Source organism: Aythya ferina (assembly GCF_964211825.1).
Source record: "Aythya ferina genome assembly, chromosome: 7".
NCBI lineage: Eukaryota > Metazoa > Chordata > Aves > Anseriformes > Anatidae > Aythya > Aythya ferina.
In genome coordinates, this window is record NC_140302.1 from 18,916,037 (window position 1) to 19,028,450 (window position 112,414).

Below are 112,414 nucleotides of genomic sequence, written 5' to 3' on the forward strand. Positions count from 1 at the left end.
AAAATTCCAATTAGATGTTTGTGAGATATGTAAGTCAGAACAATGCTGCACTTTGAGATTTTGACAAAAAAAAAAAAAAGGAAAAAAATGATCAGTATACCCAAGGAGCAAGAAGAGGACAAGATTCTTGCTTTTGAGTCCTTATTTCAGAGTTAGTTTATATCAGCTGGGTAAGTGTCCCTTCTTGCCTTTCATCTTCCCTCCTCCCTCCCCAGCATAAATTGGGCAACCCAAAGCACCACGGTGGTGATGGTCACTCTCACAAGGACTTGAGTTGAGGGTGGAGTTTACAGCACAAGCTGGGAGGCCGGGCAGTCACCGTCCTGCATGGCTGAAGTGATGGGGCACCTGGGGCTCTGCGCTGTAGCACAGTGCTCTCTGCAGACCGAGTGCCACCGAGCTGGGAGCGCTGAGGCTGGCTTTCTCAGTTTTCCTAGCTGCTGGAAACAAACCACTGCAGACAGACCGACAGGTCTGGAGAGAGCACAGAGTCATCAAGAGCCATGTTAGAAGTCAAGCTGGGACACTCCTTAGCGTCTTTTCCAATGTTACCTGCTGATGTTTGATCTGCTGTGTAATGCAAGTGAATGCCACTTCTCTATTTCCCCCATACATTTATATATGTATGTAGATGTATGTGTACATTTGTTATACTTATTATACAACTAGTCACTTAAGCAAATACGGATCTCCGTGCTTATTCTTACTTCTACCTTCCAATCTTTTTAACTTTAATCCATCCAGCTTTGTGAAATCCAAGTTATGCTCTTCACCTCCTGCCTTGGTGATATATTGTGAGCACAATTCTTTAAAATTCTGTCAGTGCATCCCAAGATGGGTATCTTTCCTTTTGTTTGGTCCCTTATATTCTTAGACCACACACACCCCACTAGTGTTCGTTAGAATCTGCATGTAAGCAGTAAGTCACTACTGTTTTCTTCACTGCCGTGTGCTGTTTGCATCTTCTTGTTTGGCAAATTAAAAAAATCTTTAAAGGACCACACATAGCAGCTGAGGACATTTCCCCATGTCCTGGCCTTCTGACAGCATTGTCAGCGGTGAGCATGTGAAAAATCAAACTAACCCTGGTGTCAGGGGATGTGCTTTCTTCTACATCTCAGGAAATCCACTCTTCCTAGCTGCTGGTGCCACTGAGCTCCCCTTTTCTGTAGTTGCTCAAGCCTCTCCATAGCTAGAGATGTCCAGACCTCTTCAAAACTGGGGAGAAGTTTTGAATAGCTACAGCTTTTACTAAGGGGACAAATCTGATCTCCTATGTAGGTTTGGGGTTCTTTATTTGTTTATTTCAGTTGCAAGCATTTCCAAATGTAAGATAACCTGAAATGGCATCACCTCTCAGGGTCGGAAGGCTGATGCCTCAAGATCAGCTTTTGCAGAAATTACTGTAGGGATGTAGTTGGTGCTGGGGTATGAAGATGGGATGTGGGCACCCAACGATTCCTTGCCTAAGCAATGGCAGCAATGACAGCAAACTCTTGCTCAGTGTCTTCAGGAGGGACAGGATTCATCAGTTGTCTCCATCATTGAGCTCAAGGTATGTTTGGAGAGGTTATATCTGGTCATAGGTTCCCTCTCCCAACACTGATATGTTGCTGGAGGGTGAATGGGAAGTTGTCGGGATTGAGATTGTATGGGAAGGTGCGGGAAAGCAGGGGCTAAGTGTGGAAATTGCAGCAGTGAGTCACAAGGACAACCTGCTCATTGCATTTTCCAGAGAGATTAAAGATATTTTAACTGGATTTTTAAATTTGCAATGGATTAAATAAAAATAAAAATAAAAAAGACAGTTCGCTTAATCTTTCAAACTTTGATTACTGAAGAAAGTTTTGCCTCTTCAGTACTGCAGCCTGAGAAGTGTGCAAGAATCATAGGATTACATTAAAATTCCACACACAGAAGGTGTGTAGTGGGTAGCAACCAGAAGTATGTGTGACACAAGACTTGGGATAATGTTGTCTTCTAAGTTCTGATTAAAGACGAAATACTGTCAACAACTTTTTTTTTTTTTTTTTTTTTTTTTTTTTCGTACAACTTAATGCAGCAAAAAGCTGCTTCCAAGATGGAAACTTTGCAGCCATTTTATTCTGCTTATCTGTTGGACTGTGATTAATAAAAAATGACTAGGATACATACTGCCTGACAGAATACTGTTTATTTGTGCATAGAAACAGAATTATAGGCCAGATACTAAGTGCTATTTCAAATACAGATAAAGTCATTAGGACAGGTTAAAGACCTTTGTTTGAAGTTCAATTTATTAGACATTCAGGCTTATATAATGGAATACTTAGATTACTGACACCCACTGGTCTTCAAGGGAATTGTGCACATAAATTATTACATAGGAATGATGGAACTTAATTTTCAGTTCACCATAGGTGCAGTTTTGTGCAATAATGAAACTAGGGATATACAATCATTTTCATATACAAGTGACAAAGGCTAACATAAAATCTGAGCACTACACAAGATGCTAGCATGAAGCTGTTACTTCCCACTCCAGAAAATCATACTGAAATGCATGTTGAGCTCACCTTACTGAAAAGAACAGTATGCTTGCAAATTGGTTGGGCTTCTTGCACAAATAAAGCACGCACGGCTTTGCTAGGAGAAAAAATCATTTCAAGCTGTGCATCATGTAAAGCTTATATGCCAGTAAGTCCCTGAGCCCTTTCTTCGCTAGGTACCAGATATCAGACCATCCGCTTCACAAAATGCTCCGTATGTGGCTGGCTAGGAGTGACCTGTTTCACTCCATGCGTTTGCAATGTGTGTGCAGCACTGCAAAGTGTCAGAGCCTTTCTGAGATGTCAACAGGCAGATAGGCACAGCCAGTGAGTGCTGCCCTTTTGCCTCAGTCAGAGCTGAAAATCCAAATAAGACTAACAGAAGAGCTGCTACACAAGGCTTTGCAAAGATATGCTCTGACTTGCTGCTTGTTTTTAAATGCTGCCGTAAATCTAGATGGCACAGTTAATGTTTTTCTCCTGTGGAAGGCTGGAGGATTAACAGTAAAGCTCTGGTGTGAAATGAATCACTCTGAATAACCAGGAACCATGCTAGAACTGTCTATAGTGCAGGGACTGTATAAACAGTACTGGAGGCAGGCCCTGTTCCAGCAGTCCTTTTGTGCTCTGCAGAGGTTTTGAGTGAATACTTACAATTAAGCACATGTTGACATTTTTGCTGAACAGAGATTGATTTAAGTAATACATGTAAATGTTCTGTGAAACTTGAGTCTCTCTTCCAGGCTGCACACTATCAAAATAATTGTAATTTAACAAAATATGCTGAGAAGCTGGCTTTAAAAATATTGTGAAGAGTGAGAGGAGAGCATCTATAGGTAGGATTTCTCTCTAATATGGGGAAGAGTGATTATAACAAATATTTACATATCTTAGAAACTGAGTAAGGGTTGGGACTACTGGCTTCTGAGTATCAGTAGGATATCAGCTGCCAAACGAGAGAGCGCCGACTTGGATTAGAAAGGAATTGCTACTTGGCTATCCAGTACTCCTTTGAAAAAGGTCAGGAAGGTTTCATTGTCAAGTGTTTTGTGGGGGAAACTAGATGAAATACATAGTGTGTCATCTTCATCTCTTGAGTTCTCTGATTTACTGTCAAACTGGAACGCCTCTGGTTAGTGATTTGTTATCTTTGAACAGCATCTTAATAATGTAGGTAACTGCTAGGAAACTGTGTGCAGCCTGCCCAGCTTTTCTGTTTTCTTTTAGCTCACAGGAGAGGAGGAATCAGGCTGCCCAAAGCCATAAGTGCACCATTGTACTTCGCCAGCTGCGTATGTGTAGTGTCCCTGGAACGGGTTCTTGGACTCCGCTGGAGTCACTCCAGATTTACACCAGCCTGAGATGGGAATCAGGCTGTACCACCCAGCAATTAGTCATTTCAGCTTGGGTCTGCCCTTTTTAGTTTCATAATTCTGCCCAAAGCAACTAAGCCAAAAAGCTATTAGAAAAATATGTGATCAGGCAGATTTATTTTGTATTAATTTTGTGCATGTGGGGGTTTCTGTGGTTTACCTTTTCTGTAGGTGGCAAGAAGCAGGAAGTACATGGATTTCTGGCACCATGTTCACCATCAAGGGAGGGAAATGCCACAGATTGAGGGAACAGGTCAGGAAGGGTGGGGAGAGAAGCAAACCACATTCTGAACATCCAATGCCCAGAGGCCATGTAATAAAGCAGTGCAGATAATATTTGTTTGTTTGCAATGTCTTAATTTGTCTGGAAGTATTCAGCCCTTTAGGTTAATTGGAAACGTAGCACTTTCAAAAGTGAAAAATAAGAAAACTGCTACATCTTTTTTAAAGTCAAATCCAAAATGTTTCAAATCTCCTGTTTGTTTTTTAATCTATACCTATTTCATGCTAACCATTTTACTGAACTTAGGCTAAATTGGCATATAATTTGGTCTCTCTAACAAAAGTCTCTTCATGTTCCTCTTCTTTTTCATATTTAGTAGGATCCCTGATCTAAATTTTTCACACAATTCCAGTTCCTCACAGAACAGAGCATAACATCTTTGAACCTCCTGACCTCTCAGAAAACCACATGATAAACACTGGGTAAATAGAGTTCAGCTCTGCTCCCCCTGCAGAGTCTGACCGTTTTCACTGATGGCTATTAACATCAGCTGTCAGTAAGTAGCTTGCTTCTTGAGCCCTTTAAGATCAATGTCAGGGCCTTTAAGTGGGTCCATGTTGTACCAATACATAGCAAGAAGCCCCAGTGCAATGTGTTATCATCTGTCTTTCCCTTACCATGAAAGAGGCAAGTTGCTATGCGTTGTTGATTCAGCTGGAGCTCCTGGGTGGCCCATGTGCAGTTGGTCACAGGTAGATGTATTGCAGCAGTGCAGAAAAAATCCTGGATTATTGTGCTCTGACTGGTTCCAGGAAGAGCGATACATCCTACCAGCCAGCTGGTGATATATAAAAAATATTCCTGGCCATTGGTAGTGTTTTGGCACCCAGAGGCAGGAGAGGAGACCGGGAGGATGCTGAAGTTGCAATACCTCAACAAAGAGGAATGTCTCTCCAACTGTTCCTCAAGGCTTTTTCTATTTTGCTTCTGTCCTGGCTTGAACCCACTGCATTTTATCCAAGAGCTGATTTTTATCAGTTGATGATATCACAGTTTAATAGCATCAGTTGTGCTACATGTGAATGGACCAGGATAGGGCTATTGTTCTTAGCATACTGCTTGCAGTATGGCTTCTGATTTGATGAATACAATATATGGAGATGGTGGATAAAGGCCAATTCCCACATGTCTGGTGAGCAAGGCACTTTGCTTTTCTGCTACTTAATCTACCAAAGAAACCCCGTCTGTAGATACTCAGAGTACCTACATAACCTTTAGGCTGAGAGCCATCCTTCAGAGTTTAGCTTCTGGTGTTTTCCATGTAAGGGGCAGAGAGGGGCTCCTCAGCTATGTGGCATCCCCCTGTAGGAAAGCCAGGATACAGCTGGACTGTGGAATCTCACTGATTTCAAGCTTGCTCTCCAATGCTGGAGATAAATCTTAAAACATTCTTTGAAAGGAACAGCAAGAGATTTTGTTTTCCAGTTTCCACAAGAGACTTTTTCCCATTTTGTTTTCTTCTACAGATAAAGAAATTAGGAACCCAAATAGAACAAATACATCAGAGAAACAGAAGATAAAGGATCCCATGTAGAACTTTGACACTGGAGACATTTCTTCTTTTCTATATAGTGAAGTGCTTTTGCAGATCAAGTATAATGCAGCAAAGAGGAGAACCTTGCAAGCCCTTTCTTTGTTGTACTCAATCTGCTTTCTCACATTGCTAGGAGTACAGGTAGATCACAGTCTTAAGGGCAAAAAAAGTTCATTTGGCCAAATCTGCAGCCCTGAAGTTGAAGGGTGATGAGCTGGACAAGCATGCATCTGTGGTAGCAGTGATCTCTGAGCTGCTTCTGTGCACTAGCTGTTTCCATAACCTCCCTGCCTGTAAAACCATGAAATGTGTGTGCTTGCAGCATATTTACGTTTTTGCAGCTGTCCACAAAGCACGGGTTCTTGCCTTCAGAAAGACACCTGACCATTACTGTGGTCAGGTAAACACCTGCAGAACCTGGGCTCGTTGTGTAGCACAGTCTCATCATGTAGCCATTCTGTGTATTAGAGGCGATGAGTATCTCTGGGTTGATACCTGACAGCTGGTGCCCAGAATATCAGGCACTTGGATATTACAGGATTCACCTGCAGGGTAGAACCCTAGGAGATAAAAACTTTTCCTTACTCATGGCATGTATTTGTACTGGTGGAAGAGTAAGGTGTTAATAGTCAGCAAAAATCAGTGCTTAATTACAGCCCATGGGTGCTAGTAGTCCAGATAGTCTAGAACAATAGAAATGATGCAGCTGTCAAAGGGAATAACTGATACACTTCATCCTGAAAATGCTTCTTCGTGCCTATCAAGAATGCCAGGCGTATCCTCCCTCAGTAGCTGGTAGAACAGCTCCCTCTGCTGAAGCGATAGCAGAAGTCTCAGCTGCTCCAGCTCCTTTGCCAACTGCCTATGTATGAGCTGCTCTGAAAAAGGAAAGGAGGCACACACCATCAGGGCCAGGTGAGATGGTGAGCAGATAACGGGAGGACATTTTGTCTTCCCTCTTACCCCATATCCCACCTGTTAACAGGAGCGGTGTAATGCAGGGACATCCTCTTACACAAGAGAACCTCAGTACCTTGGTGCATTGATCACAACGGTTAGCAAAAAGCTGTCAAATGTTTTCACCTATATACTGAAGAGCCTTTAAAATTTTATTTTTATAAGTGGCTAAAATATGTGGCATACATGATTTTGGAAGCTGAAACCTGTTTGGAAGAGAACAGATGGAATTATAAGTGGAGTCTGGCCTTGGATTCCAGAGAAAAGAGTCAGATTTCTGACGATAAGCAGGTTGCTTCACATCACCATGGTAGGTTCAGTATTCCCTTGGCAAAAAGGAATAGTACGAGGATAAATCCTCATGGCTGTGGGCTGCTCAGAAGCATTGGTGAATGTGATTTTGAGAAAAAGACAGCCCGTGACAACCCAGTCTGGTGCCTCAGTAGTAAAACATTGATGTCTTAAGAATTGGTTTAGTCCATTAAAAAACCCAAAGCCTAACCCTGCTGTTATTTTAGTATGATCGGGTTTTCATGAGTGTTCCCTGAAAAATATGAAGACAGGACTGCATGCTATACCTGATCAGCATGCTAATCCCCTGCAATGTAAAAATAGATGTTAATTTTCACACTGCTGTTAGCCCATAATGTGAATCTTCTTGGTCAAATTTATAGAAGGATTTAAAAGCAAAAGAGAGAGAAAATGTGTTCTGTGTTGATTATGCCTTCCTTCTAGTTAAAGTGTCTTGTTATAAAAACTAGCTGAAAAATTAACACTTAATTTCATTGCAGAGTAGTATGAACAGCTCAAAGGAAATACACTGATTATGATAATTCTGAAAAAAAAAAAAAAAAAAAAAAAAAAAAGTTATATTTGGAAATGTCAGTGTTTCATTCAAAATATTCAGTATCCGGAAAAGAAAACATTTCATGTTTTTCCTTGCCTGGTCTTTTCTGAAATACCTTGTTAACATTAAAAAGAGAATGGGAGCTGGAATACAAAGATACATGTAGCCATATGGAGGCAAATAAACCCTGTGAAATGTTTTGAAGCACTTCAAAAACAAAACAACAACAACAAAAAAGTTTGTACACGTTGCTGAACAAACACAAAAAACTCCTTTTAGCTTTCCTGACAAAGCTGATCATTCTTAAAAGAACATCCAAAATACTCGTGTGGGATAGACCTTGTCTTATGCTTTCTGACCGGGTCTCCAGGCGGCAGTAAAGCCGGATGACTCCTGTCCCGCCAGTCCTCCATGGGCGAGATCAGTTGCAGTGGCAGGGCTACAAGAGGCCTGTAGGTACATGGGCTGGCAGCTGACCCCTCAGTCTGTGGGGCTGTTGGAGAGTGTTAAGAAAGCAGAGCCTTTGAAAGGAAGGGATGGAAGGCCTTAGATGAAATTCTATGCCTTCAATTGTTTGTGGGGTGGGAGAGGTTTATGACACGGACTGATAAAAGGGAAATACACAAAACCCTCGTGGCTGCCTTGCTACATCTCTTTCCATCAGCAGAGCTTCTTTGGGGATGGAGGACTAAACGTGAGGCCGGTTCCCTGTGTCAGCTCTGACAGGAGCTGAAAACAGGTGTGCATGTAGAAGTTATGACATCTTGTTGTCTCTCACCTTTTAGTCCATCTCAGTGAAAAGTATCGTGTGTACCTCTGGGCCTTGCCAGGGATGTTCGTGAGTAGTTCCAAGTCAGTTTTGTAGGAAATGGCCTCTAAAAAGCAAAGCTTAGAAGGAGAAAGAGCATAAGGAGGGCAGCTGGTACCTCTCCCAGCCTGGCAAGCCTTTGCTAGAGACCCCTTCCACACATAACTTCTGAGGAAGGAAAAGGCAGGACGCAGCAGCAGCTCACTGTCCCTTGAGCAGGCTCACTGGGCCTGGGACAGAACACAGGAGGAAAAACACAGAGATTTCACCAAGGCTTCTTGGACAGACCGAGACATCTATAATGTTATGAGAGGTTGTGAGAGGAATAGGACAGAAAAGATAGTTGCAATCCAGGCAGCTAATGAGGCCTTGGAAGGAACAGATGGAAGCTGTCAGTGCAGGACTGGAGCAGGAAGAGAAGCAGAAGGCTGTTGGGGAAGAATTTAGGAGAGAAGACAGATGATGGGGAGGAGGGGAAGGTTTTTAGGTGGGAGGAAAGAAAAGGAGACAAGAAAGAAGGACTCTGCTTGGGAAGAAAGGGCATAAGGGAGTCAGATTTAGAGAGAGGAAAAAAAAAAAGAAAAAAAAAAAAAAGAAAAAGAGGGGTTCCTAGGAGAAATGGCTGTGTGAATGTGTAAAGCAGGCCTCTGCTTTGATCTCCAGACCACTGCATTTCCATACCAATTCCAACCAGCTGGCAGTGCAGTGTATGTGCAGCTAGCTGACTCCTCTGGGGCTTCCCCAGTCCTCGAGGGAGGGACCCCCATAGCCTCGGTTAAGCCTGCTGGCTTAGGCTGGTACCTCCACAAACCCATGTGGGGCAACCATCAATAAAAGTCTGAGTTAAGTCTATAGCGAAGATGTCCTGTGTGCATTTACAGACCATTTACTCCAACGTGACAATGACCTCAGCTAGAACTATGGGCTCCTAAGGCAGTACAGATAATATTTAAGGGAGAAAAATTAATGGTAGAGAGGGAGGTGGAATACAGCTCTGCTTTTGTAGGCCTTGTGGCAAATAACTGGGCAAGGCTCGCATTTCTTGTGCTAGTGTTTTTGACATGAAGACTGGCTAATGAAGCCTTATTTTCTGCTTGAATGCAAGGAACAGACTTGCTGTTGGACTTGCAGAAGGTCATTCAGTGATGCTGGTGATTCATGGTAGCAGGACAGTGGTCTCTTGAGAGCAGTCATGAAATCTGAATTTGCTAACTGGAAATAATGATATTGTGGTGGAAGGCTCTCATCTGTTGCCAGAGGCTCTTAGCGGAAGCTTGTTCCAAACCATGTTTACCACAGATGTCTCCTCTCCTTTCTCTCACCAAGATCCTTTCCTGGCACATGAAGATGAGAAGGATCATGCAATTTGCCACTTCTCTTGTCCAAACATCAAAAATTTTGGAAATTCTGACTTAACCCAGAAGAAGTTTTTAGGGGAAACAAATTAGCTCTGTTCACCTCAGTAGTTATTAAATGTCAATACCGCTGTTATTTATGTGAAATAGAACTCACTGACAGCTGGACCCAGATTTGACCCTCTCCAACCTCTGCTGGAGTCCATGAGAGTTGGACATGAGCTCCTTGTTCCTGCAGAGGCTGGGAGGCTGTGGAGACATTGTTTGTAGCAGACTTTGGGGACAGAACACAATTAGGGGCTTGGAGGGCAGTGGAGGAGGAATGTGAAACTGAATGACAGGCTTTTCTCTACAACTTTTACAAGATGCTCTGGTGTTTTACTAGATTTACTTAGGCAGAGTCAAATTCGTGGTGCAAAACCTTCAAGTGCTTTGAAATGGAAACTGCTCTCACAATGCCCCATTTCGCCTGTTTTGATCGTGGCTGAAACCTAGCAAGAGATTGCTGCTTCAGAAGTTCAAAGTGATTCCGAACAGAACCTGAGAGATATTCCAAATGTTAAAAACACCTCCTTTTGTTTCTCTGGCATGTACTAATACTTGCCATGGAAAAGCCTGTAAGCCTTGCTCTGACATTGCATGTCAGCAGCATCTTTATGACAGTCCGGTTCTAAAAAAGCACTTACTACTCCTGTCTCCTTAGCAGTTATACACACTGACTTACAGAGGTTTGTTTCTGTTGTGTTGTGTTTTTTTTCCATAGAAAATGAGAGGGGAAATTGGACAAGACTTTGTATTTTAGAGTCAAAAGAAGGAACTTGGCTTTGTTAGGCACTTTATTGGTACCCAGAAGAGCAGATTTTCTGTCACAGGTCTACCAGATCCTTCTTCTCATGGTGTTCTGACTCATAAATTTAGGCTACAGGTTATCAACTGCTCCTGTCTGCTTCACTTCCCTCCCTTGCAGATTCCTTGTCATTTGGAGAATCCTTGCACCACCATATGAGTAGCTTAGCTGATCCTCAAACACCTGCTGTATTGTCGTAAGTTAGCGCGATATACCAAGGAAAACCAAAATCTCTGTTGGATTCCTTGATAGACCAAGCTGTAATTTGTAAGGATGCTGATTCCTATCAGCTCAGCTGCCTATGCAGTATATATGCCTGAGAAACAAGTACATGTAAGTTGGGCAAGTCTGGCTTTTATTTTAAATGTCAGTGTGTGAGTCAAGGCTTTTAGCAGGGATGCTGCTGTCTTTCTAGGGCTGATTGAAACTATATTTGACTGAGAAATGTTTTCATCTCTTTCGCAAAGATATTCACTTTAGACAAGAATCTCACTAAAATCCAGGAGCAATGTTGCTCCTGCAGATGCAGAATGTGTTCTAGTCGTTTTGCTTTGATCTCCCTGTACGACAGCTTGATCTGCTGATATCTGACAAACAGGCTGAAGCCTTGGCCCTGTTTTGTTTTCTCTCATCAGTGTAGCAGGGAGTAGCAGTACTTAAGTTCTCACAAGTGCAGAAATAATAGGGAGATTAATTCTTCTATCCCACAAGAAAACTGTGAATTTCCTATTATTTTCTCATTTTACTGGGATGAAGATGTGAAATCCAGAAAATTGCTATGGGAAATGGAAAAAAATAAGATTGGGTTTCTTGAAATGCTGTTTCAGTAGTTTAACAACATTGCTTCACTTTGATCTTTAAAAATGCCTGCGCTTCATACATAGAAATTAAATTTCAAAACAAAATTTCACATTAAGAAGAAAAATAAAATTAGAAAAAAAGAAAAAAAAAAAAAAAAAAAAAAAAGATAGCCACACTTGCATGCATTCTTATCCCCTCGTCTCAAAAAAAAAAAAAAAATGTTTTCCAGCAACATCGGTTCATGAAGAAAATATGAACAACCTTTAGAACATCAGAGCTCTTTTGTCCTCAGGATTTGGAAGAGGATGCCAAGGCTGATCACAGTATATTCTCCTCCTCCTTTGTGAATTAGTGTCTTCTGTTCAATTACGGCCTCTGGAGAATCAGGCTGAAGCCTTTGCAAAGCATCCAGCAGAAGGCTGGGTGCTGTAGAGGGTGTGGTAGCCTGCAGGGCTCAGAAAATAATCAGCTCATGTCCTGAAGCATGAAATTTGATTATCCTCTCTTTTTCAGACCACATCACTGCGGTTACATCTAGCCACTTAAGAACCCTGTCGCAGTGCTTAGCTCTGTGCCCCCCGCAGCAGTGAACGCTGCCATCTGACCATGCATTGCATACAATAATCTCTCTTTAGATTTATGTCACAAGCCATTGAATTTCATTGACAGCCCCAGCTCACTTCTCAGGAAAAACGGTGAAAGGATGGCAGGTTAATTTTCTTCTCCTCTGTAACTTTGATTTATTTTTTTTTATCTTTAGCTTAATGCTTCCCTTTTCCAGTATAAACAAACAGAACCGTGCTTTTCCAGTTTTTGTCCCATATATAGACTGGATCTACCAGTGGTTTAAGGGGAAAATAATGCAGGTAACACATGGAAAAACAGCTATCAATTTCCTCTAGCCAAGTGTGTATCAGCTCGGTGATGCTGTGGAGCTGTATAACTTTAACCAATAGGGGACCTGCCCAGGCCTTTGTAGAAGGCAACATGAGCTGATGATAACCGTGCTGCTCTGGAAAAAATCCCAGAGAACTTCATGTCGGAGTAAGCGAGCATCTGAGTGACATTAGCAAAGACATGTCCAGTTCCCAGTTGGAGAAAAACATGTGTTAACCATAACCTATAAAGAAAGAAATCCCAAATGCAAGTGAAACAGATCAGCACTTGCAAAACAAAGCTGGGAGGAAGGAGCGTGAAGAAAGAAGCATGGCAGACGTGTGTTGTACTCTAGCACCTGAATGGACGGCTGCCTTCAATTACATAAACCATTTGACAAGACTGGAAAGTGCTTTTGAACACCAACAAACAGCAACCACAAAGATTTCTAGGCAGATGTTAATGAACTTTGTACTGAAAGCAGTGAATGGAAGTACTAGGAGATGTGGGGAAATGAAAAGCAGGGACTCTGGAAAACCAAGTATTCTCCCTTCTGCTGTGCTAGCATATAACTTCCCTGCTGGTAAATCATCAGCCATTGTACTGGGTCTGGCTGGAATGTTAACTTTCCCGGCAGCAGCCCATACAGTGCCGTACTCTGTACTTGTAGCTGGAACAGCAGTGTTATCACACCAGTGTTGTGTCTACTGCTGAGCAGCAGTGGCACAGCATTGGGCCTTTCTCTAACCCTCCTAGGGGGTGGGCAAAAAGTGAGGAGAGAAACATCACTAGGGCAGCTGACCTAAACCAAAGGGATATTCCATACCATGTGGTGTCACACTCAGCAATAAAAGGTGGAAACACGAAGAAGAGGGGAGGGGTGGGCTCTCGTTGGGAAAACATCGGTCCTCCTCTCGAACACCAGCTGCGTGCGTTGAGGCCTTGCTTCAAGGACGTGGTCAATCATCGCTCATTTGTGGGAAGTAGAGAGTAATTTCTTTCCTCTGCACTTCCATATAGCCTTCTTTTATTTTGTTTGTTTGTTTTCCTCCCTTCTTTTTATTTTTCTTTTTCCCCTCCCCTTTCCCCTTTCCCTTTTTATTTCCCCTTAGTTAAATTGTTTAGTTCATGGTAGTCTTTATTTAATTATTATAATTATTTCCCTTTAATTAAATTATCCTTATCTCAACCCGTGAGTTGTCCTTTGCTTTACTTCTCCCCCTCCTCATCTAAAGGAGGGGGAGTGAGAGAACGGTTGTGGGGTTTAGCTGCCCAGCACGGTAAAACCACCACACCATTTTTCAATATAATTGTCACCTCTTGAAGGCATTTATGCAGCTCTATTCCCTTGCAGCATAGCCATCTCCCAGTTCCTCGATGCTTTTGTTCTTTCATGTGGTGTTAGGTAACTGTACTGCTAGGTAGTACTCTACAGATACAAGTGGAGAACTGAGACACTTGGAGATGGGGGTTAAATTCCCAAGCGTGGTGCAGCAACGACTCAGTGTCACAATGTGTAATTTAGATGCCAAGTCATAATGCAGAATTAGAGCCCTGAATTAGGTGATTTGCCTCCATGCACAATGCAAATCAAGCTAGGTGTCTACAAATGTGTTTTCTAGATGTCTGTCAGCAGACAGATGACTACTGATACCCAACAGAACCAGTTAAGCTGCACAGTAACACAAAGAACAGAGTAAGGTTTAAACCCGATGTCTAAAGGAAAGAAGAGAGGCACCACCGGTGCATTGGGCAGGCAGCATCCATCGGCTTCCCTGCGGTGCTGTGCTGGGAGACTCCACCACGTAGGCTGGAGCGTGCTGAAGTTGTGAATCCTACAGCTGAGCCAAGTTGTGTTACAGTACTGTAACAACATCCACTTCCGTGGGGTAAAAGTTGTATCACGCTGTTAGAAAAGTATTTCAAACTCTGCTTCATGCTTTACATGTTATTTTTCTTAAGTTTCCTAGTAACTTCCCTTTTACATTATTCATTTTTTTGAAAGTTCAGTTAAAAATAACCATGAAACTCAAACAGACTCACATGTACGTGCTTTACATTTTTACTTTTAAAGATAGAAAAGGCTTCAAAAGCTGCCTTAGTACAATGTACATCTAGGGATTCAAATAATTTAGGAGACTAAAGAAAGCATTTCACCAGGGCTGTAAGTGTCCATGATACGTGGATAGAACTGGTCAGTACTCTGCAATTGGCAAACTAATGTCTAGTTCGTGCCAGCTTTCTTCATGGCTGCATGACAGAACAAAAGGCTAAGAGAAAGGTTAGGTTTGGGCTTCTCAAGTGATACAATTTTACATTCTTCAGCAGCATTGAAAAGCTTCATATTTGCTCTTTCTGTGATTAACATTAAACACAAGTGGACTCTGTTGCCTTCAGAAAAGACAGGAAGTACACGTCACTTCAGCACTATGGGAGATTCAATATCAAAGAATAACTTGCAAGTAAGAGCAGAAGACTAGCAGGACGTGTGGTTTGGTCCTCTCTGATGATCTGAAAAGCCTGAGCCCTCTGCTACTGTTCTGGTCTTATGCTGGGATGGGGTGATTGTTAATATTGAACTGTTTGTGTGTATTAGAAAATAGGTCAGCCACAGAAATATTCCAGAATCTTTGCCTGATTTGCACACTACTACCAGAACAGCCCACCACCTCTTCTTTCTGAACAACCTTTCTTTTCCTCCACTGATTTAGCTTTGAATTTTCATGCTGCACTAGCATGACATTAAAAAAAAAAAAAAAAAAAAAAAAAAAAAAAAAAATTAGTTACCTTGCCATTGTTTAGATAGTTTTTAATAAGGTTAAGGGAGAAAAAAGCCCTACTTATTGTGTCTGTGTCCTCCATCCAGTGCTCTGATGCTATTACAATTTCTGTGTTCCTGCTTAAAATGTCTTGGCACTTTTTCTTTGTATGTTTCTGAGATAAGCTATAATTCTCTTTCCAGAAAAAAAAAATCACACAAAACTTCTCCTTTGCTGTTTCATTGTGGGATCTGCATTCCTCATAGGTTTTAAAGGTTGCGTTTATTCGGAGGTATCGACTGTTTGCATAACAGCCCGGTTACTCTGCTTTGTTTTTCAACATCTTGACATAATATCACCCAAAGAAGGGCTATGTGTCTTCTTGTGCTTGTACGCCAAAATTATTTCTAGTCTGTCCACTTGAACAGCTCAATCGTTTTTTGCTTTTTATCTGTGTGCAGATTTCCAAAAGCACTTTTCTATACAAAGGAAGAGAAGAAAAAATATCTTAAAATGGATCGGCCCTCCTTTTGTATGCAGACTAGTGAACTGCTGTGTTGCTAAATTATTTTAGACGTAGATCTCAGTATAATGTTCAAGTTCATATAGACAGAGGCACAGGACAACTTAATGAATACTAAGGAGCTGCATAGCTGTGTTTAAATTTATCTAGACAGCCACAGCAGGGGGGCCCTGTTACTCCCACCCAGGATGTTAAAGGGGCTGTCTGTGCCTCTGAAGGAAAAGAAAATGATGCCAGAACAAAAGGGACCTGAAAGAGAAGTCAGTTCCAGTTGGACATTTAAGTTTGTTCTTATCAAATTTCAAGTGAAGCAAGCAGGGAGGATGTAAATTGAATTATATTCAGGGTGTGTGCTGTAATGAGGCAGCTGGTATTGGCAAACTGTTCTCTCATCCTTCACCCCCTTATGAGAGGCTAATCATATTGCATAAAACGCTGTTGCCTGGAAAAAAATAGCTCCACGGTCCCGTTTCAGCAACAGAGGATTCTGGATGTGGCGGTGTGTTGGAGAGAGTAAACACAGGCGTCAGCAGTAGCATGTGTGGGTCTTATGACAAAGAACTAACTCGAATGTGATGTTGTTCATCACGGTCAGTCAATGAGAAAGCCGTTGTGAAGAAACTGCTTACGAGAACCTAAGCAGCACTCTGTAAATTTCAAGGAAATCATTGGCCACCAGCTTGACTTTTTCTAGGCTTTACGGAGTTAGGTTACAAGCATGGAAACTTTCATGTGTTGAGTATGCAATGGGAGAACTTTCTGTTGTTCCTGGAACACAGCAGAAAAACATGCTGAGAACTGGAAGAACAACTTAGCAATAAAAAAAAAGGTGAATGCAACAAATAGTTCCCAGGGTATGAGCTTTCAGGCAATGCAGATTCATTCCTTATCCCATCTGGTCTGCGAGTAATGGGTGAACCTATAAATAACCAGAGTCTGGTTAAGAATTCAAAAACTGGAAGCCCCCTGCAGTCCCGATCATGCGACTCCGTGCTTTATTTCCAAAACACCTATCTTCACAGAACCCAGGCAGCAGAGCCCTCATTAGTACATTGTATTAGTTTTGTTCCTGAAACTAAAAAGACAGCTATTACCAGAGAAAAATTAACAGCGTTGGCTGTGATGCCCAGGTTTGCTTTGAATGTTTCTTCCAGCGTGCTGAATAAGGTCATGCTGAAGTTTGCCTGTGAGGTCCAGTTAGACTCTGTTCCTGCAGGGAACGCCAGCTTGAAGCAGGCATCACATCCAGCCTCCATCCTGGAATCCTATCAGAACACATCACTGGCAGAAACCGTTTGCTGTGTGGAAGACAGAAGGGCTAAGCAAAGAAGCCTGGCATAAACAAGTGAAAAATCAATATTACTGACCAGAATTATGTTTATGAGTTAGCAGGCTGGGAAAGCCTGACATTTCTCTGGGCACATCTAACTGGCATGTTTGCTGCAGATAACCCAAGCTGCCACTGGCTTGGCCAGAAAACACAAGACTAATGTTTTCCTTTGTATAAACTGTTCCTGAGCTTTTTCCCCAAAGTATTGGAACGTGCTTTTCATCAGTATAGGTTGACATGACTTCTTTTTCCATCTACTTTTAGGGGGGCACAGTGGAGCTGACATTTTCATTTCTATAAATAAACACCCAGGTCAAAAAATTGGAAACGTTCACTCAACAATGGTATTTCGAGTTACCATTTACTTTGGATTCCTCCTCTAGATTCCAGCGTTGTGGAGGAATATTTGCTATTTGAGCAGTACAGGCTTATGTAACTGGAAGCTTATCATGCCTGTCTAGCAAGTTAGTGAAGTATGTCGTCCCTGATACAAGATCCCTTAGCTCAAAAAACAAAGTGGAGTGGAATGGGGTGCTCTTTTTGGGGCAGTGAAAATTCCAGGGTGAGGAATCCGAAGAGAAGCAGACTCCCAGCGCAGTCCCTGTAGGTCATCACAGATATTTGTTCGTTCCTTGTGCATCCTTTTTTCATATAAAGGCTGCTGCTTTGGCAAGTGTGAGCAATGGGATGGTTGGTGGCACGAGGACAATTGCAGTTGTGGGCGCTATCATCTGCCACCTACCGAACAGTAATTAATAAGGTCTGCCCTGAACAATGCCGCTGGCTTGTCGAATGCTGACATGTGCAACAGATTCTGGAGGGAAGAGACACTCCGTCTGGGGTCCCACCCATCCTCTCCCCCCCTCCTCCTCATCTTCGCAGCCTGCTTGGAAGCAACTTTTTTTCCTTTTTTTTTAATTCTTTTTTTTTCTGTTTCTTTTTCCTCACAGCAAAGGTTGCAGTGTATAAAAAGTGGCGTGAAACATTTTGTCTCTTCGGCCTGTTTCCAGCAATGTCATGGATTTCACTGGTGCAGTATAATTAGAAGCTGCATTCTGAATTGACAAAGAATGGGGTTTGGTTGTTTATGTTGATGCTTTGCAGCTATGAGATTTCCCCGTGTCACTGAAAGTCACTGGTTGCTTCAGTTTGCAAGGGTAGCTTTATTTGCTCAGTCATCACCTTCACAGTGATTTGCCACGTAGTTTTGAACTTTTTTTTAACTGTAGTTCTTCAAGAGACATTATCAGCCAGAAATAAAGGGAAATGTTTGTTCTTTTTAGTGTGAGGGAATCCCTGTACTGTTAGTGGGCACAAACATTCAGTGAGGTGCACTGCTTTTAAGTAGAGAGATCCAGTAAAGAGCTGTCTCATTTTCAAGGTAACTGCTTTGCAGCACTGCCAGATCTGCCTGCAGTTTAACTAATGCTTTTTACACACTGGGGTAAATCAGATGGAGCTCCACCGAGCTTGGTGTGGTTTCCTTTTCAGAGAGCCTAACCTGATATTTCTGCAACCAAACATGACATTTAAGTTCTGAGTTGTGCTACGGCATGGAAATCTAGATTAAGTTAATCATTTATTAACATCTAACATCCCAAATAGACAAAAAATAAATAAAAATCTTGCTTCACAGATGTGAAACTCGGAGAGCTTTTAGGTTTGTATTTACTTCACACAATACTGTGTTGATATCCTAAGCTAGCGATGTATGAGCTAGTTTCAGCAACTGGAAGGAATAAAGCCACATAAAAGTGGCACTCAGTCAAACTAACTGTCTTGCTGAGTGGTAGCCATCATATCCAAAGTACAGCCCAATGTCAGCCTGTGTTAATACAGGTATTACCCTGCGGCAGAAGCACCAGATTGCGTGGTGTTAGCTGCATTTTATGGTGTGAATGTCCCCAGTGTCATACGGGGTTCTGCTAGACTGCCTGACTAAATGCAGGTGAGTAAGCATGCTGAAGCCCCTTGACCTACCCACCTTACACACATTGCCAGGACCTCGGGTGCTTGTAGACACACGGCGTGTCAAACTTGGGCTGCCCACCTGTGCTGTTGCCCCTGAGGGAAATTGTCTTTGGAATGAAGCATAGTTGGGCCATGCTGAGCATTAATGTCCTTCTAAGCTTGTTCCCCCGTCATAGCGTAGCCTTAGTAGAGGGATATGCCCAAACACTTTGGAGAGGAAGTGAATTTAAGTTTTAACACAGGAAATTGTCCGTGTATCTATCTACAAAGGCAAGAGTGAGTGTGACTGGAATTAAATGTACATCTGCTCTTAATCATGCTGCAGTCTGTGTTTTCCATTAATTTTATCGTCTGTAATTTGATCAGATGAGTCCTATGAAGTTTTAGATGATGTGTATAATGCCATGGCTGCCTTGTAGGATTTGGAAGCAGGTGCTATTGACCCACTTCTATGCAATACAAGGCTGTGGAAGAGAGTGAAGAGACTTCCTCCCTCCTCCCACGAAACATAGATTTAGATAGGAATTAACTGTCCTGAGTTTGGCCACTATCAATAAAAGTGAGAAAGTGCAGAGTGTGTTTTATATACTTGCGCACATATATATGTATATGTGTGCACATTTTCTGCTTTATTAGCAGTAAATTCTGACAAGATTCTGGAAACTTGGCACCTTTCCTCATCCCAGGTCTGGCATTGTGCCCACTCTGTATATAGAAGGAGTGAAAAGCTTTTCAATTTCTACAGTCCAATTCATTATGCAGCGGTGCACAATTTGCCACATGTGTGCTGTTAGGAAGTCTCAGCACAGATGGAAATAGACCTTGTCGCAAAATATAGGCATTCATCATTGGTGGTGCTGAGCTTCCCCACTCAGAGATTGATTAGCTGTCTTGAAGTTCATTTACAAACTGATCAAAGCCGTGAAATGGGGTTGACTGGCTAAGGCCTGTTTATTCCCACATGCCATTTGAAACAAACTGGAGGAAGACCAAAGGGGGAAGACTTTTGAATACCACAGGTGAGAAAGGCCTCCTACTCTTAGATTTGTAAATCCTTTCTTCGTTAGAATAAAAGGAGACTTTTTTACAATTACATTTTAGATACCTTTGGTGTATGGATTCAATGTAGTGAGGAAAAAAGAAAAAAGGCCAGATCTTCATCTGGAGTTAAATAATATAAAGAAAATACTGGCTCCTGTATTTCAAAATATAGGACCAGGCGCTACTTAGAGTAGCCACTGACTGTATAAAACATGTGGGAAATCCTTTAGGAATGGTTTATTTCTCATGATATGTAAAATCATACAGATGGCTGTGCTAGCTTTCTGTTTTTGTTTTTCTCCTCTGGATGGTGCTAAGGACCGGCAACTTCCTGGAGTTCACTAAAACACTAATGGAATATAGGCATCGTTGAAATCTCAGGCTTGAACTTCTGGGGTAAGAGGTTTTTAATATTCACCTCTGAAGACTTGTATGTCTGGGGGAATAGGGAATGGAGAAATTGAAGCCTTCACACAGAAGACCTGGACTATCTCTTAGCACACTAATTTGCATGTCTCTAGTAGCAACAAAAAGGAGTATGCTTTGTGATGCAAGACTGACCTAAGCTACCTGCTCAGTGTGACTTAAATGTTAGTGTTTTTTCCTATTTTTTTTTTTTTCCTGGTTCTTAAAATTGAGGGAAGAGGAAGATCATTTTACTATAAACTTAAAAGGTGTTTGGAACTAGGGTTTTGGTGTTGGATATCTCCGGTGGAAACACCTATAGAATCAGATCCCTCAAAATGTTTCATATATTTATCTTGATTTTAGAAGGCAGGGACTGCGCAGCACCCATCCCAAATGAAGTCCCAATCCTGATGGGAGGCAGTTTGCTCAGTGGAAGTGAGTAATGGTTGTGATAGCAGACAGAATAATGCACGTAGCAGAGAATTCTAGAATCCTTTTCATATGAAGAAGGAAAAACATAACATGTATCAGCGCCTTTCCCTGATAATACCATCACACAGCAATGTACCTGCCAACATTTCACCCAAATGGATGCAGACTCCAGGATTTTCAGTTCTCAACTGGATTCTGTGGCTCTTCCTGGCAGCTTGGAAAAGCTTGGTTCAAAGGGTCCTTTTTTTGTTAACAGTGCTTCTTTTTCATGGCTGTCTCTGTCGCCCTTCGTTCCAGCTGGAGTCTGAAATGGAAGTACTGTGCTAATGCTCCACAGCACAGGCTGGGGCTTTCCAGCCCAGCCAGATGCTGGAAGTCCTGGAAATCTCGCAAAAGAGCCTGCCCATATCGCCAGCTCAGTTGTTCCTTGGTTGTTTACAGCCATGGAGAATGGGCTGTGATGGTCTGGGTGGCCCTACCAGTCCTGTGTTCACAAGTTCAGATAAGATGGTTTGGTTGTGATCTAGACAGACAGGTACTTTCTTAGATGCCATCTACTATTGCAGTTTACCAACCATTCTTTTTTGGGTAGCTGGTTTTCCTCTTGTGCCAGGCCCATCATGCTGGGCAACATACCGTGGAGAGAGAACTCTTCTTTTTTCCATGCCTGGCCTTGTACACTTATGTGGAGAGGGCTAATGATAACTCTGCTATGAGAGTTCAAGGAGCTGTAAGCACTTTATTCAGCCCCTGATTTATTCTGAATAATTGCATACCTCAATACGCTGACTTGTGATATTAGCTTGGTACACAACAAGCTACTCGTTTCTTTCCTCCAACGTTTTTGCATCTTTTATCCAGCAGCATGTCAAGTGTCCACACCTCTGAGCATGAAGCCCAAGTCCTACCGAAACACCATCCCCGTAAGAATGCTGTGTTCTGCAGCTACTCACAACTTTTCATTGTTTGCTCAACCTTTCAGCCCATCACAGTGGAATCTTAGAAAGAAAACCAGATTCAGATCTGACATACCATGGAACAATCTAGAGTAAGTCCAGAGTCCCTGTGAATTTATGTAAGTAAAATCAGGAAGGGGATTTATCCTGCTCTCCTAGGCATCTGTATCCATCTCTGGCAGCTGCTGCTGCCTGTGAGGAGAGAAGACTTTAACTGCTGATTCCCCAGGTAATGCCCGGGGAAGAGTGAGTATGGGCAAACAGCCATGGACATCAGTGGTGCTAAATTCTGTTAAGTGTATAACTTAGACAAGAAAGGAAAAAAAAGAAAGCAAACATTTTCTCATAACCCAAGTCTAGCTGGGAACAGGGAAAAAATTCTCTGCCAGGCCTCCTCCTCTCTCCCAACTTTCCTCCCACCATTTCAGTACCAAATATAACCCAAACCTTTGGAGTGTCTCAGCTGTTGGAATATGATGTTGTTCTATGTCTGGTTTCCATCTGGGACTGGAGGCAGAACTGCAGTAATACCACAAGACAAGCCTCTTGCATGCTGCTTCTGATCAGGGGCAGGAATCAGGCCTGCCCCCTGGAAGGGCTTAGATGTGTTGTGGGATGATCAGGCATCCCCCAGAGCTCTGGGAAGTACTGTTGTGTCAAGCCATCAGCTCCTTGGGATGCAAGTTCTTTGTTCCTGGGCACGTGCAAACCTTTCCAAGCAGATCTGTGCAGCACGAGGGCTTTCCAAACCCAGAACTGGGCCAGCTCATGGCAACTTCTGTGAGCAGATCATGAAAAGCATTGCCCCAAATGCTCAAGCAAAGTGTGTAGGGCTTGACTGTTCTCAGTGGTCTTTCAATTTACAGCTATCCCGATATGTTGCTGTTAAAGTCACAGACAAAATGTATTAATATATAAAAGAAGACCCTTGCATGAAAATAAAAATGGTATTTCTGAAAACAGTGAGAGTTTCATGGAGTGTGAAGATAAAAAGTAAGAAGAAAAAAAAGTAAGACTGTGTCATGACATCGGTTCTGTTTGTTAGTTTAAGAGCATTCTTTGGGCTTCTGTATACAGTGGCAAAATCCCTCAGTCTATTTTTCCTTCCCCCGACAAAGTGCTCTCATTAAGGGATTAAAGATGTTACTGTAATACTATTCATAATGTATACACTTTGCAGCCCCTCACATCTGTTTTCTGCACTATGTATCTAATCATCAAGACTCTTATTCATATTTGCCTTGCAAATAACAGAGCAGGATACCAAAGGATTCTTGGACGGAGAGGAAATGACAGAGGGTTGATGTAATGGTCTAATTAAAGATTTCAAGGTCAGAGGAGAGGAATCCAGAATTCAGTGGTGCGGAGGGGCTCGCAGGATACGCAGCACTCCCCCATTTTCATTGGCAGAGCTGCAATCAAAGCCACCGGGTTGTTACATCGTGAGGAACGTGCCTCTGCCAGATCACCCAGCTTCTGATCAGTGGTGTTCTGATGTTCTCAGCCATACATTAAGAGAGATGACAAGCTTTACTTTGCACAGGAGGAATTATGAGGAAGTCAAACAGCTTGTGAGAGCAGAGGGCTTGTTCGTCAGTAGACACTGACAGCCTACAGGGGAGTGAGTCAAACTGTTCTTTCTTCTTGCTGACCTGTCAGCTATCTGACTCTCTTGGGTCAAAGAGCTCAGATGACAGAGTAAAATGTGTGATGAAAATGCAGTCTGTATTCTTTTCAGCATATGTGTTCAGCTATGCCTTCCCATATCAATTCTGCTGCTCATATTTAGAGTGGAAGAATGCGTTTTGTGATGGAACTGGGCTTAGTGGCCTGCATTGCTAGGTGGTGCCAAGGTTACATTTCAAAAATTCACCAAGAGGATTAGAGAAAATGTCACTGCAGAACAATAAACATACTTTCTATGTAAACACATTTAAACTATTTTGTATATCTGTTCACCCAAACACATGTATGTGGTGCATCAGGTAGATGAATTAATAGATATCATCAAGACAAAACTCTTTAATTTTAAAGTTGTCATTGCAGAAAAAGATTTTTCTCCCAAATAGTTTTTAGGTGTTACTTACTTTGCTGTAGTCAGTAGATAGCTATGAAACTTTTCCATTGGAAACGCAGCAAGTAGTTCAATAAGGCATCAGTGTATCAGTTGTGAAGCAGGAGTTAAGTGAAACACATGGGAAGATGTACAAGGTGAGCATTAAACAATAAGGATCTGTATGATAAACAGTGGTGAGAGTGCTGGCTATTTCTGTGGCCAGTGTGACAGGCAATTTGAGCACCAGAAATAAAAGCTTCTGAGCTGCTAGGTTTAATGAGTTGGAGTGATGCTCAGAAGGGATGGCTGTAGCAAACTCAGACTCTGTGAACTAACACAGCGGGGTACTTATAACAAGTGTGAGGACATTTCAGCTGTCTAAACATTGCCCAATGTTTGGTGGAGATCTTTGTGGAAGAGAGTTTTAAAGAGACATTTGAAGAATTTGAAGGTCACTGCTTCTTCATCTGGCTAATGTCAGTAGCAAATCAATTCTAAACAAATGACTGCGCGTGTATTTGAAAAAGTGAGAAGACACGCCAAAATCAGAGACCCAAAGTGTAGAACATGATAGAACATCCATTCACCAGGCCTCTGGAGATGGTTTGCTTATGATAGCATTGTGGAGGAACAAGTTACACTAATTCGAGTTGGATTTTGATTGTCACAAAAGAAAGCACAGTGGTATTTGTGCAGTTTTCAATCTACCAAATGGTGGGTTCAAAAGACCTGAATTCTGCACCTGCCTTTTTTTCCTGGCTTCCCAGCTGATCCTGAGAAAGCCAGTTTACTTTTCTCTTCTGCTTCCCCACCTCTGAAGTAGTATAAAACACTTCAAAGCTGTGGGTGAGAAATACATGATGCTGGTTCACAGCAGCAAGAATATGGAGTGTTACTACTAGAAAAAAAAGGTGCTTTTATTTAGTCTTCTATATCTGGATCGAAGATTCAAATCTAGTCAGAGATGTGATTAGTCAGGTTTTCACAACCTGGCTGTCCCTGCCCATCGTGCCCTGACAGACATGAGGCATGAATAAAGGGCAGGAGGCAGCTCCCTTGATGCTGTCTCGTCACCTGAGGAGGGACAGTGGCCTGCACGATGGCCGTGGTGAGCAGCACACCCCTGCTGCCTGTCACCGTCACATGTTAATCAGGGTACAGTAATTTGTGAGAGCATTAATAAATACAAATCACTCTCCAGAGACGTGCAATACATTATTTTACCTCTCGACAATAACAGGCTTTATTATCTTGCCGGGAGATGCTCCTGTCAGGGCAATCAAGGATGGCCACTTCTAATGAAGACAAATGATCTCCTTCAAAGGAGCGGCGAGCCTTGATTTGGCTTAATGGCTCACTGGTACCAAGCATGGATTTAATCAGAGCTCCAGCTTCTGTCATGCATGGGCCTTGAAGCCAGGTAATTGGAGGCAGGTGCTAAGTACAATTTAAATGAAATGTCTAGTTAATAAGGACAGTTTGAAACAAGTCACTTCGATCCCTCCCCCAAGCTCTCGGGGACACGGAAGAGGCCAGCTGTGCTTAGGAACCAAATGACTTAATTTCTCAGCATTGCCTTTTTCACTCCCAGTGCTGTGCAGTTACTTTGAGTTTGCCAGATGTCCCGGTTGGAGTGGTCCTCTTTTAGGGAAGATGGGCAGCTGAGGGCCTGACAGAGTTTCTTTTGTGCTGGAAGAGGCGGCAGAGCTAAAATCATGACAGATATGTGGTCCGTAAGAGTCTGGCTTTTAAACATCTCAAAGTCCAGAGGGGGAATGAGGAACAGAGTCGTGTTGTTTTCCTAAAATGTGTGTTGTTGTTCACCTTTAAACCGTGCGTCTGAATGGGGAGATTTGACTCTCCAGGCTGTTCAGGTCAGTTTGTGTGGTCCCAGCTGCCATGTCAGAACTGGAAGATGCGTGCCCCACAGAGCACCTCATTATCCAATTTATGGAGCCTTCTGAAGGACACCACATATTCTTTCCTGCCTGCTAAGCTGTTTTTTTCCTTATAAAGAGGCAATCACCATTCATATTTCTATTTATTCCTTTTTGGGGATGGTGAGAAGGGCAGGGCGCAGAGCAGATTCCTCTGAACTTTTGGCTGCCAGCAAGAAACATTGCTGCAAACCTTGACCTATGCACAGTTCCATTTGGAAACACATAGGAACTGTCAGCATCACTCTCGTGCTTTAAAGGAAAGTCCTACTACACTTGTTTTTCTCCTTAAAAACCCAGCTCCCGGAGTTATGTGCTTATGAAGTAAGCCCTGCTTGTGATTGAGGAAGAAAGTCTGAACATGTTGTCTAAAACATCTATAACACCAACTGAACACCACTGGAAAATAAATACTTATTTAATTTATTTATTTACTAAATAAACGTTACAGTTCTGAGGAAAGGCCTCTCATTTTCAAGCATTTGATGCTAGCAACATCAAACCTTATAGAAAACAGAAGTTCAGGGAATTATCACCAAAAAAATGTTATATTCTGACATGAATCATCAAGAAACCAAGTTGGGTTTTAAGCACTAGTTATTGGTTACTTAAAACCAGGGTCTAACAGGCAAAACCACAATACGAGCAGTACTATAGCAGCAGTACTTATAGGTCTTCTAGAATCTCCTTTGTCCCTTGTAGCCCCTTCTGCCATCCCCTGAAACTGACAGTTAAAAGGTAGTGCATTTATAACAAAAAAAAAAAAAAAAAAAAAAAAGATTTTACTTCTGAGGGAGAAAGTAATTAGCCACTGGGTGTGGAAGTATTTTCCATTAGCAATTTTTTAAACTCATGCTGGAATGCAAACATCCCTGTAGGGACTGCATGACTGGGGGAAACCACAGCCTTTCACTGTAGGGAGATTTCTATGATCAGCTTCCTTAGTCAAAGAACACACAAGCAAGCAAGAACCTTTGATGCAATTAAGGAGTCAGATATCTTCCTGTGCTTTCTCAGGATGCTCTATGCTGTTTTGCTTTGTTGTAGGGCCAGGCAGGGCTGCCTCTTGACAGCAGGATCAAAGTTACTAAACCTGAGCAATGGTAGGTGCACCTATTTGTGGGAGCATGACATAGCAGTGATGTGTGAAATAGATTTCTTTCTGTTAATATTTTACTGTGGCAGAACCATTCAAGATTATTTGCCCTCTAAGGAATCTTTTTTAGAGAAGAATTAAAATAATCCCTTGCTCAAATTGCTTATTGAACTACTTGAAAACAAGAATTCTTCCTGGGGGCCTCTGCAGCTTTGTCTAGATTTCGGGAAACCAAAGAGGTTTTGGCTTTTCAGATACATTTTGAAATTCATTGTTGATTTTTTTTTAAATTCTTTCCCCTTCGTCTATTTTTTAATTGGAAAAAAAATGGCCAGCTGTAATTAACAAATGAGAAATAGGACAATCCTAGGCAGACAAGTGGATTAAGAAAACAGAACTAAAATGCAGGCTTTTTAGATTAGAAGCTAGTGTTCAGTGGATCAGAGTCCTGCTACCCTTTGACTTTATGAATTTAATTCCCTGCAAAGATAAAGTAGGTAGCCCTAAAGGTGGAAAATTTCCCGCTAATGACAAAACAATTAATAGGCAAAATGTTCAGATGGCCCTTCAAGTTTCCATACCCATTGCAGTCATGGATGTGGTTACAGCTCAGGTAGGTGTAAAAGAGCTGATAGATAACAGAATTACTAAATCTAGGTAACTTGGGTACTGGAAGGAAGCAGTGGAGATTCAGCAGCATGTTCTGCTTCACAAACCGAATGAGGCTGGCTCGTGAGTGAGCAAATTCAGTGTGTCAGCTGTGATCGTGTCTGTAGAGGAGAGAAGCAGTGTTTTGTGAGCAGCAGAGGTTTGTACTTCTAAGGTAGCAGCAGTTCCCATTGTCACTTCTTATTTGTGTGCATGCACAGAGGGTTTGTCATGAGTGGGTGTGATGTGCTGATGGAAGGGGAGAAAGGGTGATTTGACAGTGTATCAGAAAGAGACGGGTTACTGTGTCCACCTTGCCTTTTAAATGATAGGTATTTCTGTGTCAAAACAAGGTGTTTGTGGCAGGAAGAGAAGTGTTTATGGTTATTCTCTCAGAAGTTGAATCAGTAGAAATGCTCTGATGCTGTCATAGATCCAGATGAAGGCAGAAAGAAGGTTCCAGGAGAAGAGAAGGAATTTGTGATGACAGTATAGGTCACGTTGGTGATGCAGGGAAAAATGGTAGAGAGAAACCCCAGGCTGGGAGCATAGTTCCCCTCTTCTCCTTAGGAAGCAGAAATGGGACCACTATCCTCATGGAGCAGTGAGTGGTTTGTGTGTGCTCAGTCTGCAGTCCTGAACTACTTTAAACAGAAGCCCGCACCTCTTGGAGACAACTCCCATCTTAACATTCAGATTCAGATTCTAGTGTGGATGCTGGTGTTGGTGGGCCAGGAGGAGAATGTGATGCTGATAGCTGCAGTGGAGAGGAGACAAGGCCAGGGTTACCTGATGAGTTACAGGACTGGCAAATAAGATTTATGGCCCGGTTGTGACTGCCGTCAGCTTGTCTGGGCACCAAAGAGTAAGGCCAAACTGCGTTTGTTCTTCTGCATGCCCTTGGCTGCTGTGTATGCTGCACGCAGCGATGTGCACACCATTCCCAGGACAAACAGGCTTTGCTGCACTTTCGGACAAGGAGCTCCTCATTACAATGTCATTTGCGAGTGCTGGCGCAATAGCAACCAACAGCCTTGCTTCCTCAGGAGTGAGGTTACAGAAACAAGGCACTAGGCCAGGGGTTCATTTATACTGATCAGGATTCACTTTCCCAGCTCTGGGAGTTGTTCGCCATGAGGCCAAGTCATTTTGTCTCAGTGTGTACTTCAGTGTCTGTGAAAAGGCAGGAATAATGCTACCAGCCTCTCAGGAGTGAAATGATTTGGGGCCCTCCATGAAAGGTACTATACAAGCCCAAGCTGCCATTGTCAAGCCAGTCCCAACAATACCTCGTGGAATGTGTGGCTTTTGTGTCTGTTCTGGGGCCATGAGGAACAATGTCCTTTCAGGACAATAGATGCCTGCAATTCATGGTGAATTTCCTTCCCTTCTCTCATTAAAATCCATTCATTTCCAGTACAGCCTCTTCATTCTCAAACATACATCTTGGATATTTGTCAACTTCTATTCATCCTATTTAGTCCGCGCATCTAATCTCTTTGAGACCGAACATTTCCTCTGATGGCAGAGTTTTAAGAGTGCTATTCTGCCAACTGGGATGCATTGAGGAGAGCCTCTTGGCAAGCTGGCTTATTCTCGGGGAACACATATTTGAGTAGTGAGACCTCAGGCATTTATGCTGTGCAAGAGACCACAGAGCTGAGCACTCAGTAGAGCCCAGAAGAGAAGCAGTGCCTTGCAAAGCGGGACGCTTACTGGCAGGAGTTCTGCACGATGGGTATGGAAAGCTGGCTTCAGGGCCCAGCTGAGCTCATGACTCCCTGAGCAGTTTTGGGCAGCCCACATCAGCTCTAGCCTGTCGAGCAGTGACACAAACTTCCTTCCCCTGCGTGTTATCGTACCCCTGCCTGCTCTGCCAGGTGCTTCAGGTAGAGAAGAACCGAGAAGGTAGCGTTCGTTCCCTAGCAGGAGGTGGAAGGAGATTGACTCCATTTGGATTAAACTACCCGGCAGCAGTGAGATCATAGCAGCTTTGGCTCTGTATCGATTCGGCAGTGTTTCATCCACTGACACAAAGAACGGCTCTGTCCTCAGCTCCTTAAATTAGCCGGTTTTCTCTGCTCGCTAGCAGAGAAAAACCCTGGCACTTAGGCAGGAGGCTTCTACTGCCTCAGCGCCAGAGATCTTCGGGAGCCTGGTGACATCTGGTGGGAACTGGAAGGATTACAGGCCTTTTGCTTCCATCTACCACCAACCCTCTCTACACGGTGTACTTCTCTGCAGGATGGGAATTCTCCCAGGACTGCAGCTATGAGAAATATATAGAGATAGAGATAGAGATAGAGATAGAGATAGAGATAGAGATAGAGATAGAGATAGAGATAGAGATAGAGATAGAGATAGATAGAGATAGAGATAGAGATAGAGATAGAGATAGAGATAGAGATAAAGAAAATCTAAAGGAGATAAAACTTTGAAACTTTGGGTTTTCAGTTTTCTAGTGAATAAATCAAGGGCAGAATTTTTTTACAGGTTTTGATGAAGTATTGTTTTTTAGTACAAAAGAGTATATTAATACCAAAAAAGAATTTTAGAAATATGCAGTTTCCCTTGCTCTCAACTAATTTATAAACTAGCTTTAGAAATATTTCCACAAAGAACAGGTAGGGCACAGCCACAAGAAATTACAATTGATTTTATGCGCAGAATCAGAAGAGTACAAAATCAAAACATAATGCTGTAATGATGCACATGGAACACTGTATAATTTAGATATCCAAAGGCTTGAAATTCCTGAAGGGAGTGATGGCAGGTGTCATGAAGTTAATGTTAAATTCAGGCTAATTCTTGTAAGGAAAGTGGAGATGAGTTGCCTGAAGTTTGGATGAGTTGCGATATTGGAACTGTATGTAGATGCATGTGAGTAAATCTTCCCATTTCTTCCAGATCTTTCTAATCCCAGAAAGGTAAACGCTATTGCCTTTGCTCTCTTATTTTTTGCAAGTGCACTTTTTGGATCTAGTTGTGTACAGCATTCCTGCAGTTTCACAAGATGGACCAAGTAATAACCAACAAAGACTAAATTTTCTTCCAGTGTTTTTTAGATGTCAGAACAGTACATTTATTGAAAGACTGGAAGTCAAAGGATTGCCTGCATTTGCCAAGGGTTTGTGAGGTTTATGATAAAGGGAAAAGAGTGTGAACTGTTATTAATCAATCTTCTTTTCTCCTTCATCCCTTTTTAGGATTTTGTAAAATGATAGTCAAAGTTTTCAGAAGCAAAAACTATGAAGTCTACGCTAGAGATCCAGATGCTACTGAGAATCCAGCATGTGCATACACCGTTCTTCCTGAAATTCAAGCCCGCTGAAAGAATCTTGAACTGGGGCCTTAAAGTCACTGGTAAGTTTGAACAATCACAGCTTATTGCTGAATCTATCTACCATTTCATCCTTCAGTAAAAAAGAGTTAGGCTAGAGGACAAAGCAGTTTTTCAGGGTGAAATCCAACAAGTCCAAAGCAGATCTCCTCTTAGCTACTTTGAGGAAAGATTTTCACTCTGAGGCTTTACGTTGCCTGCCTTCAGCTCAGATCTCTGCCTCCCTTCCCATGCCAGCTCATTTCTGCGGTGATGCCATGAAATGTAATATCACTGCTGGTAACCTTATTAGCAGAGCCAATTGTATGAAGACCTCCTAAGGGAGGCTGTTTGCCATCCATTGTATGAGCTATGGCCCTATTGTTTATGACAGCGCTAGGTGACCTAATTCACTCCAGTGGGCCCATCACGCACATCCTCACAGGGTGTTTTTCTCTTCTGACAGATCATTGTCAGCGTCCTTTCTCCTAGTATTCTGCTAGCCCTAGCTTTGTGTTCGCACAAACACACACCTACGCACAGATGGGGCCTTTTCTGAGGACTAGTTTAGGTAACGGGTGATAGGTATGGGCATAGTGAGCACACAGCATGAGCATAAAGCTACTTGAACAGACCTTAAGCTTTTAATGTAACAATACAGTGTCTTTAGAGTTTAGCATTGGGTAAGCCCATTATTTTAGTTTTTCTGACCAACACTGGAGGAAATGGGAGTTTTGCTGATATCGAGGTGTTCATGATACTATTAAGAAACAGTGATAATCTGTTAAGTCCACTTAAGGACCTCAGACAGAAGCTATGGAGAGCAGAAGCCTTGCTAAAAGTTTCTCTTTCTTGCCCAAGGCAAGAATCACTGCAGCTAGGCTACAGGCCTTTCATCTGTGCAATCTGGACCACCTGGAGATTGCACAGCTGCACTTTGGATCCCTCAAGGACTTTACAATCAACTAGAAGCCAAGGTGCGCTATCAGAAATGGTAATGGGACAGTGGTGGTGGCAGGTGTGTGAACATGTTGCCCTGTTAACCAAACAACTAAGAGAGAACTGTTGACAAAAGGAAAGGGTGGAAAGTTTTGTTCAATTAATATTTTTAACACGTTTACTTGGTGGTCGTGGTGCTTCTCCAGGCTTATTCTGTGTCCTTCTCAGTACTCCAGGGAGGTAATTTAGTTTCAGCAGATGGTTTGATAGAGCTCACACTGGCTTTATGTAAGTCCCCAGGAGGAGTCCTCAGAAAATTTAACCTGGCCTTTTGAGATATTGACGAAGTCTGGCAGAAGAACAAAACACAGCAGCCACCCACACTTTTAGCCAGGGATCTAAGTGAATATTGATGAGAGGAGGAGTAGGTGGCAAAGTGTCCATGAGATGAAAATCTCAGCAGGAGTTGGCATGGACTGCTGCTATTGCCTAGAGCAATGTTGCTGTGAAGGTGTTAAGCATTTATATTGAGCTGAGAGGTGTGGTCATCCCACTGCTGCTGGCAACCCAGACTTTGTCTGGATTTTGATTATAGGAACAGTTTTAGTTCATTTGATCTAAAATTGCTGCCAAGTGAAGTGAATGATGCTCTGTCTGTGGTAAGTGGATCAAGTTAGGTGATACTAACAGAATTTCTAGCTGTGAAATAACCACTTTGTTCCCACTTGCTGGTCAAATGATACATTAGCAGAATCCTACTCTTCCCAGGGGACAGGTAAGTGCAACAGAAATAATTCATAGTCATGTCAAATTCCTATTTCCTTTAATAAAGTATCACAAATTTCCTAATAACAGACAGATGTTTACTACATACACCCTAACTCACATAGAGTAATGAAGGGGAATGTACAGTAACTGAAGAGTGCAAGCATGAAGAATATTTTGTGCTTTCTATCAGCTTTACCCTGAACACTTCCTTGACATTTTGCAAGCATTACCCATGATTCATGTACATCCTCTAAGCTGGCAAAACATTAGACAATGAAAATAAGGCATGATACTGTTAAGGAACTTGTCTTAAAGTGAATTATAAACATGGTGAAGAGAGGAACCCAGGAGGTCTAGAGGAATATGTGTACTGCTATTACAAGTTTAAAAAACAAAACAAAACAAAACAAAAACAACAACAACAACAAAAACACTTTATTTTATCTCCTGAAAGTCCTCAAGAGTAATTCAATTATTTCAGCTTTGGATACCAGTCAGAAAGCACTGCCAATGTTTCTGGTGAGTACACAGATACAAGTTTTGCCTGGTTTCAGTAGAGAAAGTAAGTGAGATGGGGGCAGTGATGTTTAGTGACAGACCAAGTTCTTGCCTCTGGAGCAATGGCAACCTCCTGATCATGGTGACAGTGTTATCTATAGATGCTTCCTTTGATGATCTGGTGCTAAACTTACAATAAATCTGGACCCAGCTGAGTGAAGTTTGGGATTTCATTGCAAGTAATCAATTTTGGATCTGCTGTTTCACCCAACATTTCCAAGAGTGTGTAGTCTAAGTTTCTGCCTGCTATAGATATGCTTTTGTGTGTAATGCTAATTGTGGCATGCTGCAGGCCAGGCTGCTCTCCTGATGCCGTAGCCCAAGTTCCTGCTTTATCAGCACCATTATGTAAACAATAACAGCAATTTCCCAGCACTCATGGTGGGGATTTGCTTTGTGGCTACTAGTGTTGCTATAGCTACATTTCCCTAATGTTCATTATTTTCCATAGTGTCTTTGTCACCCATCCAAGGATGCTGGCATTAAGCAAGCTCACAGCACGTCACTTCTGCCTTGGGAACTATTGCTAGGTGCACTGAATTGACCAAGGGGTATCGCAGCTGGTGCTTTGCCTGAGCTAAATCTACTTCAACCATGAAGGAAGTGGTGAGGGCAATAGTTAAGAGCTTCTTTGCAGCAGTGTGATGGGAAAGGAAAGCTTACAGTCACAAGGGCCCCTTTCCAAGGGGGCTGAACAGGAAGGAGAAGAAGGAATTGTCATCTCTCAAGAGAACAAATGCAGGGAGGGGAGGGAGCATAGGCAACTTTGGTTAATTGCTGGGTTGTGTAATTAGCTGGGGTGCTGGACAGCTGCTGTATAGTCCCCATTGTGACAGCCGCCTGGTTGGGGGTGTGCTGCTCTAGGGCATTTTAGCTGGGTTTTGTTTTTTGTTTTTAAATGGTTTAATGAGCAAGCTAAATAGCTGTAAAATTCAGAGTAGGGTCTCAAAAAGCTCACTGTCCCTCAGGCATGCATATGTATCTGGTGTGGTGCAGACGGGGCAATGAATTCTGAACAGACATCTACTTCCCGCGGGAGGGAGCTACCTACAGAGCTCTGTTACAAAGAAAAGACACCAAAGAGTCAAGATGAGATGGAAAGTAGAGCCAGTTACTGACAACTGAAAACTGTTATCTAAGAGGTACTCCAGTCTCTGCATCTACTCCTAAACTCCAATCTTAGCTTCTGAGGCCTTGATTAGTGCATAAGAGGTGTTAAAGCAGTAACTCTCTCTTGCTGATAGGCACCAAAACATGGCACTCGTGATTTCAGTAGACATGCAGCAGTTGTATGGAATCTCATCCTCTCTGAGTTAGTATTGGCCTATTAAGGCCACTGAGATGATTAAGAAATTGGAATATCTGTCATAAAAGGAAAAGCTGAGAGACCTGTGGTTGACATTAGCCTGGAGATGAGAAGGCTCAGAGGGGCTTTATCAACATGTACAAAGTTCTTGATATGGGAGGGAGTAAAAAGATGAAACTAGACTCTTGGTGGTGGTATCCAATGACAGGACAAGATGCAAGGGCACTACTGAAAATACAGGCAATTCCACTTAAACATATGGAAAAACCTGTTTACTCTAAGGGTTGTCAAAAACCAGAACAGGTTGCCAAGACAGGTCGTGGAGTCTCCATCCTTGGAGATACTCAAAACCCAACTGTATTACTTTCCTGAGCTCTAGATAACACTGCTTTGAGCTGGGAAGTTTAGACTGGATGCTCTCTAGAGGTCCTTCTACCTCAACTATTTTGTGGTTCCTCTGTGATTCTGTGGTTCCATGCTTTTGGGTCTGAAGAAGCTTGAATAAAGTATGAGGTTCTGTTACTACTGGTGTGCATTAAGTGACCAAAGCAAGGCCAATGATACCTATATAACACTACAGAATAGTGATCAGATTTCACAGTTTTATTTCTAAATCTACAGAGCTACATCAGTACAAAAATATGTGCAAATCATACTTTACTGTTATACATTCCTATGAAAGTGCTGTCCCCTTCCATCACACATGCTCCTGTACATTTAAAAATTGGTTTAATGGTGGACTCTCAGCTGTAGTCTGCTTAAGCCGCAAGGGCCAGGTTTCTTTTCAGTATAGAGATCTCAGCTGGCATCTATTCTTTGTAGTATTACAATAATAGTCAGTCATCTTTGCAAACAATCTTGATGTTTATACAGGCAATCTTTATGTTGATCCCAGCTTTGTGATTTAACAACTGTCAGAAACACCATTCAGAAGTAACTGAGTGTTTTTCACCACGAGGTGCTGTTCCATTGTAATTCCAGTAAGAAAGGCACTCAGACCCTGAAAAGGATCATTTAAAATGCTTTATGCTAGACCCAACACTATAAGGGGAGAGAGAATAGCAGGGATAATCTTACATCTGTTCAGATGGTGGGAACCCCAAGTTCTGCAGCATTGAACAGGTACCTATGTGCTGATCAGGGCACAGCATGCTGTGCAGACCCGGTCTGTGGAAGGGTTACTCCATTTGGGCCATTTGAACTATTACAGGATTTTCTTACAGGAAAATAACTCCATTTCTACTGCCAAACAAAAAGGACATTCACATGAGAACTTCTTGCTGCACTGTTAGATAAATGCAAGGACATGCAGGTGGCATAATTACTGATACCAAATGGGGGCTGCCTCCAGGCTTTGTTACAGTTAGCTGGCTAGGTTTATCATACAGCCAAGGAATATTCACAGCACAACACAGGCCTGAGATTAAGTTGTACGTGCAGCACAGCACAGGTTAACTGGTATATAGATCACCTTCCTCAGAGCACAATGGTCAGGATCATTGCGCTGAGATACGTGACACTATCTCCAGTCCTCACTCTGCAGATGAGATTCCAATATACTTAACAAAAACAAACAAACAAACAAAAAAAAGCTGACAGGGGTTATCTCATACTAGATAAACCCCAACCCAGTTAGGTTCAGCTGCTGAGAACATTTCATAAAAACAGTTCTTATAAAACTCCAGTATTATTTCCCATTACTCATAATTTTCAGTACATGAAGAAAGAGCTTCGTTCCGAAAGCTCCCTTACTTTAAGGTGAAGAGCAGGTTTACTCATAATTTAGGCTTTGGTCTAGGTTTGCACAGATCCTGTCAGAATTGTAGACTCGTCTTATCTGCATTTCCCTGAGGCCGTGTATTTCATTATCATTATTTTAGGACCTGTAGGACCACCAGCAGAATATATGCTATGTAGTATAGGAGTTGCTCTGCTCCAACAATACAAGCGACTGATTGCAGTTAATGTCACCGTAGTGGTGTGCCCATAGATGGCAGTATTTCCTAGTTCTTATTTTGCAGTACTACTGATACTTGCATTTTCTGTATCTTTTGCCATCCCAGATGTTGTTGTTCAGTAAGGACATAAACTCCAACCATAAAGATAGAGGAAAGTTGTTAGGATTTATGCAAGCTCCAGTCAGATCAGTTTCTATGCTAAACAATATCAAATCAGAAATGAGCCAGAGCAGTATTGTTTCATTTTCTGATAGTTAAGGAATGGTTTCTTTTATTACATATAAATGTGTATCACTGATTCTTGATCTCAGAAGAAATCTTCTACTATGAGGGTGGTGAGGCACTGGCACAGGATGCCCAGAGAAGCTGTGGATGCCCCATCCCTGGAGGTGTTCAAGGCCAGGTCTTTAAGGTCCCTTCCACCCCAAACCATTCTGTGATTCTGTAATAGATGTTACTGTGTGTAAATAAAGAATTGCTCTAGTTATGAGCATCTCTAGATATGAATACCTGTTTGGAAAAAAAAAAAAAAAAAAGAAAAAAAAAAAGAGGAGAAAAAAAAAGTTCTCCCAAATTTCTCTAAACATAGTGTCTATGTAGGAAGAATTTGTGAATGTCATTTCAGTCCTTCAGTCCTTCTCTCCTCAAAATTTATCTGCTATCCAGACTGTCAGTCGAGCTCATGAGTAGTACTAGTACGAAGGTGACTGGCCTTTAACTTCTAACGTGCAGAACTAATCAACCCTTGCAAGTCTGCAGTTGCCTTAAAATGTATTCAGGCTCTGGCTTGAGAGACACTCTCTATGGGATCACTCCAGGACTGTGACAGATGGAGGGCCTGTCACACAGCATGTGGTGAATTGCATCTATCTACCTCTGCTCAAAGTTGGTCTGAGAGGCTCTGAGATTTTCTATGGATGAAAGTTTCTTTGTTATATAACAGATTACAAAGCATTTGGAAGGGCAGTTCTGCTTTGAGTCACTCTGCTAGGAGCATTAGCAGACTAGATCTGCATAAAGTTGCATGCCTCATCCGAAATAAAGTTCAGACCGAGTGAGGATGTCATTAGAGGAATTATTATCATGGTATCAGTTTAAAAGCTCTGAATTGTTATATTCCTACAGGATAAGAACATGGAATATGGCAGAATATCTCAGAAGGTGGTAGTACCCACATTAGGGTTATGCACAAGAGGTACCATCATGATGAAATCTGCCTTTACAGGAAGTTTAAGAACAACCCCTCACTACCAAAGGATTATTATTCCCATTACTATTGGTTAGCAGTTAGTATCAAAATGTCTTTTTCATAAAAAGAAATTGAAATGCAATTCAGTGTTTTCAGAAATCTTTTTAATATTCCTGTAAAACAGGAAACACTTCTGTCAAACAGCTGGAAAGATGATGCACAAATGTGGAGTAACAAATAGTGCCATAAAGATTGTCTTCCTAATCCAGAATTGTTCTAAACTACAGAAAAGACACCTTTGCAAGAAGTACAGAAATATTTTTACTGAGAAGATTTTTAAAGTTGCCATGGTACAAAAAGTGAATTGTGCATTTGTGTGCAGTGTTATCTTGCATAGAAGTACATGTACAGTAATCAAAACCAAAATGAAAGGCCAAATAGCAAACGGAGGTAACAACAAGATGAATAAAAATTTGGCTGAAGATACTGGACAAAATTGTGCAAATAATCCTCCATATGCAACATAAATGTAGTGTATTCAGAATGTGTGGAGAGTAATGCTTCTTAGAAGGCTCAAATTCAGTTAATTTAAGACAAAACATTAAGTTCTGCTTATATTTATACTGATATAGGTCCAGGTTTATTTCACTGATTTAAAGTTACTTTGGATCTCTATCAGTATGTTTGAAACTAGTGTCTGGCTCACATCATAAATTCCATTTATATCTTTTCCTCACTTCCAACAGACTATATGAGGGCAGAAAGCAAAACATGGCTCTGGGCTTTTATTATAATTGTTTTACAATGGCTTTTTCCAAAAGCCATACTTTTAATTTGTTTAATTCCTCATTCTTTCTGAACATAAATCTCTCATCCATAATTAAAATAAACAGCTATTTTATTGTCTTGTCTCTTCTGCAATTTTATAATCAAATGCTTCTTAATATCTCCTGAAATCAAGGAAGATTTAAAATATGTACAATTCAGTTCAATAAGTGCAGTTATAATTTCCTGTGTTTTAAAGTTACTCTCCCAATGCACATCTAAAAATTCTGCTTCCATATACACCATCTTCTAGATAAAGGTATTAGAAGTACTCACATAGAAAACAGCTACAATCTTACAAATGTGAACAGTAGATTTCTGCTCAAATCCAAGCTCACACTAACAAAAAAACTTTTTTACAAGAGTAATAATCTGTACAGAGAGTTATTTACTCTAATTTAAAGAAACCAATGGGACTTCCCATAGATTTGTTCAGTGCGTAGGTGAGAATTACAAGATAGTTAATCAATGGAAAGGTTTAATGGAAGATGAAATGTATGTATGCCACAAGACACACACAGTCATTTCATTTGGTTTTGTATTGCATTCCTTTTTACATGGATGTGGAATAGAAGAATACTGACCTTATCTACAGCTGCTCATATTGCTGGAAAATATTAATATCCCGTCCAGATATTAGAACTATCTTGTTGCTTTGAAGACAGATAGTTAAAGGTTAAAGGTATCCTATTTTTCTATCAGTTTCTTGATTTAAGATGTCCAGTGATGGTGGTTTAAATTCCTGTGCTGGAGTGATGACTGGAAATGGTTCCACATTGTTCAAACAACCACAAGTAACCAAACTGAGTCCTTCCACACAAAAGCATGATTAAAAAAAATACTGATTTGCTGTCCAGAAGCCAGCAGTGCACAACTGTATGTAAGGGACAACTAATCTTCCAGCAAAACCAGCAGTCTTCGATCTCTTTAGTTGGCCTCTGAATAGTAAAGCTACTTTAAAAGGCTGCTGCCCCGTTGTCATAGTACAAAAATATTTTCCTAATAATTAATATATTATTCAACAGAACACACAAAGTGTCCATGACAATTTAACAGCAGTGTTGCACTTGTGGCTTGCTGTTTCTCCAAACAGTATGCCGAGATTTAAATGGTTTACCAAGGGGATGTTAAGCAAGGTTTTTAAATTTCTTAGAAATCCGAGCAATCTGACAGAGCATGTTGTGTAACACTTGTCTGTGCTGGCTTGACGTTCCTTTAAAGCAATTGCTGAGTGGCCCCTGGAGTCCAAGGGGGATAGCAACAGTGAAGAGAAATGTTGCAGTCAATAGGAATCCATTGCTTGAAGTTTCTGAAGGACTTCCAGAACAAATTCATAACAGAATAGATACTGATCCTGCATACAGAGACACCAGTGTGAAACATCCAATTAAATATAACAAGAGTTCTAGACAAAAAAGGAGGGACTGGCTGTCATGCTGTTTTTAACACCAGCATCTTTGTAACAGGGATACAAAAATTTAGATATTTGAGAGCATCCTCAATCTTTTTGTTCCATAACTCGTAAAAGTTCAGGAGCTTTTTTTGATTCAGTGCAGTACCTGTAGGCATGTGCTTAAATCTCACTGAAGTCAGTGGCTGTTAACTATTTTAATTTTAATCATGTGCTCAATCATTTTCCTGAAGCTTGTGCTTAAATACTTGCGTACAAGAATAATTTATCGTAATCTTATTTTCTTCCCAATTTCCATTTCCTCAAAGTTGTGTTAACCTTATTTTCTCTTTTCCTTTGTGAACACACTTCAGGGGTAGGTTTATCTCAGCACTAGAAGGACAATGAGAGCTCAGCAATTGCAAGAATTCAATTGAAGGCTGCAGTTTTGCAGGGTAGAGTCTCACCCATTTCATTGGTGAGCCCCGCTTTTCTTTTTACCCAAAGAAGACATGTATCTGTACTGTATTGGTGCTTTGAAATGAATTTCAAGTGCCTGCAAGCTACCCTTAGAGGTTATTTTTTGTTTTTATTTTTTTTTCTTAATTTCAGCTAGCTAGTAAGGAACAGATCTTCCATATTTAAATATAGACACCAATTGTATGCAAAGCTGTCATTTTCCTCATAAGAGGGCTAAAATTCAGCTTGAAGCCAGAGATTTATCAAAGCATGAGGATATGTACCACAAATGGAAACTTTTTAAGATCACAGCCTAGTTAGAATATTGAGAACTTACCTTAGTTTGGATCATGCCAAAACGCTGCTCTCTCAAATCTCTCACTACGTGTTTAATGTTGAACTATCAGAAGAGAAAACAATTTTTATTTTATTGATGTTCAAGTTATGAAAAATGACTTGAACATGTTCTGTTGGGAAAGATGGGGCCCAGTTCTTCTACAAATAGTGTGTTTTAGTTATTATCTCTCTTTTGCAAAAGAACAAAAACATCATTTATTCCATTTTGTTAGGATTAATTTCTACCAGGAGTAACATATGTAGTAAGATACCTACATATGTTGTTGACATATATATCAGTAATATTTATATTTACTGTAATATTTAACAATTATGTTTGATACTTACGCATAGGTCTTTTTCAATATAGCTCAGCAGAATTTCAGCACACAGCAAAACTCCACTTCTTCCAATCCCAGTACTACAGTGAGCAACAATAGGTCCTGTCCTGTGAGCTTTTCTCATGTAGCAAATAAATTTTACAAGCTGCTCAGCCAGCGTGGGTGTACTATGGTTTGGCCAAGTGGTAAACTGCAAATGCCTTATAATTCGTTTTTCTTCTGTCTGGAATAGAATCACAGAATCACAGAATTTCTAGGTTGGAAGAGACCTCAAGATCATCGAGTCCAACCTCTGACCTAACGCTAGCAGTCCCCACTAAACCATATCCCTAAGCTCTACATCTAAGCCAGAAATGCTTATCAACTGGAAGCTTAGTAACATAGCTATATAAATTCAATAAAAATGCAAATAAATATAAGTAAAGTAAATAAATACAAATAACATTTTCATTCCCTATTGTTTCTTATGTCAAAAAAAGTTAAATGAAAAAAATGCATAGTATTGTATTATACTGGTAAAGACTTCTATTGTACAGACCTGAGTCCAGTCAGTAACTTTTCAGCAAAAATGATTGTTTAGGTAACTGAAGATTTTCAGTATAAAGCATCCAGGAACTGTAAGGACTGAAGCCTTCCAAAGTCCAGGTTAGCGTGACAGTGGATTCCCTATTGACTAGGTTAAAATGAATACGAAAGACCTACCTAGATTTTTGCCATTAGAAGAATTTGAATGCATGCCTGGATTTCTGCTGAAGTAAACCTATGATTCTCTATTAATTTGATACTGGTCCAGTACAAATGTTGCAAAAATAACATGTTCATTGAAACAAGATAGGAACCCAATCACATATATGAGCCAATATTCCTATTATCTTTTGGATAGACCCATATCAAATTACTATGTTTACACTCAGTGACATAAGGTGAATTGTGTTTTCTTAATACAAATAGCTGTCTTGTTGGAAAACTAAGTTAGTCTGGCACAAGTAAGAATATATAAATGATTCCATTAATCAGTCTTTCCCACAGAAATTTCTGCAATGTTTTGTTTCATATGGAGGCAAGACTGATGGACTTGTCCCAGTTTCCACGTTCTTACAATTGGGTTCTGTATTTGTTAGTTCTTCAAAAACGAGTTGTTCATTTTATAGTTTCATGTGTGTTCATGTCTTTTCACAAATGAAAAAAGTTATCATTCCTTTTAAATATTAGGATGAAAGCCACCTTCTTTAAATCCTTCCTTCCGCCCACTGTTACAGAATATGAACCCACTCAGGCAGCCCTTACTAATCTGATTTGGTAAGAACACCAAGCAATTCTGCAAAATACTGAACACTGCAACTCTGTGGCTATTAAAGGACTAACTCTTGGACATTCTCACCCAAGTGTTTTTAATATTGGATCCATGGCTTGTTCAATAAGCAAAGAAGCAGCATTTCATTTACCTTAATTTCCTTCCTGCTACTCAGACTTTTACATTCCTAAAACTGTACTGAGCAGACGTTACAGAAAACAAACAAACAAAAAACAGTAATACCAGTATTTAATCATGTAAGATAACTAATCAATTGCTTTGTATATGAAAGTATTAACTAGACTCAACTTACCTGCTTGTTGATCATTTCTATTATTCTAACTATGAAGTATTCCAGAATCTGGTGACTGTCTAGCCTGAGATGGAAGTTAGTTAAGTCTATGGAATCATGTGGAGGTTCAGGCCAGTATCGATGACATTTCACTTTTCCTAGCTCCACTTCTTTCGTCATCATGGCAATCACATCTGACTCACTCTCCCAAATCATCTGCCAGAAATCCGCCATGGTGGAAGGCAAAGGGCCTTGGGTTATAATATAGAAATGTTCCTCTTCTTCAACTTTCATTCTAATATAACTTGCATTAATGTAGCCATTGTTTTCTCCCAGAGGAACTCGTGTCTTATCATCTGGACAGAAACAGAAAGTTACTGTTTTCAGTTGTAGATCTGAAATGGAGCTGTACCATACCTAGCATCTAGGAGATGGGGTACCTCAGCCCCTAGCTGTGAAGTATGCCTCTGTTTTTTAGAACACATTTGGCTAGCAGCACTAATATTAATCATTGTTAATAGTAATTCCTGGAGATAAATTGTATGGTTAACTGCAGCTTTATTTCTCATAACATACTTGCATAACAGTCTGACAGTCCTTCTAATTACCATAGAATTGTTGGCAGTAATTCAAAATAGTGAATCCAATACTGCTATGAGTATATGGCATGGGAATATTGTCAGTGGATATTGGAGTTATAAAACAAGATAATGTTAAGAACCTGTACTTTATCACGAATATAGAGAAGTAACTGTGACAAATTTTGCATATGTTGTTCTGGTGCTGCAGTTTACAATGACATCAAGGGTCCAGAAAGTGTTTTTCTTCTGTCATGATACCTCTCAGGGAATCAATTGGCAGTACATTGGAAATTGGGATTTGAAAATCCTTGTTAACAACAGTCTTTCAGCTCTTGGATTCAAATCTTCCTTCTAAAATCACTTCTCATTAGTGATCTAAAATCACTGATTACTTCTCATCAGTGATGAAACTTGTTTCTGACTTAGAGCTGAGCAGCTGAAAGATCTGGTAGGTTATTTTATGCTTTCAAATATTTCCGAAAGAATCTTGGATCTTTTCAGGAGCAACATAACTCCATGATTTCCACTGTACTTTTCAGAATTCTGCTGTGTCAAAAGCTGTAGATTTAAAGAACTGCTACTATAGTTCAAGTTACACTTGCCAACACAACTGTAGCAGATCACCATCTCTGAGAAAGAGAAAAGGAAGCACCAAGACAGCTGCCCCCCTGCCAAACCAAATCCTGCCTTATAGATGATGATACTTTGGAAAATTACTTCCCGTGCAACGCAGACATCCTTATGTCAACTCTTAATTTCTCAGAAAAATCTTAACATATTTCATTATTAGTAGAGCTCTCTGTAGCAAGGGATGTGGTGGGATTTACCTCCTACATCCCAGCATTATAGATGTTTTCTGGTTTCCGGTGTTGTCCACTGAACATATGTGCTTAGTGTGCATACTTACATGGAACAATATCTTGATATCTGTTTTTATCCCTGTTCTCTTGTGCTTTGCCAGTTCTGCAGTCATCTGTTGGTTTTACATGTTCTAAAGCCTATATCAAAGAGAAATAGTCAATCCATGTTCATATCCTTTATGGAAAAACTACAGAGTCAGCATGAGCAAACTTTACTGTTGTATGTGACCCAAGACTGCTAAGCAGACTTCTTAAAGAAGAGAATCAGGACACTGTTCCCTAAACTGATACACAAGGAATTCAAATTGCCTAGGGTTTTCTTCAGTCTGCATAAAATTTCTGGAGATTTTTAATGAGATTTCCAACCCACATCTTTAGCCCCTGTAATTACACATCCCTATTATATAGTGCTGTAAAATGAATGTTTGGAATAGTGCCTTGGCCAAAAATCAGCACTCATAATCGATAACATGCAGACTGAAGAACCAGCTATAGCACTGTTACCAGATGATGAATGTCAATGAGTACTTTTCAATCACAGAGGAAGTGGTGGATACAGGGAACAACATCAGTGGTGTTAAGTGCAAATCATATGGTCCTAAGTACTTCATAGCAAATTTAGGGGAACACAATGCAGTGTAGCCAGGAAGCAAGAAGGTGAAAGTTAATTTCATTCACAGTTTTGAGTTACCTTCACTCTTCTTTTTCCGTTTACCTTTTTGCTATGCATTGCACAATGCTCAGCCCTCATGTTATGCCACTATACAGTGTATATGGACTGAAATACATTTGACAGTTAAGATCTTCATCAGTTACTACAGCTTTTACTCAGGAAACATATCCATTGACTTTGGTAACCACTGCTTTTCCTGTTAGATCCTTATGTTTTATGAGCAGATGCATGACTCAATTCATAGCGTACTATGCCTACATCCGGAATGGAATGAAGGGAAATTAATGCACGTATTCGAGCTCTTGGTGAAAGTCAACAAATGCTATACATGTGAACCTATGCTATTTTGTACCCAGAAAGTCAGCCATAAGGCAAGTGAGAGAGATTGATAATACTCTAAATAATATGGAAAAACAGTTGTAAGCTATTTCACTGGTAGTGAGTGCATCCTTTAATGAAAATTCTGGCATTGTGTTGAAGAATTATGAAACAATCTTTCTTTGGGAATTTACTGATAATCCCCAATACTGAGTACTCTCTATGTATACCAAAACAAGAGATTTTATATGCTTTCGTAATTTTACATTTTCCATAATTTATTTGCCATCAGATGTAATTGTGTATTTTCCTTATTATGTATGTTACTTTCTATTTTAATTGCACGAAGTCCCTGACCTCAATAACATCTTGTGGCAATGAATTCCATGGATCACTGGAGCACTGCATAAAACATTTTCCTTTCATTGACTAAGTGTTTGAATTTCTTGCTTTAATGCAGCCCCTAGAATAGCTCTTGGGCAGATGTTCAGGAGAGCTGAAGGGGCAATAAGAAGTTAGTCAATATTAAGGTGATTCTTATTGAACTTTTGTGTATTTATTTTTCATTCCATGTGGGCAGGATCTTTGGACAGGAAACAGTGTAAGCCTGACTGTGTAGAAAGAGAGAGATCCAGATAATGTAGCAGCACCCAAAAAGCAAAGCAGACACCTGACTTAAATAATCCTTTGAGAAAGTGGAGTCAGTGAAGATATACAATTGCATCTCCCATAAAGTATGTTGAAGGCTGCTAAAAGTCACTTAGCTCTGCTAAACACTCAGGTCTTAAAAATGAATTACACTTTACCATAAACTCTTTCAACACCTCTTGATTCTCAATCCGTGACTGAAGGCCTCGAATAAGACCTCTAACACCAGTCCTTGGACATACTCCAGTCAGTGATGGTTTAAAATTAATTAAGTGAATCAGTTCGTCTTCAGAAACAAAGGCTCTGCCTATATATCAACAAAAAAACAAAGGAGTTTTTAATGATTATTGTTCATAGCGTAAATCTTGGCTTTAAAAACCAGAGGGCTGCAGTACTTAAGTATATTTTAGCATATTCTGTGTAAGTGAAATTTAAAAAATATATATTTATATATTTTTGGCTTACTTACGTGTACGGCAGAAAGAAGAATAAATCAGTACCATGGATACAACCAGCAACATGTTTTGTGGAATCTGGAAGCAGATCCAACTATTGCAGCTTTTTGCTTTATATGGTTTCTAAATACAGTCTGTTCTAAATAAACCTTGCTGCAGAATTGTAAACTTCAACATTAACTTATATTGATATAGGAGACTCTGGCCACATCTTCACAGGAAATCATCTTAATGTTTCCAACAGTTTCCTGAAAATTAGTATCGCCATTCCCCTCTGCTATAAATATTTCTTCCTCCCTAAAGTAAGAAAGTATCTTCTGTTCTCTTCATCTTAATTCACACTCTCCTTTAAGAACAAGATGTGAAGTATCTTTGATACACCAAAACCAGGATTTGCTTTTACTAATTAACTCATCCTGAAGTATATGTTCTAACACAACACTTGACAGATTAAGACTAAGAAGGATAAACATTTAAGTCTCCAGAAATATCCCTGTTCTACTAGGGCAATTGAAAGAGAAGGTGTACTTCTTCAGCAAATTCTGTTACTTCCATAGGAAAAAAAAAACAGTAGTTTCTTTTGTAGAAAATAGTGGTTCAAGGCAGAGGAATTAAGGAATTAGTCCTTACAGCCTTAAGTGAGTGTTGTCAAAGAAAAGCATGCCAATTGTTGCAAAGAAAACCTGATGTGTTCCACAGCTGTGCTGTAGGCTAAAGACAAAGAGCAGTGTTTTTTTTTTTTGTTTGTTTGTTTTCGTTGGATATCATTGCTACCTTTAACTAACCTTCATTGTAGAAGTGTTGTGCTTGCTGTCCTTGTGTCTTGGGTTACAACTGGCAGCCACCTTGCCTGAGCTTCTAAGACACTTTGTTCAGTTCCTGTTCTCTGCCCCTCACAGATGCAAGGGTGTTTCTGTTAAAAAGTCAGCTGAGAGTGCCAGTGAGGACAAATCCCCCACTCTAGAGAGAGCTATTTCCTATACACATCTCTTCTTTTGCTATTTGTTCATCACAGTTAGACTTCTGGGTCATTGCAGTCCTGGCAGGAGGAAATCACCAGCTTTTAAACATCCATAGTTTTGCAGTTAGAGTCTGAGCCTAACTCACTGCAGATTCACACACCTGGAATTTCATTGCTGTTACATCTATAAGATGAAAACCCTTTTTGATCCTACTGTACATTTCTACACCTGAATAAGGTGCCTTAGAGGATTTAAATCATATTCCAAATGTTACTTTCATATGACCAAAGCCTCAAGTCATGTTGCTGTCATGTTGGCATAAAAACATTGACTACTACACTGTTTTTAAGTATTGAACTTCTCTTGTGATTAAGAGAAGCCCTTCTTAGTATTTTTGAACAAAAAAGTGATTTAAATAAACTAATCACGAACACCCAGTGAGTAGCGATTAAAAATACTGTGGACACCTTTATGCAGCTGTGGATCAAGACATCAATTCACAGGTGAATTTTGAGTTGTAGGGGAGAAGTAAGGGAGAGAAGAGGAGAATGATGTCAAGGACCTATAATAACCACATTTTATGTATTACTGGAATTCATTCTTAGTTCTCAACACCTTCTTTTACATTGCCTTTCACATATGAAAGAGGCCTTCTACCCTATTCAGTTTGTTTACTGTATCTCTTGCAAGATAAACCATCTGCTTTTATTGTATTAATTTTAGGCCAAACTAAGAAGTTTAAGTTCTCACTTACGCACTGGGAAATTCCCATAAATTTTGAACTAAACTTCAACATTCATTTTTTTTTTTCAGCCCATGCATCGCTTATTTGCACTATCCAGTAGTGTACAATGTGAACAAATGTCATGATGTTGCTCAAATTAATTCAATAGCTTTCTTTTCTTTCCTCTTACTTCCTTGCTTTGTGTGCCTAATCAAGTATGATTAATGTACTGAGATATTTTCCTTTGGGGAAGAAACACTATGTATAACATTACAGAAGAGAAAAAAAAAGCATAAAGTTGCCCATCCTTTGGAAACTAGAGCTCCAAAGCAGAGGTGCTTGAAGTAGTGGCAAATGGATAGTGGCCACTAAGGCTGCCCTTCCTGCATTCAGTTAACTATACTCATCCTCCTGTTCTTCCCTCCCACAGTTCTCCAAACAACTTGGAGAGCTCCTATGTAGGCTGCTTTCTTGTGGATGTTACAAAGGTTTGATGGCCTTCATATGTATCAGAGGTTAAAATCGTGTCCTGAGTGCTCAGGCTTTTGAGAAACAAAGAGGAAAGTCTTAACTTATACATAAGGGATTAGCGTTGATCCCACTGTGGATATATGGAGGAGCTGGCTTATTACATTAACGATACAAGAGAAGTTTTTGCATGGTTACTTCTAGGTAGGATGGAAATCCTGTGAGGCATATCATCATCTTCATTGTTCCAGCTGTCTGACTCAGACTGCTGACTCTGTCTTCTGCAACCTTCACATCCTGCATAGTTCTGTGATCTGTAAAATAGCATTAGTTGAATGGTTTTATGGAAGTGGCAGAAGCTGTGTACAAAGGTGTTGTTTTTAATCTATTTTCAGTTGAATTTGAACTTTCTTGAACCACTGTTTTCAAGAATTACTGTGAACTCTGAAGAGCCTAAGTTCAAGGACTATTAAACTAATATAAATACTCCTGTATTTTGCCTGGAGCATTATTATCTGCATTTTTTCTGAGAGATGAGCAAATAACTGGGATAAAAAAACTACCAGAAAACATCATTGAGAGTAAAGTTTCTCAGTTATAGACAGTTTTCATGTATGACCCAGATTTTTAGTTATTAGGTAGGCCTATTTATTTAAGGTATTCAGAGAATTTTAGAGCACTTCAATGTTTTTTTTAGGTAGATGATATGCCTACAGTTCAGAGTACATCAATGCTGCTTGCAGAATAAATTAAATATCCCTATAGTGGCTAACTCCAGTACTCTGCAGATCTAATATTAAACTATTTGAATAGGCTTAAGTTTACCGTAGTTTTATATAGGATAGGATTGTGTATGATCATAATACATAGTATAAGAAATAGTAAAAGGTACTATTAAATTATGATCTTACTCTCCATCTTAAGTAACAGCCTTGCAAATATCAGTAATCATTGAGGGCTGTGCATGTTCAAGTTACATAAGGATTTTGCAAGTAGAATATATGACTACCAGAAAGTACAGGTAATAAAGAGATTCAGAACACAGAACAAGGCACAGAAAGTTTGTTTATTTGCAAGACAACCAGAAAAGCTACAAGTTATTCTTATGTATGATAACTTTGCATTAGCCATAGATGCACTAACCATCTTGCACGTAGAACAAGGTAATTCAATAGCAATCACACCTGATTACCTGGTATACTACAAGATAATGTTATATTAGTGATGAGATAATAGGCTCAGTGCCACTTGCTATGTTCACGTGGATATTTTCACTTCACATGCTCTCAAAGGTTCTTTCAGTTTTGTTCTCTGTTAGCAGGTAATTTAAGGAAGATTGTTGCCCCTTAAAGATTGGCCAACTACTCTTCTTAGAAAATTTTAGGTTTCAAATATAAGTGTTCATTCCTTTTCCTATTTATATGGGCTATAAATGATAAAGACAATCATGTATCATATATTCTGTATCATTGTAGTAAATGAAATTGTCCATGTCTTATCAATGCTACATTATTCTTTGATCTCCCATTCTACTATACAGTTGAAGTAAAATTCTTCTTTTCTTGTACTCTGTATCCACATACTTCCTTAGGAGCAATACCCTCAAGTTCTCATGATTCCTAAATGTCTGGAGTTCAGTATCTGCATCACTACAGCCATACTAGCACAGAGTCTGCACCAGGCTTCAGGACCTGCTGGGAAAACTCAGTAAACCCCATGGGAAGCCTGCCCACATCAACACAGTAGTACTTCCCTGTGCTCACCTCCTCCTACCAAAGGCACATCTGCATGAGCTTCAGGTACACCTAGAAGCTTCTATTTTATTCCTCCCAGTAGCTGTGTGAAAGCTGTTTAGCCACTCTTACTGCAGATGGAGCTGCGTTTCTGTATTCGTATTTTTTGGAACATGAGTATATTTGTATACCATACCCAGACAGCTTTGAAAATAGAAGAGTAAGCTATCCATGATTTTTATTTTAGTAATGTTACTTTGTTTGAAAGACTTACCTGTCTGAAGTGTTACTGATGATATCCTGATAGTCTTGTCCATCCAATTGTCGTTGCAGAGGGAAACTGTGCATGCTTTCTGGACCCTGTAGATATAAAATTAGGAATAGGTGTAAAAAAAAAAAAAATCAATACATAGAAACATCAAGAATGTAGTCAGTGACTTTCATCAACATTTTTTCACAGATTTGACAAAAATGTCTCCTTTACTCAAGAAGGAAAGTTAAATAGTTTCCACTTTTTAGGGGAAAAAAAAAGTCTATACAACTTTGACTTCGCATTACAGTATCTATTTAGAATAAAAAGCCATATCAGCTTTTTATATTTTTGAGCTTCATAACAGTGCTGTCTTCAGACACTTCTACAACCTAGCATGCACAGCTAAACGTTGAAAAGGTTTGTGTTAATTATATCCTCTCTGATCTCGTAAAGAAAGCATGATCACAGGAGTTATGAGTCACACTCTGCTCCTCACCTCCTAGCTCTTGGCAGCAGAAAGCACCAGTGTTTGAGTTAGAATAGCTGGTAATAATTTCCCTTTTTATCTCAGACACAACGAGGCCAGCTGTTAGGAGCAGGGTGCAGCTGCTCTACAGAAGAAGCACTCAACTGAGAAGGCAGACCCTTGATTGCCCTCCAGATGGAGTAGAAGCAATAGTACTGGTGGCTGTTTTTCAGTCCTAGAGAATGACAACTGGGTCCTGCATTTAGATAATGGTGCAGGACATCTGTCTTTGGTATGTGGAAGTGGCTCTTTCTCAGCTGTAACACTCGACAGATAATTATTTAAATTTTAATTCACAGGGGTGCTTCTTCATCTTCTTTCCCTGATTAGTATTCCAGATGCACTCAGAAACCACCCTAGCATATTACGTAGTATAGACTGCTGAGTACCCCACAGAATCTTAACAGTATCTGCCACTTTTTTTTATAATTTATTTAATTTTTTGCTTTTATGCTTGTATTTCTTCATTAGAATATGGGAATTCATGGCTGCACACTTAACCAGGAATTCATTTACCCAGTTTCTGCATCTACCAACTACCCTGACTAGAAAACACAATATGGATTTCAGTTTTCTTTTTTTGCCAAGGAAAAGTATTTTACTGCTGCTGTTTTTTTTACATTTTTTTTCCAGTAGCTTGTCATTTTCTAAGCTAAATCTTTGGAGTAGATGGCAGCTGTGCTCTAAAAAGTAAAGCATAGATTATTTCTATTCACAGGAGACAGCTAAAGACAAGCTGGAAATACTGAAGAATGGAGCTAATGGAACCAACTCAGCAAAAAAAAATAAATTAGCATATGCTTAAAGTTAGGCATGTGCTGTCCTGAGATAGATAATAACTATATACTTTGATTATATTGGCTGAGGCAAGATTTGGATGCTTGTTTTTTGTTTGTTTGTTTGTTTTCCTCTGGAGAATAATAATAATAAAAAAAAGTGTATTTATCATATTTCCTGAGGGGAGTTTTTACAGTTGCAAAACTTAAAAGTAATAGATGCTCTAAAATTTGAAGTAGATTGTTTTGCAGGACTTACTAAGATTCAAAAGCAAAACCATGTCTGAAGAAGTTTAGGGCCTTGGACTTACAAATATTAATCAAAATGCAGTTGAATAACAATCTTTCAGTGTATTTTTATTTTAAAATACTGAAAAAAAGGTAAAATTAATAAACCATGTATTCCAATATTACGAAGTATCAGAATGAGACTTGCTTATGCAACCTTCCTTTACCACCTCTCCAAGGTGTAGTTCTTGCCTGCACCGCACCAAACCCATTTTGTCAACAAACATATGAGTACATTGCCCAGTAACTTCTAAAAGCTGGATTCAGATTTTACCTTGCTGCACATCTGGCTGGATTCTTCTTCCTTGAAAGTGAAAACAGGCTGTGCTTCTAGGCTTCTCTCAGAACTGTTGTCATCTAAATACAGAAAACAAAATTAAGGTAAAATGTCTGTGAATTGTGAAAATATAAATCAGTTTCTTCAGTGCCATCTATACCAGAGTACTTTTGGTCTTGAAATAGGCACTGAGATACAGTGCCAGAAACTGGCACAAAATATCCAGGGGCAAAACAGCACAAATGCCATATATCACTGCCAAAGGAGCCAGCATAATTCATATAGCCAGGAGACGCACTGTAGTAGACCTCTGTATCAGTAGAAGTTACAAAGAACCCTGTAACAGAGTCAAACCTAGTCCATTCCTTTGCAGTGCTAAGGGACATACATGTATGCTGTAAATGTGCTATGTTGCCAATGCTTCTATAGTACTGTTGGGTTTTACTGGTCCAGGAAAAGAGTTTAAACTTCACAGAAACTGTGTAATTTACAAATGTCATGTGAGACCCAAATAAGCATCTCCACAGCTAGTTCCTTGAAGTTGCACAGCCAGAGAAAAGCTTAGTCCTAGTGAAATGAATGGTAATGCTTCTACAGCCCTTAATAGAGTTAGAGCTTTAATTAACCTTTTTATACCTTCATGTTCTTCCTAATTTTGGATCATTTATCCCCAAAATTAAACTAGAACTGAGATGGGACAGTGAACATCATGCTTCCAGACCTGTGCCAAGCACAGTTCTGTCATCCTTATGGAAAGATGCTTTAAAGCACTAGTGGTATAATACAGGTTGATTGTTGAATTCTGAAGTGCTGGGAAAGAAAAAGGAAAATTTAAATAATCCACTCTCTTTAGTTACTTCAGTTTCATCAAGGTCAGCCTCTTCTGACAGTCCCACTGTGGCTGTTCCAGAGTCCTCAGCTGCTAAGGACTCACAGCTCCTTCTCCCCAGCTCTGCCTGATGATCTACCTGGCACCCCTTCCCACCCTTGTTGGTACAACTCTTCTTTTGGAAAGCTTTGCTCTTGAATCACATAGAGTATCTTCCAGTAAGTGAATGACTGTCCAGTGCTAACAGCACAGGCTAGAAATTGAAGAGCACTAGGGCCATTCTTGTAGTCAGATACTGAAATTCAAGAATCAAGATCCTTGAACCATAGAGGCACCTGCTCCCTGAGAGCAGAGTTACCTAAAATACCTGCGGAGATATTTTATGCATCTTGTGAAGTTGCATAAACTTGTCAACCAATAAAGTTGACAAGATGCATAAATGTTTGCTGTGAAACATGTCCAAAATCCAGAATCTACTGTATATCTCTCCTTAGTCTGCCTGGGAGAAAGCTGATAGCAATCTCCTTCTTACATGGGAAGGTTCAGAACAAGCCTTCAATTTCTAACTACCAGGCTAGAAGGTATTTTAAGGCGGAATTCTTTATTCATTGCCCATTGCAGCTTCTCCATGTTGTAGGAAATATTTCAGTATTCAAAGAAATGAAAGATGAGGAATAGAAACCCATAATCTATTGGTAATAGTATACCCTTGCTTCCACACCCAGCTGTAATTAGTACTTAAATTCTGTGTATTCAGCAGAGCAGAGCCTGCAACAGAGGTTTCTTCCATTAGAGTTAATCAGCTCCCTAAGTACTGCTGTATGCAGGCGTGCGGGTGCTCAAACTAACAGCAATCAGCCTGGGAGCAGAGGTTTCTGGATTTGAACATGAGCAAGTACAGAAGGAAGATGAGTTGCCTGCTAGACAGAATGAAATGCTTCTGAGAGATGAGGTAGGACTGCTAGGATGTGAAATTTGTGGGAAATAAATTTAAGCATCTGGGTCACTAATTGGCTCCTGTTCTCTCTGTGACTTGTATAAAGCTGGCTAAAATCAGCACATACCAGGAACCATCATGACTTAAAAGCATAAGCTGAGTTAAAATATCTCTGAGGGTCTTGGGCATTCCTTCCCTGTGGCCCTGTGTCTTGGATAGCCTAGCCAGAGCTGCAAATCAGGGCAAAGAACTTGTTTGTGTCTATCGCTACGAATCAGGAGTAATTGTAACATTAATAATATAAAATTGTTTACCTAACGGCAAAATTGAGTCTAGGCACCACATAATCCCACTGTTAACATGTACTGAGTGGATGAAGCTACTTACTGGGCTCTGCTTTTATGTTTGGAGGGGAAGGTACGTTATTGCTCTGGTTGCCTGAAGAAGCTGCACATGAAGCCATACTTCGGCAAACTGTGAGTTGAACAGTGCCTCGAGCCTTGCGCAGCAAATCTATAACGGTTTGGCGTGGTAGACCAGACACTAAAGTGTCATTCACCTAAAAAATACAATGATAAAATAAGATTCCTGTAACAGAAAGCTTTTTTAACACATAATCCAGCATTGTGCACGCTTTATGTATCTTCCCTGCATCTCACGTCTCCTCTCGCCCTCCTATTTTAGTGACTTTCTTGATCTTCCCCTCTCTGCTTCTTTATAGCATGACTGCTAGCAGCACATCCCAGAAATGTAGTCTGCCTCTCTTTAAGGGCACTGAGAGGGCCTCACTTCTCCTACTCCTCACATGGAAGAGGGAGAAGGAAGGTAGTGAAAAATAGAAAAGCAAAAAAATGTAAAAACTTGAAGCTCTTGGAGAGGGAAGAAAAGTGGATTTGAAGTTAACAACAATAACAACAACAAAAGATTGGTTGCTAAGAGGTAGTTAGGACAGTAGGAATGTACAGGTTCAAAAGCACTAATTCTAGTGCTTTCTGCTTGTCTTGATACTGGCAGTAATGCCAGGTTTCTCCCCGTCTCCTGGCTAGCTGTTAGGGGCACACTTGGTCAGCTTACTCTTGTTTTCTGGCCTCTTCATGTGCAGTCCCTACTGGGCCCAGCAGCCCCTTTCTCACTGTAGAGGGGCCAAGGCCTACACCAGCTGAACTAGTGGAGAGGGTGGGGGACCCAGAGCAGCCTTCTGACCACCAGGAGTCCAGCGACACCACCTTCCACCTCTTGCTGTGCCAGGCAACCTCGGGTTTCTAGTCTGAGCAATTTTTATGCTGAAGAGGATGCTCTTTATAGAGTAACTTGAGGAAAAAAAAAATGATGTCCAAAATGATGAAGAACAAGTCTTACCTTAAGTAAGATGTCACCAACTCGAAGCCTCCCATCCAGATCTGCAATGCTGTCCGGGCTGATGGCTTTTATTAGGATAGCCCTGCCATTTCTGCCACCTACCAGTGCAAATCCTAGGCTTCCATTTTCTGCTTTTTCCAATTCAATCTTAATAATGAAGTCCTAGAATACAAAAGAACACAGTTGGAGTTTATTCAGGATTCTGTTTTATTTGCATTTTTAATGTGAAGTAATTCTATTGTGCTTTACAGTCCACACTGGCTGATGTAAATTGTGGGATGTCTCCTTCCCTTGAATGGGAGTAAGGAGCTTCCAGTGATTAACATGGCAGCTACATGTATGTATCAAAATGAAAATAGTATGTACTTATTTGCACAAGTATTTTTAATAATAGCTGGAGAGTACAAGAGCAAGGTGATGTGCACTTCATGTGTGTAATCATTCTATAATATATATAATATATTGCCTTCACTGACAGACCAGTCCCTTTTATCTCCAGCATGACAGTAACTCAGTACATACTCCATTCCTTTATTGTTCCATAATTAAAATCTTAACCTTGCAGACCCAACATACCTGTCTGTTTGGCTCTAGCACTTCATTCACTTTTACAATCAGCTGCCTTTTTAGGGTCAAGCATTATGTCAGAAAGAGCAGCAACCTAGAAATGTTTATGACTCGCAGCATGACTGGTTCCGATGGTGCACTTATCAACCTCAGAAATTATTCTAGCGAGTTGAACAGACAAAGTATCATGGATTAAATGGTGTGGAAGAAGCAGTAATAGTGAGGACTTAATCAAAAGTAAGAAAGTTGTTCTGATTTTTCTGCCAGGTTGGAGGTCTAATTTGAACAAGAGGCAGCCCTTTCTTATAAACCACAGCCAAGAGAAAATGAGTAAATCTATGAAATACCAGTCCCAAAGTGGGCAATTTCAATTCCAAGTAATATTATTTTCCACATTACACAAACATAAGCGATGTTTGTACTTGTAAGTCATTTGAAGTATTGTATGCTTTGCATGGAAATTCATCCTCCTCCCGCTCCTGTGCAGTTTAGGGATTTATCATTTCAGAAATACCACTACTCTTACTAGTTGTAAATTCAAACCAGTCTGGTTTATGTCAATAGTGCATAATACTCTAAAGGTTTGAGGTAATTTTACTCTCTTTTCAAGTTTAGAATTTCAGACTGAAACATTAATCTCAAGTTTCAAGGATTGTTTTGACGTTGTTGTGGAAAACACTTCCCAATTACAATTACACTTGTTTTGCCCAGAATCCCATGCTGTGGCATCTCCCTTTCCTGTGGTACTTTCTTTCTAAGTTAGGGATTAATCTTGTACACTAGTAAGAGTAGTAAGACCTAATGGAGGGGCTACATCATACGAGTTTTGCTTTTGTTGCCAAGCTGTTAAAGTAGTGATGTTATACTCTGGAAAAACAGTAAGAGAAGGGCATGACCCCAGGAAATGCTGAGCACACACCGGTCAATGCGTGCTGAGGCAATTCACCACTTCACAGTACATTCTCCAAATGCAGTCTGTTCACTTTTTCAAAGAAACGGGAGATGAAGTAAATACATTAAATACCACTATTGAAAAAAAAAAAAAAAAAAACCAAAAAAACTCAATATAGCTCACTTTACTAGATGGACCACCTTGCACTTGATAAAATTGTCACTTGCCTTGCATTCTGGGGGGTCAGGAGTGCTTTGCTGAGTACCGCAGTTTGTTTCCTTCAGATGTTCCTCTGTGAAAAACCAGCAACAGTTTTTACTAGTGAAATGTTCTGTAGTATAGCACTCAAAATCATAATAGTTAGAGACCTAATAAAGCATTTCCTATTAGATGTGTGAAATAAAAATGTTCCTGTGGGCTTATTCGTGTTACTTGGTCTGTTACGCTCCTGAAGCGAGCCTTCTGCTTGTCATCCCTGTAGACCTTTGGCCTCCCAGAGAGTAGTTTCCAAAACAAGCTTTAAAAGCTGCACATTACAGGGTCAGAGACATCAGCTGGACAACAGGCAATGTATACGCATTTGCTGATACTCTGAAGGTTGCAGTTGTGTTTACTGAGAGTTAATCATTCCCAGGTACTTCCAATACCATCTACCAATTTCTTTTTCTTTTTTTCTTTCCTTTTTTTTTTTTTTTTTTTTTAAAGAGGACTAAAAATTTTACAAACCCTCACTGAAAAATCATGTTACTTACCATGTCGATGTGGTAGTTGCTGTTCTTGGTTCAGGTTTTCATTTGAGAGAGAAATATTGGCTTTTTCTGTCTCAGCAGGTGGCCCTAAAAACATACATGTAGGTTTGTTCTGACAGACCTCCCGCTCAGCTTCATATATCCAAGGGAATGTAAACTCTGCTTAGTTTATGAAACAAAGCATCAATATCCAGTATTGATGTTGTATGAGGCAGCATGAGACAGTTATTATTGCATGATTAAGTTTGCCAAGTTGTGCAGTGATGTAAATAATTCTTTCATGAACTGCAGGAATATTACATCTCATTTATTGCTATATTTAAAATTGTAACAAGAACCGAAGATCCGAATGAGTCATTCCAGACCTGTGGCAGTGATCAGGCAGAGGAAGAAGTAGGGTGTCCTAGTGTCCACAGAGCTCGCAGTGTAAGAAGCCAGCGTGCGTTTCTTGAGTTCCACGCTGCCTTCACCCCCTCTGAGTTTCACTTCATCGTATATTGGTAATCTTACTTATCTTCCACAAAGTACTCTTAAGGTATGAATTATAGAAAATTCTTGTTCTGTTGTTGGTTGTTGTTTTATATATTAAAAAACGTTCCCTGTTGCATTTGCAATTTTAATATGTATTTTTGTAACTAAGAGAATAAGAGAATATATACAACGAAGGCTTACTTCCTTGTTAGCAAACTATTACAGATTTATAGATTAAATCTATTAGAGATACAACAAATTATTATAGATTCCTAAAGCCCTTTACAAAAGGGAAGACCTTTTTTTTTTTTTTTTTTTTTTTTTTTTTAAGAGTCAGAGAACTGTACCACTGTACAGTAAAACCACTGTACAATAGAAAGGTCTGCATGAGAGAGGGATCATAGCTGGTAACCTACTTCTGAAAGTGTCTTGAGAAATCCCATGGAGCCTACAAAACTTACTGAGCACAGATGTGTAGCTAAGGTCCTACCAGGATGTGTGTTTACCTTACTTTAGTTGTACTGCAGAAACTGAGAGTACACTTAGCTTTACCCATCTCTTGCAGTAAATTCAAAGAAGTCTATTCTTTAGTAAGTAAAATAAGCTACTTCAGGTTGTAAAAACATACACATGGTAGTTGCCTTAGAGTAAAAAATCTGTAGCTAGCTTGCCTTGGAACAGACACAACATTGGCACAGTAGCTGTCCCTGACTGCGCCGCTGCAGCCTCTGCTTGCTGAGATTCCTTCTGCTACTAGAGCAGTTCTGGTCAAGCCTCTGTAGTGCGGATGGTCACTGAAGTAGTGTGTCAGTTATGGTAATAAACATAGTCCCCTGATAGGAATGCTCCTATACTAAAGGAGCATTTATTATTATAGATACTGGTTTAAAAAGTTGGTCTAAGAAAATTAAGTCATGGCATCATATTAAAGAGTAGCTCAAAACCACATGGAGAATAGTTTTCATCAAAACAGATGTTGAAATATGAACACAAAATTCCCACTAAATAATAACAAATTTAAAAAATAGAAACTGACTATGCAAATATGGATGAAAATAGAATATTTTTTACAGAGAACTGTGTTTTATTTCTGTCTGTAAAGAGCTGTCAGTTTTTCTTCAGACCCTTAGTACGTTAACAAAAATGCTGAATGCCAAGTTACAATCTATTAATAAATGTTTAATGCAATGAGTCAACACCTTATGTTTATTTCCAAAATCGGAAGCAAATGTTAAATTCAACCCCCCAAATATTAGCCTTACTTACTATTTTCTTGGTCTATAGGAACCACTGGATTGCCATTTCTGGAGGCAGAAAAAGTGAAATATGTGAGCCATTAAGAGCTGCATGCTTTATAAAAGCACATATGAAAACTGTTTCTGAAAAAGTCAGTTGTCTAAATTACAGTTCTATGATTTGTTATTCTTAATGGTGTTTGCCTAAAGAGCATTTATATCAATATATGAAATATTAGACAGCCTTTAACAACAACAAAACATTTTAATTAAATGGGTTTAGAAAAGAAAGAACACGTTACACCATCTGTCTCAGTACAAAACTGCTTCGTGGCATATTTTGAATCAGCTTCAGTTCTCCTCTATGAAGTGGGAGTGATCACTTGTAATTTCCTATCCCCTTTTTCTGTTTATTTCCTTAGACTGCAGATTCTTAAGATCAGTGTGTGTTGCCTACTAGCTGCTTATACAGCAATAAATATAATGTGGCTGGAGTTTCTTCACCTGCTAGCACAGTGCCAGTTAATAAAACACTGATAAATGTTTGAACTAGTTTAAAATTGCTGTGACAGACACTAAAGCTGAATCTAGTTATCTAACTTAGTAACCCCAAAATATGTGAATGACTATTTGACTGTAAGATCTTTAGAGGCTATTTCTGTATCCTATGCCTCTGTCAGACTGCAGAATGCAAAGCATCTAAAACGCAGTCAAGACCCATTGAGGGAAATTCTTTACTGCAGGTTTTTCATCAACCCTGGGATGATTTTTTTTTTACATGCTGCAGACTACACACTGTATTTTTAATACCTTTCTAAAATGTTTGGCTGTGGGAAATAAGCCAGAGTTTCCCATCAGAGGTAGTTAAAGGATTCACACTGGTTTTTGGATGATGAAGTCTGAAGAGTTACAATTCGTGTTGTGTGAGTTTACCTATGCTCATATCGTTCTATGTTAGCTATAATTAGAAGGAGTTAAGATATGACATTTAGATGTAGAGCTTAGGGATATGGTTTAGTGGAGGGCTGTTAGCGTTAGGTTGGAGGTTGGACTCGATGACCTTGAGGTCTCTTCCAACCTAGAAAATTCTGTGATTCTGTGATTCTGTGATATCTTACTGATGTACATCAGGTTACACCTTCAGACCTCTGAGCTACAGCATTCTTCCTGTTGTTTGTCTTGGTTTTATTGTTTGACTTGTTGATATAAAATTTAGAAACCTGCTTTAACATTAGGACTGAGTACGTTCAGATTTTACGTCGGCTCAGATTTACCTTGTTGCTTTGATTTGGACATTCTGGGTGGCAGCTTCACACACTCTCACTGCATCATCCAGGCTGATGCCCTCAGTCCACAGCCCACAGATGTACAGAATCTGATCTCGTGGCTGCAAACTGCCTTCCACACTGGCAGGGGAGCCAGGCACTATCTCTAGCACATAAATACCTTGTAACTTGCTTCCAGCTCCTCCTGTCAGCTTCAAGCCTAGAACAATGCAGACAAAACATCTTTTGTGACAGCATGTTTTCAATTTCACTGTCAGTGAGGTGAAGCCTGATGGAATAGATGTGGTATTGAAAAATAGGCTGAACAAAGCACCAACATTATAAACAGCCATCTTGCCCCAGTGAGAGAGGGAGAATGAAATGCAATTTGGTGTTAAATAAATAAATAAATAAATAAATAAATAAAATGAAAAAAATGAAATGGTATTGTCCATCTGTACACTTCAGCTATTCCATAGTGCTTTATTTCACCTGATGTTGAATAACCATTTCAATAAGACTGTGTGGCATAGCAGTAACTCCGTCATTACCAGTTGGTATAACTACTTTGCAATCTTTAGAGTGATGGAGGGTGTGATATCAATCCACTTTTTCAGACAGGGAATGGAGACACAGGACAACTGAGGAGATACCTATGTGGTACAGAACAGTGTTGTGCAATGATATTCAAGCAATTTCCAAACAAGCTAGTTTCTGAACTGGGAACAGGATGCTGTATCTGAGCAAATATAGCTATAGTATTTCCTGGGTCTACCCAGCAATAGGTATTTATCATTACTGCATTACTACAAACAGCTTCTAGTGTTTCTCTGTGTATCAATAACATAAAAATATGTGACTGAAGATCTGGCAGAAACTTCAGCTGATAGGGTGATAACACAAAGATATTTCTTCCAACAGCTTAATTGGCCTAATAAGAGATATTTGTCTTCCTTTTAAGGCCCTGCCCAAAATACAGTTTGCCATCCTACAGTCGTGTTGATGGAGGAGAGCATAAAGGTGTCAAGGTCACTCAGGATCAAACTGATCCAATACCACCATTGCATATGATTATCATACCACTGCTGTAATCCCTGTCTAAAATAGCATTCGTAGTATTTACTACACACCTAGCTGTCCGTTGGCACCTTTTGTGAGAGTAATTTCAGGAATGTCATCTGGCCTAACAGCAGGACATGGATCGCTGCCAGCACGGCCAACCACAAGGTGCAGATCAGGAGGAGAGTTGTGCAGTAAAGTCAGGGCTTCGTTGCATGGTAAAGATGTGACATCGATTCCATTCACCTAAATGACAAACCATTATAGTGATGTCAAAGATCTCGTTGACCATCATTACACTTCTCCCTCCACCCCAAATATTGCATATGAACTTAAATTAGTGTTCACTCTCATATTATCGCTTTGCTGTGGCACTTAATGCCTGTGAATGTAACAGTTACAATTGCAGTAAGATTTTTTCAAACTTTTGTTTTTCTGAATGTACAGTTTTCATAAAAATAGCTTCTTTTTCTTGAAACTTGAGGCCTTGTAGCAAAAAGCAAGGAAGACAAGTTCAATGAAACAAATTAAAGATGAACCTTAAAACACGTTTTGTTCAAACACTACAAAGCACATAATTCCTGTATCCTTTGTATGCCACCTTTCTTACTACATTAATGCAGTTTATATCACTTAGGAAGCCATTTAGTGTCTCAGTTGTATTGCATTACTGCTAGATGATTGTTGTTTTTTGCCTGGTCATACAATGTATTCAGTCTGAAGTTTATCCTACCGAAGTCAGCAGAATTGTATTTATTATATGACTCATTTGCACTTGCATACCAAATGAGAAATGCTGAAGTTAAATGACATTGATCTGAAAATACTTTCTCCTCTGTTTAAATTCAAAGGATTACTGTACCATAATGAGTCTGTCTCCCCTTCTCAGCCTTCCATCAGACAGGGCAGGCTCATGCAAGATTTCATCAACATACAGACAGTTGTCCACTTTGTTAAGAACCACTGAGAATCCATAACCATTGTTCTCTGACCTTGTCAAAGTCACAAAGACCTCCATTTCCTATTAAAATAAGCACGAGATATGTTTGATGCAGGCTTTTTAGTTGCTTCATTAACATCTTGCATTTATGTTTTATATGCAAATAGGAATCAGATGCTCAGGTGATATAAATAAGCAGCATACATAAAGATTTCTCTGATCTGTCATTGCAGCATTCCAGAATTAATTTTACTTCTTTATATCTATCTGGTGGAGCTTCATGGTCACTGATTGATAGGGCCCAATAAGGCAGGGAAGGCCATCCGGGACTGGATTCTGGGCATTTAAAATGTATAAAGAAAGGCACAGAGGCCTCTGAACTGACAAGCGTTACAATAGTAGGGTTCAGAGGCTGCTGCTGTTATTGCTATTGCTTTCCCACTGAAGGAAATGGCTGGACCTAAATTTTGTCCTCACTGCTCTCAAATTAGTAGGAATTCAGAGCTCATTAGTGTCAGCAGGAATGCAAGATGTTCAGCTTTTAGCAGAGCCCTGTATTTTGAATAGTAATCAGTACAGGGATCATAGTTTCTTATCAGGACATTACAGTACTAGCATTGTAACAAAGTGATTTTGCTCATGGGTTTAAAACACAACAAAAAATGTGAAGTAGCTGATTCCGATTAATTTATATGGTACAAGAGAACAGAATGGGTCTTAGGCCTTTGTATCCTGGGAATAATACTGCACAGTGGTGGTCAGTTAAAGAAACAGTAATATGGCAAGGGGGAGGAAATAGCCTTTAAGGAAATGGTAGAGAGTTGGGCATACAGGGAGATCTGTTTTATTTGAAGATTTTGGACATTGGAGGAAAGTGAATAAAGCCATGTAGAAATAGCATAGGTAATGTGTTAAAAATAACGTGTTAAAAATAAAGCTTTTAAGAATGGTAAACTGTTAAAGCTGTCCTTTCCCTAGCCATGGTCTGCCTGTTAATACTCCAGTGCCTATCCCATACCCTAGTGCAATCCTCCTTTTTGTCCTTCTCTTCCTCTGGTTCCTCCACGTCTTCCCATTCATTGTCACTGCCATGTGTATCTCTAGCAGGCAGGGATGAGGAGAAAGGGCCACAAACGCGTGGTTGTGGTGTCACCAAGGCTGCAGAGAGTGTCTCAGAGCTTCCTCCACGTGAAAGTGAGGTCACAGATGTTGAGCTGATGGCAAGATGCTCTTCATCAATAGGGGTTAGAGAGAGAATTTCAGGCATACAGTTTCTGTTCGACAGGTCATCATCACCCTTATTAAATACAGGGCTGGAAAATAAAAAAGATTGCAGTGCTGGGATTTTCCTCCATATACTTCATTAGTTGGCCACTGAAAAGTCTACTGCTTATACTCTGCCCTATATTAATTTTAACTGTTGTATTTGTTATAGTATTAAATTGCTGTCTAGGTCCTCCTAGTATTAATATAAAGAGGAAGTAATCAATCTTTTTATGAGGCTAATCAAAAGATTAAATATCAGAATGCCTGCAAAATCTTACACACATTCTTTTCTAAAGCATTAGTTAGTACTTTTGTTGTTTCTTGAAAAGAATGGTTGGACAGTTCCTAGACCATTAAGTCTTTCATCTGCCATAAACAATTTAATTAATTTAGCTAGTAAGTGGTGTGCACGCTGCAAGGCTATTACAATTTTCATATGTGCATATTTCCTTCTTGAAAAGTAACTGTCAGCCACATTCATGGCTGCTGCAGTTCTTTCCTTGGTAATTGGAGCCCAGATCCTGAGCATGAAACATAAATGATTCCTGTCTCTTCCTAAAAATAGAAGTCCTGAGTTCTCTTTTGAAGTTTACATTTATTCTTATGGTGCACGTCTTGCATGAAATGACAATATCCTCAGTGCTAAGTTCTTGTTTCAAAAGTTGACTATAGTCAGAAGGAAAGTATAAAGCAGTAGTGAAAGATGCTTTTTGGATGGATATAGCTAATCACCTGCAATGGCATTTTTGAAATGTTGGCTGAAATAAGTAAGACCTGCAGGCTTGTGCTCTATGCACTTAGTCAGGGAAGCGATCTAGCCTGTTAGCTTATATCTCTATAGGGAGGAAATGAGGAGTTGGACATCTCCAGTAGCCTAGCGAAGCTGAGTATGAAGCTGGCAGTCTGTGTGCTTTAATAGCTGAAAAACAGGTGCTACAATACTGTGAAAGAAGATAGGGATAATTAGAGTAAATATTTAAGGATAACAACAAACGCAGTCTGGTCCTTTCTTTAGGTTAAAGGAAATAAACGATTAAGTTCAATGGACCTTGCTCAGTGAGAGTGTCACAGAAACTGTCCCATGCCAGTGAAGTGCTGATTGACCTTCATGGGTACAAAAGGTGTCTGGCAGAGCTACACAGGCTCTGTGAGCCAGCAGTGGCCTACTCACAGCACAGCTTCTAGCCCGTCTCTGTGTCACCATGGGAAATACATGAATCTTGGTCATCCTGTAGGCCCATATACAAGGTCCACTGACAAGCTAGACTTAACCTTTGGTGTCTGGGGGCCCCCTCCACATGGACTGCCTAGGGGACAACTATGGGGTGAAGTTTCTCAAAGTAGTTTTTTCAAAGGTTCTTTTTGTTGGCAATGAAAAGAATCACAGGAATTTCCCATATGAAATCCTGAGCAGTAAAATTCTTAGAATTCCTATCAGAAGACTTCCACATTAGCATGAAATGTTTTAAGCAATCTAAAGAAAAGAAAGGGGAATCCTTTTATTAATGCCTATTATGTTATTGTATGTATATACATATGTACATGTACATGTAAATAGTTAGCTGGAAGGATCACTTAAACTGAGATTACACGTAAAATACTATTTCAGATGCATATCTTTTTAAACTGCTCTGGCTGTCTTTTGAAAATGCAGAAGATGAAACTAAACGATACTGAGAATATACCAAACAAAAACATTTATTTCAGAACTTCCTTCTTGAGAAGAATCCATGATTTTTCTTGCAATTGATATTTTCCTGCAAGAAACTTAGGTTTGATGAAATTGTGTCTCTTGGCAAGTGTGCTTGCTACAGACATATTTCAGCTGGTTTTAATCTTGGAAGTAGAGAAACATTTTTGCAAGCAGGAGCTTCACTCATAAGTGTGAATGAAGTTTCTTCTCTCGTGAGAGAAGAGCTAAAAGTATGAATTGCAGTTATGGCCCCACCAGACCTGAAGTCACCTAGAACTGTGGCTCCCCAGTGACTGGAATCTGCAATTACCTGGTTCTGTGCTTGATGAATGCCAAAAGTAATGAAAAGATTTGAGTGACTGCGTGAAAACTGGAAATGAATTTCTAGAGAAAATTAACAAATCTGTAAGTTAAAGGTCACTGATAGACATTTAACTTATCTTTCCACCAATCTTTTCTGTTCTGGTAATTTATGTTATTTTGCACTGGGAAAGATGTTTAAAACGGAATCTTCTGTGTGTCATGTGCCAGTGTCAAGTATATCCAAGAGAGTGTAAAAGGAGGCTTGAGTCTGGTCGGACTGTATTTTATTGTATAACTTGTCAGGGCTTCTATTGGCTCCTGCAGATTGGAAAAAAATGTTTTGCTCCTTGATCACAGTTTGTCTTCTGAGTGTTATTTTTTTTTTTTTTTGATTGTTTGTTTGTTTTAACTGGAGAAATTTGAAATTAAAAGGTTACACAGTAAGAAATGTTTGCTGCCTACTTAAGTCAGCTCTGAGAAAACTGAAGTTGAAAAAAATCATACAATAAATAAGAAAGTCTTTGGTTCCTATTTAAGTCAATAGGAGTCTTTTTACTGATTTCAAAATGCAGCCAGCTTTAGCTGAATGGCATAAATGATTACAGTAGCGCAGCACTCAACTGTCTTGCAATGAGGATTTGTGCAGAATTCCAGTAAATTGAGAGTAATCAGACAGAAGATTAGGATTGTCAGAATAAGATGATAAAACAAAATTTTCAGTAATCATCAGTGACTAGTAGAGAGCCCCCCATACTTAATGCTAAGCAATTCACTTTTGAAATCTTAGGAGCCAAAGGAAAGGCTGCAGAGGAGATTTCAGTGTTCCTTACCTTTCAGCACATCCAGGTTCATATGGTGAGTAGCAGTTCTGCTTCACTTCTTCCTCCAGGGAGTGGAATGCTTCAGAACTGGCAGCTTCTTGATGAAACTTCCAAAGGTCCTTATAGGAACTTTCCCTAGGAGGCATAAGTCTCTGTATGGGCATATCTTGAGACTCTGCTTCTTGCTCTTCGTAAGTTGAGCTGTCTTCTTCTGGAGGCTCACTGAAATCTGCTGCCACTGGTGAATCCAAACAATCTTCGAGGTCTGGAGAGGTGCTACCTCCATCACTGCTAGACCGGTCCAAACTATTTCCTGCCTCTGGACTGCCTGGCATCTCTGCCACAAACTCCTTAACAGGAGATGGTGCTGGAGTCTATCAAAATAACAAAAAGGTTATAACTTTTGTTCTCCCATCTTCTTTCCTTTAAGAACCAAAGAAGAATTTAAAGAGATTATTGATAAGCATCTTAATGTGAAAATACCAGATGATGACTGGAAGGGAGTAAAAAATGGAGGCAGATACTTATTCACTAAATAACTGTTTTGTCCTTATGTCTGTCTTCTACATTGTTAAGGAATTCCAGTCAGGGAGCTACTACACAAGTTCATTTTCCCAATTAATCATTTGCTAGCGGAGACCTCACTTTATTTCTGTTCATATCGTGCCTGAACTTTAGTCTGCATTCTCTTCAGTGTGTAGAAGTGGCTTCCAGATTTGACTCGTATGCAAGGGACTAAAGTAATTGGTCAGACCAACTAAATAGCATCTTGCAGGAGAGTAAGAGGAGCAGGTTTGTTTTCTGGAGACAGTTCTGACAATCATTTCTGTCTGTCCATGGGCATCACTTACAAATCCTTCTGGCATTAGAGTAACCATGAGGCCATTCTGCATGGAGCAAGAATAATGCAAATGCATGCTCATGATAGGAGTACTTGTGCATGTGTCCATGAATTATATTCAAAAGGCATGAATAATAATACTAGCCTTACCCTCTACTGCAGCCTCGACTGTTTTTTTTGTTTTTGTTTTGTTTTGTTTTGTTTTGTTTTGTTTTCTGCTGATTCTGCTAACCATTAATAAGAAACTGAATAACTGGTTGGAAATGTAATTTCACTTAGTTAAGTTTGTTAAGAGGAAAAGTTCCTTAATTTCCTCCCACTTTGGGGAGTAATATAATTGAAACCCACGGATTATAATAGCTGCAGTTGGGAATATCTGCAGTTTCTTGCTGAACATCTAGTAGAACATTTTTAGAAGCAACACTAGCTAGAAGATCTCCTTGGGTATGTGATATTTCACTTCATTGACAGTACTGCAACTCAAAAGTTGTTGCACTGGGATAAACATGTTTCAGATCTGTCAGATTTCTATTTTGGTTGCAGATAAACTGTAGAGGGTACGTTGCATATGGGAAGGGAAAGGAATGGAAAAGAGTGCCTTGGAGAAAAGGGAGGGTTGCTTTATTCGAGGCTAGATAGAAAATGTAGTAGTGTTTTTCCAGGTTTACAGAAGCAAGTTCACAGAGTCTTTGTCTTACCGGGACACACTGCTCTATTTCTGGAAGAACACCTTTTGGTGGTCTGCACAGAAGTAGTATGACTTCTGGTGGAGCTCCTCTCAACAAGTGTAGGACATCCTAAGCAGGAAGAAGGAATATTAGATTTCTTATGAAATATGTTTTTTTTCCCCGTCTACAGTACAAGTCTTTTTGCCAACTGGGATGGGGGATAATTTTTAATGTGATTGCCAAATTCCTAGTATTTGTGCCTCTCAGAAGTGTCTGGAGGCCAGTTATTTTTCTACTCTAAGATCATCATGTTTAAGTGGGCCATATTATTTATATGAATGTGTATCTAAATTCAAGTCTCTTCTGCTTACAACTTGTTGTTCCACCAGCAGACACATAGGTTTAAATTAACCTTTCCCTGTTCTTGAAGAAAATAAAGATTTTCAGGCAAATGCATTCAAACTGCGTGTGACAGGGACACATGACAGATCTGTCAATTATATCAGTATAGCTCCATAGACTGCCACACTGACTCTAAGCAATGGAAGATTTTCCCAAAGCCCTTACTCGGAATAACATCTGTCCAGTGGCATCTGTCTTTCAGCTATAATGAGATTTGAAATACTTCAGTAGGGGAGAATATGGGGGGAGAGGGAGTCCTATAAGCAAAAACTCCCTATCTGCTCCTCTGCAGAAACTGAGTAAAAAGTCTGTACACCAGTGAGCAAGATGGCACTGGCAAAGGACAGACTTCTCCAAGCCAAAAGAAAAATATGAAGTACAATTACAGCCTCCCTGAGGATTTACCACACTGTCTTTTGCTTTAGCCATTTAATGATACAAATGACATGTCAGTAGGAAAATTATGTGATGTTCTCATAATTTCTGTTCATAACCAATCATGCCTGTTCAATGTATATTTATATACAGCACTCGGTATCAGGAAATTTCATAAGGTGAAAAGATTACAAGGGAAAAAAAATAAATTTGCACGTAGTCCTTTGTTACTATTTAATTTCATAACACTATAGAATTGCTCATTCCAGCCACCCCCCTCAAAAAAACAAAATAAAATTAAAAAAAAATTAATTAATTAATTAATTGAAGGGGGGGGGGGGGAAACTTGCCCTAGAATTATCTTACCTGTTGGAAATTAGAATCTGGGGCATGGTATTTAGCATGTTATGAAACACAAACGACCACAGGGAAAAATGTTTCAATTATTCATGGAAGCAACAAAGATTCCAACTAATTAATAGCTGTTGTTCATCTAACAATACATTTTGGGTGTAAGGAGTGGAAAGTTAAAAATTAAATAGCACAAGAAATTATCTGTAACAATTCTGTTATGAAGGGAATTCTCCTTAAGAATTCTAGAGAAGACTCCTACATAGCAATCAAAGTTATTATATGCAAGTACTGACCCCCTCTGGTGATAATTAAGTTTAAATGCAGTTTCATCCCATTGTCTTTATTAGCATGTTACCCACCAGGAGGCCCAGTAGGTAACATGCTAGTAGTGCCTGGTACCTGATAAAAGAGTCCTTGAGTAGATGTCCCATTCACGGCTAAAATGATGTCTCCAACTTCAATTTCTCCATTCTCTTCAGCTGGCTGCCCTGGAAACAGTCTTTTGATCCTGACAATAACTCCTCCGAAGTGTTCACAGCCATCTCCTTCCATTTGCAGAACACTAAAGCCAAGGCCTCCAGAATTCTTTGTCAATTTGACTTCAAATATATTGTCTGTTCAAAGGAGGGATTGGACAAAAAGTAGGCTCAATGGCATATGTACCCCTTAAGGAACTGGTATCTATTATGTTCTCTACAGACCTTTTTCCTGTGTTCTGCAGAGATAGATCTACTGATACTAATGACAGAAGATGATTTTAGTGTTCCATTAATTTGCATGAGCCCTAGAATTCAGATGGGCAGACTGATAAAAACTGGTCACTGTTCTACCATGTGTTCACAGGCTTTATGCCATGTGGTACAAGCCTACAAAGGAAGAAGCCATTTGTACCAAGACCAAAAGTTTCAAATACTATCCTTTTCCGACATTCTTCTTTAAATGTTGTGTAGGTCTTACAATTCTGTATGTCTGATGTTAGTTCAGGTGCTGCACAAACCAGCATAAACTAGAATCAGAGCTACTGTCCTTTCGAGACAAGATCAAGAGGCCAGCCATCTCCCAAATACCATACTTGCAGTTGAATCCCATTCTCCTCGGGACAGTGTAGAGAAACAACTGTCCCATGGGAGAGTACAGTGCAGACTTGGTGGTTATGGGACAGCTTCACAGCAAGAGGGAGAATCTATTTGTTGGATAAATTCAATGAAAATGATCTGTAAATCTTCTGCTTTCAAGAAAAGAGGTGATGGCAGTCTCCAGTCCTGGCTGTGGGGCAGCAGCTCACCCTAGCTTCGTCACTGCCACAGTGTCAGCAGGCATGCCAACCGAGCTGCCTTTGAGTAGCAGACTAGTGACACTGGCACAGCTGCTTCCTGCCCAAGAGTGCTGTGAGTACAGACGGGGATGTCCCCTGCCAGCCCCATCTCATGAAGGCTGAGAGATACAGTACTTATGCCTAGGATAAATTCACCTGTATGTAGCAACTGTAGCTCTAAGCATATCAGATGTATTTATCTTTTTCAGAAACATTTTTTATAGTGTTTTTAATGCTACACATTTTTTTGCTTGGTGTGCAGTTTTTCTCCCAACCCACAGAAATTTCACAGAATTATTTTTGTTCATTCCTTTCTTGCTCATCACAAGTAGCCAGAGAAAGTCACCCTGAGTTCCTTTGTTCTCTCTCACCATCTGTCAAAAAGCAGTAGTCCTTGGTACCGTCTGTGAAGGATGTTGCTACAGAAACAACTGCACATTGGTCTTCCTTTCCGTCATTAACACTCAGGCATGGCTCTGCCGGTGGGTGGTGTCCCCTTTCTAGAACCAGCTTGGCAACCTAAAAAAAAGATGAACAGTGCCCATTTACACAGTACACGGTGAACCCACAGTCACAAGGCAGGGAAAGAAAAAGTTTCTTTTGGCCCTGCTTTGCTGCTGTGTTTTATAGTAAGTACAGTTTACAGAGTCATACAATCACAGAATGGTTTGGGTTGAAGGGGACCTTATAGCCCACCTAATTCCAACCCCCCTGCCATGGGCAGGGACACATCCGACTAGACCAAGTTGTATGACTGGTCATCTCATTTTGCTCTGCTGTTACACAAACCTGGCCAGATTTCTTAAGGTTTTCCACAGCCTGCTTGTGCGTGAGGCCACAGAGGCTGATTCCATCTACTTCCAGCAGACGATCACCTGAGGAAAAATAATATGAAGTAAGGGGGGAAGGGATGTCAAATTGCTTTGATGATACAAATTGGAGATAAAACTTGAGGCTACCCATGTTGCATTTTTTCTTCATGCTTACATGTTTCAAATCATGTTACTTTGCTTGAAAGCAATGCTGTTTATTTTATAGTATTCTATAACTAATGCTTAAAACACACCACTTTCCAGGGTATTCTGGAAACTAATGCAGTGATAGCATCTGCTTATCACAGCAACACAGAAAGTAGGTGTCTGAGAGTCAGTGCCCTGGTGTGCAGCTACAGAGGGAAGCTGTGCGGTGTTGGTATGAGACTCCTGTTTTTTCAGTGGAATATCAACATATAAACTACAGTGGAAGGCTAAGGAATGAGGGACTGCATATAATGTTGTAGCTTTATGACCTTCAATCTTTTCAAATGCTGAAACAAACATGTTTCATTATCTTGTAGTAAGTATTCCACACTAATGTCAAATTCTGCAGCCCAGAGTTTTATTGCCAGACTTGTTACCTATCTTTATTTGTCCATCCTTATCTGCCGGTCCCCTGGGAATGATTGACTTCACATATATCCCACCAAGAGGCACACTAGTGTTAATTCCACCCTGCAAAACATACATGCACAGATTAGTGTGGAGTTTTCACATGTTCTTCACTTGATAAAAATCAACTCAACTTATGTATGCATTGCAAAGAAACTGCTTCAGAAAGTACATTTAAAAAATATATAGGGAAAAAAAAAAAAAAAAAAAAAGGATGTTACTCCAATGTTCCACCTAGTTGTAATGTACTTCCCTAGGCAGTAATTGTGCCTTATTTTCTCAGGGAAGTGCAGTGTGTTTCTATGTGGCTATATAGAAACATTTACTAAATGTTCAGATTATTTTTTTTTGTTGTTCAGATTTCGTGTGCTAATGTAAAGATCTGGTTGCATCTTTCAGTCAGTCTCTAGCCCAGCTTCCAGACTTTGCAATATGTATTCAGCAGCTATTGGCCTTTCAGACAATATATAAAGCTTGAACCTGACCTTGTGCAGCCAGAGGAATTCCATATTAAACTAAGAATCATGTTGTGTCCAGCTACGTCCTTTGGCCAATTTCAGATGACAAAGCAGCTCTCCATTTCTACTGCAAGCAATGAAATGGCTGTTGCTTCCAGCTCCATTTCAGCAAGGATTATCAACACACCTCAGTCTGGAGCAGTAAATTCAATCTTGATCTCCAGAACAAGGAATTAGTTTTTCAACTGTGGCACATAAAGTTTTCACTGTTCCCTTCTCTGGTCTTCTGAATATATGGAAAACTGTATTTTTGTACATTTGGAACTAAAACTGGCCAGGGTCCTTTGTCTACCCTTTAGAGTATGAAGCATGGCTTATCTCGAGTCCATGCAACTCAGCTCTCATCTCCAGAGCATGAGATGACTGGTTTTGGTAAGTCCTGTCCCCTGCACAGGCTAAAGCCCTATTGGGGAGTGTGTCAACACTTAAGCAGTGACTTGTGGGTGCTGCTTGAACCTGTACCAGGGTCCTGTGTGACCTGCTTGCATAAACACAGCCTTCAAGTTTCAGGAGCCCCAGGGGAAAACCCGTCATGATCTGGGGAATGCTTTGCATCACTGGATTTTCTAGAGGCTTTGGCTGTATCCCTCCCTGACAGAACTCCACTTCCAGTGGTAGGTCTCATTCACAAATTGAGCAAGGATGAAAAGGACTTGTAGCACTATGTGTTTTATGCTGGGACATGTCTTTCACATGTTTTCACAGATTCTATGGGCAAGAACAGGGGAATGAGCCGAGCAAGTACTATATCCTTTCTCTGTCATTCAGTTGGATACTTAAGTTTGAAATGTGCCATGCTACCAGTTTTTCCTTTATCGACCTATCTTCTACCTTTGCTGCACATGAATACACTTCCCTACATGTTTCTTGATTACGTGACAGTTTGAAGGACACACTGAAAGATTAACAGTAACACTTGCAGTCACACTGATTCCAAAAGTCCCATCTTCTTTAACAAGCTCCACAGTATAGATTTCATTGGAGATGGTTTCAGCTGGATGTGGTAAGTGTGAAGAATCAGCTTCCTGTCTCAAAAAAAATAAACGCTAATGAGACTACTGCATCTCAAGAAAATAAGTAAATAAATAAATAAATAAACAAATAAATAAATAGATAAAATAAAAAGAGAGAATGGGTTTCCAGAAGAAATAAAGGTTTTGATCCTGCTGTCAGTGTAAGCCTGGAATGGTAGCATTTATATCCCTGACATTATTTCAGGCATACACTGCTACTCAAAAAATAATCCATCTAAATGTGCATAAACTGAGTGTAGATAGGGAGGCTGCTTAACAGAAGAAAATTAGACACAAAATATTACTACCCTGTGGGTGGTTGAAAACTTAAAGAGATTGCAAGAAAATAATCAAAATTTTGTAGTTCACTGGAGAAGGGAGGACAACTTTTAATAACATTTTGTAGAACAGTTTCTCCATTTTTCACTCATTCTAGACATGTATCATTTTGACATTTCCAAAGTAATTTAAGAAGCAACAAGTTTCAAGGTTTTCTTCCTTCCTTCCTTCCTCATTCTTTAATTTATCAGTTACTTTCCATTCTTATTATAGCTGGAATGTTGTTAAGACATATGCTGGGCATCATGCTACTCTACAACATCACAATCTCAGTTACCTCCACATCCAGGCTATCAGATGAAAGAACTGGAATCCTGGGGCCCAGTTTTGGTGCTAAACTCCAGGAAAGAGCCTTCTCAAATTCATCTATATTTTGGTCCTTTTCTTTGGGGAGAGCTGTATGGCAATCTTGAATCTTTTTTCTCCCACTGTCTACACAAGAGACCTCAGATCCACTAGTGCTGTTTCCCCTTGATAGACTCTTTTCTTCATTTAATCCTTCTTCATATATGTCTGCAAAACCATACCAAAATCAAACATTGATGAATGCAAACAATAAGTAAACTTGAAAGCCGATATTGTATATCACCACAGAAGGACAAAACAGCTTACTAAATCAACTGGTTGTGCAATCAGGTCTGTAAAATGAGTTAGCTGTTGCAAAATGGAGCACTGCTACTATTAGGATGGAGAAAAGTATTTGCTTCATCACTGCAGAGAACTATGACAATGATTCTGATTCAAGGTTGGGATGTAGAGCTAATTCTGTCATAGAAAGAAATGCTGAAATTCCCTTGGTATTTAGCAATGAAGAATAAAGCCCGTAATTGATTGGATTTTTTCATACTGACTATAGAACAGAGATCTCATGACAGCCACTGGAATGATTTTCACTGCTAACCAGTGGTTATTATAACTGGCACTGAGTGGCAAGAAGGTGCTACAACATCCCAGAGCCTAATAAATACCAGTGTCCTGAGTTAATTGCTAGCACTCCATAGCCAGCAAAGATGTTTGCCTTTATACCTTTGGGTTGAGAGATGATCAGCTCCACTTCATCAGGAGAATTCTGTATAATTTTAACTGCAGTATTGAACGAAACACCTTCAAGACTAATATTATTCACAGAGATGAGTCGACCCCCTTAAAAAAATAAGGATAAAAACAAGACAGTGCACATCAGGATAGGGAAATAAGTTAAGTAGTTAACTTTAATCCATGAGAGTATTTTGATTCTAATTAAAAACTAAGGACAGTGACCTGGTTTGATATTTCCAGCTCTGTCTGCAGGTCCCCCAGGGATAATTGAAGCGATAAAGATACCGAGGTCTAATTTTCCTACATTTTCTCCTCCAATAATTACAAAACCTGCAAAAGTGAGATAGCATGAGAATGCAGACACTGGCAGTATTAGAAAACATGAACCTTAGGAGCACAAAAGGCTCTTACTCCAATGGCATAAGTTTATTGCAAATTCTGGAGACTGGTGCATCAAGATCCTGATTTGAGAGAGCTTTAAACTCATACTATAATTTAAGCATGCTGGTGACTTCATTGGCTGTTATTTTAATACAATTTCTCAGTAAGAGTATTTTTCTGGCTTGGGACTTTAAAGAATTCCAACTGCTTTCTTATAAGAGTCATAAGCTATGTTGACCTTAGTATTTAACACCCACAGGAGGAATATGGTATAAAAGCTCATAAATTAGAACATTATTTTACATTGTGTGGTCTAGGACCCCTGTGAAGAGAAATGCAAACTTCTAATGGATATATGAGGCATGTAAGAAAATTAAATCTACTGTTAATTAATTTAATTTCATTATCCTGGCTTAGAATATTCTGTAACAGGCTGACTTCTCAGTAGTCCATCCTGACTGGATGAACTACTGGTTCATTCTGGTAGAACAGTTGGGTTGGGAATCAAACGTGCCACACAAACCTGCACCATTTAGAAATCTGATAATAAATAGCATTAATGGTCAGTTATGGGACCTGATGGTCCTCTGAACTCATCCACTAGAAGAGGATATACTGTGATAGTGTATTATGTAACACAAATGTTATCCAAATAAGAATCTAGAAGTCAGGAAACATTCATGTTAGGCTTGTGTACGCATTTTGCACCCACACAGGCAATATGTGAAGGGTTTGCAGAATATCATCTCTTCCTGTTCCTTTCATTCTACTTTTACCATTTGGTCCCCTTGATCTCTGACACTAGTTAATCCTCTGAAAAAAAAAAAAAAAAAGTGTGGCCTTAATTTATGCACTTAGTCCTCTTAAGTCTGAAATGTTAAAACCTTTGCAAAGACTGGCAGTCTTATTCTATAAGGAGAATAAATGAGGTGAAGAAGTTTACAATCTTGCTCAGCATGAGTCAGCAAGCATCAGTGTTTACACCAGGACCTGACAGTCCCAGTAACAAATATAACACTCATGTTCCTTACTTACCAAAGCCATTCTTAGGGTCACGTTTTAGGCTGACACAAATGATTTCTCTTTCTAGACCGCTTAGTAAAACTTCTTTTTGAATGGCTGGTGATCCAGGTGCTGCAGAAACAAAACAGCTAGAATAAATGCAGATGAGTGCAAGGAGATGGGCGACTCAAGTAGCATGCAAAAATGGGGCTTCAAATATTAAATATATTTCTGTCCTTGTTTTCGTTATATCTGAATCAATATAACTCAAGAAGGAAGCTCAAACAAGTGTTTCAAAATTTACGTTCTTTAGAACAGAATAATATGTGTAGAACAGGGAAGCACAGTAACTGCATGAGCTCTTTCTATAATGCTCCTTTCTGGGCGAGTACGCATTTATTTGCAGCACTTTGATTAAGACAACTAAAAAATCAGGCATGTAGCACCCATTGAACATGAGGGAGATTTGAACATGAAGAGTAATATAGATTCCTTTGGAAACTCTAGCCTTAGGCCCTGTGGGCTCAACAGAGTCCTTTTGGCTCTATAGGTGCAATTCAGCCAGCACCAAGTGTGATGATGACTTCTGTAGTGTTAACAGTACTTAACATTGTGGAATTACTTAAAATACAGGTCTAACTTAAAAACGGACTAGCCGAAAAATCGTAACTTTGTGTTCCATATATCTGCTCCCTTTGTGCATGTGATACAGACATCTGACTTCTGTAAGAAAATTAGGTGCCTTGTGCTTATTTTTCCAGTTAGTTTTATCATGCAAACACAAGAACAGAGGAAGAACCTGGAGCCTATTTTATCTTGTGCACTATTTATTGTTTAGTGCATCTCAGTTGCAACCAAATTATGACCTCCAAGCATAGACACATTGCCTCATGTGAAAGCCCTGTGTGTACTGAACTATTTCAGTAAAAAAGATTTTTTTTTGGCACCACTGACTGAATAATTTGATAATCAAGTCCCTTAACACTCATCCTGATGGAAAGGAGGAGTGAAAGGGAAGAAAACAGCTTGCCATGCTAAGTCCTGGGTTAATTTGCAGGGCAAGAAGTGCAAAAGGTTATTCTTTAATCTATAAATAGGATATGTTTCAATCTCCTGGTATTGAAACCATACATATATAAGAGTAGCGTCTCTCTTTATGATTATCATACTCACCACTGATTGTGTTCTGAGTTGAGTGGATAGAGAGGTAGTCATAACTCCTTTGCTTTCCATTCAAATTGATGTGCATTTCTGACTGGGATAGCCCTGATGTGGATCTGCGTGGCAGAAAATGAAAACTGCATTACAGTAACAAATCAACAGCGGTATTTAGCACTCTTCACTGTCATTAGTCTGTCAGAGCCAAGTTGGGAATACACGTTTATAGCCTTTCAACCAGTATTCTGATTGCTGGGCCACATTTCACTGCAGGGGAGAGGTAGTTTATCCTTGCCAGCATTTGCTTCCAAATAACAGCTACTATTAGACCACTCACATCACAAATGATTTTCCCCTGTGTTTTTTTCTGAGCTGAGTGCAGGCATCAGGGAAACACAACATAGCCTCAGCATGATTCATTAGCTCTGCTGTTCATTCAGACAAAACCGTGTCTGAAAGTTTTCCTGGTAGTTCCCGTTCTTCTTGGCACTGTTCTAATTCTTAGTATTCCAGAAGGCACTAGAATTCATCAAAAGCCTTGAAATGCTGTGCAGCTATAGTAACTGCCTACACTGGTGTACCACTGTAAGTGAAAAGGGAGATGCTCTTATGCTGTTCTCTGTGATTTGCACCTTTAGTCACGGAGGAATTTTTTAGATGAGACCTGCTCATAAACAACTTCCACTGTGCATTCAGTTCACCTACTGCAACTTCCAGAGAAGATGCACATATTAAAGGTTTTACTTTCATTCTCCCTTATTTTTATCTTTTTCCATATCCCAGTAAGTGGTTAATTCTGGAGCCTCGGAACAAATTTAATTTGCCTGGTACAAATTTAAATGCCAATCTGTTTCAAGGTCTTATCTGTGAGGTTGTTACCTTCCTGCCTGTGTTTACACTGTTGCTGACACAAAGGAGCCCTGGTCCTGGTGGGGACTTCTGGTGTGATCACAGTAAATACTGCAAAATAAAAGCCTGCCTTACATCTACTGTAGAGGTTTGCAATGATGTTGTGTATGACTGAGTGTTCTTCCACAGGTTTAGAGGAAAAAGCAAACCTACCTGGCAAGATTGCTTTTGTCTCTAGTCGTGTTGCCGGTTTCAACACTGAGGTTATCACAAGACTTGCTCATCATGCCAGCAGAAAGGTTTTCCAGGTTTGCCCCATACAGCACGTTCTCTGAACGAGACAGTCTCTGAATCAGGGCAAGGTGCTCATGCTGAGCTGCATATGCAGAGTTTGATTTGTCTATTTCCATAAATTTACTTTCCTCTGAATAAGAAGGGAGATAGGGGGAGGAGAGAAAGATAAGTCCGCTGACATCATCCCATCTTTTTAAGCCATTTCTGTCTAGCCTTTTGAACACGCCAGAAAAAAAGATTGACATCACAGATATATTTGTTCTGGTATCCTTGAGGATATCCAGGCCTAGGAGTGCATGAAAAGAGTTTTCAATCAATTTCTTTCATAGGTAATATACACTGTATGTAGATGTCATTTCTGTGAATCATACTACAAATTCACTTTGCACAAAGACAGATAAAATGTACAGCCCTGTATAATTTAAACCTGAGTATCTTTATAAATTGCATGTTGTAAAAGTTCAGGATATGGAGAAAGCTGTCTGTCAGAGACTGAATCACCAGGCTGGTAGTTTTCCATCCTCCACAGGCCCACTATTGTGTCTGAGAAGAGAGGAGCACTACTAACACTGCTGTCCTGAGATCGGAAACAAGCCAAGAATCAATCCTTCTCTGCCCTGAGGGATTTACACAAGTGAAGTTGAGTGGGAGATGATCTTTGTGGTAATGCATGGTATCCAATTTTCCACCTCTGTGTGAAATCTGCTATTTAATGATGTCTGGGCTCTGCAATCTACAAATCTATTTTCAGGGAAATAAAAGATTTTATTTCTCTGAAACAACATAATGCTGGAGAAGGCACTGATGATTTACTTAGATTCTCAATTGATGGGCAGGAGTACCCCTAGGAGGGGACTTGAAGAAGAAAGGGATAGCAGGCAACTGGAGGCACGTCTGAAAATAAAACAAGAACCCAGTGTGGTGCAGGCTAGCATAAATACAGGCTTTCATTCTGCTTGTACGTGCCAGCTGACCTCCCATGCCTTTTCCTAACAAATACTACCCTGAATGCAATTTTCTGCAATACTACTCTGCAGCATTAAACCCAGGCTCCCTCATCCCTCAGTGGCTTTGATCGGGGGCATTTGTGGAGGTGTCAGGGCCTCACTGCCAGGGCCTCCTTGTCAGGGCCTCGCTGCCACGGTGTTAGCTCGGCCTGAGCGTTGCCATGGTGACTCCAGAGCAGGGATGATGGCTAGCAGGGCTCCAAGAGACTGCAGCGTATGCATCTGAGCAGGGCAGGAGGACGAGCTTCCCTCACATAGAAACAGCCTCATAATCTCCTGCAGACTCCCTGCAGTGGCAGAAGTGGCATTTTGAGCTGCTGTCCATCACTGCCTCCATGGAGCCTGCTTTTCTGGGACAGCAGCACACACAACCTCACAACCAGTCACACGGCTTGTATAAGTCTGGCTGATTTCAGAGGTGTGAGGAGCTTGTAACTGGGACCTTGGTTATAATTTCTTTAACTCTCAATCATTTTGTTCTATTTGGAACTACACAGTAATTTTCATTAAGAAATATTACTGCAGACAAACAAACAAACAAAGTCTTGTGGTTTCCTGAAGGGAAGTTTAGTCATGCTTTTCTTTAAACTGAGTTTAGCTATGTAGTAATTCTCAGCAGAGTACCCCTTGCCACTCACATTAGCTCACTAAATGAGACTGACACACCTCCAGCTTCCAGTGAAGTAGGAGACATTATTTTCTGCTCTGCAAATGACAAACTGAGGCACAGCAAAGTTGCTGTGGAGGTTCTGATTCTCAGCCTAACTAAAACACTTTTCCCTTCCTGTGAGTTCTTTTCTCCCCTATAACACTTAACCTTGTCTTGTAGCTTGTACAATGAAATTGCATTTATTGCTCACCTGATGAAGTTTGACGAAGTTGCCTAGAGTTCATCTGTGCATTGAATTTGTGTTGGGCTGAGCAGAGGTCCAGCAGATATTTACACGTCTTTGCTGTATCCGTAATGAATGTGTGTTTCTTGCCACTGAAACTACTTTCAATCATGAATTTTTTTCTCTAAAGGGGAAAAAAAAAAAAAAGAGCACAGCTTGCTTCATATAACACATCAGTCATTATACTGAGGCACTGAAAGCTCATTTATATAATCTTGTTGGTTTGTCTAGATGTATTTATGCCTTGCTGCATCCCTTGTGGTTGCAGTAAATGCCCACCGTAAATTCAACAGTTCTGAGTGAGGTGTTTGTCATTTGGATCATAACTGCGCTGTGCTGAATGTAAAAAGCCTTTAGACTCTGACTGCATTGGGAGCAGGTTGATAGGCTTGGCAAAATTTGGCCCTACAGATGTTAAAGAAAGGCCATTTTGGGAGAGCAAACAGGTTGGGAGATGTGTGATGAAGATTGATGCCTACAGTGTATAGTAATACATTGATACGCCTCTGATGGCAGAATATGATTTAGAAAGGGGTTATAATCTTGTCACCAATGCTGGTTTAACAGACATCAATATACTAAGAGATGAGGATGCAAAAAGTGAGGTCTAGAAAGGTGAAGGCATGATCCTGTGACCTGATGTAGAAAGGAAAATGAAAGAAAAGAGAGAGAGAAGTAAAGATGATAGAGGAATGAATAAGGAATATGCTCTCAAGAGGTGTGACATCATTCCTGTAGTAGTCAATACCGGCTTACTTAGTTTTGTAGTAATTGACTTCAATCTTGGCAAAAAGAAAAAAAGCCAGAATGAAACCTTGCTAAGAGTTAGCTATCCTGAGATCCACATCCAGATTTTCAACTGGTTTCAAAAAGCACATGTCTGTACGGAATGAGTCTAATCCTGGCTCTGAATGCAAGAAGTTTATCAAAGTGACAGGCAGAAGGGGAGTAAAATAGTATAGTGGAGAAGAGGCTCACTCAGTTGCAACTCACATGAGCTGAAATTCTTTCTGTTTCACGCCACTGGAATCTTAAACTGGCAATTCTTGTGTGATTTTTGACCTCATATACAATGATGCCTTTGGCACAGATTCCCAGGATGATATCCCCTCCTGCTCCTTTCTTCTCCTGGGACACATGATAGAATAGCACTCCATATTCAGGAAGCTGCTGAGTCACCTAAAAATAAACAAACAAACAAACAAAAACACATCACACATTATTCAAAAGGAGGCATGGGGAGAAAAAGGTAGGTAGGTGTGAAGGGAAATGGTTTTGAGTGCCTTTACAGAATATTCTTTCACTCATTTAAGAAACCCTTGGAAACCCTTACGAAATTTTCATACTTACTGCATCACAGAATCATCACCTGCCTTGTGTATGTCAGAGCACACTCATTTTCTTTGATAAAATTGAAAACACTTTCCCACATGCCTCAATTGAAAAGGTAAGAAGATTATTTAGCTTCCTGTATAATAATCTAAACATTACAGTTGTGTTGAGGTGCTCAGTATTACTGCTACTTAGCACTTGCCTGGACTCCTGAATTGAAATCCATGCAAGATTAATGCTGTTCATCAGCTGCTAAACATAGTTTCTTTCCATTCTCTTTACTATGCCTTTGTTTCCCTGAGCAAACCTGGAAACAATGAAGTACAGCAGATATGCTGATCTTAGTAAAACCGCTCATACTTTAGTGCCAGGGCTGCTCTGGCATTGTTACAGCTTTGTGCAGTTTCCTTTCTGCAACAGTGATGAACAACTTGAAATCTTAACTGCAGCGATACCACAGCTCCCAGCCTTCAGCAAAGTCACTCAAATACATATGTTCATTCCTTCATCACTGTCATATTTTGGAACCAGACATTATAACCTTCCATTGCCAAGAATCTTAAATTACAGAGTTTGCTAAGTTGTACCTCAAGGTAACTCATACAGATATGTTGGTGACTTCTGAGGGAATTTTACTGCCCCACAATTTCCTTCAATGACAGACTTTATAACAGACCTTCAGCATGGCTTCTTTCTTGCATGGTGCTCCTGGCTGGGAGAAAAGTTAAGTAGGATTATACTTCAAGGGACTGAGGAGCCAGCTTCTGGTCCTGCCTTCTGACAGTGTGCAGAGGACGCTCTGAGGAACCACACCCAGCACTTCTAGATGCTGTTGCTTGTCTTTCTACCGCCTACACTTGGCCACATAATGTTAAAATGGGACTGAGACCTTTTACAGAACTACAGCATATGAAGATGACTTTCTGGCCTCTTGCGATGTGCAGATCAATGTGAGTTTATTGTAATACACTTTTTTCTGGGAAGCTCATGTAGAATTTCCAAATATCTTTTCAACTATGAATAGAGATTTTAAGTAGCCAAAACAAAGCACTTTAAAGAGATCTATTTTTCAGAAAGAATCCAGAGCAGAAATGTTCAGGGCTTGAAAACTGGGGTGTCCATAATCACTAGCTGAATCTTGGTTTTAATTTTTAATCCCTTTTATATTTGGAATTTGCTTGTTCTTGCCATGGGGGCTATCTTTCTCAGTGTGTATGATGTGTTGGCTCCTTCTACAGACTTATTCATTGAAACAGATACTAACAAAGCTGCTTTTCTTCATTGGATTTGCCACGCATGATGGGACTGTCATTAAGGCTAAGCTTCAATCTATTTCTTCAATTCCACTGACAGTATTAGATGATAAACTAACATAATTAAACAGCAACTGAACTAAAACGACGCTATAAATAAAAACATAAGGCACTGCACTGCAGCAAAATGGCTGTTATTTATTCATTATCTAATTCCTGACATTTTTCATTTGATGGAAAGCAGAGAAGTTTGGAGAGAAGGGGACATCAAGAAAAAAATTAAATCCCACATCATCCTAACACCCTAGAGAAATAGTCATGTGAGAAAATACTTCAGCTAACTCCTTCCTCACTTCCAGGGCTCATAGATACTTTTAAACAACTATTCACTGCTTGTTTAGAAAGTGTCTGAACATCTGATGTAGTTCCAGAAGTCAAGTGCTTATTCCCATGCTTTACAGTCATCTGTAATACAGTCAATAGGTGTATTTATAACCACGTAGAACCCAGACAACATGTTCATAACATGCTGGAAACTTGCATCAACCCTTAGGATGTTGAAATGTGCATTAACTCTTTATAAACTGCCAATAAAAGGAAACCTAATATTTCAATGTCATGTAAGTTATTTATGGTAACAGTATATACAGCAGAATGAAAATGTGAGTTTTGTTTTAAATATTCAGATTTGTTCACCACGTCTCAAATCCTCAGTATCAGACAAGAAGGAAATGATAGACAATGGTAAATAGAAAAGGATTTGCTGCCTCTAACTAAACAGATAAATACTGTTTGGTGTGTGGCAAGTTACCTTCAAAAATTCTAGTTCAGCTTCGTCCTCAAATAGGGAGCGATTCATACGATGTAATTTAGCAAGCTCTCGCTGTACATAGGCCAGGGTCATTTTCTCTATTCGACTTGCCGGAATGTAGTCTTCAACACGAAAATAGCTCTTTCCATGTACCTTTGGGGGAAAAAATGAAAAGACAAAGAGAGAGGAGCCTTTTGTTCTGTCTTCACTTTTCTTATTTGGTGCATTTCCATTTTCAGTGACCCATACACTGAAGTCATCCTGCTGCCATTTCCTATAAGGAGATAGGGAACAGCAGATAACATCCTGACAGCTGTGCCTCTTGCACCTGTGCTCAGCAAGGTACTCAAAGCACACACTGCACCATGCAGAGGTGGGCCTATGGGCATGCTGCAGTCATGCACTTAGAGCTGACAGCCACAGCTGTATCAGCAAGAACCAATGCAAAGCTGGATCAGACCAGATGGATCAGACCACTCAGAGTTAATTAACAGAGCTACACCAATTTATATAACTAAAGATATGGCAAAGAACTTAAATGGATATTTTCTGTATGCTTTGAAACTACAAGAACTAGTTCAGATATTCCATCAGCAACTTGCCTGTCTTTGCAGCTTGTGGATCTGAGCCTACACACAAAATCTCTGTGAAATCCGGAGTGTTTATTTATTTTTCTCTTCCTTGCTTTCTAATCTCTTTAAGCCCCTCTGCACATCCAAGCTGTGCCCATGCTGGAAATTTTCTACAGATTTTCTGGAGTTTCTTGGCTATGTTGCTAATTATAACGGACCAAGAGTCTTTCATCATTCTGCCATGTTTCCTGCCAAATTCATCTGGCTCACTACCGTTGCTTAATCAGACAAATTTTGTAATTATTTAAACTAAATCTGAAATGTGATTACTGAAGGACTTAGCTAAAATTACATGCTATTCACATTTCATCTTTTAAGTATGTGACAAGCAAAAGCTGTAAAAGCTGTTGACAGAGACCTCTGAGAAATATTGTACTATTTATCCACACCTCAGAAGCATAATTGCCAAGCTCTGCCTGTAAGGCCAAAGCGCCGAGTTTCAGGGCAGTCTCATCACTGCAGTATAATCGCTCCTCCAAAATATCTTTACGAAGCTGCAGGTAAAACTGATGTCTTGTCAAGCCATGCCTGGAACATAGAAGGGATTAGGAACACAGAATGAGCTTTGAACACGCAGCATAAATGCTACTGTTTTACCATCAGTCAGCAGAACCATGCACTTACTGAATGATATTAAAGTGGTTGACAAAGAATTTTATCCTCAGAAATAGAGTGAAGTTAATGATGGAGGTTTTCTTCTTGGGTTGGTCATTCCAGCCTTCTGGAGCCACTTTGTAGAGCTTGGTATCATCATCCAAAAAGAAAAACTCTTTACCTGAAATGAGAATTAAGTTTGGAGCCCAAAATAACTTCAGTAGCCCAAAATTCTGTTCAGTGAAGATTGTTCAGTGCATCTACTTCTCTGTGCCATAGTTACCTTATTGCTGCTTTGTCAGGGAACTTAGGATAACATTTAATATGTAATTTATGATTACAATTGCTAGATGCTGGATTGGTGTGGTATCTTTGGAATTGTTCAAGAATTTATGGGACTTGCATCTTGCTTGGTAGTCAGGTTCTGTGCCCCATTGTAATCCCTGTGCCCTTCACACAACGTATTCTTCTTCCCAGTACCTCAGCTGTGTTTGCCAGCAGAAGTGGGCTAGGAAGATGTGGATTTTATATGTGAAATACCTGAGCCTGTACCCCAACGTACACCTAGGAGCAGTGACAGTCAGCCCTCCGCAGTACAGTGCTTCCTGGGATTCTGCTGGGGGAACGGGGCTCAGCATCGTTCCAGTGTAAGGCTGGGCCAGAGCCTTTTCCGCATGGGAATACCAGCCGGTATCTCCATGGCTGTGCTGATGCACGGTTCAGGGGCAGACATGCTTTACATCATTGCAGTGCAGCTTAAGCCAACATTCCTTATTTTTACTTAAGCTTTGGATTTGCTTTCATCTGAGGATCTTAAAGGATCTTGCTGCAATTCATTAATGGAGGGACTAAAAAGGCACTGTCAGGAGAGAACTGGTACTGTAGTTAGCTGTGTCTCAGTACCTTTCAGGTAAGCCAAGCCAAAGTAGAAATGTTCCACCAAGTTTGCGTATGCCACCACAGTATTGAAAACATCTCTTGCCTTGGACTTGACGTCACATTGCACCTCAAGGCACTGCCCGTTGAGTAGAATCACATTGAGATCCCTTTGGGACAAATAGGATTTTCCTTTTTTAGTCTAAGAACATGTAACAAAGAGTGAAGAATGAGTGCCAAGTACAAGCAATACAAGATCCACAGCACTTTTGTACTTTTTTACTAGTCTCCTGTCACTACACAATTAATGGAATTGGTCACAAGATATCCTCCCTGCCTTTTTTGACATTAAACAATATCCCAAACATATCCAATTAAAAAAAAAAAAAAAAAAAAAAAAAAAAAAAAAAAACAACAAGAGGGAATCCCCACAAAACAGCTGAGCAAACACAGATTCTACAATCATCAGGGCTATTCTAGATTTGGGGGTAATTCCAGATTTTTTTTTTACTCTAATATTTACTGCTGTATGCTATCAGCCTTTTACCTTAACTTAATGAAAGGTAAAGGGTGTGCCTGCAAAATGGAGAAGTCCAGTATATTGGCACTAGATGTCACATTCCTTATTTGCTGTATACTTTTAGTCTCAAAAGTCTTGCACTAAAATTAGCCTTCTTAGCTGAGAAAGATGAATTCAGCTATTTTTGCAACACTCTCAGCAACAGAGATATCTGTGTAGCACTGAGAATTAAATGGCCTCCTTCCAAGTCTCAGTACATCTGCAGGACCTTGGTCTGGGGAGAGGACATGACAAGGGTACTGGGCTGGGACTCAGATGCAACTTAGAAAAAGCCCCAACTCAAAGGTGACTAGATTAGTTCTAAATTCTTAATGTTCATACTTACCACAATTGATCCAGGCAGCTGTAAGGTCACTGGCGGTTCACTAGACAGAATAATAAATTCTGGACCTGAAAACTGTAAGGAGGCAATTTAGAAATTTAGTAAATATCTCCTTAATGTAATAAAGATCCTTAACACTGGTACCAATGAAACGTAGTTCTGTTGATCTGTATGCTGTAGCTAACTGACTTGAGTATCTAATAAGATGCAAATGCTAATTAAAGACTTCTCTTTGGGGACTGTCCTGTGTGGACTCTTTGGGGTCAAATTAGGGGTGAGCTCATGGTGGAGTCTTTTCTTCTGTATAGGTGCTTAACCAAGATCCATTTTCTTTGCAGAGCACCTATTTTCATGATATTCACAGAAACATCATAGTCTCTTCTGAAACCTTGTTTCTGTGTCAAAAGTGGCTGAAAAAAAGCATTTGATTCCTGAGTTACTCTGGCAGTCACAGACATGTACGCACAAACATACACACCACTGGGATTTCATAAGCCTAACAGCCATGCGGAACCACTCTAAAATGCAGAGCTACTTTATTCCATGTATTATATTTCTTATTAGCAGAACTTGTATGCTTTTGCTTTAGCTTCAACAAATGCACTGAATGATTCTTTCCAAGCTTAATTTTTTTGTGTCAGCACAGTTTGATAAGTTTTAAGAACCATTTAAGGGAATACCACTGATTTGCTTTTAAAAGTGTTGATATTTCACAGCTTTCATGCTATTTTGGAGAAGACCTAGTATTCCTTTCACCAGGACTTACAAGCTTTGGTTCTACACTGTGTAATGTATAGGTGCCCAGCTAAGGGGTAGTGTCATGTGCACAATGTGCAGCTCTCCCCCCTGGGTATACCACAGTGAATCAGTGACAGAGCTATGAACAGAGAAGCATCCTGTGGTCTAAATGCTAAACTACACTGGCTTTCTTTTCAGGCTACCGACAAGGAAATCACAAGGCATCAGCCTATTATTAGGTCTAGACATTAAGGAGAGAAAACATTTTTAAATTCACCAACATGCTGAACACTGATTTTGTGGCCAATTGCTGGTATTTTGTCAAGTACCAGAGCTACTAAATGTCAGTGAATACAAAATGATTTAAGGCTATCTTAGCTAGACCTTCTCAAAGAATCATGAGCTAGAAATGTCAGGAGGACACAATACAAAGAACTTACTATTTTGAGCAGTAATAATTTAAGTACCAGGCTCTGACAGTTGCAGGACAGAGTACAACAAATCAGATGTTTTGTATGTAATAAAAACAGGGAACAATAAAAAGGCTCAAAGGCCATAGCCCTTCCCTATGCAAACCTTTACTCCCCCGTATCATCTGAGCATTGTGACTTTAACTTCTTACTGATAGTCCCTCTGTATTCGTGGTAGAAAACTGCATTGTCTCTTGACAGGACAATACTTGTATTATGAAACAAACCATAAATTTTCAAAAAAAAAAAAAAAAAAAAAAAAAGAGAAATATCTAAATGGGTCAAAGAACTACATCATGGAGAGTGGTTGGAAGGATTCACATCTTACCACTCTTACCACTTGCAGACATTTAGTCATTTTTGTCTGCTTCAAGGATTTAAAAGCACAGATGAACCTGAAAAAAACAATGTGTAACAGTCCTTTAGACCATACGTCCCTTTCACAATTACTTAATTTTAGCCTGCTCCAGACCAGAACCTGCATTCTAAGTGCTCCTTGTGTGTCTTCTGCATCAATACTTACGTTTGTATTGTGTATGTCTTTCATTTTTTTGAATGACTCTACTCTGTGCTCTTTTCAGACATATATTCTGGGTTACATCAGTCTGATTATAAGGGAGGGAGCTAGGGAGAGGAATGCATGCAATCATGAAGATCTTTACTTTGTCTTTTAGTTCTTCTCATCATTATGAGAGCAGTCACTTAGCCTAAAAGGAGTAGGCTTTCTTGTCAGAGAAGGTAGAAAATATAAATGGATGGATGAGTATGGCAATAAAACTTTATGGCACTGGAACTAAAGTGAATCAACTGTAAGCTTACCCAAGCCAGAGCCAAAGAAGCATTTTTCTTCCCATTTAACAAAGAATAAAATCACAAAAATGCCCTATAACTGGACAGCGATCAGAAGTAGGCCCTTAGGTGAACTATATGTTTGGCACACTCACTGTTAGCCTGTGCTTTCTTTCCAGGCATACCCCGTAGAACATATATGAGTCCTTTCACGTTCTCTAAAAATCTTTTTCTGCCATACTGAAGCTTCTGTCAAGGTAGTTGATGAAAACGCTCCATATGGTGTTTGATGCTTGCAGAAATCACACATGTAGGATAGAGAGAGTTCAATTCTAAACTTGTGCTTAGTCTTTATATACGAGACCTTTCACTGTCTTGAGTTCTGAGTTACCACAACTAGATCACGCTGATTTGGACTCTCAGTTTAGGAGACTCACCTAATGAGGTGATGCAGTAGTTAATATGCAAATCATTAGCAAATGACAACTGGATGAGAGGTTTCTCTTTAGTGATATTTACATTTTCAGATTAGCGTATACATTTTTCATTAGTCACCTTTTCCTTCCTTTGGAACAAACATTTCTGTGATGCAGCAGCTGCTGTGTAATCCTTTGTAGACACGGAGAAGGTGGAACCTAAACTCAGCAGATTGTGCCTGCTGTTCTTGTGAGCTCCACTGGGGATTTCTTCTACAGCACTGACCGACCTTCAAAGGAGATGTCATAGTAAGCAAGATATCCAGCATACAACAAAACTACACAGACTGAGGAGAAAGAGCTTAAGGTACATTGACTGGCAGAATTGTATGAAATCTAGGACAATGTCAATTACAAGCTGTTACATGGCTTTATCTTTACATAAAAAGAAATGAACAGAGGTGATATTACTGATGCCCTTTATAAATAAATCAAAATTATGCTTTAATTCAGTAACATTCCTTGTTTTTTTTTTTTTTTTTCCTTTTTGTTTTTTTTTTTTTTCATTTGGCAAGCCAGATCTAGCTGGCTTAGGTCTGATGAGGCTAGCAGGCAGAAGCATTTATCCCCATGCCTTTCTGAGAAATCTACAGGATGAAATCAATTTCTCATTTATTATTTTCTGGAACAAACAAACAAAAAAGCTTCAGAAAATCATAACATCTGTTGTTACATTATTCAGAATCTTTCCAGAATAGGAATTTTATCCTTTTGCTGTGCATGTTATGGAGTTGCTTCAGAGAACTGTTCAGAGAGCTTCAAAAGCTTTTTAACAAAGTGACCAGAGTAGTTTGTATTCCTCAGCCTATAAAGATACATAGGTATTACTGTTTCAATCTATGCAGCCTTGGAAAGATCAACATTTGACTACAAAATATGCCTAAAAAGGACCTGAAGTGATTTTTGTGGGTATAAAAATGCTATTAGCTCAAAACCCAAGAGATATATTAAGAAGACTTCTTTCCCTCTGGCAAACCCTTCCTGTTACTCTTCCTGCAGGGTGCTACACTTGGCAGCTGAGCCTTCTTTGTGTAAAAGCCATAGCCCTGCATACACTTGCAAGCTTAACTCTAAAACTAAGAGATGTAAATTATGTCAATTGGGCTGCTTACAGAACTGAGCATGCTGATATGAGTAAGCTTTACAGGTAGGAAACCCATCACTGAGTCTTGTGCTGTCTGGCCTCCTATGTGGGAAACTGGTGGTTTCCAAACCACCTTCAACTTCAACTCCACTGTTGTCCTAGTACTTAAAATAGAGTGGTGACCTTGGTAGAAATTCAGTTGCAGATCCTTACAACTAAAAGTGGGGCTTACAGTCTCTGAAGTTTTATGGGAAACAGCTAGCTGGAAATTTGGAGAAGAGAGTTCATCTTTCAGCAGAGGAGGGGAACATTTTCTTGGCAGCACAATTTTATCTCAGGGATGTCAAGCTGATACCCAGGTTGGTAGTCAGAGGCATGACAGTTGCTCCAAAAAGACTCAGTAAATAAACCTGCTGTTACTGATAGCATTGCCAGCTGTGTGATGCATATATAGATGTCAGTATACAAACATATATGTGTGTGTGTAGCTAGACAGTTTTTTCTTCACAAAAGCTGCTACTACCCTGCAACCTGCTGCAGTTCTTTCTTACTGCAGGTTTAGAGGTATAGTGGGGTATCTCACATAGATCAGATTATCATGGCTGGTTTATCAGGAAGTTCAAACTGTTTATTTAGGATACATTTAATTGGGAATTGATCTAGATGGAGCATTTCCTGTGGGCTTGAATTACTCGTGTCATGGTTAAAAGAAGAAACTCCTGCTTAACTGGGTCAAGAACTCAATTTAAATGGGATGTCTGTAGGGATTACGTGGTGCTTAACTATGGGATTCTGGTCTTTGTGATGCCTAGAGGCTAACAGTACCTGCATCACTTCTTCATGTGGCAAGTCATGATTGCAGCTGCGCTACGCTAACACCTAGTCTAGAAAACTCTCGTTTAACAGCAGTGATATTTAGCTGGCTTTGAAAAGAGGGTAGCATCAGTTGTACAGTTCTCAGCTGAGTTTGCCTGTGTTAAGGCAAGCTGTGTTAAGCTTGCCAATAACAAGGCTACTGTTATATTTCCAAGGCTGAAATGAGGCTAATCCTCAAGGCAGAGCAGAGGTCTTTACTTCTTGTGTCCCTGGGTTACCTGTAACTCTTCAGTAAAGTGCCGGTGCAGGGCTGGGGATGATTCAGACAAGTAAGGCAAATCCATCTAAGAACTAAGATGGAAAAGCAAATGTTCTGCTGAAAACTATGAGTCATGTACATACATGGTCTATCATAACTACTCCAGAACACATCAGGCCTCTGCCAATGTGAGAGCAAGGCAAGACCCCGACCCCAGATCTGAATGTGGGCAAACAGGACTTCACAAAATGTCTTACTAGTGAAAGCAGTGACTGCTCATACCTTCTTATCACTGCTCATGTGTGGAAATTGTGTCAGGTTTCTCCTTTCCATGCTGAGTTGGACTGAAACACAGTAGGGCAGCTGTATAGTAGCTGTGCCAGCTGTTCTGAGAGGCCAGTAACATCTGGCAGGACACAGCAGTGAAGAGGGAAGGTGGAAAACTTCAGTGTGCTTGTTTGTTTTATATGGATCATTCAGGGCCCAAGCTGCATTACACTAAAGCATTTGGACAGTTTTGCTCAGAGACGAACTCAGTCTAGGTGCACTTTAATTCTACCTAAACAGTATCTAATATCGCAACAGGTTCAGATGCTAATCCAGGCATTTTCCAGTAACGATGTTGCCACATGAGCTCTCTGCTTCACTTGGTAATAAAACAGCCTCTATCATTTCAGAATAGGAGTTTCGATTACCTGTTTATGAAGAGCTTGTAACTGCTTTGTGTCCTTGATTCACTAAGGGTGGGGTCCCATGACCTGTGTGTCTGCGTAACTCTCCCTGGAATGAATGAAGGGAATTTCACAATTAAAGCAATTGTAGTAGCACTCGTGGGACAATTAGAACAAGGAGGAAATTCAGACTGGCCACTTCCTCTGCATCTTTGCTTGGGCATTATAAATGACTGTTTGATAAGGCTAAGTGAATACTACACCAGCAGTATTCCCAGTTCTGTAGCTGTAATTACTTCTTCTTCGTAACCCTCCATATGAATGTCATTTGGAAAATAGCTGTGTACATACAGTGTCTGTTATTTCCATGTATTTGTGGGTAACTTGTGAAATAGTTTTTGCTCTTTAGAAATTGTCCTTCTTATTCTTCTGTTTCCAGGTATAAAATCAGGGGAAATAGGCCATGAGACTTATGTGGTTTAATCAGAGCAGGATATAAAAACACTGAAATTAAAACTCTTTGTAAATATCCCACTGGTTATTTACTGCAGTAAGTATATTGTGAATGTTTTTACATCACAAATATCTGGTGGGGATAGGATAGTTTTGGAGTCAAATAAAATTTCAGTTTGGAGTAAAAAAATCATTTCACCTTCAGTCAGCTCTGCTGCTAGAGAAAGGATCAACATTGCTATGTCCGAATATATGAAAACTGAAATTTAGAGGTAGGATGGTCCTACCAAATACAAGTGGTAGTTCTATGAACATTTTTTCTAATATCAAAGCTCTTTTAAATCCTCTAAAGAAGAGTGGTAATGTTAGATTTGTCTTCACTTGGATCATTTCATTGATCTGATTTAAAGAAGTGCTTATCAAACTATTACATACACAGAATGATAGAGGTGATAAGTTGAGCTATGATAGGTCAGCTTTTCTTCCAGATAAAATATTCATGAACTGCAGCATGAGAACTCACTCGGAATTCCAACACAAATATTCCAACACAAATATATGGTATAATAACACAATTCCAACACAAATATTCCAACACAAATATATGGTATTAAATTCCAGTGTACCAACCACCAACGGCAAGCAAAAACCTACAAAATCCAGTCACATTGCTAAAATATGCATAAACATGATTTTTTAGGCTGCAGATTGTAGTGACATAATGTGAGATGTGAGATAAACCAAATACTCTGATCTAGTTACAAAAATTAAGATACAGTCCTATCTTCTGAAGCTACATGTTTTTTCATGAGAAAGACCTGCAAAATTCTCTGCTCACACTGTAGTTTACACATGTTTGTGTATATATATTTGGACAAGTGCATAAAATTCCTCTTAGTGACAGTCTCAGCTGTTACGGCAGTGGGGCAAGTTGGCTGGTTTCAGTGGCCAGACTGCCATGCTCTGATCACAAATCCAACACATTCCTGCTGTTTAGGGTGAACATGTGGCCCTCAAAGCAGTTGATCTTGTAGATGATTAATTTGTTACATATTAAGTGAGCTTCTAAAGTCCAATCTGGATAGAGTGATCTCTCTTGATAATGGTGCTCTGCTGTATGATAATGTTTCTTTTAGGGGAAAAATGCATTTTTCTTATACATTATCTCATGCAAGAACATCTGTGGCAAACAAGCTCTCACATTCTGTTTTTATTCCTGTATTTTTAGAGTTTTGTCTTATAACATCTTGAGTACCAACAGCTGGACTTTCAAAACTGTCTTCCGAGTCTGCCGTCACTATGTGCCACTTGGTATGTGGCTGACACATGTGAGTCACATAAGGAGCAGCTGCAGAATCTTATAGGTTTTTATTGCTGCAATATTGATTGTAATGCTGGAGCTTCAACAAAGTGGCACCTTCCACAGGAAGACAATATCAACAACAGCTGTACGAGTACCCCCACCTTACTCATCCTTAGGACTGAGGGGTGAGAGGCTACTCTACATGTGGTGTGGTTTTTTGTTGTTGTTTTGTTTTCCCCAGGATATATTCTTTTTCTCTGTGAAATATCTCTTGGCAGACTTTTGATGAAGTAGTATGCACCTTTATTTTTTTTTTTTTTTGCCATGTTTCCTAAGAAAATTAGTCCTTTGAGATCATACTCTATGCCTTTCCTTTTTGCCTAGTATATTTTAAACCTGTCAAATGTGAAAGAGAGTGGGTAATGTGATCCTACAAATTTCATGATAATCAGCAGCTGGATATCAGAAACCAAAATTAATGCTCCCTAGTGAGAAAAAGCAAGCGAAACTCAGCAGTTATCTGTTATTTATGGCAACAGTGAACTAACCACTTGGTGTGCATACCTTGTTGCATGATAACTGATGTGGTGGATGTTAGGTTTATTGCCTAAGGGAAGAAATTTCTGGGATAAAAGAAACACATGCGCTTACAGAGCACATCTGAATCCCTGCCACAGCAGGAGAGAGGACTTTGTTTCTCATGGAGGCTCATAGAGGGAGGAAGTAAACTCCAAATTAAGGAAGCAAGCTTTCAGCTCCAGGTCTGGAAGCTCAGAAGGGACCCTAGGATGGGAAAAAAGGTCAAAAGGAGATGGGACATGGAATGGGAGAATAGCAATGGGCAGGAGTTTGAGAGTGAGGAGCTGGCATGACAAGCCTGCTTTTAGGAGATGTTAAGGACATTTGGGCAACAGGAGCTTTTTGCTTTTGGCAGTGTAAACATCCCGTATAGGCAACCCCAGCTCAGATTCCAATTTAAATATGAAGGTACACATGCACAGGAGTCCTCCCCTTCCTGCTGAATACCTTTCCTTGTGTTAGAGTTTCCCCCTACACTGTGATTTAAGTCATTTGGGAACAATCCTGACTGATATCTACCACAGTGTCTTCACTGAATGGATCCTTTGCCTAGCAGCTTCATTCATGCTGTTCCTGCCACAAAAGGATTGAAAATGGAGCTACAGTTCCAATCCTGATATCTCCAGGCAAAGTAAGGCAGGAAAAGTGCAGCGTAGCAACCTGGCACTTAGCATGATGAAAACACACAGAGCAGGAAATACACAATGGCTTTAGGGCAAAATGAAAACAAAACAGGGAGTGGATTTCTTTCTTTCTTTCTTTCTTTCTTTCTTTCTTTCTTTCTTTCTTTCTTTCTTTCTTTCTTTCTTTCTTTCTTTCTTTCTTTCTTTCTTTCTCTCTCTCTTCTCTCTCTCTCTCTCTCTCTTCTTTCTTTTTCTTTAGATTTCAGCATTAGTCCCTTTGTTTCTAAATGTGCTCGAAGAAACATTAATCCCCCTTATTAGTGTCAGGTGTTGTTTGCAGATTCAGCTGATTTCGGTGCTGCCATCTTGACGTTGCTGTGTATGTGGGGTAGCTGCATGGCTTCTCATCTGTTTCAGGACACCATGTGGCAGAAACATGCTGTCAGGCTTTGTGATCTGCTGAACAGCTTCATCTGGCAAAGGGGGCATGAAGAAATACGCGATGGTGCTGCCTGGTAGGCCTTAACAGCAGGACACAGGGAAAAAGGAAGCCAGTGTAAAAGGATCTCTCTCTGCAGCTTGGTCAAATGTACCTCCCTAGTCACGTAACCACAAGTGCATGGGAGTATGTATCACCTGGCTGTGCATGGGTAGTTCACATTTCAGGGGACAAAAACAAACAAACAAACAAACAGATTACATAGTTTATAACCATAATCTTTCAGGAAAATCTTACCTTTCCTGTGTCCTCGGTTAGATAGTATCAAAGATGTACTTTCTGAAATACTGTTAGAGTCACTGTAGTCCACGGACAGTTGTCTGTAATCTTCTGCTGACTGGCTATAATTCATTAATCTGGACCCATTGTCTGGAAACAGAAAGGAAATATGATGAATCACAGGCTTTAATTATAAATCATTGTATCTGCATGATAGCTTAAATAACATTTGGCTCGACTAACTCATATAGCTCATGTCTGTTTGTTTTTTAACCCTGACTTCAGTTCCTTAAGGACTGAAGGGAGCTTGGTAACTCCATTCTTTTACCTCTGACTTTCTATAATTTTATTCTGTCCCAAAATAGTTCTCATAGTTCTCCTTGACCATTTCAAATAAAACAAATCTAATATATTAATTGTATTCTGTATGCTTAACTGAAAACTTTAGCAAACAGATCTCACCACACCTACACAATTGCTGGAATGATCATGGTAGAAGGGGAATGGCAGGAATTTGAGGTTAATAGGCAGTTGAAGATGGGACCAACCCTTTTGGCATCAGTAGAGTTTTCACCTGCTTATGCAAGTGTGAACCTATAAACTCTGTTTCTGAATCAGTGACTGAGCCACTATGATTTGAGGGGTGCTTTGTATGTTTTCAGAAGAATCTCCTTTTCTTGTGACCAATATGTAATAGAAAAGTTCCACAAATATTTAAGCAAGTGTGTAATTCTAGCTAAAGTTAGTGGAACATACATTTGATTTGCTGAATGGGGATTGGATTGTTCATATGCCTAATGCTGAGCCTCCAAAAAAAGTCTGTCTAACTTGAGCCAAAAGCCAACCCATCCCTTACCCAAACCCTAGAGAAATGAGTTGAAATGATCACAATCTAGGGATGTAGAAAAAAAAAAGAATTTATCTGGACCTGAAGTCCATATTTAGTTACAGTTAGAGTATTACTCTGAGGCTTGACAAAACCTTGATTTTCATCAAATGAAATGTGAAATCAGTGTATGCTGGTGTATTTATACAGTAAGCAGGATTTGGCCTTGTGTCTTGAAATCTCTCCAGAAATCCATGTGCACATTTGTAAAACATATTTTGAATAGAAAAATGGAACTAAATGTCAAAAAGAAACAACAAATCATTGCTTGAGTAATCAAATGGGAAGGATGAATATATAGTTTTCAATGGCTACTTCACAGAACCCCACTCTTTACCTTTGAAAATCCATTGGAGCATACAGAGTATAACAGCAGTGCTGAAAACAGTTTTGTTTTATATGCACAGTTCTTATGCAGACTGCTTTAAGAGTCAAACACGTGCAAGCTGATTTGTTATCATTGCTTCACAGCCTTCAGACTATTGTCCTTTGAGGAAATAGGAGCAGAAATCTTGCTGACTTGCCTTAGAGTCTTTCTATTATGAAGTCATTTATATGTAAAGCAATAAGTACCTTATTCAACAGAACATGTAATCATTACAACATGAAATTAAACAATTCGCCTAGCTTGGGAAAGGCTGTGTGTGCCCTTATTGCACAGTTCAGATTAGAAGTTTTACTTTACCTCGGTGAAGATTCATCTGGGAGGACAGTGGTGAAGCGTCCAGGATTTTCTCATGTAGTCTTCTCCTTATGACATGACTTCTGTGAAGCTGAGAGGCTGTGCTGTCTTCAGCAGCTACCCGTTCTACCTAGAAGACAATGGCACTGCAAGTCAGGTGATAAGTGGACTTCAGCCCCTTGTACTGAAGTAGTCCTTGCCCTCTGCTTGTCAGAGGCTGCTGACTTGCGTGATGTAAGCAGCTTCATCTTCTCAGGCAGCCTTTGCAAAGCAGGACTGACTTCTGATGGCTCCACACTTCTGTGCTAGCTGTGTTTAAGAAGGGGCACACTCTGCCGCAGTGGGGAACAGAGTAACAGAGAGCACAAAGGAAAGGTCAGCTCAGAGTGTTAATGAATACTGTTTGAAAACAGAAAAAAATGTTTGCAAGTTGTTTCCTTTCAGTTTCATTCAGCTTGTCAACAAAAATTGTTGATATTTCAGATCTTGAAAAAGACACAGGTGCTCACTTATTAAAGGCTTCAGATGGTCTGGCTGGATTGTACTGTAAATGTTCAGCTCCACCTAGGGAAGATGGATGAAATTCTCAATGTGATGTGAATGTGATTCTTCTGAATTTCACAAAGAAAGTCTGAAGCCACAGTGGCAATGAGAAAATCTTTTCTCTCGTGCTAAGTCTATTCATTTGGCCAACACGAAGTCTCTGTAGAGATTATTATTGTTTCATTTATTAACAAAGGAAAGAAGATACTGAGAGTACAAAAGGTGGATTTGTATCATTTCCCAGGAGTGTAGGAGTGGTGTGAGAGATGGTTTCATTGCCTCATTTGCTAGTACACAGACCCACTCAATTTTCTGCATAGAAGCCTACAGCCAAATCTCACTTCTTTAACTCATACAAACATACACAGAAAAAGAGATGGTTAGGTATGAGAGTAGTACCTACCTCACTGACACTTCCCACCACAAACTGGACCATTTTCTTTATGTAGACATTTACTGGTAGAGAAGAAGATTCCTTCTGATGTGCCTCACACGCTTCCAGAATTGATTCAGGAGAAAGTCTTTTATGTGGCAGATCTTCACATAGCATCAGCAAGAGACTGTGTAGTTGGTCACTCAGCTGAAGGGACTGATTCAACACAGAGGCACAGTTAAATGACATCGCACAGGGGTCTGAAGTCCTGTCTAAACTGGGACCGGGAACTTCTGTAAGCCTTTCACCCTCGGTGAAAAATGGGCACTGACTTCCTTTAGGCTTTGGGACAGATCTGGACAGGCAGCAAAACAGCACTAAATGAAGCCTCTAATGGGATGCGGGACGGCCTTGAAGGGAACAGGCATGTACAAGGAGGATCATCAGTCTACACAGGTGCTTCTTGGTGACAGCTGGCAGCAAAGTCTGCTCCATGGCTTTGCTAATTAGACTGTGCATCTTCAGGATTCATGCAAGCTAGACATGTGGTAGTATTAGCTTCAAAAAGTTAAGGAGTTATTCCAGCCAAAGCTGTTACCATAGAGACCAGATACTTAAATTTTAAGGAGTTATTTAGCTTATAGAGTCTTTTTGCTTATATCATGTATACCCACTAAAAGCTAGCATTTTTCCAAGTCAAAAGCATGTAATCAAAACAGGGATATAGAAATGAAGCAAAATGTGTGCTACAAATCTTTGAAAGGATTATGGATAGCAAGAGATGCAAAGTTTCGATTAGCAGAGATGCAGGTAGAATTTGCCCAGAAATAAGGGCAAAGTTCTTTAGCTTTTATTCCATCATCCCATTCTTTGAAAAAGCAGAGCACCAGAATCATGCAGACATGATGTTTTTCTTCTAGCCCTGCCTATCTCGTCAGGAAGTTTCTCATTATGGTCTTTGAACAAGTAATCTTTACTCTTAAAGGAAAAGTAAAATTAATCTTAATAGGAATAATTATGCTTTTCAAAGGAAAGATGAAAGGCCTAATTGAATTCCTGATTTGGATGAACCTGAATTTTTGGTGAGGTCTAGACCGTGACACATGCATTCCAATTAGCCATGTTCTTCTTAGTGGTCCAAAACAAGAAGCCATCTTACTGACACTTTATGTTATGCCTCTCGATCTGTGAACCTACCAAGATGAGACAGAATACAAGAAAACAAAAATGTTTGTGTTACTGGCCTGGTTTGGAGGAACCTGGTAGTCTGCTGACCAGTAGAGGGTCATTCCTAGGGAATACACCAACATCTGTCAAAACAGAAAAGGAAATCCTTTATGAAGTCTTTATATGCAGGTCTTTCTAACTGTAGCCTGATTTGTTTAATGTAATTAGAAATGGATTTTGACAGTAGATTCCTGGCATGCTTCATTAAAGCCCTGGCCTTATCTTTACAAGGTAACCTCAATATTTATTTTATACTGCGCCTCACCTTTGTTAGTCCGATGCGCTGGTTTTTGTTCTGTCTGTGAAGTAATTCTGGTGCGCTGAAAGGGATAGCTTCTGTCTGAGGTGCATTGTTTTGAAAGGACAGATTTCCTTCAGCAGACAGTAGTACTGACCATGGACAAAGCACACAGATGGCAGGGTCTGAAAAACGTTAAAGAAGGTAATGGAGTTCTTGTGGAATACATTGAGCTCAGAAAATCATATTGCTGGGGCCTCAGCCCCATAGCAAAACCCATCACTGTAGCTTCCTGGAGATATACCGAGAAGTCAGTGGAGTCTTGTTCATTTATGCGGGGCTGATTTTGTGATCTGGGATTTAGTGATGGTTAAAGGCCTAATTTCCATCTCAGAATTTCACACATAAAAACAGTATACTGACTTTCATGGGTTTCTGAAGCCTAAGGAAAGGCAGAATCACATCCCACGCACAGATTCTTGTTAAGATCTTGTCACTGTTTGTATACCTGCCTTGCCACCACTGAGCTGTGTGTTGGTCTGCATTCTCAGGTGACACCGCCAGACCTGTCCTGCCCACCCTACGTGGGGGCTGTGGGATGGGGCAGCCCCTGCCCTGCCACCCCTATAACCAGACTTGGCTCTGGGCTCCCTGTCCCCAAGGGAACAGCTGCTCCCTTGCTGCTCCCTACAAAAATCTATGTGAGAATGTCCCAGCAATGGACTGGTTCCTTCTTGTAAAGTGCTGAGTTCTCCTTAAAAATATCCACTGCAGTGACCACAGTCCCAGAGGTCTGAAGCAGAAGGAAGCAGGATGATGTGCAGTCTTCTGCAAACACTCTGCACTTGCATGGATATGTTAACTGAATTCAAGTGATTTGGTTAAACTATTCATTAAAAAAGTATGATAAAAAGTCTAAGATCAAACTACTTAGAAAGAGGAAAAGCTGCATTAACTATGGCAATATTTAGATAGACTGTTCCTGGAAATGTAGGTAATTGAATAATTTTTTTTTAAAGTTAGCTATATTGATCCAGTCTCTTCAGTCTAGCCAGTGAGAATAGGGACTATTCAGATCTCCATAGGAGAAGATTTTGAAAACATGCAGTAAATGCTTTGGTATTTTTTCATTTAAAAAGTTACATATTTTAAATGGCAACTTCATTCTTGTGCATGGTGACCTTTCCACCTTTCCACTGTGAAAAAAAGGAACAAAGGGTAAAATGTTAAGCTGGGAAGGTCTTAAAATCATCAGCTACTTTTTTCTTTGTTCCTTCTCCATTTCTGTAGTATTATATTCGAATACAACCAGCACATGCCGGGAAATGTGTCTGTTTTAGAAACACCCAGCTTGTACTTTAGTCTTAATGAAAGTTATCTGGCCTTCTGTAATGTTGGCCAGCCCACCAGTCAGCTTACCTGCCTAACCACACTGCCCAAACACACTGAAATACTGCTATAGCAAGTTGGTACTGACCAACACCAGGTCTAGCAGAATTTATTATGCCAAGCACAGTGCTGCACAGATGCAGTGGTACTAGCCCTCGGAAGAGGCAGACTCCAGAAGATGCAGTAGAGCTGCACTTGGGAGAAGGGGAGCCAGAGCTCTGCCTGAGTTAGCTGGGCTGACGCTGTGCAGGGACAGTTCACCTTTGCTGCCCTCCAAGAAACTGGAGCACTGGGGATTCAGCTTCAGAATGAGTCAAACTTGGCATCACTTCTGGACTTGAGCTCTAAAGACGTGATTGAGCAGCCTCACACCTGACCTATAAACCAGCTTGGTTCTGCATCGCGACTTCTTTTTTTCATCTTCTGATCATAATACCATAAATTTATCAAGTGCAGCACAGGGAACACATGCTGATTATCTCAATTCAGCAGACCTTTTTTTTTAAATGAGATCAGGACAGCATAGGGTCAGCTTAGTGTCTGACACAGAGTTAATAAGCTGTGATGGACCTGAGCTGAATTTATCCAGGTGGGTATCTCCATGCTGCAATCCTTTGCATGTTCCTAGTGCCTGTATTGTCTGGCTAGATTACACTAGATAATGGAGAACTGATCATACAGTCAGCCTGTTAGAGTGGTTCAGTCCATTAAAACCTGGTTGTTAATAAATGTTCATCCCTCCAGCTACAGCAGAAGTTACACATCACTCGGATAAAAGTCTCCTACTGGCTGACTGAGGAGCCATGTGAATTTGCCTGTCCTCCTCTCTCTCTCTCAGTACTTGCAGGGTGTGATCCTAGCTGGCACTGCCCTTTCTGTGTGTGTATGTTATTCCTATGTTAGGAAGGGCACCTCTGTCCTGTTCCACCATCTGTAGTTCTACTTAGATTAGTTAATTGCTGTGTGATTTAGGAAAAAAAAAAAAAAACACTGTGTGAATGCCTGCATGTTGGCACAGCAGTTTGCATGCAAACCCAGCAGCACTGAAAGGCTTCTCATTGTTATTAGAAATATATTATTAGTCCTACTAGTGCTTTTTGTCTCAAACAAGCAAACAAGACAAATTAAACCAACCAACCAAACAAACACAAAAACAAAAAAACAACCCCACAAACCAATCCTCAAAACCCCAAAATACTCTAGAAGGCATTTCTAATGGTAAGACACTTTTTCACCTCACCTTTGTGAAGGTCTTCCAGAAGCTGTACTGTGGCAAGGTACAAGAGTGCCCATATATCTTCTTCTTCCAAAGGGCTTCCTTTTGCCCACAGGACCTCGGCCAGTGTCACACAGGAACTGCTCATGGCTGCTGCAGTAGAAAGCAGATTTGGATGTGCTGGAGTAGACTGCTCACAGCAAGCCATACTGATTACAGCTGTACCCTTTCCTCATAATAAGAAACCCTTTGTGAACTATCCTGCTTCTTTGTTGCCAAAAGGCAGGAATAGTTTATCCATGTCTTAATTTAAGTAAAAGTGAATAAAGGAGACTGAACTAAGTGACCTCCTGTCATCTTTTTCAGCCTTTTTACTCAATTAAAACCATTTACAACATTGTGTGGGGCAAATTGTATTTACTCAGGAGATCCTTTATAAATACGTGCTGTTCAGAGTTTGTGAATGGTTATCTAAAAAGAAGGGCATTGATTTTGCTGCTTAATTGGATGCTCTTCTCTATAAATACACAACTGGGATAATCTGAGAGAAAAAGCATGGCAAAGCAAAAGAGATGCAATATAATATAAAGGATTTATAAACACAGTCCAACAGAGCAATTGTGTTCTGTTCTTTACTCTGCAGGTTGATCAGTAAAAGCTTGTATGCTCTTGCTGAATTCATTGGTGAGAGATTTTCTTGGTCAGATACTTAAGACTTCGAACTTGCAGTTCATTCATACCAGTGTACATAAAAACTGGCTTTGTTTCAGTGAACCAAATTAGAAGGTAATTCCCTCTGCATGCTGCTGATAGCAGTTCAGTGGCTCCCAGAACACTGTCCCATTGAGGCCTGGAATGCTGCAGAAAAATGTTGGTCCATGCACTCTCCCTGTTTTGTGCCAGCTGCAATGCAGCATCAGATCATTTAGAGGAAGGCATCCCGTAATGAATCATAATTTAATGTCTTACCCACTTGGAGAACATTTTTCTAATTCCAGGCAACTAGAATGTAACTTAAGGCTTCTTTTCCTCAGACTGTTTTACCGTACTAAAAATTGTCAAAGAAGGTTTTGTTCTTCATAAATGAGTTTGATTTTCCCATGTCACCAGCTTTACATTTCTGTAATGTACCAATCTAGGCAGAGCTGCTCTAAGTCTACACATCTGGAAGGAAAACCTTATCCATGCTTAAAATTCGCTAAAAGTTTTTGTAATTAATTTATACTTCGGCTATTACTATCCTGTAACGGTGAGTTGTGTAGGCTTTTTGTGTGCTGTACATTTAGGGGCCTAATGAAAAAAAAAAAAAAACGAAGTGGTCCATCTATTGACATTGACTGTAGGCCACCAAGTGAGGACACTAGAGCCTAGGATGTTACTGTTATGTGTAGGATTGCAAGTGCCACCATGAAATGAGTTCACTCACAGCCTGACGACAGATCTTCCCCCAACCATTTCTTCCCCCTCGGTACACAGCCCACTTACTGCTACTATTTGCTCTCTGCCTGCAGTAGAGTTTACTGCTGATTTTTTTGTCAGCTTACCATTTATTATGCAGTCTCCAAGGAGTCACCTCAGGAGCATTACAACGTTCTGCAGGACCAACTTGTTGCTGATTAATAGACTGCTTAGGCTTTGCTTTGTGGAGTCTTGCCCCGGCTCACTAGCTTTTAAACCAGGAATGACAACACTGGAAGAATGATCCCTTGCTGCAGTCACTCTGGGATTATGGACCAACCTAGTGACATTTTAAACAGAACCAGAGTCCCAATTTTAATCTGTGTGCCTTCAAGAGATAGTAAAGCTTCTTAAGGACCTAACCTTAATTAGAAGAGACAGACAAATCTTCTTAATCTAAGCCATCACCATATCTCTTAATGATAAATTACTGTGATAGCATTTCACTTAACCCTGTGGTACTGGGACTAAGCAATCAATTCGTGTCCCCAGAGCTAGAATCTGTATGGCTTCTCCATATGGGTAATCCACCAGGCTATACTTAGTGCAGTTTTATTCGAGTGTACTGGGGGAAGGAGCACTGCACTGTTTTAGATGGAAGTGCTTATACCAAGTGATTTCAGTGCTGGTATTTCTATCTAGTATAAGTTACTCAAATAAGAGATTACCTGGAGTCTAGATGTTACGTCTTTATAGAGCCAAAGTGAAATCAGCAGTTACAGCAGAGCTGCTTAAATTTTGCAGTGAATGTTTTCTCTAAGAGTAAAAGAATCTCAGAGCACTGAGATTCACAGTGTGAATTAAATTAATTTTGTTAGCAATGATGTGCAAATTTCTTCCAAATATAATGATCCACTTATATGGCCATAAAACTAAGAATCTCTTTAAAGTGTAATAAATTATTGCTTTAACATGATATAGAGTTAAGTGGTGTGTTATTTTAAAAGCAAATTGGCAATTGATTTTTAAACAGGCTTGGAATGCCCTGTGTCTGTGGGCTGTATTTTTAATATTTGGTTTTCATGACCAGCATGACATGATGTTTCATGAAAATGTGATTGTGTGAATGGTTGGGGAAAAAAAGAAATTTGATTTTTTTTTACAGCCAGCCTACAGTATGTATGTGATATGAGAGTAAAAGTGATATAAAGGTATGATTATCACGATAGCACTGTACATATTCATGGTTCTTCAAGTTAATAAAAGCTATGATCCAGAACCAAACAATTCTGAGCTTCAAAGAAGCTAAAAGTGATAAGCACTTGTGATAAGTAATGGCATCTTTGGTGCCATTCAAAGAGGCAAATTAACCTGAAATATCCTTCCCATTCTCCTTTTTACAACACAGTCATTCATTGCATGGATTGGCTCAAGTCAATAGATTTTCCTCTCAAGTCAATAGATTTTTAACCTACTCTTGCATAGATATGAAAGGCACACTGGGGTGAGGCTAAACCATCATTTTGTCATGAACACCCAGCTGTTTATCTCACTTCTTTTTGAATTGTTTTATTCTGTTTTGGTGTTGTCCTACATATCCTACACGTCCTACAATATTTTTTTGTCCTACATGCTGCTTTCCTCCAAGCAGTCTCTGAAATCTAGGGCCAGTGAAAGAAACAGAATTGATGATGAAAGATGATGAAGTACTGCTTTGCATCTGAATTTAACACTTAATAGTGATCACACATGAGTAATTTTATATGTGAGGGTCACTTTATGTGCAATTTGACGTTATTAGATTTGCCAATCTTATTTAGTAAAGTGTAAGGAGCAACTTATCTCTTGTCAACATTTATCTTTACCATTGCTGCTTTATTGACTGTATAAAAATGACAAAAGAGCTTGAAGTATTATTTTATGTAGGGAAATTGACTTTCCCATATCAAACACAGTTACATGAATTAAACATCGTCAAGAGGAGTGGCACATCTGGATTCCTAACTGAAGGACAGCCCTTTTCCAGCCTGTCAGAGGGACTTTACTGGGGTGTTGCTTCAGCTGTGAAATGAGTTTCTGTAGAATTAAAGTCTTAATCCATCACTAGGATGACATTGGAAAATCAGATGAAAAAGGGAGATCACAGGACAAAGCAGTGAATAAGATGGTGAGGAAGGAGGAACTGAGTTTAGATTCTGAAAATACTGGGTCATGTTGTTTCTGGTATACTTTCAAAGGCATGAAGCAAGAACATATTTGCCCCATTTGGGCATCTTAAAGAACAACAGGAAATGGAACCAAAACAAAGGCAAAAGATAAGGTGAGTAAGCCCATCTGGATGCCTACCTGGGCAACCTGCTCTAGGGAACCTGCTGTGGCAGGGGGGTTGGACCCAATGATCTCTTGAGGTCCCTTCCAATCCATACAATTCTGTGATTCTGTGTAATTAAGCTTGGGTAGGAACCAAGCATTCTGTGGACTGGAAAGTTTTCTGCCATGGCAGAAATGAATTTCAATTTTGACTGCCTGGAAGATGTTCTCACAGAGTTCTTGCCTTTCTTCTGACTGAACATCCAGTTCTGCTTCATTACTCTGTTCTATATATTACAAAATACCTGGGTGGAAACTTAATCAGCTTTTTAATTGCTTAAGGGTGTAAACAGATGTAGATTTTGTAAAGAGCTGTGCCTCAGAAAGGGGTATTGCCCTCTTTATGGTTTGGATATAAATGCCCATCACAGGCCACCTCCTAGAGGTGACTAACTGATTCTGACATGAGTGAGCCAGAGAGAGGCCCCACAAGGAGGTCCTCTGACGGGCCTGAGAGGTTTCTACCCTCAGCCCCTAAGCTCGCTGAGAGAATGTGAGGGGAGACTCCGTGACAGGCAAGTGGGAGAGGGCTTGGAGCCTAACCTCTTCCATTTGTACCACTCTATCCAGAAAAAGTTGTCTGCACACAATGGTCCTTGTAAGCTGGTGCAAACACACTACACATGAAGACATGCTAAGTTGACTAGTACTGATTTTGCTTTGTTTAAGCGTTACACTGTCTGGGAGTATCTAAATCTTCATTGGCCACTTTCAAGGGCAGACTTAGAGGCCAGGAATTGTTTCTTCTTGTGCTTCATTGAAAGACACACTGAGAAGACTACACACAAGTCTACAAATAGCTGGTCTTTAGCCATCTTTCTCTAGCTACAGTGTTTTTCTTAGTCTTCTGTCCCTTTCAGCTGCTGTACTCCAATTCCTTTGCTATGTCTAGCAGTCCCTGCCTGACTGTCTAAAAACATGGCCTGTAAATAAATGAGCAAAACCAAGAGGACCCAACCCTGCTTCAGTATAGCCCCTGGCAAAATTTGTGTCTGTGGCAGCAAGAATTGGGAAAAAACACTTTTTGGAAGCCAGGACTTAAACCGGAAGATCTTGGGTGCTATTCTGCAATATAATGAGCAGTCTGCTTTCAAATCAAAGCTGATCAAATGTCAGGAAAGACAGCAACTTGAAGTAACATTTTCCTTGGGTTTTAGAGGGCAAGTAGACTTTTTAAAGGCTGAAAAGGTTTAGCAATTGTGTATCTCATGGCCAAACCTCATCTGGATCACTGGATTCAGCCCCTGTGGGGTTGAGGCTCACACTTCTCTTAAAGTAACTCAAGTGGTAATATGGGGAGCACGAAGTACTGTCTTCAATGATATTGTCAGAGGCCTCACAGAGCTTGCTGTAAAGACCTTGGGTACCACTGCCCTAACATGAAATCCCGATCCATTCAATTCTATGGCAAACTCCTATCAGCATCAGCGAGCCTAAGGTTCTGTTCAGTATTCTTTGTGCACAGTGGTAAGCACAAGCACTTTTAAATGTACCTATTCAGTTCATATTTCTCAAAACTAAATTGTTTCTGTATTTGCTACTTGGAATAAACAGCTTGATTTTTAAGAATCAATCCCATTTCAGTTATGCAAATACTACAAATTCTCTGACACACCCAGGTGAGGCCTCTGACCTAGATAAAAGCAATGCATCTGTCCTGGCTCTTCATTTTCCTCTGGGGTTCCATCCCTCAAAGATTAATACCTTACGGTAACACTTTTTGAAGTACCTTATGTTTAAGAGAAATCCAGTGATAAATTCCTATCTTTACATCTCTATGACAGAAGACTTCAGAAACTTCAAGAGGGACTGAATATTAACTGAAGACTGAAAGCAAATTAAAAGACAAATAATATTTGACTAAGGGCAAGTTTTGTAAATGTCAAGTGTTCCAAATACACAGAGGAAGGTCCTTGCAACCCATCTCAGGACTTGCTGTGCAATAAATCAAACCTGGAATACAGAATTAGGGGGATTAAAAATAGGCCCTACGTTAACATTTGGGTTGAGTTATAGTTTTGAAATCATCAGTGTAAGTTTGCAGAATTCATGAATAGTGTGTCCTGAGCCTAGCAGTGCAGTGGTATGGCACGATGAAGGCAGAACCACTTCTGTAGCCACAGCTGCAGAAGGAACAAATGCAGCAATCATCCATCCTGCTGCCTCTGCCTCCCCCAAGTCACTTCACTGCCATGGTGGCAGGGTCCTGAACCAAGGCTAGAATCACTGCTCTGCATTCCACAAGATAGGAATATTCCTACCTGATCTTTCTTCACAGTCCTTTATGCTCTTAAATATGTAGTTATAAATGTGAGTGTAGAAATGTTTTTGAAATGAGAAAATTATCCTAGTGTGCATATAGGTTAAATGTTTGGTGTAGAGAATAATTTCTGGACCAAGATGGGAAAATAAGGCTTGCTTTTTATAATGTCACAAGATAACTTCATAGAACATGTATTAAACTGGTTCTGGGTCTGCATAGGGCTCATGGAGACAAGTTTGGGATAAGTAAAATAATTCTGCCCCACTCAAGAGTACAAAACTTAAGTACTGTTAAACAGTTTTTGTGAGGATCCCAGTCTTTTGTTCCTCAAGGCAGCAAGTTCTCTGCTTCTAAAAATAAAGACAAAAACAAACAAACAAACAAAAAAAAGTCCACACCCTGTAATTTGCTGTGCTATATAGGCAGTTTGAGAGGTGTCAACCTCCAGGACAACTAAGACTAGGTAACCAGGAGGTACTGAAGAGACACTAAAAGCTGGGACCTAGCTGTCTGCCAATGAGAACTCTAACCTGGTTTTATTTTGCATCCGATACATAACAATCCATAATGCAGTAATGTGCAATTGGCTACAGAGGAAAGAAGATCACTTAAGTCTGTAGCTGTCTTACACTGACCACGTCAAAAGTGCTGTGAGCTTTTGATCACGCCTCACTCCATCCATTGCATCAATGACAGCTCTGGTTTAATACTCCAGGCTACGTTTTGTGCTTGAAGAGCAGCGCTCTTATGAGAGACAAATATATGCTTACCAAAAATATAACATAGAAATGATTTACTAAGAGATGACAACTAAATATATTGTTTTTATAGGTACTATTCATCTATAATATTTAAAATTGTAAACCCATGTAAATCAACAAACAGAAAATATATTAAAATGCAGTTAAAATTGAATTAAGGAAATGTTTTTGCTATCACCAAACTAATGACTGTTACTGATAATCACAGGGGAAATACAGAAAAACTGCACTGAAAATAAATGTAATGTCTTAATCATAAATACATGAATATTTTAGAGAAACAAAATGGGAAAGAGTCTAGGGAGACTAGATGCTCTTACTGTGTACTTCGAAGTTTTTTATGTCTATCTTAAACACTGACTTTCTTGTGCACATAGTGCATGGTAGGACCACTGCAGTAACCCTTCAATATATTTAAAACCAATTATTGATTTATGCTATCATCCACAACAACAAGTTAACATAGGTTTTACATGGTAATATAAACATGACAAAAGATGAATAACTGCTAATTACTTTGCTTAAGTACAGCCTGCTGTATGCTGCTTGTCTATAAAGTATGAATACATTTTAGCTACATCAAAAGTTGGAAGAGACTAAAATGAGAATATTTTTGAAAAGATCTTGAAAAGATTTTTGAAAAATTTTGAAAAGATTTTTTTGAAAAAAAAAATCAAAAGATCGAGTTTAAAATTAATTTCAGTCATAAACTGATTTATTCACATATGTTCCATATGCAAATTCTGTCCTCTGACTCACTGTTCAATTATTATCGTGGAGAGAATATACTGAGTTCTTCATATCAGAACGATGAATTCCATTCAGTAAGAAATTCAACTCTCTGAAATGCAGGATTGAAATTTATGGGTTTGTAATTTGAATAAACACTTAATATTAAAAGATTCTGTTCAAATAAAGTAGATAGGCGGAGCCAAATCTGTAAACACTGATAAGTAAGTAAGGGAGTTGCCTTGTTGCTAAAGCACAACTTTGTTAGTGATACTATACCACAGAAGTTATAGTTGTATTGATACAGCATTCATTATATGATATATTTTCACCCTCTTATGTAAAATTAGTTTATTTCATTTCCTTTCTGGAAGCATACATTTTAATCAATAGGAAAATTAAACAGACTATTAAAAAGTATTTGGCCCTTCAGGGGGATAAAAATAATTTCTGAAAAGAGCCAAATTTCATTGCTAGGAAACCACGAACTTATCACAGCCCAGGGTGTTAAAAAGATTTGGCTTTGTTACAAGATCTATGGCCATTGTTCCTCATAGACATAGTGCCACCCCAATGTTATTGGTGCCAAAGGAAAATGTAGAAAAAATTGCCATCCTACTGAATCAGGCTTACAGGCCCAAATAGCAATTTCTTCTTTATTTCAAAGGGACCCTAACTATAAATTTCAGAGAATGTTATACTGTTTGCAGGCAGTATGTAAATAGATATTCTTTCAATAGAAATGCATAGAAACATCTCACTGGATACCTGCATTCAAAGGAAAGTGGTGCTAATGTTTGTTCTAGCTAAGCTTATACAATCTATCGCCTCCACCCTGGCTGACGTCAAACCCTGAGGACCTCACAGGATATCTATCCACGATAGAGTAGGGCTGCCATTTCTTTATTTTTTCCATGCACCTTTCATAAAAACTTCATTTTACAAGAAAACATAATTCACTGGTGGCCTAGAACTGAATCCAATGCTGTCTACATTATAATGCTCTAATGCCTAAAGCTTCAAAGATAAGCTGTCTGCTGCTGCAGTGCCAGAAATAGTAGGACAGCAGAACTCAACATCATAGTAGTATTTCTCTTCTGTGTGTATTGCCTTACGCCCTTTTTTAAGCATTGTGTAATTCTCAACAGGTCATCTAAAGCTAGTTTTGGGGTCCTTAAAGTGTCACATTTGAATGTTTGTTTGCAGTAGAGAGATAGCCAAACCTTCTGATCTTGATGTTACTGCCAACTGGCTCTATCACCTGAGGAAGTCTCAGAGGCTTCTTTTACCACATCACTGTGGATGATATGGTTTTCTATCTGCATTTTAGATGTAAACAGTATTTTTAGTCCTTTGGAATTTCCATCTAACATTTCTAAATCAGTTATCTTTGCAAGGCATATGCTAAAACTTCCATAAAATAAGGTTACTTCTATTTTAGAAGCTGCAAACTGTTACACAGGTGCTTGCCTAAGAACACAGTAGAGAATAGTAGAAAAGAAATGAGGAAACCAGTTTCTTAACTGAAATTCTTTAGTCCTTGGTTGTAACTACCAGAAACATATCTTTCTGGGGTAGAGGGTTGAGTGCTACTTTTAAAAAAATAGTAATCAGTATAAATCCATGAATAAAAAACATATTAAAATGATTTTTTCCAGAATCACGTAAGCTGTGTTATACAAAAGACTCATCCCTGCCAGAAGAGCAGTAATGATTTAGCCTCTTCTACATGTATTCCTTTACCCTCAATAGAAAATAACAATAATAAAAAACAAACAAACAAACAAAAACCAGGCTGAGGAACTCTGTACTTTTATGAATGAAATTCTGCCACACGTGAATGTCTCTAGCAGGAGGCAGGAGGGGCTGAGCACCAGTATGCTAGAGCAAAATCTGACCAACCCTGTATTACTGCTTTTAATACAGGCAAGCATCCTCCTAATTGGAATTAGTTGATGACTTGAGGTAAATGAAATAAGCAATAAACTTTATTATTATAATAACAGCAATGAAAAAAAACAAAACAAAACACAAAACAGGGCAAATATTAGATACTGCTTTACAAAGTAAAAAGATGAATGCTTTAATACTTATTAAATTGATAATGAAATGAAGTGAAATACATAAGAACCTACCTGTACAAGTTGGACAGATGCTGCATCCAGAATGGTCTGAAATCTTCTGTATTTTTGTCCAATACTGATGGTTTAGATCTTCATAGTTGTAAACTTCACAGTAATCATATATGGGACTTCTGTTTCTTGGCTTCTGTCTTGCTTTCTTTCTTTCTCTTTCTGTCTTTTGCTCTTTCTCCCTCTCTCTCTTTCTTTCTTCTCCTTCTACTGCTTTGTTTATACCCTGTAACTAAGCACCGTGTGGTGTGGCAAGTGGTGGCTAAGCCAGAAAGCAATAAAGTTCCTCCTCTTGCTTGCAAGCCCAGCCTAGCAGCTCTTGGTCTGAAGTTGAAGGCAACGTCATGGCTGCTGAAGCTGTTTACACTCTTTCCGCTCTTTTTTTTTTTTTTTTTTTTTTTCCCCAATAGTTCACCCGCCAGGTAATAGAGTCAGCTTTTAGGAAGTGGCTCAGTATAAGTCTCTGGGTCTGTCGACATGTAAGAACTCAATTGGATTACCTGACGCACACGGGAGCCTTACATCTAAAGCCCTGTAGACTGATGTCACTTTCTGCCCCCTGCCAATCTAGACAGAAGGAATACACCAAAGCACAGACCGATGGGCTAAGGGGGTGAGTGTGTCTTTTGTGAGCAGCAAAATCCTTCAGACTGAATCAACAATGTAGATAGGATTTTGATGGGTTT

General features: G+C 39.9%; 1 protein-coding gene across 2 annotated transcripts; it reads right to left on the bottom strand.

Annotated features, from left to right (window-relative positions):
• Positions 1-37,545: 37,545 nt before the first annotated feature.
• On the bottom strand, positions 37,546-111,992 carry FRMPD2 (FERM and PDZ domain containing 2). Of its 2 annotated transcripts, XM_084525663.1 has the most exons (47): positions 111,732-111,991; positions 102,100-102,228; positions 99,498-99,655; positions 99,250-99,315; positions 98,032-98,221; positions 97,093-97,215; positions 95,540-95,671; positions 91,870-91,954; positions 89,095-89,245; positions 86,546-86,617; positions 85,668-85,842; positions 84,795-84,945; positions 84,560-84,698; positions 83,539-83,691; positions 81,136-81,321; positions 80,110-80,266; positions 78,162-78,372; positions 77,115-77,218; positions 75,975-76,073; positions 74,781-74,888; positions 74,547-74,663; positions 73,798-74,033; positions 73,089-73,193; positions 71,620-71,713; positions 71,013-71,098; positions 70,595-70,742; positions 69,308-69,522; positions 67,808-67,906; positions 66,278-66,642; positions 63,204-63,498; positions 62,108-62,266; positions 61,317-61,491; positions 60,196-60,406; positions 58,953-58,990; positions 57,219-57,302; positions 56,694-56,758; positions 55,008-55,169; positions 54,036-54,207; positions 51,880-51,962; positions 50,037-50,122; positions 48,228-48,343; positions 45,579-45,727; positions 43,829-43,919; positions 42,362-42,696; positions 40,762-40,977; positions 40,415-40,477; positions 37,546-39,582 (listed from the first exon to the last, which is right to left on the bottom strand). In XM_084525663.1, exons 2-47 carry the CDS (start codon positions 102,221-102,223, stop codon positions 39,511-39,513), a joined length of 6,621 nt encoding a protein of 2,206 aa, XP_084381789.1. In that variant the 5' UTR covers positions 102,224-102,228; positions 111,732-111,991; the 3' UTR covers positions 37,546-39,510. The 2 variants fall into 2 exon arrangements, 1 of the variants encoding a protein (XP_084381789.1); XR_014694896.1 differs by lacking the exons at positions 37,546-39,582; positions 40,415-40,477; positions 40,762-40,977 and adding an exon at positions 45,890-45,953 and having other exon boundaries at positions 42,283-42,696; positions 111,732-111,992.
• Positions 111,993-112,414: the final 422 nt, after the last annotated feature.

Coding starts and splice junctions, on each gene's coding strand:
- FRMPD2 (XM_084525663.1), bottom strand. CDS start 102,223: ATGAGCAGTTCCTGTGTGACACTGGCCGAGGTCCTGTGGGCAAAAGGA. Junction 80,267..81,135: donor CAGAAAGAATTTCAGCTCAT/GTGAGTTGCAAC, acceptor TTTCCCCTTTAG/AGAAAAAAATTCATGATTGA. Junction 43,920..45,578: donor AGGTGTTGAAAGAGTTTATG/GTAAAGTGTAAT, acceptor TCTTTGATATAG/GCTTTAGAACATGTAAAACC.